The sequence below is a fragment of the Heptranchias perlo genome, chromosome 35 (genome assembly GCF_035084215.1).
Source record: "Heptranchias perlo isolate sHepPer1 chromosome 35, sHepPer1.hap1, whole genome shotgun sequence".
NCBI classification, from domain to species: Eukaryota; Metazoa; Chordata; class Chondrichthyes; order Hexanchiformes; family Hexanchidae; genus Heptranchias; species Heptranchias perlo.
In genome coordinates, this window is record NC_090359.1 from 17,071,515 (window position 1) to 17,215,693 (window position 144,179).

Below are 144,179 nucleotides of genomic sequence, written 5' to 3' on the forward strand. Positions count from 1 at the left end.
TGGAAAGGCTTTGGGGAGTCAGGAGGTGAGTCACTCGCCGCAGAATACCCAGCCTCTGACCTGCTCTCGGAGCCACAGTATTTATATGGCTGGTCCAGTTAAGTTTCTGGTCAATGGTGACCCCCAGGATGTTGATGGTGGGGGATTCAGCGATGGTAATGCCGTTGAATGTCAAGGGGAGGTGGTTAGACTCTCTTGTTGGAGATGGTCATTGCCTGGCACTTATCTGGCGCGAATGTTACTTGCCACTTATGAGCCCAAGCCTGGATGTTGTCCAGGTCTTGCTGCATGCAGGCTCGGACTGCTTCATTATCTGAGGGGTTGCGAATGGAACTGAACACTGTGCAGTCATCAGCGAACATCCCCATTTCTGACCTTATGATGGAGGGAAGGTCATTGATGAAGCAGCTGAAGATGGTTGGGCCAAGGACACTGCCCTGAGGAACTCCTGCAGCAATGCCCTGGGGCTGAGATGACTGGCCTCCAACAACCACTACCATCTTCCTTTGTGCCAGGTATGACTCCAGCCACTGGAGAGTTTTCCCCCTGATTCCCATTCACTTCAATTTTACTAGGGCTCCTTGGTGCCACACTCGGTCAAATGCTGCCTTGATATCAAGGGCAGTCACTCTCACCTCACCTCTGGAATTCAGCTCTTTTGTCCATGTTTGGACCAAGGCTGTAATGAGGTCTGGAGCCGAGTGGTCCTGGCGGAACCCAAACTGAGCATCGGTGAGCAGGTTATTGGTGAGTAAGTGCCGCTTGATAGCACTGTCGACGACACCTTCCATCACTTTGCTGATGATTGAGAGTGGACTGATGGGGCGGTAATTGGCCGGATTGGATTTGTCCTGCTTTTTGTGGACAGGACATACCTGGGCAATTTTCCACATTGTCGGGTGGATGCCAGTGTTGTAGCTGTACTGGTGACGATCCGGATTCTTTCCCCTCAGTCTGGTTCAGTAATAACTGAAGTCGAATACATTTTAAAGTTCAACACATCTTTAATAGCAGGGTTCTTAGTCTGCAGCATTGATTTGGACTCCTGATGGAGTCCCTCTATGCTGGCAGAGCAAGAACAACAACATACAGAAATCCACACGTTTTTATACAAATCAATAGGGTTGGAACATACTTAACGAGGGTCAACACCAATCATAAGCCGGGCATAGGTTGCCATGCGAGGTTACATTATTTCCGACCAATCATAAATCGTCCATGTGCTGATCATGCTGCTGTTAGACATCAAAGGGGATAACTTCCTCATCTTCCAACTTGGAATGTTCTTCCCTGTTCCTTATCTCCCAACCTGGAATGTCTTTCAACTTTGGCTAAGCTCGTTACCTATATTGATCTGCCATAAACATGGAGACATTCAGACCAGTCCTTGACTCACATCAAAGACCTATCATTGATAAGACAATGCAGGCCTGCTGACTAAGCAAACATATGGCCCAGCAGGAGGGCCAGGCCACTTGTACCAATCTCAGTTACTAAATAATTAACCCTTTCTAACCATTTTGCATTCTGCTTCTTTGCCACGTAGACATTTTAATATTTTACTGAAAACTGACCACGTAGGGATTCTCATTCCCCCCTTTTATCATTTTATGATAACCAATTATTACGGTGCTCACTGGTTCTGCAGCGCAGCAACATTTAAGTAAGCAATAAACTATAAGAATTATAACAATGAATATGACTAGCCCTTGAACTAGAGAAGTCCCAATAGAACACAGACATGTTTCATCAATACGCCTTTGTATCTTATCTGTTCTCAGGAACAGACTCCTTCTAAACATCTCTCAAGTAAGCTGCGAATGTCCTTGGTCAGCTAAACCTATTCATGTTAGTTTGAAAAGGCTAACATAGTCAAATATCCTATGGTGATTTATATTTTGTTTCCAGCCTAACTAGACTGAATGGTACCTTTCAGACCATTTTACACCTGTGAATTGGTGCCCTCCCCATTACATCCCTTAATCCAAATTCTCCCTACAATATCCCGTTAGATGCTGTACCTCTTCTTAACCAGGTTCCCTTCGTGTTGGCCACCAGTCCGGGTGGAAGAGAGGCAGAGCATTTGATAATCCTATCAAACTATAATTGTCTTCCCTTTTACATGCACCTTACCCCAGCGGGTGCTACTCCCGGTACCATTAAGATGTGTTCTTAGTTGAAACCACAGAGACAATGGGGACATTCTCACCCAGGCTCTGTTTTACTATCTTTGCCAAACCCTTCATCCTCTGCTTACATTTATTACATGCAATGAAAATCAAGAAGCACATTACAACAAACTGCACTATGACTAATACATATGAAATTAATCTAATCCAAGGATGGATCTGTATATTCAGTCCCAAATTCCAGAGGTCATTTCACCAGGTGGTGACTTTAATTTGGTCAATGTCATGCTTAATGTTGTTATTGTCCTGTTGTAGGTTATAATAAACCTTCTAGGAGAGGCGTATCTCCATTCGCAATGCTTTCAAGTATTTAGGCAACAGGGGTGTCAGATACCCAAATGTGTCCTGATATGCTTTGAAGTCCTTTCTGACATTCTCAGAAACTTGTAAGGTGGTGAGGTTATGCCGGTGTATCTCTACCAGTTCCTCGGGTCCAATCCGAACCAGGACTTCAGAAATGGAGTAGAATTCTGGACTTAAAATATCACAAGTTAGATTGGCATATTTAAACGTTTTCAAATTAGTTGTAACACAGTATTCGCCCTCTCCGGCATATACCACTTAAGTGGGTTTTAGATCCGCCTCTAGGGCCTCCATGGTACAGTTAATATCCCGATTGGTACCGGTATTATTAAACCCACACTGTGCTTCTAGGCTGTGTCCAACACTATGTGGACACACAGTGACAGCATGTCTAGTAACACATCCCTTTAATTTTGTTCCAGCCAATCAGCTTAAATCTACGTCCTCTAGTTCTTGAACCCTCTGCTTGGGGAAACAGGTACTTCCTGTCTACTTTATCTGGGCCCCTCATAATCTTGTAATTTTGTATCCATCGTGCGGATATCTTCTAAATATTGTTTCTCCCAATTTTATTGTTAACTGATGGGAACCTAACCCTGAATTTTGAAAATCCAAATTACTGTGTCCCTCTTTACTTTAATTTCAGTCCTTTTGATTGATACCAGTGTTTCCTGACTGTTTCATTAATTAGTTGGTTTCTCTATGGACCATGTGTCAATGCCTTGTTTAAAGGGATTTCTCACTCGCCTGGACCACATTAACCATTTTCCTGTTGTGCTGTTGTCAAGTAACTGAGCCTGTCTGAGACTCATTCTTCAATGTATCTTCTTCATGTATCTCCGCATACTAGCAGCATCTCATAGGAATGAGCTTAGTGTTCTTGGATATTAACTTTCTGCTGGCCAGTCTCTTCTTCCTCATGGTATTTCCGAACATTTTCCATGGCACACATCATATGTCCTGTAGGATTCAGTCCTGTAAAAGCAACTGGTTTGTTTAAAGAGTGGTTGCAATAGCTCACCAGGCCATAGGCCTTTGTAATCATGTTCTTCATCCTGATCTCCGTTTCAGATGATGGCAACATACATTTGTATCTTTTATGTCCACTGTAGCCATTCTTAGGTTTTCAGGTTATCTTATCAAAAAGATCAGGGGTGTCTAGAGTGCTTATCTCCCCCTGCATGGTCCCGATGTCCACAGCTGGGATGTTGTCGGGGCCCATAGCCTTTGCTGTATCCAGTGCACTCAGCCGTTTCTTGATATCACGTGGAGTGAATCGAATTGGCCGAAGACTGGCTTCCGTGATGGTGGATTGATGTTGAAAGAGTGACAGGCAATGTAGGGCAAAAATATGCGATTATGAAGGGACCTGTTCCCCTGGACTTCATGAATAACAAGGATACTGATGGTGTTACTTTGATTGGCAAAATTGGATCTCTGTGTGCTTACTTGACAAATTTGTCATCATCAGTTGTTCTGTTTAATTGATAATGTTTAATTGCTAATCATTTACTGAGTGATCAAGTTTCAATGTAATTTATTCAGCCTTTTAAGACTGGTTTACGATAAAAACTCTTAGCGCCACAACTGAACATTGAATCAATTTAGAAACATTTGCAGAACTGAATGAAGTACAGATGCCATAGATTTTGACATTTTGAAACAACACAAATGTTTCTAACCCTTGAATTATTTGCTGATTATACACGTGAATAATATTTTCCCCTGACTTCTAACATCAGGACCCAATAAAAAAAATCTGTAGCTTTTTGTAAAATACTATTAATAAAATCGTGATCTGGCAAAATGCGCTCAATATGAACACTTTTGTCTGTCCATATAACAAAGTCACAGAACTCTCTTTGACAAACGACTGGGTCTGAACTTGGTAGTGGTACTGCTGCTAACGGTCCAAACTCTCAGATCCAACATCATTTTTCTGAAGCCATGCATGCTCTTCAGCAGACTTGTCCTTCACACAAATGGCCATTTGATTTCCAGTACACCAGACCCATAACAATCACATGATACAACACCATCTGGGGATGCAGCAAGGTGGGGATACTCAGGGTTGAGTGCTGATCACGAATCCTCCACGTTGAAATGTTCGTCAGACAGGAACATAAAGTCTGTGTAATCTTCTCGAGCAGCTTTCTCGTGGTCACATCCCCAGCAATAGCTTTGGTGGAGAGCTTGACAGTCTCTGGGTAGCATATGGCTTTAATCAAACTGCGTGATGGTTTATCAACACGGTTGAGGCATGCTGTCTTCATTCTGGAGGCCGGTATGCGACCACTTCGATACATCAACCGAAGTCTAGAGTCTGCCTGAGTCCTGGTATTCTGCTCTGCAGTGTTTGCTTCTTGTGTGACAGATCTGAATGATCTGACACTCATTGCGAAGTTCATCACATCCAGTTCTGATATACTTCCAGTCTTTTTTTATTCGTTCATGGGATGTGGGCATCATTGGCAAGGTCAGCATTTATTACCCATCCCTAATTGCCCTAGAGAAGGTGGTGGTGAGCCGCCTTCTTGAACCGCTGCAGTCCGTGTGGTGAAGGTTCTCCCACAGTGCTGTTAGGAAGGGAGTTCCAGGATTTTGACCCAGGGCGATGAAGGAACCGTGATATATTTCCAAGTTGGGATGGTGTGTGACTTGGAGGGGAACATGCAGGTGGTGTTGTTCCCATGTGCCTGCTGCCCTTGTCCTTCTAGGTGGTAGAGGTCGCAGGCCTGGGAGGTGCTGTCGAAGAAGCCTTGGCAAGTTGCTGCAGTGCATCCTGTAGATGGTACACACTGCAGCCACTGTGCGCCGGCGGTGGAGGGAGTGAATGTTTAGGGTGGTGGATGGGGTGCCAATCAAGCGGGCTGCTTTGTCCTGGACGGTGTCGAGCTTCTTGAGTGTTGTTGGAGCTGCACTCATCCAGGCAAGTGGAGAGTATTCCATCACACTCCTGACTTGTGCCTTGTAGATTGTGGAAAGTCTTTGGGGAGTCAGGAGGTGAGTCATTTGCTGCAAAATACCCAGCCTCTGACCTGCTCTTGCAGCCACAGTATTTATGTGGCTGGTCCAGTTACGTTTCTGGTCAATAGTGACCCCAGGATGTTGATGGTGGGGGATTCGGCGATGGTAATGCTGTTGAATGTCAAGGGGAGGTGGTTAGACTCTCTCTTGTTGGAGATGGTCATTGCCTGGCACTTGTCTGGCGCAAATGTTACTTGCCACTTATCAGCCCAAGCCTGGATGTTGTTCAGGTTTTGCTGCATGCGGGCACGGACTGCTTCATTATCTGAGGGGTTGCGAATGGAACTGAACACTATGCAATCATCAGCCGAACATCCCCATTTCTGACCCTATGATTGAGGGAAGGTCATTGATGAAGCAGCTGAAGATTGTTGGGTCCAGGACACTGCCCTGAGGAACTCCTGCAGCAATGTCCTGGGGCTGAGATGATTGGCCTCCAACAACCACTATCATCTTCCTTTGTGCTCGGTATGACTCCAGCCACTGGAGAGTTTTCCCCGATTCCCATTGACTTCAATTTTACTAGGGCTCCTTGGTGCCACACTCGGTCAAATGCTCCCTTGATGTCAAGGGCAGACACTCTCACCTCACCTCCGGAATTCAGCTCTTTTGTCCACGTTTGGACCAGGCTGTAATGAGGTCTGGAGCCAAGTGGTCCTGGTGGAAGCCAAACTGAGCATCGGTGAGCAGGTTATTGGTGAGTAAGTGCTGCTTGATAGCACTGTCAACAACACCTTCCATTAATTTGCTTGAGAGTAGACTGATGGGGTGGTTATTGGCCGGATTGGATTTGTCCTGCTTTTTGTGGATAGGACATTCCTGGGCAATTTTCCACTTTGTCGGGTAGATGCTAGTGTTGTAGCTGTACTGGAACAGCTTGGCTGGAGGCGCGGCTAGTTCTGGAGCACAATTCTTCAGCACTACAGCCGGGATGTTGCCGGGGCCCATATCCTTTGCTGTACCTGAGTTACTTCAATGGCTTAAGGAAATGAGGCTGCACAGGTTTAGGTACAAAATCTGCATTGCATGGTTCCATTATGCTGAGAATGGCAGTCTTTGTTCCAGTCTGATTAAAATGCTCAAAAAATCTTCTAACATCTGCATCATTTGGTGGTGGGATATTGTGAGTTTGCCGTCGTCTCTGTGCAACTGGGTGTGGTACTGTTGGTAGGGAAAGTTGCATCCGGGCTCTGCACAGCTTTCATTGCAGCATCAAATCTCTTTTTGCCTTTGACAGATGTACAATCAATGTCAGCAATTGGTGAATATGTAACACCTTTCGCAGGAGTTGGAAAATAACCAACATGGCCACCGGAAGTTAAAGAGTGATGTCATTCGAAATACCCTATAGCGCCTTTAATGTAATTATATGTCCCAGAGCGCTTCACAGGAGCGATTATCAAACAAAATTTGACACCGAGTCACATAAGGACATATTAGGAGAGGTGACCAAAAGGTTGGCCAAAGAGGTCGGTTTGAAGGAGCGGCTTAAAGGAAGAGAGGTAGAGAGGTTTAGGGAGGGAATTCCAGAGCTAAGGGCCGAGGCAGCTGAAGACACAGCTGCCAATGCTGGAGCGATTAAAATTGGGGATACGCAAAAGGCCAGAATTGAAGGAGCACAGAGATCCCAAAGGGTTGTGTGGCTGGAGGAGGTCAAAGACAGGAAGGGGTGAGACCATGGAGGGATTTCAAAACAAGGATGAGAATTTCAAAATCGAGGCGTTGCTGGACCGGGAGCCAATGTAGGCCAGCGAGCTCAGGGGTGATGGCTGAACGGGACTTGGTGCGAGTTAGGATACGGGCAGCAGAGTTTTGGATGAGCTCAAGTTAATGGAGGGTGGAAGATGAGAGGCTGGCCAGGAGATTATTGGAATATTCAAGTTGAGAGATAACAAAGGCATGGATGAAAGTTTCAGCAACAGATGAGCTGAGGCAGGGGCGGAGACGGGCGATGTTACTGAGGTGGAAGTAGGTGGTCTTGGTGTTGGAGCGGATATGCTGTTGGAAACTCATCTCAGGCTCAAATAGGATGCCAAGGTTGTGTACGCTCTGGTTCAGCCTCAGACAGTGGCCAGGAAGAAGGATGGAGTCGGTGGCTAGGGAATGGTGTTTGTGGTGGGGACCAAAGACAATGGCTTCAGTCTTCCCCATATTTAGTTGGAGGATATTTCTGCTCACCCAGTACTAAATGTCGGACAAGCAGTATGACAAATCAGAGATTGTGGAGGGGTCGAAGGAGTTGGTGGTGAGGTAGAGCTGGGTGTCGTCAACGTACATGTGGAACCTGATGTGTTTTCGGATGTTGTTGCTGAGGGGCAGCAGCATGTAGTTGAGGAAAGGGGATTGGCCAAGGATAGGTCCTTGGGGGACTCCAGAGGTAACAGTGCGGGAGCGAGAAGAGAAGCCATTGCAGGTGATTCTCTGGGTACAAGTGGTTAGATAGGAATGGAACCAGGAGAGGGCAGTCCCACCCAGCTGGATGGTGGAGGAGAGGCGATGGAGGAGGATGGTGTGATCAACCCTGTCAAGGGCTGCAAACAGGTGGAGAAGGATGAGGAGGGATGGTTTACCACAGTCACAGTCACACAGGATGTCATTTGTGACTTTGATAAGGGCCATTTCAGTACCGTGGCAGAGGCGGAAACCTGATTGGAGGGTTTCAATGAGTTGCAGGAAAGATGGACACGGATTTGGAAAGTAACAACATGTTCAAGGACTTTGGAGAGGAAAGGGAGGTTGGAGATGGGGTGGTAGTTTTCAAGGACATAGGGGTCAAGGGTGGGCTTTTTCAGGAGGGGGTGATGATGACAGGGACACGGGGGTACAGGGCCAGGGACATGGGGATACAGAGCCAGACACACAGATTTTAAAAAAATAAACAAAGCTCTCGTTAGCTCAGATCCTGTAGACAGCAGGTTGCACACACTGGGCGTTATCACTGATATATGAATAACCCTCTTAGTTACGAAATGACGAATTTCAGGAATTTGTTGGATCCCTTTTGTACAATGTGTGACTTTACCAGTAAGGGTTTGATCTGCGTAAGAAATCTCCATGTTCTGTGTTAATAAAATTCTGCTTCTAGTGTCACTGGGGACCTGCTCTCCATTTGCTATAATAAATCTCCAGGTGCTGACACACCCCGTACTGGGTTAATGAAACTCTCCATCTCGCTCCAACTGGGGCTCGCTCACTGTTGTTTTCAAAAATGTTTTACAAATGTGTACACAGAACGAAACTACACCCCAGACCCTGTAAACTACATTCCATGTCCTCGAAGCAAAATTGCAGATCCTCCCAACTAAATCCCAGATCCTGTCACCCTATCGATTGAGCCAAGTCGGAGACAGACAGAGATAGACAGACAGGCAGACACGCAGACAGCTGTGCTCATGCTGCAGGTCAGCCATTCTTTAAGATTATCTGGACTCTGGACACTGCACATGATCTGCTACAGAAAATCGATGAACTTAATTTAGCAAATGAGATCACTTGCAATTCAACATAATAAGTGCCCTGTACCTCAATAAAATGAATAATCTGTGAATCAAAATAGCTGAGATAATCTTAAAGAATGGCTGACCTGCAGCATGAGCACAACTGTCTGTGTGCCTGTCTGTCTATCTCCCTGTCTGTCTCCAACCTTCCCGTTTGCTTCTCTTTCTCTCTCTGATGCGGCCTATACTTGCCTTCATCCCTCCCTGTCTCTCTCTAGTTCCCATTGCCTATCTCACTATTCCTGTTTCCACTGCTTTCTTGCCTCCAACTCCCTGTGTACTTGTGTCTCTCTCGTTCTCCTTGTCCATTTCACTCAAACGTCATCCCTCTCGACCTTGCTCCCCATCTCCTACTCTATCCCAACCCAGTTCTCCTCTCTGTGTCCACTTCAATGAGTCCCTATCCCTCCCTCTCTCCATTTCTTTTCGTCCTTCTCGATCATCCCCATCAATCGCTGTCTATCCTTTCTCTTCCCCCTCGCTCCATCCCGATACACTTTCTCTCTGTGCCTGGCCCTGCTCTCTCTAATTTCACGGACATTTTTTTCGATGCAATCCCCTCATTTTGGCCCGTCCATCCCGTTCTGCTTAAGTCACTCCCTTTCTTTTTCCACCCTCCCTCTTTCTGACTTTCCGTTTCTGTCTCTCCACATTCCTCCCTCTCCCTACCTGTCTCTCTCTACATATTCCATTTCTCTGCCTTTAACTGCAGCTGCCACCTATTGGTTCACTCCACTCCATGGTTGGTGTTCAGAGGTTATATTTTCAGGCCGGTGATACATCAACACAAGTTGCTCAGTTTCCATTAAATTCTATGGACAGTAAGTTGCAATTGTCACCGCAGGGCCTGGGTTCATTGTTTATCAACTAAACAAAGATTTGCTGTGTATATTAGAAGATTAAGTGAGTGAAGTTTCATTACTGTTGTTACCATACATTCCAATAGCACCAATATTTTCATCAGTCTGACACTCATTCACTTTTGACACCGGCCATACTCCAGCCTGTCTGAGTGAGATCATTAGATAAAAACAATATTTGCTGTGGGCCCATTCCCAGTAAGTAATGGATTGATGCTGCCCAGACTGTTTAATGTGGGATCCTTACAAGCAGCAGGTAGAACAGATCTGCCTCCTGTCAGTGTGGACTGTGTCCAAACACAGGCATTAGAGGCTGAAATTACCAACATCCAGCCCACAGGAACCCACAGACACCTCCACAAGAACAGAAACTCACACAGTAATAGTCTACAATACAACAAGAGAAATAGATTGTGTGTCACAACAAACTATTGGGGCACAGAACTATGTGTCGTGGATACAACATTAACAATCCTTAGTGTTCGATTGGAAGGATTTCCCCATTGTGCGGTGATATGTGAAATAAATCCTCAGTTAAAGCTGTGACGATTCACTGGATAAATATTGAGGTGGAAATGATATTGAAGATTTCCAAACTGAACCTGAACCCGAAACTGACCATAACTACAAAATGACCCAGAACTCGAAACTCATGGAGACACTTGTACTACAAGGCAAACATATAATGATACAATCCTAAGCTGACACTGAAACACAAATTGAACTAAATCCCCAAACTAACCCTTAATCAGACACCCAACCATTTCCCCAAACTGAAGCAGAACCAGAACAAGTCACAAACCTAAACTTAACCAGAACCCAACAATGACTCTGAACAAAACAAGCAACAACTCTCAATCAGATCCTCAAACCTAAACAACATGGTGCCCAACACTGGAAGACCCTAAACTCACATACAAACCTCAAATAAACCAGGAACTGTAAAATGACCCACAGACAAAAACTCTACCTGAACCCAAACTAAACTGAACTGAACATGAACGCCCAAACCTCTGAACAACCTCAACCTGATCTTAAAGTTAAAAGTGCCCTGGAACCCTGAAGATATGCAGAACTCTCTATGAATAAGAGCCCATCGCTGTTCTTAAAAACCTCTGATCCAAAGCATTTCAGAGACCAAGAACACTAAGCTGAGCTGAACCTTAAATTAGCTGACAATCCCACAGTGACTTAGAAACTTAAACTGACCTGAAACTCTAAACTGATCCAGAATCCAAAAAGGGACCAGATAACCTTAACTGGCCATCAACCGAGCACTGAGTCAGAACCTCAAATTGACCCAGAACCTTACACTGACCATAATTAAGAGTAACCCAGAATTCCAAACTCACATTAAGCCCCAAATGAAAATGTAAATTGAAATGACTGGATACCCAAAACAATCCAAAACACAGTGACCCAGAACCCGAAATCGACATAAAACCCTAAACCTATACAGAAACCAAAACTGACCCAGACCCTCAAACTGACACTTTGTGGCCTAAATTGTTAAAGCTCCAATGGAACTCGAGTCAATCCAAGAGCTCCGGTCCTCTGGATTCCCCTCTCAGAGCGGAAGAACGTTAAACTGTTCCAGAATCCGAAACCGACCTGGAACCCGGAACCAAAGCAAAACTGCAACCAACTCAGAATCACAGGCTGATCTAAACCCTAAACTGATCCACTATCCTAAACGAACTCAGAATATTAAAATACGGCAAACCTGAAACAGACCCGAAACACCAAGCAGACATGGAAACCCGACCTGGCCCAGAACCCTCGCTCACTCCACTGGTTCACCTGTTAGTTCTGTCGTTTGTTTCAGGCTCTTCTGCTGTTTTAAGATATGATGTAATGTTAGGGATCATTGAGATCAGTCTGTGAGGATCAGTCTTTGCCGGGGTCCTGTGGAATATTTTGCAGTGCTGGGTGTTTTTGGATGCGTGGAGAATGTTAGTCTTGAGGGTCCTGAGTTAATTGGAGCTCTTGTGGTCAGTTTGTGTGGAGTATGTTACAACCAGATACTGAGCCAGAAACTCAAAACAACACAGAATCTCAAATTGACCAAACTGACCCAGAATATAAAACTAAACTGGGAGCCTGAGCCAATCCCAATTCGAAAGTGACCAACTCATATAAAATGAATTATAAACATAAAGAAAAGCCAAGAACCCAAATTTGTGTTGAAACTCAAAACAAGCCCAGGTTCCAAGTCTAACACTGACTCATAAGCCTAAAAATATTCAATGCACGAAACATATCTCGAACCCAGAATGAACCCACATGACGAGGCTGACACCGAAGGCTGAGCGTCAGGGGTTTCTACAATCCCTCAGTGTTGGCATCAGTCTGGGCGTGTTGAATCATCAGAGATCGTTGTCTATGTTTGTTGTTCTGTGTCAGTTTGTGGGTGTTGTGGTTTGGGGTTTCTCTGCTCAGTATTGGGGTAATGTGCACTGTTTAAGGTCCATTTACAGATGCTGTGGTTTGCTGTGACAGTGCAGTTATCATTTTACAGGAGGCAGAAGCCCAATGTGTGGTGCCATCGTTAGCTTTGGGTGTTTGATCAATGTGTGGATGGTGAGGTAAGTGTGTGGGGACTGGGTCAGTTTCTGGGTATTGTGTTTTATAGCGGATGATGTGATTGGTTTGGGGCGTATTGTGGACAGCTTTCCGATGCTGACTCATTTGGGGAGATGGGATAGTCAGTCATTGAACATTGCCTCAGTTATGGTCCCTGAACCCAGTTTGCAGTACCAGAGACAGTTTCAGGGTGCTGTGGTCAGTTTCAGAGATACATGGTATTAGCTTGAGGTGCTGTATCAGTCTGAAGTGCTGGGCCAGTTAGAGGTACTGTACTGCCCGAAGAGCTAGGTTAGGTTAAGGTGCTGGACTAACTTGAGGTGCGAGGTTAGCTTGAGGTGTTGGATTAGTTTGGAGGTTGTATTATTTTGAAGTATTAAGTTATTTTGAGGTTCTGGGCTGGTCTGAGGTACTGCCTTTTTGAGGTACTGTTTTTGCTTGAGATATTATTTTATGTTGAGGTGCTGGATTACTTAGGGCGGCAGCTTTAGTTTGAGGTAATCTATTTACTGCAAGTGCAGTTTCAGATTAAGTTACTGGGTTAGTTGGAGCTGTGGTATTAGATTGAGCTGCTGGGATAGTTTAAGCTTTTGTAAATGTCTGAGGTTCTTGATCAGTATGTTTCCAGCCTAACGAGGAAGGAAGCAGTGCTGGATCTAGTTCTGGGGAATGAAGTGGGGCAAGTTTCAATGGGAGAGTGTTTTGGAAACAGTGAACACAATATGATTAGGTTTACAGTAATTATGGAAAAGTACAAGGACAATGAAAGTTGAAGATACTTAATCGGAAGAGGGTTAATTTCAGTGAGTTGAAAAGAGATCTGGCCCTTATGGAATGGGAACAAAGATTATCAGGTAAAACAGTTAAAGAGCAAAGGGAGGCCTTCAAGGAGAAGATAGTTCAGGTACTTCATCTAACCCTATCAGCATATCCTTCTATTCTTTTCTCCCTCATGTATTTATCTAGCTTCCTTTTAAATGCATCTATGCTATTCGCCTCAACTACTGCATATGATAGCAAGTTCTATAGTCTAACCACTCTCTGGGTAAAGAAGTTTCTCCTGAATTCTTTATTGATTTTATTAGTGACTAACTTATATTTATGTCACCTAGTTTTGGACTCTTCAAAAGTGGTCACATCTTCTCTACATCTACCCTATCAAACCCCTTCATAACTTTAAAGATCTCTATTAGATCACCCTCTGCCTTCTCTTTTCTAGACAAAATATAGCGATCCTGTTCAGTCTTTCCCCATAGTTAAAATCTCAGTTCTCATATTATTCTTGGAAATCTTGTTTGCACCTTCCCTAGTTTTTGATAATTTAATTTTGTAATTCCTCTTTGCCTTCTGAATAGGTTTTTTTTTCTTATTTCCTAACCTCTTCATATTCCCTTTTGTCACCCTCTTCTTTATTGTCCAGGTGCTGAGTGTATGCCTTTTTCTTTAGTTTCAATTCTGAACTTATCTCTTTCTTCATCCATGGTATTTCATTATTAGTGTCAGCGTCCGTGGAACAGTATCCCAGTGAGTGTCAGTGTCCGTGGAACTGTATCCCAGTGGGAGACCGTGTCCGTGGAACAGTATCCCAGTGAGTGACAGTGTCCATGGAACTGTATCCCAGTGAGTGACAGTGTCCGTGGAACTGTATCCCAGTGAGAGACCGTGTCCGTGGAACTGTATCCCAGTGAGTGACAGTGTCCATGGAACTGTATCCCAGTGAGTGTCAGTGTCCATGGAACTGTATCCCAGTGAGTGTCAGTGTCCATGGAACTGTATCCCAGTGAGTGTCAGTGTCCATGGAACTGTATCCCAGTGAGTGTCAGTGTCCGTGGAACTGTATCCCAGTGAGAGTCAGTGTCCGTGGAACTGTATCCCAGTGAGAGACCGTGTCCGTGGAACAGTATCCCAGTGAGTGTCAGTGTCCATGGAACTGTATCTAGTGAGAGTCAGTGTTTGTGGAACTGTATCCCAGTGGGTGTCAGTGTCCATGGAACTGTATCTAGTGAGTGACAGTGTCCGTGGAACTGTACCCCAGTGAGTGACAGTGTCCGTGGAACTGTACCCCAGTGAGTGACAGTGTCCACGGAACTGTTCGCAGAGTGTGTCAGGATCCATGGAATAGTCTTCGAGTGACAGACAATATCCATGGAACTGTGAGAGTAGGTCCTCATGGAACTGTTCCCCAGTGAGAGTCAGGGTGCATGGAACTGTACCCCAGTGAGAGTAGGTGCTCATGGAAATGTACCCAGTGAGAATCATCGCCCATGGAACTGTACCCCAGTGACTGTCAGGGTCCATCGAACTGTCCCCCTGTGAATGTAGGCGCCCATAGAACTGAATCAAGTGAGAGTAAGGGCCCATTGAACTGCACTCTCACACCCTCAGGAGTAGATCATTCATTCCCTCGATTCTGTTCTGCCATTCATTTAGATCATGGCTAATCTGTATCTTAACTCTTTTTACCCATCTTGTGTATAATGTATTTGGATTAGATGTCAATTATCTTCAATCTGTTTTTTTCTGGTTATCAACCCTCCTGTCAGTGGAAACAGTTTCTCCTTATTTACTCAAAGGTCGGTTTATTTTTTAAACTTACCTCAGTGTGCCTTGCAGGCTTCTCGACAGGTTCCCCCTGCGAGGTGGCCTCCCTGCTCAGAAGTGGGTTAAATTTCAGGGGTTATGATGTGACCGAGGAGTCCAGCGGGAGACTCGTTAAAAGCCAAGATCAGTGGCGTTAAAACGGCCGATCGACGGGAATGGAGCGGGAAATGGAGCTGCTCCATTTTAACTGCTCCCCAATCCTTTCCTGCTCCTGCAATCAGGGAGAGTTAAAATCACCCTGTTTCACATTGCATGATAGTCCACATGTGCCACTGGAGGGAAAGCTATAACTGCAAGTTATTCTTGCAGGTGTTATGAATGAGTTTGGGGTCTATTAGTAACTATTCACCTCATTACTAGTCAATGAAACAATGAAATACTTTGCTTTTAAGTCATACTCCATCTAAAACAAGGGTACGTTTTAATGTCTGTGTCTGTCTCTCCCTCTCTCTCTCTTCCCGTCTGTCTCTCCCGTGTCGCCGTCTGTGTCTCCTGTCACTCACACATTCACTCACACATATATTGTGGGGAAAGGCCTGTCGCAATTAAGCCTCAGGCCCTCTCCATCCAAAATAGTGCCATGGTATTTGCCACCTTTTCTGAGGGTGCCTCTGTGTATAAATGTGCCAAGGATCACATGCCAGGCACTGTACTTATGTGGCACATCATCCGTTCTCGTTATAATGGACACATTTCAGCTGGCAGAAAGGTACAGGGAGAAATATGTGTTGCTTAATCACCCCTCTGCACTGACAATGTTTCAGTGAGTGATGGGGAGATGGGCTGAGATTTATAAATAGACTTGCAGTACATTCTCTCTCTCTCTCTGGTGTATAATGGAAATGAGTCACAGTGACAGGAGCAGAAAACTGCTTGGATCGAGGATCTGACACAGCACATTAAAGCTGGTGATGACTGGTGTGGCAGGATTGTAAATTTAAAGGGACATTACCATTTGGCTGGAGAGTTTTTAAGGGAAACGCGACTCCTCGAAGAGTTCACTTCTACCCGCATGATACGTTGGCTGCGGTGGACAATTTTCTCTGTGTGGACAATGTATTTGCTGAATTGTAAACTATTCCACAGTGATTAAAACTGAGCCTCGGTCATTTCTATATCTGAGGCCGTTTCTCCCCTTCTCTGGGTCTTAGACCTCCACCATTGCTGGTCTGAATCCAGCCACTGGAAGAGGATGTAAGAGCAACCTGGGCAATTCTCCCTTGATCTCCCCCCACCACCTGTGGAGAGTCCCTGCCTCCCTGGCCCAGCCTTTGCTTGGTATCTTCCCCGGTGGTAAGGTCGGGTTTAGAAACATTGCAGGTGGGTGAAAACCCGTATCTTACTGCTGGACCGGTCTTTTAAATTCAATTATAATTTTTATCCCTCAACCAACATCACTAAAACAGATGATCTGGTCATTACCACATTGCTGTTTGTGGGACCTTGCTGTGTGCAATGTACTGCCGTGTTTCCTACAGTAAAGCAGCAACTACACTTCAAAAGTACTTAATTGGTAGAGGAACCACCTAGGGAACAGGTTATTTTAGATCTCGTATTGTGTAATGAGACAGGGTTAATTAGTAAACTTATAGTAAAGGATCCTCTGGAGGAGAGTGAACATAATATGATAGAATTTCATATTCAGTTTGGGAGTGATGTGGTTAAGTCCGAAACTAGGGTCTTAAATATAAATAAAGCCAATTATGTAGGTTTGAGGGGCGAGTTGGCTGAGGTAGATCGGGAAATTAGATTAAAAGATATAACGGTAGACAAACAATGGCAAATATTTAAAGAAATAATTCATAATTCTCAACTAATATACATTCCCTTGAGGAATAAAACTCCACGGGAAAAGTGGTACAATTGTGGCTAATTAGAGAATTTAAGGATAACATTAGATTAAAAGAAGAGGCTTACAATGTAGTCAAAAAGCGTAGTTAGCCTGAGGATTGGGAGAGTTTTAGAAATCAGCAAAGGATGACCAAAAATTCATAAAGAGGGAGAAAATTGAATCTGACAGTAAACCAACAGGAAATATAAAAACAGATTGTAAGAGCTTCCACAAGTATGTTGAAAAGGAAGAGATGAGTGAAAATAATCGTGGGTCCCTTAGAGGCAGAGACAGAAAAAATTATAATGGGGAGTAAGGAAATGGCAGAGATGTTAAACAAATATTTGATATCTGTCTTCACAGTAGAAGACACAAAAAACATACCGGAAACGGTGGGGAACCAAGGGCCTAATGAGAGTGAGGAACTTAAAGTAATTAATATTAGTAAAGAAAAAATACTGGAGAAATTAATGGGACTAAAAGCCGAGAAACCCCCTGGACCTGATGGCCGACATCCTCGGGTTTTAAAAGAGGTGACTGCAGAGATAGTGGATGCATTGGTTGTGATCTTACAGAATTCCCCAGATTCTAGAATGGTCCCCGTGGATTGCAAGGTAGCAAATGTAACCCCGCCATTTAAGAAAGAAGTGAGAGAGAAAAGAGGGAACTGTAGGCTAGTTAGCTTGACATCAATAGTAGGGAAAATGCTAGAATCTATTATTAAGGACGTAGTAAAAGGGCACCTAGAAAATCATAATATGATTCGGCAGAGTCATACGGTTTACTCTTCGAATCATAGAAAGATTACAGCATGGAAGGAGGCCATTCAGCACATCTAGTCCACGCCGGCTCCGTGCAAGAGCAATCCAACTAGTCCCATTCCCCCGCCCTATCCCCACAGCCCTGAAAATTTTTTACTTTTAACGACTTATCCAGTTCCCTTTTAAAGGCCATGATTGAATCTGCCTCCACCACCCCCTCAGGCAGCGCATTCCAGATCATAACCACTCGCTGTGTAAAAAAGTTTCACATCATATCACCTTCGGTTCTTTTGCCAATCACCTTAAATCTATGCCCTCTGGTTCTTGACCCTTCAGCCAATGGGAACAGTTTCTCTCTATCCACTCTGTCTGGACCCTTTATGATCCTCTCAACCTTCTCTGTTCCAAAGAGAACAACCCCAGCTTCTCCAGTCTATCCACGTAACTAAAGTCTCTCATCCCTGGAATCATTCTAGTAAATCTCTTCTGCACCCTCTCCAAGGCCTTCACATCTTTACTAAAGTGCAGTGCCCAGAACTGGACACAATATTCCAGTTGTGGTCGAACCAGTATTTTATAAAGGTTCATCATGACTTCCTTACTTTTGTACTCTATGCCTCTATTTATTAAGCCCAGGGCTCATCTGCTTTTTTAACCACTTTCTCAACCTGCCCTGCCACCTTCAACGATTTGTGCACATATACCCCCAGATCTCTCTGTTCCTGTACCCCTTTTAGAATTTTGCCCTCTAGTTTATATTGCCTCTCCTCGTTGCTACCGAAATGTATCACCTCACATTTATCTGGGTTAAATTTCATCTGCCACGTTTCCGCCCATGCCACCAGCCTGTCTATATCCTCTTGAAGTCTATCACTATCCTCTGCACTGTACACTACCCTTCCAAGTCTCGTGTCATCTGCAAATTTGAAAATGTGCCCTGTACATCCAAGTCCAAGTCCTTAATATATATCAAGAAAAGCAGTGATCCCAGAACCAACTCCTGGGGAACACCACTATGCACCTCCCTCCAGCCCGAAAAACAACCGGTCACCACTACTCTCTGTTTCCTGTCACTTAGCCAATTCTGTGTCCATGTTGTTATTGCCCCCTTTATTCCATGGGCCACAACCTCGATGACAAGCCTACCATGTGGCACTTTATCAAACGCCTTTTGAAAGTCCATATACACAAAATCAACTGCATTTCCCTCATCTACCCTCTCTGTTACCTTATCAAAAAACTCCATTAGGTTAGTTAAACACGATTTGCCTTGAACAAATCCGTGTTGGCTTTCTCTGATCAATCCACACTCGTCGAAGTGACTGTTAATTCTGTCCAGTATTATTGTTTCCAGAAGTTTCCCCACCACCGAGATTAAACTGACTGGCCTGTTATTGCTGGGTTTATCCTTACACTCTTTTTTGAACAAGGGTGTAACATTTGCAATTTTCCAATCCTCTGGCACCACCCTCGTATCCAAGGTTGTTTGGAAGATTATGGCCAGTACCTCAGCAATTTCCCCCCTTACTTCCCTCAGCATCCTCGGGTGCATCCCATCCAGACCAGTTGACTTATCTATTTTAAGTACAGCCAGCCTTTCTAGTACCTCTTCTTTATCAATTTTTAGCCCATCCAGTATTTTAACAATATCTTCCTTTACCGAGACTCTGGCAGCATCTTCTTCCTTGGTAAAGACAGATGCAAAGTATTCATTTAATACCTCAGCCATGCCCACTGCCTCCATGAGTAGATCTCCTTTATGGTCCATAATCAGCCCCACCCCTCCTCTTATTACCTGTTTACTGTTAACATATCTGTAGAAGACTTTTGGATTCCCTTTTATGTTGGTCGCTAGTCTATTCTCATACTCTCTCTTTGCTCCTCTTATTTCCTTTTCACTTCCCCTCTGAACTTTCTATATTCTGCCTGGTTCTCACTTGTTTTATCAACCTGATACCTGCCATACACCACTTTTTTCCGCTTCATCTTATTCTCTATTTCCTTTGTCATCCAGGGAGCTCTGGCTTTAGTTGCCCTACCTTTCTCCCTCGTTGGAATGTACTTTGTCTGTACCCGAATTATCTCCTCTTTAAAGGCCGCCCACTGTTCAATTACAGTTTTGCCTGCCAATCTATGATTCCAATTTACCCGGGCCAGATCTGTTCTCATCCCACTGAAATTGGCCCTCCTCCAGAAAGGGATGGACTGCAGACAGAGAGATCTGGGGACGGGGCAAAACACGGGGATTGGGTAGAAAATGTGTCCGAGAAATTAAAAGGAGAGCAGGGTCAGGCACAGAGAGAAAGTGGATGGGGACGGAGCGGGAGGGAAGAGAGAGGGTAAAGAGCGATTGATGGGGATGACAGAGAGGGATGAGAAGGAATGGAGAGAGGGAGGGGTAAGGAAACAGAGTAAGGTGGACGCAGAGATGAGAACTCGGTTGGGAGAGAATAGGAGATGGGGAGCAAGGGAGAGGGATGTGGAGCAAGTGAAATGGGACAGGGAGGAAGTGAGAGAAACCAGCATGCAGAGACTGGGCGGTACAAAAGCAGGGGAAACAGGAATAGTGAGAGAGGTCAAGGAACGGACCGACCGTGGGTGAGCGAGTGAAGCAAACAGGCAGGTTGGAGACAGAAAGGGAGACAGACAGGTAGATAGACAGACAGGCCCACAGACAGCTGTGTTCATGCTGCAGGTCAGCCATTCTTTAAGATTATCTCAGCTATTTTGATTCACAGATTATTCATTTTATTGAGATTCAGGGCATTTATTATGTTGAATTGTAGGTGATCTCATTTGCTAAATCAGTTGATCCATTTTCTGCAGCAGATCACGTGCAGCGTCCACAGTAACACTTGGCTCAATTGGTCCCCACCAAAAACACCGTTCCCTCGTCACCGACTCCATCCCTCTCCCCGGTCACTGTCTGAGGCTGAACCAGACCATTCATAACCTTGGTGTCCTATTTGACCCCGAGATGAGTTTCTGACCATATAGCCGCTCCATCACGAAGTCCGCCCACTTCCTCCTCCATAACATCGCCCGTCTCCACACCTGCCTCAGCTCATCTGCTGCTGAAACCCTTATCCATGCCTTTGTTATCTCGAGACTTGACTATTCCAATACTCTCCTGGCTGGCCTCCCATCTTCCATCCTCCATAAACTTCAGCTCGTCCAAAACTCCCGTATTTTATCTCGCACCAAGTCCCGTTCACCCCATCACCCCTGTGCTCGCTGACCTACATTAGTTCCCAGTCCGGCAACACCTTGATTTTAAAATTCTCATCCTTCTTTTCAAATCTCTCCATGGCCTCGCCCCTGCCTATCTCTGTGACCTCCTCCAGCCCTACAACCCTCCAAGATCTCCACGCTCCTCTAATTCTGGCCTCACGCACATCGACGATTTTAATCGTTCCACCATTGGCAGCCGTGTCTTCAGCTGCATTGATCCTAAGCTCTGGAATTCCTTCTCTTTCTCTCCTCCTCTAAGACGTCCCTTAAGCCGATCTCTTTGGTCAAGCTTTTGGTCACCTGTCCTAATACCTCCTTATATGGCTCGGTGTTAAATTCTGATTGATAATCATGCCTGTGAATCACCTGAGGGTGTTTTACTACATTAAAGGCGATATTGGCCAAGGTGCTTACCCCGAGGAAGGGAGGGACCATCACAGGCCGAGTCTCACTGGGCAGCTGTCCGACATCTCCTCGCGGCTGATTAGATTCCAGAATCTGTCACTGGAATACAACAGGACTATTTTTGAGACGATGATTATATTTAATTTGAATATATTTGTCATTAATGGCATTTGATTGATTTACTTTAACATTAAATTGTTCTTTTCTTTCCGCTCTTTACATGGATTAAATTCACTCACAATATCAGCTGCCAACTCCAGTTTGTGAGGGATATCAAGGACAACACTAAAGGTTTTTACAAGTATATTAAGAGAAAGAAGGTGACTCAGAGTAATGTGGTCCCTTAAAGACAGACGCAGGGGATTATAGTAATTGAAAGGGAGAGAGGGTGAAGAATTTGAAAAATTTGTACAGGAGAACTTTCTTCATTAGTATATTTCTAGCCCAACGAGGAAGGAAGCAGTGCTGGATCTAGTTTTAGTGAATGATGTAAGGCAAGTGGAGTGTATTGCAGTGAGAGAACATCTGGGTAATAGTGATCATAATATAATTAGGTTTAAAGTAATTACAGAAAGGGACAAAGAAAAATCAAAGGTGAAAATATCCAACTGAAAGAGAGCCAATTTCAGTGATTTGAGAAGGGATCGAGCACAGGTGGACTGGAAACAAAGATTGGCCAAAAAACAGTAAATGAGCAATGGCACGTCTTCAAGGTGGAGATAGTTCGGGTATAAACCAAGGATTTTCCCATAAGAAGGAAAGATACGGCATCCAAAGCTCGAGCTCCCTGGATGACAAAGGAAATAGAGCTTAAAATAAAACAGAAAAAGGTTTATGACCACTGTCAGGTACAGAATACAGTACAAAACCAGGAGAGTGTGCAGGGGGAAATTGAAAAGGATATAAGAAGGGCAAAGAGAGAATATGAGAAAAGATTAGCAAGTAACATAAATGGGAACCCAAAAACTTTTATAACAATATAAAAAGTAAAAGGATAAAAGGAATGGTGGGGCCGGTTAGGGATAAAATAGGAAATCTGCTTGTGGAGGCAGAGGGCATGACTGAGGTACTGAATGAGGACTTTGCCTCTGTCTTCACAAAAGAAGAGGATGAAGTTCATGTCGCAGTAGAGGAGGAGGGAGTAGAGATATTGGATAGGATCAAAATAGATAGAAAGGAGGTGCTAAATAGGTTGGCATCACTCAAAGTGAACAAGTCCCCCGGTCCAGGTGGGATGCATCCTAGGTTGCTGAGGGAAGCAAGGGTGGAGATAGCAGAAGCTCTGTCCACAATCTTTCAATCCTCCTTGGATATGGGAGTGGTGCCAGAGGACTGGAGGATTGCAAATGTTACTCCCCTGTTCAAAAAAGGAGAGAGGGATAAAACTGGTAACTACGGGCCAGTCAGTCCAATATCTGTGGTGGGAAAACTACTAGAGACCATTGTCAAGGACAAAATTAATTCTCACTTGGAGAGACATGGGTTAAGAAGGAACAGCCAGCACGGATTTCTTAAAGGCAAATCATGTCTGACTAACCTGATTGAATTCTTTGAAGAAGTAACAGAGAGGGTTGATAAAGGTAGTGCAGTAGCTGTTGTATATATGGACTTTCAAAAGGCATTTGATAAAGAATCACATAATAGACTTATTTGGAAAACAGAAGCCCATGGGATTAAAGGAAAAAATTGGTGGTAACTTGGGTACGTAATTGGCTAGGGGAAAGGAAGCAGAGAGTCGTGGTGAACGGATGTTTTTCTGACTGGACAGGAGTATGCAGTGGGGTCCCCCAGGGGTCAGTATTAGGACCATTACTTTTTTTGTTATATAAAAATGACCTGGATTTGGGTATAGGGAGCACAGTTTCAAAGTTTGCGACTGATACAGGACTTAGCAATGTAGTAAATAGTGAGGAGGATAGTAGCAGATTTCAGGAGGACATAGACAGACTGGTAAAATGGGCAGACACAGGGCAGATGCAATTTAAGACGGACAAGTGTGAAGTGATGCATTTTGGGAGGAACAAAGCGGAGAGGCAGTCTAATCCAAATGGGACTATTTTGAGGGGAGTGCAAGAGCAGAGGGACCTGGGGTACAGAGTCACAAATCTTTGAAGGTGGCAGGGAGAGTTGATAAGATGGTTAAGAAAGGGTATGGGAAACTTGGCTTTGTAAATAGGGGCATTGAATACAAAAACAAGGAAGTTATGCTGAACCTTTACAAATCACTGGTTAGGCCTTAGCTGGAGTATTGTGGACAACTCTGGGCACCGCATTTCAGGAAGGATGTCAAGGTCAGGGAGAAGGTACAGAGGAGGTTTACCAGGATGGTACCAGGGATGAGGAACATCAGTTATGTGGAGAGGTTGGAGAAGCTGGGATTGTTCTCCTTAGAGCCGGGGATAAGGGGAGATTTAATAGAGGTGTTCAAAATCAAGAGGGGTTTTGATAGTTTCTCCCTACTTGCTCTGTTTCCTCTGGCAAGCGGGTCGGTAACCAGAGGTCGTAGATTTAAAATAATTGGCAAAAGAACTAGAGAGGAAATGAGGAGAAGTTTTTCTTCATACAGAGAGTTGTTAAGATCTGAAACGCACTCCCTGAAAGGGTGGTGGAATCAGATTCCATGGGAATTTTGAAAGGGCAGTTAGACATATACTTGAAGAGGACTAATATGCAGGGTTATGGGGAAAGAGTTGGAGTGTGGGACTAAATTGGACAGCTCTTTCAAAGGCGCGATGAATGGCCTCCTTCTGTTCTGTAAGTTTCTCTGAAAAGTGGGTAAAATAGTGTGTGAGAGGGAATGAGTCTCGGAGAGTCTGTGTGAGAGAGGGAATAAGTCTCGGAGAGTCTGTGTGAGAGAGGGAATGAGTCTCGGAGAGTCTGAGAGTGTGTCTCGGAGAGTCTGCATCTGGATGAAGGAGAGTCTGAGAGGTAGGGTGGGAGAGAGATAGAGAGGGAGAAAGGGTTTGTGAGAACGGGCAAGAGAGAATATTGGAGACAGGAAAGAGAAACAGTCTGTGTGTAAGAGAGAGAGGAAAGGGGAAGAGAGCCTGTTTGTGCATGAGAACTAAGGGATAGAAATGTGAGAAGTTGGAGAGAAATGAGAGATTGCATGGATAAAAGGACAGAAAACTGAGAGTTGTGGTTAACAGATGTTTCTTGCACTGGAAGGATTTAAACAGTGGTGATCCCCGGGGTCAGTGTTGGCACCATTGCTTTTCTCAATATCTGTGGATAGAAATGATCTGGACCTGGGTGTCGGGGGCACAATATCAAAATTTGCAGCTGCCACAAAGATAAGGAGGGAGATTAACCATGAAGAGGATTATCGACAACTTCAGGAGGAGGCAGACAGGTGAGCAGATTGGGCAGGTAGATGTGAGATGGAATTTAATGGGGAGAGATGTGAGGTGAGAAGAATAAGGAGAGGAAATAGACACCATACTGTAAAACTGTAAAAGGAGTAGAGGAGCAGAGAGATTTAGGGATTCAGATACACAAATCTTTAAAAGTGGGAGGACAAGTTGATAAAGCTGTTTTACAAAAACCCCCATGGGATCCTAGGATTTATAAATAGGGGCATAGAGTATAAAAGGAAAGAGTTAATGCTACACCTGGACAAATCATGGGTTAGGCCACAGTCAGAATATTGTGTCCAGTTTTTGGTGCATTACTTCAGTAAGAATGTCGCGGCCATGGAGAGGGGCAGAAGAGATTCACTAAGATGATCCCAAGGATGAGAGTCTTCACATAACTTTTCATGAGAGCAGAGAAGTTTAAATAAGATCAGAGAGAGGGGATCAAAATTATGAGGGGGTTTTGATAAAGTAAATGAGGGAAAACTATTTCCACTATTAAGGGTACAGTAGCACAGTGGTTATGTTACTGGACTAGTAATCCTAGAGGCTTGGACTAATATTCCGGAGTCATGAGATCAAATCCACGGCAGCTGGGAAATTTAAATTCAATTAATGAAATAAAATTTGGAATAGAAAAAAAAATAGTATCAGTAATGGTGGCCATGAAACTACCGGATTGTCGTAAAGACCCATCTGGTTCACTGATGCCCTTTAGGGAAGGAAACCTGCCGTCCTTACCCGGTCTGGCCGAAGTGTGACTCCAGACCCACAGCAATGTGGCTGATTCTTAATCACCCTCTGAAATGGCCCAGCAAGTCACTCAATTGTTCAAGACAGGTGGCACACCACCACCCTCTCAAGGGCAACTGGGAAGGGCAATAGATGCTGGCCTTGCCAGCGACGCCCACATCCCAGTTCGTGAGTCGGTAACTGGAGGGCATCAAATTAAGAGAGGTTGGTTTTCGTTTTGATGCAGAGGGTTGTTAGGACAATGGAATGTCCGACCAGAAACAATGAGGGAAGCAGAATTTAAAAGGGAAGTGAATCAATATCTGAAGAAGAAAATCTTGAAAGGCCTTCGATAAGGTACCGCATTGTAGATTCATGACCAAGGTCAGAGCTTGTGGAGTCAGGGGACAGGTAGCAGAATGGATAGCAAGCTGGTAACAAAACAGAAAACAGAGAGCAGGGGTTAAAGATAGTCACTCAGACTGGGAAAAGGTGGGAAGTGGTGTTCCACAGGGATCGGTGCTGGGAACACTGTTGTTCACCATTTGCATCAACGGTTTGGACTTGGGAATAGGAATTTCAAATTCGAAATTTGCGGGCAACACCAAATTGAGGGATATAGTTAATACTGAAGAGGACTGCAACAAAATGCAGGAAGTCATTAATAAACTTGCAGAATGGGCGTGTAATTGGCAAATGAATTTCAATATAGATAAGTGTGAGGTGGTAGAAATTTAGTAGGAAGAATAAGGAGGCCACATACTTCCTGGATAATAAGAGTCCAAATGGGGTAGAGGAGCAAAGTGGGGTCTAGGGGTACAGATATACAAATCATTAGATGTAGTGACTCAGGTTCATAAGGCCACGAAAAAGCAAAGAAAGCACTGCGATTCATTTCCAGAGGAATAGAATTGAAAAGCAGGGATGTTATATTAAACTTGTATAGAACCTTGGTTAGACCACACTGAGCACAGTGCACAGTTCTGGTCTCCATGTTACAAACAGGATGTGGAGCCACTGGAGAAGGTGCAAAAAAGATTGACAAGGATGATGCCAGAACTGAGAGGTTATAACTATCAGGATAGACTGAACAGGCTGGGGCTCTTTTCTCTAGAAAAGAGAAGGCTGAGGGGTGACCTGATAGAGATCTTTAAAATTATGAAGGAGTTTGATAGGGTCGACATAGATGTGTTTCCACTTGTGGGGGAGACCAGAACTATGGGCCATGAATAGAAGATAGTCACTGATAAATCCAGTAAGGAATTCAGGAGGAACTTATTTACACAAGGAGTGGTTAGAATGTGGAACTTGCTAACACATGGAGTAGTTGAGGTGAACAGCATTGATGCCTTTAAGGGGAAGCTAGATAAGTACATGAGGGAGAAAGGAACAGAAGGATATACAGATAGGGATAGATGAAGAGAGGTGTGAGAGGGGCTCGTGTGGAGCATAAACACCAGCACAGACCAGTTGAGCCGAATGGCCTGTTTCTGTGCTGTAAATTCTATGTAATTCCAAATAGTCCATAAATACGGAGAATAAAAGTGGGCCCAGCACTGACCCCTGGGGTAACCACTTCCAACCCTTCTCCAATCTCAGCAACTCCCATTAACCCGGACCCTCTGTTTCCGGTCCCCAGACAACTTTCTCCCCGCACTGTTCCATTTCCTTTTAAATGGCCCACCTGAACAGACTGGGCATTACCCCGGGGATCCCCCAGTTACCTTCACACCGTTGCTCGCCATGTCCCTGATTTCACTTGACATCCTTCACAGTCTCATCGAATTGTCTTGGTGCCTCCCGGCCGTGTGAACATCCAAAGGGGTTTCCAGTCGGCCTCAAGTATTTTCCAGCAGATTGTTTCAAATCCGGTGCGGTTTTCCTCAAAACTCCTGGAAGTTCAGGCATGAATTCTCCTGTGGAAGAAAGTCACATCGTGTTAAGGGAAGGAAGAATTAACGACCCTTCTGAAGTACTCGGTGTCGGCCTTGGCTCATTTGCAGCACTCTCTCACCTCTAGAATCATAAAGGTTGTGGGTTAAAGCTCCCCTCCAGAGACCTGAGCACAAAATCTCGGCTCACACTCCAGTGCAGTACTGAGGGAGTGCTGCACTGTCGGAGGGGCCGTCTTTTCCACGAGCCGTTAAACCAGTCCGGCCCCTCAGGTGGATGTAAAAGATCCCGTGACACTATTCGAAGAAGAGCAGGGGAGTTCTCCCCGGTGTCCTGGCCAATATTTAATCCTCCACCAACACCTATAAACAGATTATCTGGTCATTTATCACATTGCTGTTTGTGGGATCTTGCTCTGCACAAAATGGCTGCCCACATTACAACAGTGACCTCATTTCCAAAGCCCCCCATTGGCTGCGAGGCTTTGGGTCGTCCTGAGGATGTGACAGGCGCTGGAGAAATGCAAGTTCCCCCTCCCCGGGGCCGCCCTCCGCTCTAATCCCATTGCCCGTCTCTCGGTCCTGACCCCGGGCTCGGGGACTCTCGGCCGGTCCAGGGCCCTTTAAGAGGGACGCGCCACACTGCGCATGTGCGCCGTTTATTTAAATCAAACCGCGCGATTCAAAGGAAAAGTGACGTCAGTTTCCGTCACAATAAAAACCGCTCGTTCTCAACCGAAAAAACGGAAAGTTTGTCTCGCGACACAACAGGAAGCGGTCACTGATCCGGCGGGTGATGTGCGCATGTGCGAACATTCTCCCAGAGTGCAGCGCGGCCTGTCTCACAGATGGGGCCTGTTCTCTGCCGCTCTGCATTGTGGGAGATTCAGCCGCCATGACGGGCCCGGGTCACCGAGTTCATCCAATCACAGGTGAAGCTTCCCGGATTGGTGGAACCGACAGAGTGCAGGTGGTCTGTGGAGCGAGAGAATCTCTGAGAAGAGGGGCAGCCAATTGGGGAAATCACAGGAGGTGGTGACCGGTCATAAACCCAATCGGTGAATGACGGATTGAACCAAGGAAAGGAATGAAGAAACTCGACTGGGACCTGTGGGAACAGGCGGACTAATAAATTTAACCCGTGTCCAGTTCAGGTCACCACATTACAGGAAAGATGGGATTGGACCAGAGAGGGTCCAGAGGAGATTTACAAGGATGGTCCAGGAGTGGAGAATTTTAGCTGTGAGGAAGGATTGGATCGGCTGGAGTTGTTTTCATTGAAACAGAGGAGGCTGAGGGGGGATTTAATTGAGGTGCTTAAATTATTGAGGGACAAACGAACTGCATCACTTCCAAGACAGCAGCTGACCACCACCTTCTCAAGGGCAATTTCGGATGGGCAATAAATTCTGGCCTTGCCAGCAAAGCCCACATCCCATGAACAAATAAAAAAAGGATATTAAGGTCCTATTTCCCTTCGCAGAGAGGCCAATAACCAGGGGGCATATATTTCAAGTAATTGGTAGAATGATTGGAGGGGATCTGTGGATAAATTTTTTTCACCCAGAGGGTGGTGTGGGTTTGGACCTTACTGGCTGAAAGGGTGGTAGAGGCAGAAACCCACATCGCTTTTTAAAAATACTTGGATGTGCACTTGAAGTGCCGTCACCTACAAGGCTGCGGACCAAGACCAAGTGTGCGATTAGGCTGGAGAGCTCTTTTTCAGCTGGCACTGACACAATGGGCCGAATAGCCTCCTTCTGTGCTGTAAATTTCTATCATTCTATAACCCCTAGGGTCAAATGTGACATGGCAAAAGATACATGTTTATGGTTCAAAAAAAATCTTTACAGAGAGGGAAGGGACAATGTAGAGTTCTGCCCGACAGTGTTATTGACAGAGACTCCATGAATTATTTTAAACGGGAGTATAGAAACATAGAAAATAGGAGCAAGAGTCGGCCATTCAGCCCTTCGGGCCTGCTCCACCATTCAAAATGATCATGGCTGATCTTCTAACTCAGTATCCTGTTCCCGCTTTTCCCCCTTACCCCTTTACCATTAATAAATATATCTACCTCCTTCTTGAATACATCTAATGACTTGGCCTCCACTGCGTTCTGTGGTAGAGAATTCCACAGGTTCACCACCCTCTGAGTGAAGAAATTTCTCCTCATCTCTGTTCTAAATGGCATACCCCGTATCCTGAGACTGTGACCCCTGGTTCTGGACTCCCGAGCCATCGGGAACATCCTCCCTGCATCTAGTCCTGCTGGAATTTTATATGTTTTGATGAGATCACCTCTCATTCTTCTAAACTCTACTGAATATAGACCTAGTCGACCCAATCTCTCCTCATACGTCAGTCCTGCCATCCCAGGAATCAGTCCGGTAAACCTTCATTGCACTCCTTCCATGGCAAGGACATCCTTCCTCAGATAAGGAGACCAAAACTGCACACAATACTCCAGATGTTGTCTCACCAAGACCCGTATAACTGCAGTAAGACTTCCCTGTTCCTATACTCAAATCCTCTTGCAATGAAGGCCAACATACCATTCGCCTTCCTAACTGTTTGCTGCACCTGAATGCTCGCTTTCAGCGACTGGTGGACAAGGACACCCAGGTCTCGTTGCACCTCCCCTTTTCCAAATCTATCTCCATTCAGATATAATCTGCCTTTCTGTTTTTACAACCAAAGTGGATAACCTCACATTTATTCACGTTATATTGCATCTGCCATGTTCTTGCCCACTCACACAACTTGTCTAAATCACATTGGAACCTCTTTCCATCCTCCTCACAGCTCACATTCAACCCCAGCTTTGTGTCGTGTCCATGGACCTTGGAACAGAGGAACATTAAATTGGATGAGGAGCAAGAGGAAAGTCACCTGTTTCTGTACTGTTAGATCCTAAGCTTCATTGAGAATGAATTCTTTAAGCATTCCTACATAGTATTTTTTTGCTACATTGTAAAAAAAAAACCAAAGTAGTTGTCCTGGCCAGTAAATCTAGTTTGTGAAGTCTCCCTAAAATGTTTACATGTAAATCAGACAACAGTCAGAAGAGGGTAGGATGGACCTACACTACACTTGAATGTATTGTCATCTATTGGGTTTAAAGTTTCCAAACACTATTTATCAATAGTGTGAGGAAGCTCAGAGTGAAAGTGAGGAGGGGCCGTCTGACTGCAGTTTCCACTGGGAAAAAAAAAATCACCTTCAGTGTGTACAGTGAGCAGAAGTGAATTGCTATTGTTAAAAGTTCCCACTAACTTATTGTTATTCTACTTTAACAGAACAAGCCTGGATCTCCTATGTTTAAACACTAAACTTCAGTGATTATAGCTCAAGTAAAATATTACCATGATTTGATTTAAATGGAGAAGTGGTTTCCACCCGCCAAAGAATGTTGTCTGAAGCGAGGGTGTTTACTGCTAACAGCTCCCATCCTGTTTAATAGACCCCCTGAATGTCTGATTTACCAAAAAGAAAAACCCAGCTCAGTAAAGTTAAACATTCTCTTATTAATCTGAATATTTTATGAACAAATTTCAATATTTCAAAGTAAAGGGTGTCCCAGACATGGATTGTACTCAATTCACTGTAAAGTTATAAAAACAGCCAGTTTAGCGACCAGGGGACATAAACTAAAAATTAGAATCAGGACTTTCAGGAGTGAAGTTAAGAGACGCTTCTACACGCAAAGAGTGGGAGAAGTTAGGAACACTCTTCCACAAAAGGCAGTTGATGCTAGCTCAATTGTTAAATCTATTATCTCAGAATAAAATTTTGTTAACCAAAAGGTAAGGGATATGACTAAGGCAGGTATATGGAGTTATGTCACAGATCAACCATGATCTCATTGAATGGTGGACCAGGCGAGAGGGGCTAAATGACCTACTCCTGTTCCTATGACCACCCCTCAAATACAGTGAACGATAAATAATGTAATCTGAAAATAGGACTAACTACATACAATGAAATTCTGAGGGCCTGTCGTGACGGGAAGCTGAAGATATCGAAACTTCAGCCTGTGCTCACAAGACGACAGGTGAAATTCAAATCCAACAGAGTTAAATCACAACCGCTGGGCTCCCCATCCCTCACACTCACTGTGCCTGTACCCAATGGGCACAACATTGCCTCCCGTGTACATATTTACACTGAGCATTTGAAATCTACCTGGAGTCCCAGCCCCACTAAACAAGAATCTTCACACCAGAGGCAGAGATCTTCAATCTTGGAAGAGAGTTCCAAGTCCACTGACTTTCAATTCTATTGGTGTTTGGACAATTAGCTCCAAACGGGAAAGTTTAACTGGAGTTTGGAGCCCGTGTGGGGATTCGAGTGATCAATGGCCACAGAGCACCAAGGGAATGATTGGGCCGTCAACCAGCCGGCACCAGTACCTCAGGCCTGTCCCACTATCCCTTCAGAGCTCATTCACCTGCACAATGAGGGCCTGGCAAGCCTTCACCCATTGCTGCAGCCATCCCTGGACTGGGCCTGGATACACTATTACCAGCCATTCTGCCACTACTTACATGGACCCATTAAAACCCATTTCACTAACAGGAGGAACTGTGGAGGAGTGCAGAGTGTTACGAACAGTATTGAGCACTCATTGCATGCTGATTGGAGCCAGATAATGAAAAATGAGCAACCAGCCATTAGAAGATACAAGTAGTCACTGCTTTATTGGTCATTTGATAACTAGTTGAACTGGGTTTGCTTGTGTTTCCTGTACAGAAACAAGGCGATCAAAGAGGCAGAGATCAGAGACACAGCGGTCACAGTCAGGGCCAGGATCAGGACCACCTCAGACGCCACACCTAAAAAGCAACAAGAAACCAATGGTCAGTGAGGGAAGGAAATACTGAGGGGAAAATGGAAACTAGCAGTCGGCCAACTCACCACCTGGAGACCTCTCCTGCATCCTTTGCTCAACCTCATTAAGGGGCTCAGTTGTCAGGTCCGTCACATAAGGATCCAGAATGACCAGGGGTCCAAGTGAGGCCTCACCCTCCCACTTCAATTCAGCATCATTCCCTGCAATATCAAACATTCCAGTTAGAGAGGGTAAAGGGTGACCTCCAACATAGAGAGAGGATCAATGTCCTACCAGGTCCAGATGCAAGATCCCTCCTTCCTCTGGAATCAAGTCGGAATTCCCTCCTGGCACCGCAGTTATCCCGATGACAACAGGCACACACGTCATTTGTCGATTCTTCCAATGGGGTCCAGCTAAACCAGAGAATCAGTTTATCAACCAGGTTGTCCATCACCCTTCAATACAACACATCCCTGAGCGAGAGAGGGAACTTACATATTCTGGAAAGTACAAGCTTTGTTCATGGAATCTCTCCGATCCACTGCAGCAACTTTCAGGTGACAGGTGATGAAAATCTGAGGGACACATTCAATACAAGTTGTTATTTAGTGACCTCCTCCCAACATGGGGAACCCAATGTTTGGCTTCCTCTTACCAAGGAACGGTCATCTCCAAAGAAGCGGAACGCATCCAGGTCAAACTGGAGTTTGTCCAGCTCACGTTCACCTCTTGGCAACACAAAGGTTGAAAAGGAGTCCTCAGCTTTGCTGTCCAGGAGGCAACTGAAGAAAGATTTTAAAAAAAGGGACAAAGTGAATTAAGTGAACCTATTGAGACATAACCAGCTGGAGAAAGCAGAGAGCTCCTTACCCATGGTAGTCAATGATGTTGTATCTTGGGGTGGAATCCTTGTCTGGGCTCAATGCAGCTGCACAGCTGTCAATGTTGAGCTTCAAGGGCATGTGGTTAGTCATTGAAACAGAGGCCTCAATGTGAATGAGGTCACCCAGGTAGTAGACAGTCGAGGTGCGCTCTGTAAGCCAGTCATCTGAAGGACAAGGGTTGGAGAAACAGTGGGTGTAACTCCCAGTGGGAGACGACAGAAAAGCACTCCCCATCCACCCATCACATACCGTTCATAAGACGCAGTGAGAATGACAGAAGCCCTTCTCCAGACTTGGTCGAGCTGAATGGGATCCAGGTGGGCTTGATAGGGTCACTGCTCACATTGCCCTTCCTGGAAAGACAGGAGTGTAATTTCAGGACAACTTCAGAGAACTGCACCTGCTGTAGACCTTATTTGCCACAGAGTAAAGTTTCTTACCTAAAATAGTGGCACTCAATGGGAATGATGGCTCCATTAGTTCTCACAATGACAGATCCACGAGCATTTGGGGTGTGGTTCAGGTGGGTGGTGTAGACCAGGAAATCTCCAGCCATCTGAAAGACATCAGGTTAAGGAATGAAGAGCTGGTCTCATTGGACAAAAGCTATTTCTGGTCATTTTCCTGCCCTGTTAAGCAGCAGTTTGAGGAGCAGCTGAAACCCCTCAATGACATGATTGAAGCAGCTCCACCATTGGTGGAAGTTGCCTGGAGCAGCCTCTGTTACTCGACTCAGTCCACCTTCTATTACAGGAGACTTCAGGCCTGCAGTCAGAAACCATGAAATGATTGGCACAGCTAAATTTGATGAGCATTATTTCCCATATGGAATAGAGCTTTCACCTTAAGGGGCTTCAAGTTACCCCTGATAAGGAGCATAAAACACATCACTTTTAAACCTCACCTGTATCCATGGAATCAAGGGGATTGGCAGGTGTAATAACCAAAAGTGGAGTTCCCCTTTAATACATTGTATCCCAATTATTATTCCACTTGTTTCATCTTTCAAGAGAAGTCTCAACAGGAACTTCCACACTGAACATTCATTGACCACAAGTTGAGGCAACAGGCCTGAATATCCACAGGTAGGAACAGAAAAGATAAATCAATTGAGGCACAAGAGAACAGAGTGGTTTGGAGAAATGCAGGTGAAGGTTCAAGGTCAATAGAATTGAATCTCAGAGTTAGAGAGTAATAACGACCCATTTAAGAAAGATGCAGTCCCTCAGTGACAAGTTTAAGTTCTTTTCAAATATAAAGCTAAGATTGACATGTCAACATAAAGAAGTAGTTTCACTCCGGGTGATATTTAACAGTGGGCAAGAATTTATACACAGATTTCATTCAGGGATCTCCTCAGTGGCTGGAGTTTCACCCGACATTAATGAGTTCAGAGTGGGCAATAATCTGCACAGTGAAATTGGAGCAAGAGTTGAGGAATCACATTACCTGCAATCTGCTGCCACATTCATGGAGCCCATAGTCAAAGAGGACAGTGTGGTTCTGAGAGTAGATCCCAGTTGGCCGACAACCTGCTGTCCCCAGGGTCAGGTCAGCAGCTTTAATCAGGTGCCTGGTTCTAAATAAATCCATGTCTACCCTCACCAGCAGGTTCTGCTCTCCACACTGCACCATCACAGTCTGCAGTGGAGACAGACTTCTCCCCTCAGACACACTGAAATGGGAACCAAAGGGAGGGACAGGGGGAGGGACTCTCTGGGGCACAGGGGTGTGTTTTACTCTTCTCCAGAGAAATCTCTGCCCTCTGAACTGTTGCCAAGTATCAGAGCAACAAACCACTCCAACTAACACCAGCAATGGGAACAAACCTCTCACTACAAAATCCCCCATGATACCAAACAACTCAACTATCATTTTACCCACCAACCAGCACCTTTTATACACTGCAGTCACCTGATTCCAATTCAATGAGTCGCTGTTGTGATGCGATTGGATGTCTTTCAGAAAAAAAACTCAATGTCTTTAGAATCCTTTTTTTTTCAATCACTTCCATTGTCCTATTTCATAAGTTTCTTTAGAAAAAATAATTAAAAAAAGAAAAGAAAAAAAGATGGAGGTCGTGAGCGGTTCAACTGAATGCGGAGATACAGAGAGACACCAGCAGAGGGAGGTAGAGAGCGGTGTAACTGAGTACAGAGATACAGAGAGACACCAGCAGAGGGAGGTAGAGAGCGGTGTAACTGAGTACAGAGATACAGAGAGACACCAGCAGAGGGAGGTAGAGAGCGGTGTAACTGAGTACAGAGATGCAGAGAGACACCAGCAGAGGGAGGTAGAGAGCGGTGTAACTGAGCACAGAGATACAGAGAGACACCAGCAGAGGGAGGTAGAGAGCGGTGTAACTGAGCACAGAGATACAGAGAGACACCAGCAGAGGGAGGTAGAGAGCGGTGTAACTGAGCACAGAGATACAGAGAGACACCAGCAGAGGGAGGTAGAGAGCGGTGTAACTGAGTACAGAGACACAGAGAGACACCAGCAGAGGGAGGTAGAGAGCGGTGTAACTGAGTACAGAGATACAGAGACACACCAGCAGAGGGAGGTAGAGAGCGGTGTAACTGAGTACAGAGATACAGAGAGACACCAGCAGAGGGAGGTAGAGAGCGGTGTAACTGAGTACAGAGACACAGAGAGACACCAGCAGAGTGTCCAGGAAACCAACCTTTTATCTGAAATCTGAGGCGAGATCGAAACTGCACAGTGTGGAGGAAGCATTACTGTGTATCTAACGCGTGTTGTACCTGCCCTGGGAGTGTTTGATTTCACAGTTTAGGGGGAGCTTCATCTGCATATAACCCATGCTGTACCTTCCCTGGGAGTGATTGATGTCTCAGTGTAGAGGGAGCTTTGCTCTCTGTCTAACCCGTGTTGTCACTGCCCTTCTGCAACTGGAAAGTTTCTCTTTCTTTGCTCTAATAAAAGCCATGATGTGGAGATGCCGGTGATGGACTGGGGTGGACAAATGTAAGGAATCTTACAACACCAGGTGTTGTAAGATTCCTAACAAAAGCCCTTCATGATTTTGAACCTCTATCAAATCTCCCCTTTATGTTTTCTGCTCTAAGGAGAACAGCCCCAGTTTCTCCAGTCTCTCCACATTACTGAAGTCTCTTATCCCTGGCACCATTTTAGTAATTCTCTTCTGCACCCTCTCTAAGGCCTTGGCATCCCTCCAAAAGTTTGGTGTCCAGAATTGAACACAATACTTCAGCTGAGGCCTAACCAGTGTTTTATCAAGGTTTAGTATCAATTCCTTGCTTTTGTATTCAATGCCTCAATGAATAAAGCCAAGGGCCCCATTTGCTTTCTTAACAGCCTTCTCAACTTGTCCTGCCACCTTCAAAGATTTGTGTAAGTGCACCCCCAGGTCTCTCTATTCCCCCACTCCATTTAAAATTGTTCCAATTAGTTTAAATTGCCTCTTCTCAATCTTCCTACCAAAATGTTTCACTTCACAATTCTTTGCATTAAATTTCATCTGCCATCTTTCTGCCCATTTCACCAGTCTGTCTATGTCTTCCTGAAGTCTGTTACTATCCTCAACATTGTTTATTACATTTCTGAGTTTCGTGTCATCTCCAAACTTATACCCTGTACACCCAAGTCCCGGTCATTAATATATATCAAAAAGAGCAGTGGTCATAATACCGAGCCCTGGAGGACACCACTGTATACTTGCCTCCAGTCTGAAAAACAACCGTTCACCACTACTCTCTGTTTTCTGCCCCTTAGCCAATTTTCTATCCACGCTGCCATTGTCCATTTAATCCCATGGGCTTCAATTTTGCTAACAAGTCTATTATGTGATACTTTATCCTCCCTTAATCTCTCCCTGCATAGAAACTCCCCGACCCATATTCATGGCCACCCCCTCGACCTTGCCATCTCACGTGGCCTCTCTACTCCCGATCGTGTCAATCATGGATAAGGCCATCTCTGATCACATCCTTGTATCCCTCTCCACCCACATGGAATCATAGAATCATAGAAAGGTTACAGCACGGAAGGAGGCCATTCGGCCCATGGAGTCCATCCCTGCTCTCTGGAAGATCAATCCATGTCTTCTCACTCCCGCAATGCACATCACAGAATGAACTCAGGAATCCCACGACACTTTCTATGAGCGGTAACAGGCTGCGGTTATGGTGCAGACCGGGACCCAGGGCTGAGGCTGTGGTCATCAGTTACTCTGGGAGTGGCACAGTCTGTTTCATGACCAGCCGGAGGTGAGAGTAATACCAGGGAGTCAGGTTGGTGTTTAGAAGGGTGTGGGTTCCAGCTCCCGTTCCAGGACTGGGACACATGATCCAGACTGACTGTGTCGTTCTGAGAGGGAGCTGCATCGTGAGAGGTGCTGTCCTTTGAATGAGGTGTTTCATGGGGGTCCCTTCTTTCTGCTCCGAAGTGTAAAAGATCCCATGGCAATTTGTGAAGAGCCGTGTCTTGTTCCTTGTCTCATTGAGACTCTCAGTTAATTGGCCTGTTCTCTCCACAGATTCGGCCTGACTCGCTGAGTGTTTCCAGAGTGTTCTGTGTGTGTTTCACTGAGACTCAGGTTTTACAGTAAATAATAAAAGGACTGTAGTCAAACACTTGGCCATGAGCTGCTGAGTGACCTGTCGGGACATTGTTGCTTGCTTCCCTTCAGCTTGTGGGACTGGGTTTTTCATGCACTGTCCCTTTAAGAGCTGTGGTCCGTCTCACTTCTCAGTGTGATTGTGGGACTGACACAGAAGCGAGAGATGAAGCTGCACCCACAGCCTGGACTGCAGGCAAATTGTGAGGCTGGGACTAAAAACCTGTTATTCCCACACAGGGAGTCGAACCCAGGTCGCTTGGGTGAAAGCCAAGAATCCTAACAGCTAGACCACATGAGAACTAAGGGGATGGTCAGCAGGAAGGGCACTGAGACTACACCCAGAAGGTTTAATGGAGGTTCACGATTATGACAGGTTTTGTTACAGTAAATAAGGAGAAACTGTTTCCAGTGATGGGAGGGTTAATAACCAGAGGACACAGATTTAAAATAAATGGGCAAAAAAGCCACGGGCGGGGAAATGAGGAGAGATTTTTTTACGCAGCGAGCTGTTATGATCGGGAATGCACTGCCTGAAAGGGAGGTGGAAGCAGGTTCAATCGTAACGTTCAAAGGGGAATTGGATAAATACTTGACGTGTAAAAATTCACAGGGCTGTGGGGAAAGAGCAGGGGAGTGGGACTAACCCACTTCCTTCTATGTTCATCCCTGGAAATCACACTCTCACCTCCACCTTTGATGCCCTTGTCCCCATTAAAACCATTACTCTCTCTCACCCTGGTCGATCTCCCTGGTACTGCCCTCATTTCCACTCCTGTAAGCCCAAGGGACGCAGACTTGAACATTTATGGTGGACAACTGGTTAACCATTCATCACCAGATCTGGCTGGGCCACATAAAGCACTATTGGGTCCTGCTCTCCTCTGACAAAACTGCTCACTATTCCAGGATCATCCTGGAATGTAAAGATAACCCCCGGCTTCTCTTCTCCACTACAAACCATCTTCTTACACTCCCCTCCCCCCATCTTCTTAAACATCTCAATTAGATCACCCCTTAACCTCCAATACTCAAGGGAATAAAAGTCTCGTCCACAAGACCTGTCCTCATAATTTAACCCTTTTAGCCCCGGTATCATTCTGGTGAATCTGTTCCACACCCAGTCAAGGCCAATATGTCCCTCCTGGGGTACGGTGCCCAGAACTGAACACAGTTCTCCAGATGTGGTCTAACCAGAGCTTTATGCATCTGTATCATAACTTCCGCCCTTTGTATTCCAGCCCCTTGAGATGAAGGCTCACATTCCATTAATTATTTTTTGTACCTGTCCACTAGTTTTTAGTGATTTCTGGAGATGGACCACTGAACCTCTCTGCTCCTCCATAGTTCCTAGTTTCTCGTCATTTAGAAAATACTCTGATTTATCTTTTTAAGGTTCTAAGTGGATTATATCACACTTCCCCACATTGAACTCCATCTGCCACAGTTTTACCCTCTCATTTAATCATCAATGTCCCTTCACGACTTCCTGCTCCCATCTGCACTATTTACTGCGCCACCTAACTTGCTGGTTTAAGGGTGAAAACTGCCCTCCGCTTCACTGTAAGTGCAAGCGACAACTTTGTCGATGCCGTGTCGTGTTACAGACCGGCTCGTTGGACCTGCTCGTTTCATCTCATCTCATTTTCAGCAAACCGGAATATTCCTGAAATAGAGGATGGTGAATCACAGCTCGAGAAACCGATCCCCTCGACCAATGGGGACTGCGCCTTCCAACAAATAGGCATTGATGGGGCAAGGTGAGTCTGCTGCTCAGAAATAATACAGCACAGATCATCACTCGTGCAAGCTTCACACCCTTTAGTTTGGAAAAGTAAACTGATGGGAGACAGCTGCTGTCGTGAATGGGTTTCCAAAACTCAAATCAAATGGATTTGTCCTGTGTTGTGAATTACTATTTGTCTGATTCAGGTCATCAGAGCAGTGGGGACTGCATTTTGTACATTCCGAATACCAATGCCCTGTCACGTGAGCCTGTCGTTCTACTCCCGTTCCAAGTCCTCTTTTAAATTTCGATGACTTCCCCGAAATTTGCTTGGGGGACTGTTCGAATCGCAGTCCAGCCCTTCCCACTGTCGCATCCTCTAAATCTCCACCCAGGATTTTCACTGGTGCAACTTTCGTAAACTTGGGCTACTTTTTAATTTCAAAAGCAAAGTGCTGCGGATGCTGGAAATCTGAAATATAAACAGAAAATGCCGGATACACTCAGCCGGTCAGGCAGCATCTGTGGAGCGAGTTCTGATGAAAGGTCATCGACCTGAAACATTCCCTCTGTTTCTCTCTCCACAGACGCTGTCTGACCTGCTGAGAGTTCGCAACATTTTCTGTTTCTACTTTTAATTTGTTCTTTGTATCAACTGTGCCGATCCGTGACTCGACCCACTGCGCGGCATCTGGTGGTTTGGATTCAGGGCTCTCACCGCCGCGGTGTGGGTTCGATTCCCGGTCAATGAAATAATTGTCACAAAACAATTGTGAACTTTATTAAATGAACACATGAAACTGTGAAAGATGAAAAATTGTTGTAATCGCCATTAATGAAGCGATAACTTTCTGCAGACTGACTGACGGAAATACTAACATGGTTACCCAGTGATACGTGGGGAAGTTATTGTGTTTTGCATGTGATGAACTTTCATCCGTTCTCATTTTAAAGACTGTTTTTTAAGAGTCTGGTTAAAATGTTCAGTGTTTATGAAAACAGGAATGTGGTGCAGCCGTTGTTAAATTCAACAGGAAAAGCCAATTATCTCCCACTTTTCACAAGAGCAAATTCTCAAATAACATTCCCGCCTGGGGTCGAACCAGAGATCTTTCGTGTGCGAAACGAATGTGATAACCGCCACACTCTGGAAACCGCTGCTCATGTTCATTTCATCGCGTGACTTCTCCATGAAACAACATCACTTCTGTCCCACACTAAAAGCTCTCAATCCTTCCCTTTCACAAACATTTCACTGATCAAAACTTCACAAGTCACACAGGAAAAAGTCTTCATTTCCAAATCATTAAACTCCCGAAGGAGCTGCGGGGACAGACTGAGCAAACCTGCGTTCAGTCGTCAAAGGCGGTGTGTGAAGGGTGTGGGTGTGTTGTCATCCTGAGAGACAGCGACAGGCCCGTGACACAGAGCGAAGGCAGGGACTGAGAAATGTGGCCATTCAGGTCCATAAATAGGCAGACACTCAGTCCCAGTCATTCATTCCGACACACTGTCCGGTAGTTAGTCAGTCAGTCGGGTCGGGAGGCCTGCAGACAGCAAACAAAGAGCCAGAGAATAAAGCAGAGACTCAATCAGACGGATAAACCGGGAGACAGACAGACAGACAGTGAAGCGGGCAGGGACTCAGCCTTGTAGATAAGCAGACTGTATCCTTTGCCTTTGACCCTGATTTGTCAGTAATAATTTAAAACCGCTTCTGGTTCGGTCCCTTCCTTTAATCCTGGACAGCAGCAGTGACAAAAACTTTGTGGATTTGAGGGTTGAGCCGAATCCGAGTCAGTTCCCCGGTCCCCGGGAGAAATTCCCCGATTCCTGGGCACTTTGTATCAAGCAGCAGTTAGCAGCAAAAAGTGTTATTAATGGGAGTAGTGGGACTGAGAAATACTTAAACAGCCGACACCCTGTAAAACAGAGCTCCAAGTATCGGTTTAAATAAAGTCCTGAACTGACAGAGCGGAGGGCAGATGAGGATTGAATTAAATCCCAATTCACTGAATCTAAACAAGGTTTAAAGAAGTGAATCTGTCCGGAGTGGGATTCCTGGGCCTGTGTGTGAGCTGCACCTGGATCGGTCCCGTTCAGTGAAGAGAGACCGGCAGGCGGCTCCCAGACACGGCTCAGGCCGGGACCGGCAGCTCTCGGCTGGCAGCGGCTGGATTAGAGAGCGGGATCCTGAGCTGTTGTTGAGGCGGTCTGGCTGCTGCTGCTTCCGTCTCTCGCCCTCCGAGAGTCCCGGCGGCGGTCGGTACCGATCTCCCTCCTCTGGATCCGGATCCACCTAGTGCCGCAACTGACAGCGTCTGATTCCCGATCAGAAAGCTGAGAGTTCGAATCAGGTCGGGATCACAGCATTTTCACAGTGGCTCAGGGTCCTGGAACTGGTTTTATATCAGTGTTTGAGGGATGGGCTGTTCAGGTTTTATGCTATAATAATGATCAGAATTAAGTTTGATGCTTAAAATACTTTTTTTTCTGTTACTTACTATTTACACACTCATCAGTTTCAGACAGAAACGGGTAAGAATGTTTCAGGGATGTGATGTGCAGCCTCATCTCCCATCCTTTAAGTCCAAGGTCGCAGACTTGAAAATTTATGGCGGACAACTGGTTCAGCCATTCATCGCCAGATCTGGCGGGAACACTTAAAGCACCATCAGGTCCTGCTCTCTGCCAAAACTGCTCAATATTCCAGGATCATCCTGGAATGTAAAGATAACCCCGGCTTCTCTTCACTGCAAACCGGTTTCTTAAACCCCTCTCCCCTGCCCCTCCCCCCTCACCTCCAACAACAAGTGCGAGGAGCTCATGGATTTCTTTGTCACTAAGACTGGGACCATCCGTTCAGCTGCCTCTGCCGTTTCCCTCCCTTCCCCCACCCACAATGCTAAACTTCCCCTAAGGTTCCCCCTGCCCCAGCCCTGAACTCACATCTTTCTCCAGTTTCTCTCCTATCTCCCCTCTTGCCCTCTCTGAGCTCATCTTGACCATGAGACCCATCCCCTACTCCTTCGACCCAATTCACACCAAACTACTGACCACCCAACTTCCCTTCCTGGCCACCATGTTAGCCCAATATTGTTAACGATTCCCTCTCCTCAGGTACTGTCCCCCTTCCCTTCAAATCTGGCGTCATCACACCCTCCTCAAAAAACTCACCCTTGACCTCTCGGTCCTTGCAAACTACTGCCCCCATCTCCAACCGAGTTGAAAAGTGGGATCATTATATCAAATCGAGAGACTTTTCACCTCCCCCTCCAAATATTCAAACCACCGTTCAGGAGGAGAACCCCTCTGCTCGCTGACCTACATTGGTTCCCAGTCCACCAACATCTCAAATTTTAAATTCTCATCCTCGTGTTCAAATCCCTCCATGACCTCGCCCCTCCCTATCTCTGTAACCTCCTCCACCCCTACAACCCTCCGAGATCTCTGAGCTCCTCCAATTCAGGCCTCTTGCGCATCCACGATTTTCATCGCTCCACCATTGGCGGCCGTGCCTTCAACCGATAGGGCCCAAAGCTCTGGATTTCCCTCCCGAAACCTCCCCGCCTCTCTACCTCTCTCTCCTCCCTTAAGATGCTCCTTAAACGCTCTCTACTTGCTTAAAAACTGTTTAATCTTCAACCTTTTCCAGTTCTGACGAAGGGTCATCGACCTGAAACGTTAACTCTGTTTCTCTCTCCACAGACGCTGCCTGACTTGCTGATTATTTACAACATTTTCTGTTTTTATTTCAGATTTCCAGCATCCGCAGTATTTTGCTTCTAATATCTCCTTCTGTGGCTCGGGGTCAAATATTATTTTAAAAAGCTCCTGTGAAGCGCCTTGGGACGTTTTGCTACCTTAAAGGCGCTATTTAAATAGTTCGGGCAGATCGCTAACCACTGACATGTGGCGCCGTGATCGTATAGTGGTTCGTACTCTGCGTTGTGGCCGCAGCAACCACGGTTCGAATCCGAGTCACGGCATAGTGTGCGCTGCTTCTTTTATTCTCTCCCGCGCTTGCAAATATAATGCAACAATCGATCAATCCTTAATACGTGAAAAAAAAAAATTTTGGTGGCGAAAACCTATTTATTCCATCAAATCCCAGCACTCTCACATGCCTGTACTTGATGTTCCACAGTTCAAACCCGCCTCTTCTCCCAGCTTTTTCATCCTTCCACAATCAATAGGCCGCCTTTACTTTCCTCCTTCCATTTCATGGACACTTTCCTGCTCCATTGCCGACTCTAACATTCACTTTCACGATCTCACGCCTTTAAGTTTGTTCTGCTCCGACCGCTGTTTCTATTGGGCACATGTCCCATTCGCACCAATGTTCATTTGTGCCTTGAAACCAGTCGATACATTTCGATCTGCGTGACCGCTCGACAGACAAACACGACGAAAGCAGGGCTGGTCTCTGGAAAGACAGCCGCCCGAATGTTCACGAAATTTACTTGGGGAATCTTGTGATCCAGGGGATGGTAACTGAAGAACTGGTTTTTGTTTTGATGCTTGTTGGCTCTTTTCTCTCATCAGTTGAGTTGCGTGAGTGACGGGCAGCGCGACAGAGCTGCGAATGGCGGTTGAAAGGTTCACATTTGGCAAGTTGGGGCGGTGCAGTAAGATCGGAAGTGTTCCGCCTTGATCTTAATAGTTCTGTTGAAACCTGTGATTGAATCGAGTAGAGGATAAATGTAAAGAGCGCCTGTGGGGGAAAAGGAGCGATTACAGGCCATGAGCGGAAGGTCTTTCAAATTCTCGTGGCGCAGGACGCTGTGTGTGGAAACGGCAGATTTTAAAGTGAGTGTGTCGGAAAGTAAAGTGCGATCTTGTGTGTGAGAAGAGCACAAGAAAGTTGTGCTTGAAGCTGCGCCATTGAGGCAAGTTGCAGGTTGTCAGGAAAACTGCTGCAGTGAAAGCTCAAAAATAAACCCAGAAACTGCTGGCAACACTCAGCAGGTCAGGTAGTATCTGTGGGGAGATACTCAAGTATTTATCCAATTTTCCTTTTAAAGTTACGATTGAATCGAGCTCCACCATCCTTTAAGGCAGTGCGTTCCAGATCATAACAATTCGCTGTGTAAAAAAAATCTCCTTGTTTCCCTCTAGTTCTTTTGCCAATTATCTTAAATCTGCGTCCGTTGGTTGCCGACCCTCCCGCCAGTGGGTGAAGTTTCTCCTTATTTACTCGATCAAAACCCCTCTTAATTTTGAACACGTGGATTACTTCTACCCTTAACCTTCATTGCTCGAAGCAGAACAATCCCAGGTTCTCGAGTCTCTCCACACAACTAAACCCCATCCCTGGTATAATTCTGGGAAATCTCCTCTCCATCCTCTCCAAGACCTTGACCTCCTTAATAAGTTGTAGTGCCCAGAATTGGACACAATACTTCAGATGAGGCCTGAACAATGATTTATAAACGTTTAACATAACTTCCTTGCTTTTGTGCTCTATTTCTCTATTATTAAGCCAAGGAACCGGATGCTGTTTTAACGGTTTCACCAGCTTGTGCTGCCACATTCAAAGATGTTGATGAAAACTGTCGAAACTTAACACTATACAAATGCATTAACACCCAAACAAGTAGTACAAGGAGAAACTTTATTGAACCCCAACTTGTATACAAGTGGAAGTGCACCTCAAACAATGGTTGAGGGTGCAACTTCGCCGAGTCAATGAATCAGTTCATGTTTATACAATTCATGAGGCAACGCCCACCTGTTGCAGAATATGGGCGTACACGTACATTCTTTATTGGCTCAGGTAGTTGGTCAATCAAGTAGTGAGCCAGCCGCCGAACATCCATAGACATCACGTAGGCCTGAGCAGATGTCAGCTATTTTCTTTCTCTCTGCATTCCTGTTCCTTGTTATCAGTAAGGCTGGAGCCAGTCTCAAGGCTTCATGGCCATTCATCAACTCTATTATTATTATATTCTGTCCTTCTCTCAAGGAAGGCCTGGCTGTGCTAGGCCTAATTATCAACATACCAAGGCTCAAAAGCAATTACACAATTGTGCTTACTTTGTGTTTGTGGCTAATCCTATCATGTGAGTTAATAAAGAGTTAATATGGTCAAGTATCCCGTCATGCACTTCCACAAAATTACCAGTAACACATTGGGTGAGAACGGATAACACAGCACAGGCCGGGATGGCGGAGAGAGACAGAGACACGTGTTGTGATCTGTAACTTTTTATAAACACTTCAGTTTATTTCACTCCGTGTCCAACACCGTGCGATCTACCCTGGTGTGTCAGCTTTCAGTGTTTATACAGAGTGTAATATATTGAATTGTCTCTTGGATCACACGGAGTAGTAGACGGGGGTATGTGTGCGGAGGGTTCGGGGGGTGAGCTCTGATTCCCGCCCTCTTCTGGATTGAAAGGAGAAAAGAATGAATGAGAGAGAGAAGTGATGTGGGAGAAGGGATGATGGAAGAATTTGTCTGTGAATTAATTAAAGTGGCCCAAAAATAAGATAATATTAAGATATCATCAGCAGAACATTAATACAAGCTGTAAAACAAAAGAAAAATACTGCAGATGATGGAAATCTGAAGTAAAAACAGGAAATGCTGGAAATACTCAGCAGGTCAGGCAGCATCTGTGGAGAGAGTTCTGATGAAATGTCATCGGCCTGAAAGGATTTTTCTCTCTCCACAGATGCTGCCTGACCTGCTGAGTGTTTCCCGCATTTTCTGTTTTTATTATTAATATAACCTGAGCTCTGTCGAGCGTTTGTTGTTCGATTCACTGATAAAGCTGGGAATTGAGGGGAAGCTGGTTCATGGCGAACCCCAGCTCTGAATCCCCCCGGCAGAGAGTTCAAGGAATGTTTAATATAAATGAGATTCAACGACAGGATCAGAAAATCTCTCCTTGATGGTCGGTCTCATTCTCCCGAAGTGAGGAATGAGCGGGAGGGGCAATTCCACCCGGGGTTATATTTTATTCCAAGAGGAAGTCTCAAAGTGCAGTTCACAGTGGGGCTGAAACAGCTGAATTGGGCGAGCGTTCAACAGAAAATGTAAAGGTTCCTGGTTCGATCCCGGGTTTCAGCAGTTTTCTGTTATTTTGTTTCTTCTTCTTTGGGCCGATTCTCAAACATTTATTTACACTGACATTTTTACCCGACACTGAACGGTTGGGGATGGAATAGAGAGACATCAAGGATGTCTGTATTTAGCTTTTATTTCTCTATTTCCTTCTGCCTTTCTCTCTGGTTTTTGTCTCTCTCGGTGCTCGATGAACATTTGATTTGATGCAATTGTCCTAAACTGATGCCTTTTCCACATCTCAGGGCGGTCAGACACGCTCTGTCTGTCTGTTACTGCTTGTGACCATTAACGGGAACAGGCCGCGAGTTAAACATTTATCAGCAAACCGCCAGAGAGATCACACAGCGGGAATAAAACACATTGCCTCACATTGTTAGACACCGAGTGACACAGATTGTAATGTGTGTCAGTAAACAGACCCGGAAAACAGAGTCCGAGAAAGGAAAGAAATAGAGAGATAGAAAAGAGTCATAAAAGGAAAGAAAACCCTTTCTCCACCCCAACAACAACAACAACTTGCATTTATATCGCGCCTTTAACGGAGTAAAACGTCCCAAGGCGCTTCACAGGAGCGATTATCAAACAAAATGTGACACGGAGCCACATAAGGAGATATTGGGACAGGTGAGGTCGGTTTTAAGTGTCTTAAGGGAGGAGAGAGAGGTAGAGAGGCGGGAGGTTTATGGAGGGAAATCCAGAGCTTTGGGCCCAGTCGGTTGAAGGCACGGCCGCCAATGGTGGAGCGATGAAAATCGTGGATGCGCAAGAGGCCTATTTTTTCATGCCCTCTCTTTGCTTTCCTATTTTCCTTTTTAATTTCACCAACGTTTAATTATTTCTCACCATTTAAAACATATTCTGTTCTTTTATTCTTCCCATCAAAGTGAATAACCTCACATTTCCCCACATTATACTCCATCTGCCACCTTCTTGCCCACTCACTTAACCTGTCTATATCCCTTTGCAGACACTTTGTGTCCTCCTCACAGTTTACTTTCCCATCTTGCTTTGTATCGTCAGCAAACTTGGACACATTGCACTCGGTCCCTTCATCTAAGTCGTTAATACAGATTGAAAATAGCTGACGCCCAAAAACGGCCGGCATTGCTCTCTGTTCAGTCAAGAGGAACTTCCCTGCCTGGAAATTGGTCCCAGCCTTGTTGAGGTGCAACACGTCCATCTTGTGCAGGTGTTTAATATTAATCAATGCACAATGAGGCCCTGGGAAAGCGAGTATCTCTCCACAGATACTACCTGACCTGCTGAGTGTTGCCAGCAGTTTCAGGGTTTATTTTTGTGCTTTCACTATCGCAGTTTTCCTGACAACCTGCAACTTGCCTCAAGGTCGCAGCTTCAAGAACAACTTTCTTGTGCTCTTCTCACACACAAGATCGCACTTTGCTTTCCAACACACGCGCTTTAAAATCTGCCGTTTCCACACACAGCGTCCTGCGCCACGAGAATTTGAAAGACCTTCTGCTCATGGCCTGTAATCGCTCCTTTTTCCCCACAGGCGCTCTTTACATTTATCCTCTACTCGCTTCAATCTCACGCTTCAACAGAACTATTAAGATCAAGGCGGAACACTTCCGATCTTACTGCACCGCCCCAACTTGCCAAATGTGCACCTTTCAACCGCCATTCGCAGCTCTGTCGCGCTGCCCGTCACTCACACAACTCAACTGTTTAGAGAAAAGAGCCAACAAGCATCAAAACAAAAACCAGTTCTTCAGTTACCATCCCCTGGATCATACGATCACCCAAGTGAATTTCGTGAACATTCGGGCGGCTGTCTTTCCAGAGACCAGCCCTGCTTTCGTCGTGTTTGTCTGTCGAGCGGTCACGCAGATCGAAATGTATCGACTGGTTTCAAGGCTTAAATGAACATTGGTGCGAATGGGACATGTGCCCAATAGAAACAGCGGTCGGAGCAGAACAAACTTAAAGGCATGAGATCGTGAAAGTGAACGTTGGAGTCGGCAATGGAGCAGGAAATGGAAGGAGGAAAGTAAAGGCGGCCGATTGACTGTGGAAGGAAGAAAAATCTGGGAGAACAGGCGGGTTTGAACTGCGGCACATGAAGTACAGGCATGTGAGAGTGCTGTGATTTGATGGAATATTTAGTTTTACTTCACGTATCAAAGATTGACACATTACTGCATTCGATGAGCAAGAGAGGCAGAAGACAAAAACTATGCCATGACTCGGATTCGAACCGAGGTTGCTGCGGCCACAACGCAGAGCACTAACCACTATACGATCACGGCACCACACCACAGCTGGAACTGCTCTACCTATAGTATTTATAAAGCTCCTTTAAGGTAGCAAAAGATCCCAAGGGGCTTCACAGTCACGTTTTCAAACAAAATTTGACACTGAAGGAGATATTAGAAGCAAAATACTGCCGATGCTGGAAATTTGAAAAAAAAAACAGAAAATGTTGTAAATAATCAGCAAGTCAGGCAGCATCTGTGGAGAGAGAAACAGAGTTAACGTTTCAGGTCGATGATCCGTCGTCAGAACTGGAAAAGGTTGAAGATTAAACAGAAATTGTGCACTTTGACTGATACTTCACGTTATTCACATCTTACACTCGCAACACCTCCGGCCGCCAATCAGGACTTTGCTGATTTGAGCAGAGTTCAGCGAGCAATGCAAAATTCATCCACCGTGGCTTCGGATTGGACCGAGACCCTGGACTTCTGGATGAATATAATGAAGGAACCAACACATCAAACGGTAAATGCAATAATGGCGCGGATGGGATAAAAACCATGCGTGGAGAGAGAGGTCGAGAGTGAGCATGTGGCGGCGCGTGGCGTTGAGCGTGGATCTCAGGAAGCGGCGGGAGCAGTGGTTGGAGGAACGCTGAATATCATGGAGATATCTGGAATCATGGGCGGATCCGAAACATGAAGGGTGGAATTTAAGTTGGAATCCACGTGGAATAAGTCGGAGCCGGACACAGTTGCTGAGGAAGGAGATGTGTCTGTGAAAGTGAGTTTTAGTAGAAACCTGATCAAACACTCTCTCTTCAGCAGCACCGACTCTCTCTCCTTCAGAGCTGTCCTGGTCCGCAGTTCCATTTCATCCTTCGCCTCATCCGGCGCTTTAATGAAAAAAACTTTTTTCCTTCCTTTCAGGTGTCAAGGACCGCAAGTTTCAACAACTCTTAGATACCAACACCCCTCCCGATCCTTCTTCCCCTTCACTTTCCTCTGACCCCACCCCTCCCTCCAATCTCTTTGTCGTGTTTTCACCATTCCCTCTGACCATCCCCTCTCTGACCCCGAACGTCAGTCCTCAGCAAAGGCTTCAGTTTCATCCCCTTACGCCCCCACCTCAATGGGTTTCGAGCTCGACACGATGCTGAGCTCTTCTTCCGTCGCCTTCACCTCCGCGCCCATTTCTTTGTCCAGGAGTCTTCCCCCCGCACAGCGGACCCTTTCTCCCATCTTCAGATTTCTCATTCAACCTGGACCCCTCCCTCTATCCTCTTACCCTCTCTTGATCTTTCCATTGGGAACTGCCAGCGTGACATCGGCCGTCTCAATTTCTTTACTCCCCTCACTCACTCTAACCTCCCTCCATCTGAACTCGCAGCACTCCGTTCTCTCAGGTCCAACCCTGACATTGTCATTAAACCTGCTGACAATGGCGGCGCTCTTGTTGTTGTGAGGCGAACAGACCTCTCCCTAGCGGCAGCTGAACGCCAACTCTCCGGTACCTCCTCCTACCTTCCCTTGGAGCGTGATCCCACCACCGAACATCAAGCCATAGTTTCCGAGACCTTCAATGACCTTATCTCCTCTGGAGATCTTCCTCCACAAGGCCTCCACCTCATTGTCCCCCAACCCCGCTTCTAACTCCTTCCAAGATCCACATGCAGAACTGACCCAGGAGATCCATCGTCTCAGCCTGTTCGTGCCCCCGGATAATTATTTCTTCCTAGTTTGACTCTACTTTCTCTCCCCTCGTCCAGTCTATTCCGACCTATATCCACGAATCTTACAACTCCATGCGCCACTTGAACAATTTCCAGTTCCCCGGCACTAACCATCTCCTTTTCACCATGGACTTCCAGTCCGTCTACACCTCCACCACCACCCCCCCCCCACCCCCCACAACAGGACGGCCTGCGGGCCCTCCGCCTATTCCATGAACGAAGGCCCAACCTATCCCCATCCTCCACCACTCTCCTCCGTCTGGCTGAACTTGTTCTTACTTTGGACAACTTCTCCTTTGACTCCACTCACTTTCTCCAAATGAAAGATGTCACTATGGGAACTCATGTGGGTCCGAGCTATGCCTGACTTTTTCTGGGGGATACGTGGAAGATTCTTTGTTCCAGTACTACTCTGTTCCCCTCGCCTCTTTTTCTGGTACATCGATGTCACTTCCTGCTCTCGCCCCAATCAAGTTCGCTTCCAATTTCCACCCTCCCCTCTCCTTCACACGGTCCATCTCTGAACCTTCCATTCCCTTCCTCGACTTCTCTATCTCCATTTCCGGGGATGGTCTGTCAACCAATATCTGTTATAAGGCCACCGACCCCAACAGCTACCTTGATTACACTTCATCCCACCCCGCTTCCTGTAAGGACTCTATTCTGTTCTCCCAGTTTCTCCATCTCCGTCGTGTCTGTTCTGATGATGCCACCATCAACACAAATGCTTCCGATATGTCTTCCTTTTTCCTCAATCGAGGATTCCCCTCCACTGCAGTTGACTGGGCCCTCGACTGTGTCGGTCCTATTGACTCCACTTCTGCCCTTACCCCTTCCCCTCCCTCCCTCCCAGAACCATGATCGGGTCCCCATTGTCCTTGGCTTCCACCTCACCAGCCTCCACATTCAATGTATGATCCTCCGCCATTTCCTCCACGTACAAGCGCGATGCCACCACCAAAAACATCTTCCCCTCCCCTCCCTTTTCAGCCTTCATAATGGACCGCTCCCTCCACAACACCCTGGTCCACTCTTCCATCACCCCAAACACCCGCTCTGCTCCCCACGGTACCTTCCCATGCGAGTGCAGGAGATGCAAAACCTGACCTTTCACCTCCTCCCTTCCCACCTTCGAGGGTCCCAAACATTCCTTCCAGGTGAAACAGTGATTTATTTGTAATTGCTTTGCTGAACACCTCCGCTCAGTCCACAAGCGTGACCCTGAGCTTCCGGTCGCTTGCCATTTTAATTCCCCGTCCCACTCCCACTCTGACCTCTCTGTCCTCGGCCTCTTACTCCGTTCCAATGAAGCTCAACATAAGCTCGAGAAACAGTACCTCATCTTTCGATCAGGCTCTTTACAACCTTCTGAACTCAACATTGATTTCAATAACTTCAGATCATAAACACTGATCACATTTTTTCGGACAGCAAGTGCTGATTGTGGTTCAAATTTTGCCATTTACAGCTCCTCGAGACCCATCTTTTGTTTCTTTACTTGTCCCATTACCACCCTCCTTGCACCATCATCCCTTTTGTTATTTAATCACTCCTGCCCTCCACCCTATCAGAGACCTTCCCTTTTGTTCTTTCCTCCCCTCCCCTTCCTCCCCCATCTCTTTTCCTGACGCTGGACTTGCTTAAAAACTGTTTAATCTTCAACCTTTTCCATTTCTGACGAAGGGTCATCGACCTGAAACGTTAACTCTGTTTCTCTCTCCACAGACACTGCCTGACTTGTTGATTATTTGCAGCATTTTCTGGTTTCATTTCAGATTTCCAGCATCTGCAGTATTTTGCTTCTAATATCTCCTTCTGTGGCTCTGTGTCAGATTTTGTTTCAAAACGCTCCTGTGAAGCGCCTTGGGACGTTTTGCTACGTTAAAGGTAAATAGTACAGACAACGTTTGCACAGGTGGGATGTGGTGCCGTGATCGGATAGTGGTTCGTACTCTGTGTTGTGGCTGCTGCAACCTCGGTTCGAATCTGAGTCACGTCATAGTGTGCGCTGCTCCTTTTGTCTTCTGCCTCTCATGCTCATGGAATGCAGTCATCTTTGATCCGTGAAAGCAAATCTCATATTCCATCAAATCCCAGCACTCTCACATGCCTGTACTTGATGTTCCACAGTTCAAACTCGCCTCTTCTCCCAGCTTTTTCTTCCTTCCACACTCAATAGGCCGCCTTTACTTTCCTCCTCCCATTTCATGGACACTTTCCTGCTCCATTGCCGACTCCAACATTCACTTTCACGATCTCACGCCTTTAAGTTTGCTCTGCTCCTACCGCTGTTTCTATTGGGCACATGTCCTATTCGCACCAATGTTCATTTGTGCCTTGAAACCAATCGATACGTTTCGATCTGCGTGACCGCTCGACAGACAAACACGACGAAAGCAGGGCTGGTCTCTGGAAAGACAGCCGCCCGAATGTTCACGAAATTTACTTGTGGAATCTTGTGATCCAGGGGATGGTAACTGAAGAACTGGTTTTTGTTTTGATGCTTGTTGGCTCTTTTCTCTCAGCAGTTGAGTTGCGTGAGTGACGGGCAGCGCTACAGAGCTGCGAATGGCGGTTGAAAGGTTCACATTTGGCAAGTTGGGGCGGTGCAGTAAGATCGGAAGTGTTCCGCCTTGATCTTAATAGTTCTGTTGAAATTTGTGATTGAATCGAGTAGAGGATAAATGTAAAGAGCGCCTGTGATGAAAAAGGAGCGATTACAGGCCATGAGCGAAAGGTCTTTCAAATTCTCGTGGCGCAGGACGCTGTGTGCGGAAACGGCAGATTTTAAAGCGCGTGTGTCGGAAAGTAAAGTGCGATCTTGTGTGTGAAAAGAGCCCAAGAAAGTTGTTCTTGAAGCTGCGCCCTTGAGGCAAGTTGCAGATTGTCAGGAAAACTGCTATAGTGAAAGCTCGAAAATAAACCCAGAAACTACTGGCAACACTCAACAGATCAGGCAACATATGTGGAGAGATATTCGCTTTCCCCGGGCCTCATTGTGTATTGATTAATATTAAAGACCTGCACAAGATGGACGTGTTGCACCTCAACAAGGCTTGGACGAATTTCAAAGCAGGGAAGTTCCTCTTAACTGAACAGAGAGCAATGCCGGCCGTTTTTGGGTGTCAGCTATTTTCAATCTGTATTAACGACTTGGATGGTGGGACCGAGTGCAATGTGTCCAAGTTTGCTGACGATACAAAGCAAGATGGGAAAGTAAACTGTGAGGAGGACACAACGTGTCTGCAAAGGGATATAGACAGGTTAAGTGAGTGGGCAAGAAGGCGGCAGATGGAGTACAATGTGTGGAAATGTGAGGTTATTCACTTTGATGGGAAGAATAAAAGAACAGAATATGTTTTAAATGGTGAGAAATAATTAAATGTTGGTGAAATTAAAAAGGAAATTAGGAAAGCAAAGAGAGGGCATGAAAAAATACTGGCAAGTAAAATTAAGGAAAACCCAAAATATTTTATAAATACATAAAGAGCAAGAGGATAACTAAGGAAAGAGTAGGGCCTATTACAGACCAACAAGATAACCTATTCGTGGAGGTGGAAGACGTGGGAATGGTTCTCAATGAATAATTTGCGTCTTCGCAAAAGAGGGGGACGATGCAGAGATTGTAGTTAAGGAGGAGGAATGTGAAATATTGGATGGGATAAACATAATGAGAGAGTAAGTATTAAGGGGTTTAGCATCTTTGAAAGTAGTTAAATTGCCAGGCTCGGATGAAATGTATCCCAGGCTGTTGAAAGAAGCAAGGGAGGAAATAAGGGAGGTTCTGACCATCATTTTCCAATCGTCCCTGGCTACAGGCATGGTGTCGGAGGATTGGAGGACTGCTAAAGTTGGCCGTTCTTTAAAAATGGAGAAAAGGACAGACCCAGTAAATACAGGCCAGTCAGTCTAACCTCGGTGGTGGGCAAATTATTGGAATCAATTCTGAGGGACAGCATGAACCTTCATTTAGAAAGGCACGGATTAATCAAGGACAGTCAACATGGATTTGTTAAGCGAAGGTTTTGTCTGACTGACTTGATTGAATTTTTTGTGGAGGTGACAAGGAGGGTTGGTGAGGGCCATGCGTTTGATGTAGTGTACATGGATTTTAGCAAGGCTTTTGACAAGGTCCCACATGGCAGACTGGTCAAAAAAATAAAAGCCCATGGGATCCAGGGGAAAGTGACAAATTGGATTCAAAATTCGCTGAGTGGCAGGAAGCAAAGGGTCATGGTTGACGGATTGTGACTGGAAGGCTGTTTCCATTGGGGTTCACGGGGTTCAGTACTATGTCCCTTGCTTTTCGTGGTATATATTAATGATTCAGACTTAAATGTAGGGGGCATGATTAAGAAGTTGGCAGATGATACAAACATTGGCCGTGTGGTTAATAGTGAGGACGAAAGCAGTAGAATGCAGAAAGATATCAGTGGACTGGTCAGGTGGGCAGACAAGTGGCAAATGGAATTCAATCCAGAAACGTGTGAGGTAATGCATTTGGGGAGGTCAAACAAGGCAAGGGAATACACAATAAATGGGAGAATACTGAGAGGTGTGGAGGGAGAGAGAGACCTTGGAGTGCGTGTCCACTGATCCCTGAAGGTAGCAGGACAGGTAGATAAGTTGGTTAAGGAGTCATACGGAATACTTTCCTTTATTAGCCGAGGCATAGAATATTAGAGCAGGGAAGTTATGCTAGAACTGTATGAAACACTAGTTAGGCCACAGCTTGAGTGCTGTGCACAGTTGTGGTCACCACATTACAGCAAAGATGTGATTGCACTTGAGAGGGTACAAAGGAGATTTATGAGGATGTTGTCAGGACTGGAGAATTTTAGCTATGGGGAAAGATTGGACAGGCTGGGGTTGTTTTCTTTGGAACAGAGGAGCCTGAGGTGTGGTTTAATTGAGGTGTATAAAATTATGAGGGGCCTGGATAGAATGGACAGGAAGGACCTATTTCCCTTAGCAGAGGGCCCATTTAGCAGGGGATTGGTCGGAGGATTAGAGATGAGCTGAGGAAAACAAAATTCACTCAGAGGGTGGTGGGGTTCTGGAACTCACTTCGTGAAAGGGTGGTAGAGGCAGAAACCATCATCACATTTAAAAAGTACTTGGATATGCACTTGAATTGCCATAACCTAAAGGGCTACGGACCAAGTGCTGGAAAGTGGGATTAGGCGGGGTGGCTCTTTTACGACCTGTAGAGACATGATGGCCTGAATGGCCTCCATCTGTGCCATAAATTATCCATGTTTCCATGTTGATGTTCATTTTGCTGTCTTGTACATGAAATACAAGAAGTTAACATGCAGGTACAGCAAGCAATTAGGAAGGCAAATGGTATGTTGGCCTTTATTGCAAGGGGGTTGGAGTACAAGAGTAAGGAAGTCTTGTTGCAATTATACAGGGCTTTGGTGAGACCACACCTCGGGCATTGTGTGCAGCTTTGGTTTCCTTATCTAAGAAAGGACATACATGCCTTAGTTGCGGTGCAATGAAGGTTCACTAGATTAATTCCTGGGATGAGACGGTTGTCCTATGAGTGGAGATTGCGTAGAATGGGCCTCTCCTCGCTGGAGTTCAGAAGAATGAGAGGTGATCTCATTGAAACATGAAAAATTCCGAGACGGATCGACAGGGTAGATGATGAGAGGCTGTTTCCCCCGGCTGTGGAATCCACAACAAGGGGTCTTAGTCTCAGGGTAAAGGGTCAACCATTTAGGACTGAGGTGAGGACGACTTTCTTCATTCAGAGGGTTGTGAATCTTTGGAATTCTCTATCCCAGAGGGCTGTGGATATTGAGTGTATTCAAGTCTGAGATCGATAGATTTTTGGACTCTAAGGGAATCAAGGGACATGTGGATCGGGCGGGAAAGTGGAGTTGAGATCGAAGATCAGCCATGATCTGAGTGAATGGTGGAGCAGGCTCGAGGGGCCGCATGGCCTCCTCCTGTTCCTATTTCTTATGTTCTTAGAATGTGGAACTCGGTACCACAAGGAATAGTTGAGGATACTAGCATTGATGCATTTAGGGAAAGCTCGACAAACACATGAAGGAGAAAGGAATAGAGGATATGTTGATAGGGTGCGGTGAAGAAGGGTGGGAATGTGGAGCATGAACACAGTCATGGAACATTTAGGCAGAATGGACCGTTTCTGTGCTGTAAATTCTATGTAATTCTACTATAGACAAGTTAATAGAAGGTGCAGACAGTTGATAAGTTGAATTTAATGTGGAAATTATGAGATAATATATTTTATGAGGAAAAACAAGGACTGGAAGTGCACACTCAATAGAACGGCACAGACGCTGTGAATGAACAGAGAGACCTCGCGTTTCAAATATATATTCCATGAAAGTACAGATCCAGGTCGATAATGCCCATCTCCAACCTCCCTTTCCTCTCCAAAGTCCTTGAACGTGTTGTCGCCTCCCAAACCCGTGCCCATTTCAACCGCAATTCCATGTTTGAATCCCTCCAATCAGTTTTCCGCCCCTGCCACAATACTGAAACGGCCCTAATCAAAGTCACAATTTACATCCTCTGTGACTGTGACCGTGGTGAACTATCCCTCCTCATCCTTCTCGACCTGTCTGCAGCCTTTGACATGGTTGACCACACCATCCTCCTCCAGTGTCTCTCCTCCGTCTTCCAGCTGGGTGGAACTGAGCTCGTCTGGTTCCATTCCTATCTCTCCAATCGTAGCCAGGGAATCAAACGGAATGGCTTCTCTTCCCGTTCCTGCACCATGACCTCTGGAGTTCCCTAAGGATCTATCCTTGACCCCCACCTATTTCTCATCCACATGCTGCCTCTTGCGATATCATCCGAAAACAAAATGTCAGGTTCTACATGTACGCTGACAACACCCACCTCGACCTGACCACCTGTCTCGACCCCTCCACTGTCTCTGATTTCTCACACTGCTTTTTCAACATCCAGTAATGGATGAGAAAAACATTCCTCCAACTAAATATTGGCACAAACTCCGTTCCCGAGTCACCGACTCCATCCCTCTCTCTGGCCACAAATAAATAGACCATCATGAAATGTTCACAGTCCGTTTCTTGAGCCTTCTCCTTCGTAGAAGAATCTTTTAAACTCCTCGCACAAGTAACCATTGAACTTAATGTCCTGTTTTGCGGTATGTTCTAGATTGTTCCAGGTCAGCATTGCAATAATTCGGGGTAGTTGAAAAGTGGGATCATTATATTAAATCTCGATATTTATCACAGCCCCGCCCCCCAAACATTCAAACCACCGTTCAGGAGGAGAACCCCTCTGCTCACTGACCGACATTGGCTCCCAGTTCACCAACATCTCAAATTTTAAATTCTCATCCTCGTGTTCAAATCCCTCCATGACCTCGCCCCTCCCTATCTCTGTAACCTCCTCCACCCCTACAACCCTCCGAGATCTCTGAGCTCCTCCAATTCAGGCCTCTTGCGCATCCACGATTTTCATCGCTCCACCATTGGCGGCCGTGCCTTCAACCGACTGGGCCCAAAGCTCTGGATTTCCCTCCCTAAACCTCCCCGCCTCTCGACCTCTCTCTCCTCCCTTAAGACACTTAAAACCGACCTCACCTGTCCCAATATCTCCTTATGTGGCTCCATGTCACATTTTGTTTGATAATCGCTCCTGTGAAGCGCCTTGGGACGTTTTACTCCGTTAAAGGCGCGATATAAATGCAAGTTGTTGTTGTTGTTGGGGTGGAGAAAGGGTTTTCTTTCTTTTTATGACTCTTTTCTATCTCTCTATTTCTTTCCTTTCTCGGACTCTGTTTTCCGGGTCTGTTTACTGACACACATTACAATCTGTGTCACTCGGTGTCTAACAATGTGAGGCAATGTGTTTTATTCCCGCTGTGTTATCTCTCTGGCGGTTTGCTGATAAATGTTTAACTCGCGGCCTGTTCCCGTTAATGGTCACAAGCAGTAACAGACAGACAGAGCGTGTCTGACCGCCCTGAGATGTGGAAAAGGCATCAGTTCAGGACAAATGCATCAAATCAAATGTTCATCGAGCACCGAGAGAAACAAAAACCAGAGAGAAAGGCAGAAGGAAATAGAGAAATAAAAGCTAAATACAGACATCCTTGATGTCTCTCTATTCCATCCCCAACCGTTCAGTGTCGGGTAAAAATGTCAGTGTAAATAAATGTTCCACAATCGACCCAAAGAAGAAGAAACAAAATAACCCAAAACTGCCGAAACCCGGGATCGAACCAGGGACCTTTAGATCTTCAGTCGAACGCTCTCCCAACTGAGCTATTTCGGCCCCACATCAAACTAGTTTTTGGGTCATCCTCTTGGAATAAAATATAACCCCGGGTGGAATTGCCCCTCCCGCTCATTCCTCACTTCGGGAGAATGAGACCGACCATCAAGGAGAGATTTTCTGAGACTGTCGTTGAATCTCATTTATATTAAACATTCCTTGAACTCTCTGCCGGGGGGATTCAGAGCTGGGGTTCGCCATGAACCAGCTTCCCCTCAATTCCCAGCTTTATCAGTGAATCGACCAACAAACGCTCGACAGAGCTCAGGTTATATTAACAATAAAAACAGAAAATGCGGGAAACACTCAGCAGGTCAGGCAGCATCTGTGGAGAGAGAAACATCCTTTCAGGTCGATGACCTTTCATCAGAACTCTCTCCACAGATGCTGCCTGACCTGCTGAGTATTTCCAGCATTTTCTGTTTTTACTTCAGATTTCCAGCACCTGCAGTATTTAGCTTTTGTTTTACAGCTTGTATTAATGTTCTGCTGATGATATCTTAATATTATCTTGTTTTTGGGCCACTTTAATCAGGTTCATGGACAAATTCTTCCATCATCCCTTCTCCCACATCAATTCTCTCTCTCATTCATTCTTTTCTCCTTTCAATCCAGAAGAGGGCGGGAATCAGAGCTCACCCCCCGAACCCTCCGCACACAGACCCCCGTCTACCACTCCGTGTGATCCAAGAGACAATTCAATACATTACACTCTGTATAAACACAGAAAGCTGACACACCAGGGGAGATCGCACGGTGTTGGACACGGAGTGAAATAAACTGAAGTGTTTATAAAAAGTTACAGATCACAACACGTGTCTCTGTCTCTCTCCGCCATCCCGGCCTGTGCTGAGTGAGCTGATCTCAACTGGTGTGGTACTGAGTCCCACACAGAGCAGGATGGGCACATGTTCAATCTCCAGCCTGTACTGAGTTAGCTGATCTCACGAGGTGTGCTACTCAGGCCCGGAGCAAGAAAAGCCGAGGCTCAGTCCTCGGCCTGAGCTAAGTTACCTGGATTCACCCGTGTGGTACTGAGCTCCACAGGGCAAGTTGGATCCCCGGCCTGTGATATGTTAGTTCATCTCACTATAATTTATTAAGGAGGTCAAGGTCTTGGAGAGGATGGAGAGGAGATTTTCAGAATTATACCAGGGATGGGGTTTAGTTGTGTGGAGAGACTCGAGGACCTGGGATTGTTCTGCTTCGAGCAATGAAGGTTCAGGGTAGAAGTAATCCACGTGTTCAAAATTAAGAGGGGTTTTGATAGAGTAAATAAAGAGAAACTGCACGCACTGGCTAAGGTGCCTGTCGACCTCATACGTTGCAGGAAAGGATGCCCCGGAGCATGGTACATTGGCGAGACCATGCAGACACTGCGACAACGGATGAACGGACACCGCACAACAATCGCCAGACAGGAGGGTTCCCTCCCAGTCGGGGAACACTGAGCAGTCAAGGACATTCAGCCTCCGATCTTCGGGTAAGCGTTCTCCAAGGCGGCCTTCGAGACACACGACAACGCAAAATCGTCGACAGAAATTGATAGCCAAGTTCCGCACCCATGAGGACGGCCTCAACCGGGATCCTGGGTTCAAGTCACGCTACATGTAATCCCACCGGGGGGGAGGTGGGGGGCGGGAAAGAGAAAAAAAAGTTGTCTGTTTTTAATACAACTGGCCATTCTTTGTCTCTCTCTTTCTCTCTTTTTCCCAGGGATGAGGGGGCGGACATATGAGGAGAGGTTGAGTAGATTGGGACTCTACTCATTGGAGTTCAGAAGAATGAGAGGCGATCTTATTGAAACATATAAGATTGTGAAGGGGCTTGATCGGGTGGATGCGGTAAGGATGTTCCCAAGGATGGGTGAAACTCGAACGAGGGGGCATAATCTTAGAATAAGGGGCTGCTCTTTCAAAACTGAGATGAGGAGAAACTTCTTCACTCAGAGGGTAGTAGGTCTGTGGAATTTGCTGCCCCAGGAAGCTGTGGAAGCTACATCATGAAATAAATTTATAACAGAAATAGACAGTTTCCTAGAAGTAAAGAGAATTAGGGGTTACGGGGAGCGGGCAGGAAATTGGACATGAATTTAGATTTGAGGTTAGGATCAGATCAGCCATGATCTTATTGAATGGCGGAGCAGGCTCGAGGGGGCGATTGGCCTACTCCTGCTCCTATTTCTTATGTTCTTATGTTCTTATGTCTTTGTAATCTGACCGCTTGCGTATTCAGTGGTCTTGGGTGTAATGTTCCCCTGTCTGAACACCATCCATGCAGAGGAGTGATAACGGGCAGTTGGAAAGATTATCTGTAATCACCAGGCATTGTTCTGTGACTATATATGCGGTGCTTTTATGGAAACCTTCACACACCTGACGAAGGAGGAAAGCTCCGAAAGCTTGTGATTTTCAATTAAAACTGTTGGACTATAACCTGGTGTTGTAAGATTCCTTACATTTGTCCACCCCAGTCCATCACCGGGATCTCCACATCATATATTCTTTCAGTTCTGGTATCATACTTGTGAATCTTTTTTGCATCCTCTCCAATGCCTCTGTATCCTTTCTATAATATGGAGACCAGAACTGTGACCAGTACTCCATGTGTTCTATAAGCGTTTAACATAACTTCTCAGCTTTTGAATTCTTTCCCTCTGGAGATAAACCCCAGTGCTTGATTTGCCTTTTTATGGCCTTATTAATCTGCGTTGCTACTTTTAGTTATTTGTGTATCTGTCCCCCTCGACCATTTGGTCCTCCATCCAATTTGGACTTTTATTATCCAAGTCGTGTGAGGCCTCCTTATTCTTCCTACTGGTAGATGCCAGTGTTGTAGATGTAGTGGAACAGATTGGCTGGTTCTGCAACATATATTTTCAGCACTACAGCTGGGATGTTGTTGGGGCACATAGTTTTACTGTGTCCAGTGCGTTCATCCGTGACTTGATATCTTGTTGAGTGAATCGAATTGGCTGAAGACTGGCATTTGTGATGGCGGGGACCTCAGTAGGAGGCCGAGAAGGATTATCCCTTTGGTGTTTCTTGCTGAAGATGGCTGCGAACACTTCAGCCTTGTCTTTTGCACTCACATACTGCGCTCCACCACCTTTGAGGATGGGGATGTTCAGGGAGCCTCTGTGTCCCGTTAATTTCTTAATTCTGCGCCACCATTTTTAACTGGATATGGCAGGACTGCAGAACTTGGACCAGATACGTTGGTTATGGGATCATTTAGCTCTGTCTATCGCCTACTGATTTCGCTGTTTAGCATGTAGTCCTGTGTTGAAGCTTCACCAGGTTGACATCTCATTTTCAGCTACACCTGATGCTGATCCAGAGATGCTCTTCTGCACTACTCATTGAACCAGGGTTGGCTTGATGGTGATGGAGGAGTGAGAGATATGCCGGGACATGAGGTTACGGATTGTGGTGGATTCCAATTCTGCTGCTGCCAATGGCAAAACAGTGCCTCGTGAATGCCCAGTTATGAGCTGCTAGATCTGTTCTTAATCTTTCCTATTTAGCACGTTGAGAATGTCACATGACACGATGGAGGGCTTCCTCGATGGGACCTGGTCTCCACAAGGACTGTGCAGTGGTCACTCCCACCAATACTGTCATGAACAGATGCATTGGCGACAGGTGGATTGGTGAGGACGGTGTCAAGTAGATTGTTACCTTATGTTGTTTCTGTCACTATCTGTCACAAGCCCAGTCCAGTAGCTATATCCTTCAGGATTCTGCCAGCTCTGTCAATGGTGGTTTTACTGAGCCACTTTTGGTGACTGACATTGAAATCCCCACCCAAAGTATATTCTGTGCTTCCTCCAAGTGGTGCTCAACATGGAGGAGAACTGATTCATCAGTTGAGGCGAGGTGATAGGTGATAATCAGCAAGAGGTTTTCTTGCCCATGTTTGACCTGAGGCCTTGAGACTTCATGTGGTCCAGAGACAATGTTGAAGAATTCCAGGGTCACTCGCACCACACTGTATATCCACTTCTGGTGGGTCAGGCCTGCCGGTGGGAGAGGATGTACCCAAGGATGATGGTGGGACTTTTGCTGATAGCTTTGATTCTGTAAGATTGACTAGAATGTGGGACTGCTGTCCCAACTTTGGCGCCAGTCCCCAGATGTTGGAAGAGTTTTCATGCTCGACTGGGCTGGGTGTGCCTTTGTCATGTCCAAATTCGATGCTTGGGAGGCAGCCAAGTGGTCTGTCCGATTTTATTCTTCTTAGCCTTTTTTATAGCAGTTTGATTCAACTGAGTGTCTTGCTTGGCCATTTCAGAGGGCAGTTCATCATCACGTTTTGGCCAGACCGGTAAGCACGGCAGGTTTCCTGCCTTAAACGACAATAGTGAACCACTTAGGATAACCTGACAGCTTCGTAGTCACTTTTTGTTCCAGGTTAATTTTGTTTTTTTCCATTTAAACTGAATTACAATTCACAAACTCCCAGTGGCGATCGAGGGAATAGTAGGACCAGGCTGGCAATGGGAGTGCAGAAAATTCAAGTAGAACTTTCACATTGGTGAACTGAGTTTCGATATTTCTTGCACGGTGTGCTTGTGGTTTCAATCTTCATTTAATATATTTAACTTAGAAATTGTGGTTCTGCCTTTGTACAATTCACTGTTCCAAAAGGTTACTCAGCTGGTCGATGTGTAATGTTCCGTCACCTTAATGAGTGTGATAGTCAAAGGTCAGATGGGACCAAAACCTGTTTGTTCAAGAGTCTGTAAGTAATATCAGCAGATATGCGATCTAATTGTCTCATGAGAGGTTTACTTAAACTATAAGTATCTCGCTCCTTTAGCTTAGTTACCTGACATTGAAGTCCGCATACCTCTTTACAGCATCGAAATTAATCGTCTCCACAGAGAAATGCATGTGCCTGCAATTGCGGAGACAGAAGCAGTTTATTACCCTATTCTCGCAGCAATTGGGTTACCTGGTAGGTCATTATCAGCACATATGGTGTAAGTAACAGAACATTGAACTATTTCAACGCTGAGTCTGGTAAACATAGAATGTTATTTTGCAAAGTTTTGTGATACAGCTAAAACTTTCATTCTTATCCCATTGGTCAATGCACCGAGTAACTCACCCTCGCTCTGTGCTGAACTGTCGAGTCTGGGGTCTAAATGTGTCCTTGGTGCTCCCTGGCCAGGCAGGGGTAAAACAGGCAGGGCGCACAGTCCTGAGTGTAATCCACTGCCTCCTGGTGGAAAGCGCACCTGTTGTGGAGATCGGGTGAGGAAGGACCGGGTGAGATTGTCGTGTTTCCCGAGGACCGATCGCCTGGGATTCCGGAGAGCAGATTGCGGCTGTGTATCCCGGCATGAGTCAGTGTCTTCAGGATAGAAGGACAGGGAACAAATGGAATACGCATCAGATAAATAAAACATGTGACAGAAACTGTCCTCCTCACTCGAAGGTACAATCTTGTGTTCCCATCAAATGTTCCTCTCAGATCATAATTATATTCCCGCAATGACTTTACAGGATTTTTATGCATTTGATGTTTAAAGTATTGTAAGGGCTTGGTGAAAAAAGGTGACTGTAGGAATAAACGGATCATTCTCAGGTTTGCAGGCTGTAACTTGCAGGGTGTCACAAGGATCAGTGCTTGGGCCACAGCTATTTTCAATCTATTTGAATGACTTAGATAAAGGGACCGAGTGCAATGTATCCAAGTTTGCTGACGATACAAAGCTAGGTGGGAAAGTAAGCTGTGAGGAGGACACAAAGAGTGAGCAAAGGGAGATGGATAGGTTAAGTGAGTGGGCAAGAAGGTGGCAGATGGAGTATAATGTGGGGAAATGTGAGGTTATTCACTTTGGTAGGAAGAATAGAAAAACAGATTTTTTTTAAATGATAAGAAACTATTAAATGTAGATGTTCAGAGAGATTTGTGTGTCCTTATACACAAAACACAGAAAGTTAACATGCAGTTACAGCAAGCAATTGGGAAGGCAAATGGAATGTTGGCCTTTATTGCAAGGGGTTGGAGTACAAGAGTAAGGAAGTCTTGCTGCAATTGTGCAGGGCTTTGGTGAGACCACACCTGGATACTGTGTACAGTTTTGGTCTCCTTACCTAAGGAAGGATATACTTGTCTTCGAGGGGATGCAATGAAGAAAAGAAAGAAAGTCTTGCATTTACCTAACGCCTTTCCCGACCTGCCAAAGCGCTTTACAACCAATAAAGTACTTTTGAAGTGTAGCTGCTGTTGTAATGTAGGAACCACAGCAGCTCATTTGCTCATAGTACAGTCCCACAAATAGCCATGTGATAATCACCAAATGATTTGATTTTTTAGTGATGTTGGTTGAAAGACAGTATCTACTGACAGAGCAACACCCTCAGTCCGACACTGGAAGATCGGCCCAGATTGTTGGTGCAACTTTCGTGGAATGGGGCTTTGAACCCACCACCATTTGACTCAGAGGCGAGAGTGCTACCAACTGAACTACAGCTTATAAATAGAAGGTTCGCTCGATTAATTCCTGGGACGAGAGGGTTGTGAGGAGCGATTGAGTAGAATGGACCGATACTCTCTGGAGTTTGGAAGATTGAGAGGTGATCTCATTGAAATATGTAAGATTCTGAGAGGGCTTGACAGGGTCGAGGCTGAGAGGCTGTTTCCCCTGGCTGAAGAGTCTAGAACTAGAGAGAATTGTCTCAGGATAAGGAGTCAGACATTTAAGACTGAGATGAGGAGGAATTTCTTCACTCCAAGGGTTGTGAATCTTTGGAATTCTCTACCCCAGTAGGCTGTGGATGCTGAGTCATTGAATATATTCAAAACTGAGATCGATAGATTTTTAGATTCCAAGAGAATGAACCGGGCGGGAAAGTGGAGTTGAGGTCGAAGATCAGCCATGATCTTATTGAATGTCGGAGCAGGATCAAGGGGCTGGATGGCCTACTCCTGCTTCTATTGCTTATGTTCTTATGTACTAATGACTGCATGCTGCTGCCCGTGTATGTTATTGTGGAGAGTGGGGGAAACTAGACTTGGCATTAATTCAAGAGGGGTTTAGCTGGAGAACATGAATGAGACTTGGTGGTCATTTGTTCTTATATAGCGCGGCTTCTGGGATCCATCTCTTAGAATCACAGAGTAGTTACAGCACAGAGGAGGCCATTCGGCCCATCGAGCCGGTGCCGGCTCTTTGTCAGAGCAATCCAGTTAGTCTCATTTCCCCGCAGCCCTGCAATTTTCTTTCAAGTATTTATCCAATTCCTTTTTGAAAGAATTGTGCACATATATCCCCAGATCTCTCCGTTCCTGCACCACCTTTAGAATTGTACCATTTAGCTTATATTTCCTCTCCTTATGCTTCCTGCCAAAATGTATCACTTCACAATTCTCTGCATTAAATTTCATCTGCCATGTCCCGCCCATTCCACCTGCCTGTCTGCCTAATTTACGGGAAATTATCTTGTCGCATTTGCTTTCAAATTTGTTGACGTCCTGTCCCGTGGACCTCCCAGTGTCGGAATCGACTGAATAAACTTAATCTCAAGGATCACAAGTGAGGACTCAGCTGTCGGGTGAGGGATCCCGGGGCCACCGTCACCCGAAAGGAACCTCCCAGAATGAGCTGCTCCTTCGGAACAGGAGGCAGAAGCCAAGGGGAAAAACCAATAAATAAACACAATCATAGCCCATGTCCATCGGTTAAACTGAGAGCTCATTGATCAGCCCGGTTAGTGATTTCACTGTTTCTGTCTCTCTCTTTCTCTCAGTGAACTTGCTGGCGATTGTGATCCTGTCCCGTGGAAAGTGCGGTCTCTCCAAATGTATCACTCGCTACCTGGTGGCCATGGCGACGGCGGATCTCCTGGTGATTGTCTGTAATGTGATCTTATATCGGATTGCTCATCTTTATTGGGGGGACACTTTCCTGCTCTACACTCGTGTTTGCAGATTCATTCTCTTCCTGGCTCCTACTGCCACAGACAGTTCTGTTTGGTTAACGGTCGCTTTTACCTTTGATCGTTTTGTAGCCATTAGTTGTCAGAAGCTGAAAACAAAATATTGCACTGAGAAAAGTTCACTTGTGATTATCGTGACTTTGAGCGCGCTGTTCGGTTCAAAGAACATTCCCCGGCTCTTCGTGTATGTTCCGTATGCGTATGTAACAATTAACAATATACCGTGGGGTTGTCGTGTATCATCACAGTTTTATATTCGACCCGCATGGATCGCATTTTCCTGGATTGAACAGCTGTTAACCCCGTTGCTTCCATTCTGTTTGATTTTATTGTTTAATGCTCTCACCGTCAGACGCATTTTAGTGGCCAGTCGGGCCCGAAGGAGCCTCCGGGACCTCAGCAATGGTGAGAATGACAAGGACCCTGAGATGAAGAACCGCAGAAGGTCCATCGTTTTACTTTTTGCCATATCCGGCAGTTTTATCCTGCTCTGGATGACAACGGTCGTATATTTTTTATATTATCGAATTAAAAGCATCTTTAAACACAGATCTTTCCATAACCCTTTTGCAACCTTCGAACAAGCGGGAATTCTGCTTCAGCTTCTGAGTTCCTGCACGAACACGGCCATTTACACAGTGACCCAGAGTAAGTTCAGAGAGGAGCTGCTCAATGTGATTAAATATCCGTTTACTCTAATTGGTAAATTGGTCAAATGAGGAAAACGGCTGAAGTGAAGCGGGAACTGACTTCCCAACATCACAACTTAATTCCAGATCAAAATTATCACCTCAATTTACCAAAGGGACTCAGCAACAGGGCCAAAGACATCTCCTTTAAACATATTTGTTGTCAAAAGTTATACCAAAATTAAATTTAACAGCAGCCGACAAAAAATGAGCAAAAGCAACAGACAGTAACATTATCAAAACATGTTCCTGTATTCAGATCATTTTTTAAACACGTCCTCAGGGAGTCTGACCCGAAATGTAATTGTCCGGAGGAAGGGCTGTGAATTAGCGACTGGATATTAGTTTCCACCGGACCGGACTAATAATCGAGCCCCGCCTACAGCATCTGTGGGGTTAATTCTCTCTTTTTTAATTATTTCTGGGCCCCCTTAAAACATTCCTGTAACTCCGTGTCTGTGATATTTTAACAGCCGTTGGTCCTCAATAGTCTGGGAATCACTGATGGGTTTTTTTTCTGCCTTCTCCCGGATTCAGGAGGCAGGCAAGGGCTGTCGTTTTGCTCTGCTCAGACCTCCACTCAGCTCGGTTCTGAAGTGTCGACTGGAAGTGCAGTCAGAATGAGGCTTGATTTTTTTTTTGTGTTTTTAGGCCCCCCTTTTACAAGAAGCGGGGTTTAGGGTGTGTTCATGTGCAGAAAAACCAAAAAACCCAAAATAAGCGTCAAATTAAAATTTTATTATCTCGGTCCAGGATGCACTCCAGCCCCTGCGGTGCCCCCCGGTCGCGGAAAGCCCCAAGCGTACCGGCAGACACCGCGTGCTCCATCTCCAGGGCCACCCAGGCACGGAGAATTCCGCGGAAGAGAGGCTGACAGTTGGAGCGACCGCCCCCACGGGCCCCGTCTCACCTGGACCTGTGGATGGCCACCTTGGACAGGCCCACGAGGAGATCCTCCGACTGACCCGCCCTCCTCCTCAGTCGGTGGCCAAAGATGAGGAGCGTGGGACTGAAGCGCAGCCAGAAGTTGTGGAGCAGCCCCGTTAAATAGTGGAACAGGGGCTGCAACCTCTCACACTCCTTGTAGACATGAAACACGGAATCATTCAGGCGCAGAAGATCTGTTGATGTTTCAAAACAGGCGTTAAGTCTTTTTTAAAAATCAGGCTGATGACTCAGTTACAATAGTCGATGGAGGAATTTCACAGGAGTAGATGAAGTTTCAGTCACTCAGAAGGGATTAACAGAGAGTAAAGCCGGGTTCGCTGGAGGCACTGCTGCAGAAGGGGAACCGAGGAATGAGTGAATGCACAGAAGGCCAGTGTTGGAGGATCAAAGAGTGTGGGACATGGAGATGGAGGTGTTTGCAGAGGTTGGACAGGCAAACCTTGGAGGGACTGATAGGGAACGTGTTGAGGGTCAGGAAACCAATGGAAGTCAATGAGATCTGATCAGTGGAGCAATGGGAGGGCGGGGTATGGGGATCGGCAGGGAGGTGATCGAAGGGGAGGAGTCCAGAGATAATGCTCAAAGGAAGAGACGTTGACAAAGCAGGAAGGGGTGAGGCCAATGTGTGTTTGGAAGAAATCCACGGCAACACCACAGAGGTTAGGGGGAGAAGGTGAATTGTACAGACAGGCAGTGAGGATTCAGAAAGTACCTTGTATGACAGTGTTACCACTCATCAGACAAGTTTCAGTCAGAAAGAGAAAGAGACAGTGAAAGGGGAAAACGCCAAATACGGGGTCAGGGACGCACGGGGAGACGGGGTCAGGGACGCACGGGGAGACGGGGTCAGGGACGCACGGGGAGACGGGGTCAGGGACGCACGGGGAGACGGGGTCAGGGACATAGATTTTTTAGAAATATAAACATGGCTCAAGTTAGCTCAGTTCCTGTAGACAGCAAGTTGTACAAAGGGCGTTATCACTGATATATGAATAACCCTCTTTGTAACTAAGTGACAAATTTCAGGAGTTTGTTGGATCCCTTTTGTACAATGTGTGACTTTGCCAGTAAGGGGTTGGACTGTGTAAGAAATCTCCATGTGCTGTGTTAATAAAACTCTGGTCCTGGTGTCATTGGGGACCTGCTCTCTCCTTTACTGTAAGAAATTTCCATTAAATGAATAATCTGTGAATCTAAATAGCTGAGATCATCTTAAAGAATGGCTGACCTGCAGCATGAACACAGCTGTCCGTGGGCCTGTCTCTCTGTCTCCCACCTTCCCGTTCGAGTCTCTATCTCTCTCTCTGACACGGTCTGTATCTGTCTTCATCCCTCTCTATCTCCCATTGCCGATCTCACTATTCCTGCTGCCCTGCTTATTTGCCTCCAACTCCTTGCACACTAGTGTATCTCTCTTCCTCCCTGTCCCTTTCACTCGATCCGCATCCCTCTCTACCTTGCTCCCCATCTCCCATTCTCTCCCAACCGAGTTCTCACCTCTGAGTCCACCTCACTGTTTCCCTACCCCTCACTCTCTCACTTCCTTTTCATCCCTCTCGATCATCCCCATCAATCGCTCTTTACCCTCTCTCTTCCCTCCCACTCTGTCCCGATCCACTTTCTCTCTGTGCCTGGCCCTGTTGTCTGCAATTTTGCTGACCCGTTTTCTACACAATCCCCTCATTTTGCCCCGTTCCTGGATCTCTCTGTCTGCCGTCCACCCCTCTCTGTTTAAGTTGCTCCCTTTCTTTATCCACCCTCCCTCTCTCTATATATTCCATTTCTCTGTCTCTCCACATCCCTCCCTCTCCCTACCCATCTCTCTCTATGTATTCCATTTCTCTGCCTTTAACTGCAGCTGCCACCTATTTGTTCACTCCACTCCATGGTTGATGTTCAGAGATTATGAGGGTGATTTTAAAATGGAGCCGGGAAAGGGGTGGGGGTCAATTTGAGGTCAGGAAACCCATGAGTACGGGTTTCCGGGACGTCCTTAAGATTTTGACGAAAGGACATCTTTTATTTTTTTTGTTTCCCGTCTGACTGACCGGTTGATTGACAGGCTGGTCTCAGTGGGACGGGAAACCAGCCAGGGAGAGGACGTCTTCAGGTAAGTCTTTGTTTGCATGGATGGGGGGCACGGGTGAGCACGGGGCATGGATGGGCATAGGTGGGCACGGGGGTCGCAAGTCATGTGGGATGGGATCGGGGGTCATTGCAGGGGTCAGCAATCATTGAGGGGAATGTCGGGGGTCGGAGGGGGACGATCGGGGTCGGGGGTCTGGGATCGGGGGAGGGGTGTCGGTGCAGGTAGGCTTGTTGGGCCTGGGGGAAGCACTCCTGCTCCTCAGGGCCCACAAGCTGTGCCTTTCTAGGCACCTACCTGTTACTCTCAGGCCTTCTCACCTCCTTTCACGAGGAGTAAAACAGAAGGCCCAGGAATCCGGCCCCCCCGGGGTTGAAATCGGGAATTAGTAAAAAATGGATGCGTGAAGCCTCCTTGAAAGGTTATGAGGCCCGACCCGCCCCCTGGGAGTGGGTTGGTCGCCCGCCCCCGTGAAAACGGGAAATGGGCGGGTTGGAGACAGGTCTGAAATGGTGGCAATTTTCAATGCACCCCCGCCCCCAACCCACCCGTTCTTTACTTTTAAAATCGAGCCCTATATTTTCAGGCTGGTGATACATCAACACAAGTTGCTCAGTTTCCATTAAACTTTGTGGACAGTCAGTTGCAATTGTACTCGCAGGGCCTAGGTTCATTATTCACGAACTAAGCAAAGATATGCTCCGCATATTAGAAGATTAAATGAGTGAAGTTTTGTTGCTATTATTATTAATTCTAAGGAAGGTGATGAGGCCCCAACACCACCGACATTTTCACCAGTTTGACACTGATTCACTTTTAACACCAGCCATGCTGCAGCCTATCTTACATAGAATGTCCGGCACAGAAATAGGCCATTCCCCACAACAGGTCCATGCCGGTGTTTATGCTCCACACAAGCCCCCTCCCTCCCTGCTTCATCTAACCCTATCAGCATATTCTTCTATTCTTCTCTCCCTCATCTGCTGATCTGGCTTCTCCTTAAATGCATCTCTGCTATTCGCCTCAACTACTCCTTGTGGCAGCGAGTTCCACATTCTAATCACTCTCTGGGTAAATAAGTTTCTCCTGAATTCCCTATTGGATTTATTAGTGACTATCTTATATTTATGGCCCCTAGTTCTGGTCTCCCCCGCAAGTGGAAATATCTTCTCTACGACTCCTCTATCAAACCCTCTCATAATCTAAAAGATCTCCATCAGGTCACCTCTCAGTCTTCTCTTTGAGAGAAAAGAGCCCCAGCCTGTTCAATCTTTCCTGTTAGGCATAACCTCTCAGTTTTGGTATCATCCTCGTAAATCTTTTTTGAACCTACTCTCTACAGTGCCTCTATATTCTTTTTATAATCTGGAGACCAGAACTGTTCACAGTACTCCAAGTGTGGTCTAATCAAGGTTCTATACAAGTTCTAACTTCTCTTTTTTTCCCAATTCTATCCCTCTGGAAATGAACCCCAGTGCTGGTTTGCTTTTTTAAATGCTGGTTTGCTACTTTTAGTGATTTGTGTATCTGTACCCCGAGACGCCTCTGCTCCTTTACCCCATTATTGAAGCAGTGGCCCACTTATTCTTCCCATCATAATTTAAAACCTCACACTTATCTATACTGAGATTCATTTGCCAGTTACACGCCCATTGTGCAAATTTATTTATATCTTCCTGTATTGTGTCGCACTCCTCCTCGGTATTAACTATACCCCCCAGTTTGGTGTTGTCCGCAAATTTTGAAATTATACTTCCAATTCCCAAGTCCAAATAATTTGTATAAATGGTGAAGAACAGTGGTCCCAGCACCAATCCCTGTGATTCACCACTCAGACCTTTTGCCAGTCTGAGAAACTACCTTTAACACTTACTCTCTGTTTTCTGTTTTGTACCCAGCTTGCTATTAATTCTGCTCTTTGTCCCCTGACTCCACCTGCTCTGATCTTATCTGAGTGAGATCATTAATTAAATACAATATTTGCGATGGGCCCATTCCCAGTAAGTAATGGATTGATGCTGCCCAGACTGATTTAATGTGGGATCCTTACAAGCAGCAGGTAGAACAGATTTGCCTCCTGTCAGTGTGGGCTGTGTCCAAACACAGGCATTGGAGGCTGAAATTACCAACATTTAGCCCACAGGAACCCACAGACACCTCCATAAGAACAGAAACTCACACAGTAACAGTATAAAATACAACAAGAGAAATGGATTGTGTGTCACAACAAACTATTGGGGCACAGAAGTACGTGATGTGGATACAACATTAACAATCCTTCGTGTTCGATTGGAAGGATTTCCCCATTGTGTAGCGATGAGGCTTTCTGCCAATGTCATTTGGCAGAATACCTCATCGCCGGAGCTTTCAAACAAGCACCAAGACGTCGTTTGGCTGGTGGTGAGAAGGGCCCTTCCCGCCAGATCCTTCATGCACTCCTGACCTCTCAGTGCCACCGTGCACTGTCCCCGAGGAAGCTGCGGTGGGGACGAGACCGTCACCCATCTCCTCCTGGAATGTCCCTTTGCAAATACGATCTGGAGAGAGATGCAGTGGTATCTGTCCAGGTTCATACATACAAATTAAGAGCAGGAGTAGGCCATTCGGCCCCTCGAGCCCTGCTCTGCCATTTGATAAGATCATGGTTGATCTGATTGTGATCTCAACCCTACTTTCCCATTTACCGACGATAACCTTTGACTCCCTTGTTAATCAGGAATCTATATAACTTAGCCTTAAAAATATTCAATGACCCTGCCTCCACTGCTGTCTGGGGAAGGGAGTTCCACAGATTCACGACTCTCAGAGAAAAAAATTCTCCTCATCTCCATCTTAAATGGGGGACCCCTTACTTTTAAACTGTGGCCCCTGGTTCTCGTCTCTCCCTCAAGGGGGCAGTTCTGTAACACATGATTCTGTGCTTTATGGGCTGTTACCAGGGAAGCACTCAGAGACAGACATCAACTGCTGTTGGAAGACCATCAACTCGGTGAAATACGCCTTTTGGTCTGCCCGAAACTTGCTGGTCTTCCAGTGCAAGGAGCTGTCCTCGACCGAGTGTTGCAGACTGGCACATTCCAAGGTCCAGGACTACGTGCTCAGGGATGCACTGAAGCTGGGTGCGGCCGCTGCAAAGGCTCTGTGGGGAAAGGCTATCGTTTAGAGCTCTCCCGCAATTGTAAACCGAGGGGCTGCAATCAGGGAAAACCCACCTCGGGCAGAATGTAAAATACAAATTTATGTAATGAATCGTAATGTACTGCAATGAATCTGTGATCAATAAGCTTATTGATTGTAATGCAATAAGGCACCCTAGAGTGTCATGAACTGTAATTATGAACAATGTGTAACTGTATTGTTGGAATCATAATTGAACTGTACTTTATGTATCTTGCAAATTGTATAATCTGTATTGTGTATGTTTGAAATGTGATGACAACTGTATTGTATGTATTGTGACAAATTTTATGAATAAAGTATATTTTTTGAAAAAAAAATCTGTTCTTATCAGTTTAATATCTGATACGTCCCCTATCTGGGGACCGTATATTAAATTGATTTTTGGAACAGGGAGATGGAATAGGGGCTTGCTCCGTCCACTCCACGCATCGACCCAGTATTGCAGTGTCTCTGGGAACGGTGCACCTCCCTGTGGGGAGATATTCAAAATGAAAAACAGGTTTTTCCAGTGTCTCTGTATGTATTATTACTGAGAATAAAGTTGATATTTTGCACTTAAAAAATGTGGAATAAATCCTCAATTAAAGCTGTGAAGATTAACCAGATAAATATTGAGGTGGAAATGATATTGAAGATTTCCAAACTGGACCTGAAACCTAAACTGACCAGAATTACAAAGTGACCCAGAACCCCAATCTTCTGTAGACACTTGCACGACAAGGCAAACACACAATGTTACAATCTAAAACTGACACTGAAACATAACTTGACCGAAATCCCCAAACTAACCCTGAATCAGACACTGAACCATTTCCCCAAACTGAAGCAGAACCAGAGCGAGTCACAAACCTAAACTTAACCAGAACCCAACAATGACTCTGAACAAAACAAGCAACAACTCTCAATCTGATCCTCAAACCTAAACAACACGGTGCCCAACACTGGAAGACCCTAAACTCACATACAAACCTCAAATAAACCAGGAACTGTAAAATGACCCAGAGACACAACCCTACCTGAACCCAAACTAAATTGAACAGAACATGAATGCCCAAACTTCTGAACAACCTCAACTTGATCTGGAACTTAAAAGTGCCCTGGAATCCTGAACATACACAGAACTCTCTATGAACAAGAGCCCTCTGCCCTTCTTGAGACCCTCTGATCCAAAGTACTTCAGAGACCAAAAACACTAAGCTGCACAAAACCCTAAATCAGCTCACAAATCCCTAGTGACCCAGAAACTTAAACTGACCTGGAACCCGAAACGGATCCAGAATCCCAAAAGTGACAGGTACCCTAAACTGACCATCAACGGAATACTGAGTCAGAACCTTAAATTGACCCACTCAACATAACTACAAAGTAACCCACAATTCCAAACTCACATTAAGTCCCAAATGAAAATGTAAATTGAAATGACTGGATACCCTAAACATCCCAAAACCCAGTGACCCAGAGCCCTAAATCGACATAAAACCCTAAACCTGTACAGAAACATAAACTGACCCAGACCCTCATACTGACACTTTCCGTGGCCTAAATTGTTAAAGCTCCAAAGGTACCAGAGTCAATCCAAGAGCTCTGGCCCTCTGGTTTCCCCTCTCAGAGCGGAAGAACGTTAAACTGTTCCAGAATCCTCAACCGACCTGGAACCCTGAACCAAAGCAAAACTGCAACCAACTCAGAATCACAGGCTGATCTAAACCCTAAACTGATCCATTATCCGAAACGGACTCAGAATATTAAAATATAGCAAACCCGAAACAGACCCGAAACACCAAGCAGATCTGGAAACCCGACCTGGCCAAGAACCCAAGCTGACTCCACTGGTTCACCTGTTAGTTCTGTAGTTTGTTTCAGGCTCTTCTGCTGTTTTTAGATATGATGTAATGTTAGGGGTCATTGAGATCAGTCTGTGAGGATCAGTCTTTGCCGGGGTCCTGTGGAATATTTTGCAGGGCTGGATGTTTTTGGATGCGTGGAGAATGTTAGTCTTGAGGGTCCTGAGTTAATTGGAGCTCTTGTGGTCAGTTTGTGTGGAGTATGTTACAACCAGATAATGAGCCAGAAACTCAAAACAACACAGAATCTCAAATTGACCAAACTGACCCAGAATATAAAACTGAACTGGGAGCCTGAACCAATCCCAATTCTAAAGTGACCAACTCATGTAAAATGAATTATAAACATAAGGAAAAGCCAAGAACCCAAATTTATGTTGAAACTCAAAATAAGCCCAGAATCCAAGATTGAACCAAAGTCTTACACTGATTCATCAGCTAAAAATATTCAATGCATGAAACATATATAGAACCCAGAATGAATCCACATGACGAGGCTGAGACCGAAGGCTGAGCGTCAGGGGTTTCGACAATCCCTCAGTGTTGGCATCAGACTGGGCGTGTTGAATCATCAGAGATCGTTGTCTATGTTTGTTGTTCTGTGTCAGTTTGTGGTGTTGTGGTTTGGGGTTTCTCTGCTCAGTATTGGGGTAATGTGCACTGTTTAAGGTCCGTTTACAGATGCTGTGGTTTGCTGTGACAGTGCAGTTATCATTTTACAAGATGCAGAAGCCCATCGTGTGATGCCATCGTTAGCTTTGGGTGTTTGATCAATGTGTGGATGGTGAGGTAAATGTGTGGGGACTGGGTCAGTTTCTGGGTATTGTGTTTTTTTTGCGGATGATGTGATCGGTTTGGGGCGTATTGTGGACAGCTTTAGGATGCTGACTCATCTGGGGAGATGGGATAGTCAGTCATTGAACACTGCCTCAGTTATGGTCCCTGAACACAGTTTGCAGTACCAGAGTCAGTTTCAGGGTGCTGTGGTCAGTTTCAGAGATACATGGTATTAGCTTGAGGTGCTGCATCAGTCTGAAGTGCTGGGCCAGTGAGAGGTACTGTACTACCCGAAGAGCTAGGTTAGGTTAAGGTGCTGGACTAACTTGAGGTGCTAGGTTAGCTTGAGGTGTTGGATTAGTTTGGAGGTTGTATTATTTTGAAGTATTAAGTTATTTTGAGGTTCTGGGCTGGAAGAGAGTTAATTTCAGTGAGTTGAAAAGGGATCTGGCCCTTGTGGAATGGAAACAAAGATTATCAGGTAAAACAGTTAAAGAGCAAAGGGAGGCCTTCAAGGAGGAGATAGTTCAGGTACTTCATCTAACCCTATCAGCATATCCTTTTCCTCCTTTCTTCCTTATGTATTTATCTAGCTTCCCCTTAATTGCATCTATGCTACTCGCCTCAACTACTGCATATAATAGCAAGTTCTACATTCTAACCCGTGTCTGGGTAAAGAAGTTTCTCCTGAATTCTTTATTGATTTTTAGTGACTTACTTATATTTATGTCGCCTAGTTTTGGACTCTTCAAAAGTAGTAACACCTTCTCAAACTCTACTCTATCAAAACCCTTCATACTTTTAAAGATCTCTCTTGGATCACCCTTCTGCCTTCTCTTTTCTCGACAAAATACAACTATCCTGTTCAGTCTTTCCCAATAGTTAAAATTTCTTAGTTCTCACATTATTCTTGGAAACCTTTTTTGCACCTTCCCTAGTGCCTCTATATCCTTCTGGTAATATGTAGACCAGAACTGTGCACGGTACTCTAAGTGTGCTCTATACAAGGTTCTGTACAAGTTTAATATAACTGCTTGGCTTTTCAATTCTATTCCTCAAGAAATGAACCCCACTGCTTTGTTTACATTTGTCCGATCTTGTTAACCTGCGTTATTAGTTTGAATGATTTGTGAATCTGTATGCCAAGATCCCTTTGCTCCTCTACCCATTTTGACTCTTATTTCCCAAGGATTATGTGGCCTCCTTATTCCTCCTACCAAAATGCACCACCTCACACTTATCTACATTGAAATTCACTAACCATTTACACACCCATTCTGCAAGTTTATTAAAGTCTTCTTGAATTTTATCACAGTTTTCTTCAGTATTAACGATGCCCCCAAATTTAGTGTCATCCACAAATTTTGAAATTGTACTTTGGATTCCCGAGTCCAAATCATTTATGTAAATGGTAAACAACAGTGGTCCCAGCATCGATCCCTGTGGAACACCGTTTCCCACCTTCTGTCAGTCTGAGTAAACACATTTAACCACTACTCTCTGTTTTCTGTTTTGTAGCCAGTTTGCTATCCATTCTGCTACTTGTTCCCTGACTCCACCTGCTCTGACCATAGTCATGAGTCGACTACCTTATCAAAGGCCTTTTGAAAATCCCTTATCTACTCTTTCTGTTACTTCTTCAAAGAATTCAATAAGGCTTGTCAAGCATGACCTTCCCTTTTGAAATCTGTGCTGACTATTCTTTATTATATTTTCAGTTGCTAGATGTATTTCTATTACATCTGTGAGGAAAGATTCCATTATCTTTCCTGCCACCGAATTTAAGCGAACTGGGGTATAGTTCTTTATAGTCGTTGTATCGTCCATTTTAAACAGAGGAATAACATCAGCTGTCCGCCAGTCCTCTGGCAGCATTCCCTTCTCCAAAGAATTGATTATATATATATATGTAATAGTGCCTCTGTTATTTCTTCCATAACTTCTTTTAATATGTGTGGACGCAATTTACCTGGACCAGGGGTATTATCTTTTCTACTTTTGACTCATTTATCAATTATCTCCCCTTTTCTATCATAAATGTCTTTATATTTTTTTTTGATTTCTGCTTCTAATGTCTTATCCATCTTGTTAGTGTCCCTGGTAAATATTGAGGCAAAGTAATGATTCAACATTTCTGCCATTACTTGTTAGTTTACCATGTGCATCCTTTAGTGTCCCTACCCCTATCATGATTTTCCTTTTGTTATTTATGTGTCTGTAGAATACTTTACTTTTTAAAAAATATTTTTTAATAATTTAATTTTGTAGTTCCTCTTTGACTTCTTAATTGTTTTTTTTACTTATTTCCTAACCTCTTCGTATTCCCTTTTGTCATCCTCTTCTTTATTGTCCAGGTGCTGAGTGTATGCATTTTTCTTTAGTTTCAATTCTGATCTTATCTCTTTATTCATCCATGGTATTTCATTATTAGTGTCAGTGTCCTTGGAACTGTATCCCAGTGAGTGTCAGTGTTCACGGGACTGTACCACAGTGAGTGTCAGTGTTCACGGGACTGTACCACAGTGAGTGTCAGTGTTCATGGGACCGTATACCAGCAAGTGTCAGGATCCACGGAATAGTATTCGAGTGACAGACAATGTCCATGGAACTGTGAGAGTCAGGGTGCATAGAACTGTTCCCCAGTGAGAGCCAGGGTGCATCGAACTGTTCCCCAGTGAGAGTCAGGGTGCAAAGAGCTGTTCCCCAGTGAGAGTCAGGGTGCATAGAACTGTTCCCCAGTGAGAGTCAGGGTGCATAGAACTGTACCCCAGTGAGAGTCAGGGTGCATAGAACTGTACCCCAGTGAGAGTCAGGGTGCATAGAACTGTACCCCAGTGAGAGTCAGGGTGCAGAAACTGTACCCTAGTGAGAGTAGGTGCCCATGGAAATGTACCCAGTGAGAATCATCGCCCATGGAACTGTCCCCCAGTGACTGTCAGGGTCCATGGAACTGTACCCCAGTGACTGTCAGGGTCCATGGAACTGTACCCCAGTGACTGTCAGGGTCCATGGAACTGTCCCCCAGTGACTGTCAGGGTCCATGGAACTGTCCCCCAGTGACTGTCAGGGTCCATGGAACTGTCCCCCAGTGACTGTCAGGGTCCATGGAACTGTCCCCCAGTGACTGTCAGGGTCCATGGAACTGTCCCCCAGTGACTGTCAGGGTCCATGGAACTGTCCCCCAGTGACTGTCAGGGTCCATGGAACTGTCCCCCAGTGACTGTCAGGGTCCATGGAACTGTACCCCAGTGACTGTCAGGGTCCATGGAACTGTACCCCAGTGACTGTCAGGGTCCATGGAACTGTCCCCCAGTGACTGTCAGGGTCCATGGAACTGTACCCCAGTGACTGTCAGGGTCCATGGAACTGTACCCCAGTGACTGTCAGGGTCCATGGAACTGTACCCCAGTGACTGTCAGGGTCCATGGAACTGTACCCCAGTGACTGTCAGGGTCCATGGAACTGTACCCCAGTGAGTGTAGGCGCCCATAGAACTGTATCAAGTGAGAGTAAGAGCCCATTGAACTCACTCTCACCCTCATATCCCACTGCACTCTCACACCCTCAGGAATAGACCATTCCTGCCCTCAATTCTGTTCTGCCATTCATTTAGATCATGGCTGATCTTTATCTTAACTCTTTTTACACATCTTGGATGTAATTTATATGGATTAGATGTAATATATTTGGATTAAATGTAATATATTTGGATTAGATGTGATATATTTGGATTTCCTAAAGGCCTTCGATGAGGTATCGCATTGTTGACTCATGGCTAAGGTCAGAGCTTGTGGAGTTAGGGGACAGGTAGCAGAATGGATAGCAAGCTGACTACAAAACAGAAAACTGAGAGTCGGGGTTAAGGGTGGCTAGTCAGACTGGCAAAAGTTGGGAAGTGGTGTTCCACAGGGATCGGTGCTGGGATCATTGTTGTTCACAATTTGCACGAACAATTTGGACTCGGGAATCTGAAATACAATTTCAAAATTTGCGGACGACACCAATTTGGGGGGTGTCGATAATACAAAGGAAGAATGGGTCAAAGTGCAAGAGGACATTAATAAACGTGGAGAATGGGCGTGTGATTGGCAAATGAATTTCAATATGGAGAAGTGTGAGGTGATGCATTTTGGTAGGAAGAATAAGGAGGCCACATACTGTTTGGATAATAAGAGTCTAAATGGGATAGAGGAGCAAAGGGATCACAGGGTACAGATAAACAAATCACTAAAAGTAGGGATGCAGGTTAATAAGGCCATAAAAAAAGGCAAACCAAGCACTGGGATTCATTTCTAGAGAGGTAGAATTGAAAAGCAGAGAGGTTTTGTTAAACTTACATAGAACCTTGGTTAGACCGCATTTGGACTACTTTGCACAGTTCTGGTCTCCATCTTATAAAAAGGATATGGAGGCATTGGTGAAGGTGCAAAAAAGATTCACAACGATGATACCAGAACAGAAAGGATGTACTTATGGGGGAAGGATGAACAGGCTGGAGCTCTTTTCTCTGAAAAAGAGAAGGTTGAGGGGTGACCTGATTGAAGTCTTTAAGATAATAAAAGGGTTTGATAGGGTAGACGTGGAGAAAATGTTTCCACTTGTGGGGGAGTCCAAAACTCGAGGTCACAAATATAAGATCATCACTAATAAATCCAATAGGGAATTCAGGAGAAACTTCTTCACCCAAAGAGTGGTAAGAATGTGGAAATCACTACCACAAGAAGTAGAGTAAATAAGGAGAAACTGTTTCCACTGACAGGAGGGTCGGTAACCAGAAAAAAACAGATTTAATATAATTGGCAAAAGAACCAGAGGGGAGACGAGGAGAATTTTTTTCGCAGCGAGTGTTTATGTTCTGGAATGCGTTGCCTGAAAGGGTGATGGAAGCAGATTCAATAGTAACTTTCAAAAGGGAAAAAGATATAAACTTGAAAGGGAAAAAATTGCAGGGCAATGGGGAAAAAGAAGGCGAGTGGGACGAAATGAATAGCTCTTTCAAAGAGCCGGCACAGGCCGATGGGCCGAATGGCCTCCTTCTGTGCTCAATCATTCCATAACGCTATACAGCCATCAATATGAGAAAGTTACTAGAATCTGTCATTCGCGATAGAGTGAAGGAGCATTTGGACAAATATATAACTGATCGGAGGGAGCCAGCATGGATTTGTAACAGCGGTTGGAATTGGAGGCAACGTATTGACATGGGTCGGGAATCGGTTTGGAGGTGGGAGACAGAGACAAGGGATAATGGGTATATACTCCAATTGGCAGGATGTGACTAGTGGTGTCCCCCAGGGGCCTCAGCTTTTCACTATATTTATAAATGACTTGGATGAAGGAATAGAGAGCCTTATATTCAAGTTTGCTGATGACACTAAGCGAGGTGGCACAGTAAGGAGTGCAGATGGGAGTAGAAAGTTGCAAAGGGAGATTATAGATTAAGTGAGTGGGTAAAACTGTGGCAAATGGAGTACAACGTGGGGAAGCGTGAGGTCATCCACTTTGAACCTAAAAGATAGATCAGAGTATTTTCGAAATGGCAAGAAGCCGGGAACTGTGGAGGAGCAGAGAGATTTAGGGGTCCAAGTACAGAAATCACTAAAAACTAGAGGATAGGTACAAAAAATAATTCCAAGTGCCAATGGAGTGTGAGCCTTCAGCTCAAGGATCTGGAATACAAAGGGGTGGAAGTTATGGTACAGTTATATAAAGCTTTGGTTCGACCCCATCTGGAGCACTGTGTTCAGTTGTGGGCACCACACCTCGGGAAGGATATATTCGCCTTGGAGGGGGTGCAGCGCAGATTCACGAGAATGATACCGGTGCTGAAAGGGTTAAATTATGAGGACAGGTTGCATAGATTAGGCTTGTGTTCCCTCGAGTATAGGAGATTAAAGTGTGATATATTTGAGGTGTTTCAGATGATTGCAGGATTTGGTGGGGTAGACAAATAGAAACTATTTCCTGTGGTGGGGGAGTCCCGAACAAGGAGGCATCACCTTAAAATTAGAGCTAGGCCGTTCAGGGGCGATGTCAGGAAACATTTCTTCACATAAAGGGTAGTGGAAATCTGGAACTGTTCCCCGCTAAAAGCTGTTGAGGCTGGGGGTCAATTGAAAATTACAAAAAACTAAGATTGATAGTTTTTTTGTTAGGCAAGGGTAGTAAAGGATATGGAACCAAGAGTTACATCGAGTCATTCAGCGCAACTGGTCTATGCCGGCATTTATGATCCACATGATCCTCCTACTTCATCTAACCCTATCAGACAGACAAACAAACACACACACACACACACACACACACACACACACACACACACACCAAAATAATGCCACGGTATTTGCCAGCATTTCAGCTGGCAGAAAGGTACAGAGAGAAATATGTGTTGCTTAATCACCCCTCTACAACAACAATGTTTCAGTGAGTGATGGGGAGATGGGCTGAGATTTATAAATAGACTTGCAGTACATTCTCTCTCTCTCTCTGGTGTATAATAGAAATGAGTCACAGTGACAGGAGCAGAAAACTGCTTGGATAGAGGATCTGACACAACACATTAAAGCTGGCAATGACTGGTGTCGAAGGATTGTAAATTTAAAGGGACATTACCATCTGGCTGGAGAGTTTTTAAGGGAAACTCGACTCCTAAAGAGTTCACTTCTACCCGTCTGATACGTTGGCTGCGGTGGACAATTTTCTCCGTGTGGACAATATATTTGCTGAATTGTAAACTATTCCACAGTGATTAACACTGAGCCTCGGTCATTTCTATATCTGAGGCCGTTTCTCCCCTTCTCTGGGTCTTAGACCTCCACCATTGCTGGTCTGAATCCAGTCACGAGAAGAGGGTGCAAGAGCAACCTGGGCAATTCTCCCTTGATCTCCCCCCACCACCTGTGGAGAGTCCCTGCCTCCCTGGCCCAGCCTTTGCTTGGTATCTTCCCCAGTGATAAGGTCGGGTTTAGAAACATGGCAGGTGGGTGAAAACCCGTATCTTACTGCTGGACCGGTCTTTTAAATTCAATTATAATTTTTATCCCTCAACCAACATCACTAAAACAGATGATCTGGTCATTATCACATTGCTGTTTGTGGGACCTTGCTGTGTGCAATGTACTGCCGTGTTTCCTACAGTAAAGCAGCAACTGCACTTCAAAAGTACTTAATTGGTAGAGGAACCACCTAGGGAACAGGTTATTTTAGATCTCGTGTTGTGTAATGAGACAGGGTTAATTAATAAACTTATAGTAAAGGATCCTCTGGAGGAGAGTGAACATAATATGATAGAATTTCATATTCAGTTTGAGAGTGATGTGGTTAAGTCCGAAACTAGGGTCTTAAATATAAATAAAGCCAATTATGTAGGTTTGAGGGGCGAGTTGGCTGAGGTAGATTGGGAAATTAGATTAAAAGATATAACGGTAGACAAACAATGGCAAATATTTAAAGAAATAATTCATAATTCTCAACTAATATACATTCCCTTGAGGAATAAAACTCCACGGGAAAAGTGGTACAATTGTGGCTAATTAGAGAATTTAAGGATAATATTAGATTAAAAGAAGAGGCTTACAATGTAGTCAAAAAGCGTAGTTAGCCTGAGGATTGGGAGAGTTTTAGAAATCAGCAAAGGATGACCAAAAATTCATAAAGAGGGAGAAAATTGAATCTGACAGTAAACCAACAAGAAATATAAAAACAGATTGTAAGAGCTTCCACAAGTATGTGAAAAGGAAGAGATGAGTGAAAGTAATCATGGGTCCCTTAGAGGCAGAGACAGAAGAAATTATAATGGAGAGTAAGGAAATGGCAGAGATGTTAAACAAATATTTGATATCTGTCTTCACAGCAGATGACACAAAAAACATACCGGAAACAGTGGGGAACCAAGGGCCTAATCAGAGTGAGGAACTTAAAGTAATTAATATTAGTAAAGAAAAAGTGCTGGAGAAATTAATGGGACTAAAAGCCGAGAAACCCCCTGGACCTGATGGCCGACATCCTCGGGTTTTAAAAGAGGTGACTGCAGAGATAGTGGATGCATTGGTTGTGATCTTACAGAATTCCCCAGATTCTGGAATGGTCCCCGTGGATTGCAAGGCAGCAAATGTAACCCCGCCATTTAAGAAAGGAGTGAGAGAGAAAAGAGGGAACTGTAGGCTAGTTAGCTTGACATCAATAGTAGGGAAAATGCTGGAATCTATTATTAAGGACGTAGTAACAGGGCACCTAGAAAATCAAAATATGATTAGGCAGAGTCATACGGTTTACTCTTCGAGTCATAGAAAGATTACAGCATGGAAGGAGGCCATTCAGCCCATCCAGTCCAGGTCAGCTCTGTGCAAGAGCAATCCAGCTAGTCCCATTCCCCCGCCCTATCCCCGTAGCCCTGAAAATTTTTTACTTTCAACTACTTATCCAGTTCCCTTTTAAAGGCCATGATTGAATCTGCCTCCACCACCCCCTCAGGCAGCGCATTCCAGATCATAACCACTCGCTGTGTAAAAAAGTTTTACATCATATCACCTTCGGTTCTTTTGCCAATCACCTTAAATCTATGCCCTCTGGTTCTTGACCCTTCAGCTAATGGGAACAGTTTCTCTCTAGACCCTTTATGATGTTGAATACCTCTATCAACTCTCCTCTCAACCTTCTCCGTTCCAAAGAGAACAACCCCAGCTTCTCCAGTCTATCCACATAATTAAAGTCTTTCATCCCTGGAATCATTCTAGTAAATCTCTTCTGCACCCTCTCCAAGGCCTTCACATCTTTACTAAAGTGCAGTGCCCAGAACTGGACACAATATTCCAGTTGTGGTCGAACCAGTATTTTATAAAGGTTCATCATGACTTCCTTACTTTTGTACTCTATGCCTCTATTTATAAAGCCCAGGGCTCATCTGCTTTTTTAACCGCTTTCTCAACCTGCCCTGCCACCTTCAACGATTTGTGCACAAATACCCCCAGATCTCTCTTTTCCTGTACCCCTTTTAGAATTGTGCCCTCTAGTTTATATTGCCTCTCCTCGTTGCTACCGAAATGTATCACCTCACATTTATCTGGGTTAAATTTCATCTGCCACATTTCCGCCCATGCCACTAGCCTGTTTATATCCTCTTGAAGTCTATCACTATCCTCTGCACTGTACACTACCCTTCCAAGTCTCGTGTCATCTGCAAATTTTAAAATGTGCCCTGTACATCCAAGTCCAAGTCCTTAATATATATCAAGAAAAGCAGTAGTCCCAGAACCAACTCCTGGGGAACACCACTATGCACCTCCCTCCAGCCCGAAAAACAACCGGTCACCACTACTCTCTGTTTCCTGTCACTTAGCCAATTCTGTGTCCATGTTGTTATTGCCCCCTTTATTCCATGGGCCACAACCTCGATGACAAGCCTACCATGTGGCACTTTATCAAACGCCTTTTGAAAGTCCATATACACAAAATCAACCACATTTCCCTCATCGACCCTCTCTGTTACCTTATCAAAAAACTCCATTAGGTTAGTTAAACACGATTTGCCTTGAACAAATCCGTGTTGGCTTTCTCTGATCAATCCACACTCGTCGAAGTGACTGTTAATTCTGTCCAGTATTATTGTTTCCAGAAGTTTCCCCACCACCGAGATTAAACTGACTGGCCTGTTATTGCTGGGTTTATCCTTACACTCTTTTTTGAACAAGGGTGTAACATTTGCAATTTTCCAATCCTCTGGCACCACTCCCGTATCCAAGGTTGTTTGGAAGATTATGGCCAGTACCTCAGCAATTTCCCCCCTTACTTCCCTCAGCATCCTCGGGTGCATCCCATCCAGACCAGTTGACTTATCTATTTTAAGTACAGCCAGCCTTTCTTGTACCTCTTCTTTATCAATTTTTAGCCCATCCAGTATTTTAACAATATCTTCCTTTACCAAGACTCAGGCAGCATCTTCTTCCTTGGTAAAGACAGATGCAAAGTATTCATTTAATACCTCAGCCATGCCCACTGCCTCCATGAGTAGATCTCCTTTATGGTCCATAATCAGCCCCACCCCTCCTCTTACTACCTGTTTACTGTTAACATATCTGTAGAAGACTTTTGGATTCCCTTTTATGTTGGTCGCTAGTCTATTCTCATACTCTCTCTTTGCTCCTCTTATTTCCTTTTCACTTCCCCTCTGAACTTTCTATATTCTGCCTGGTTCTCACTTGTTTTATCAACCTGATACCTGCCATACACCACTTTTTTCCGCTTCATCTTATTCTCTATCTCCTTTGTCATCCAGGGAGCTCTGGCTTTAGTTGCCCTACCTTTCTCCCTCGTTGGAATGTACTTTGTCTGTACCCGAATTATCTCCTCTTTAAAGGCCGCCCACTGTTCAATTACAGCTTTCCCTGCCAATCTATGATTCCAATTTACCCGGGCCGGATCTGTTCTCATCCCACTGAAATTGGCCCTCCTCCAGAAAGGGATGGACTGCAGACAGAGAGATCTAGGGACGGGCCAAAACACGGGGATTGGGTCGAAAATGTGTCCGAGAAATTAAAAGGAGAGCAGGGTCAGGCACAGAGAGAAAGTGGATGGGGACGGAGCGGGAGGGAAGAGAGAGGGTAAAGAGCGATTGATGGGGGATGACAGAGAGGGATGAGAAGGAATGGAGAGAGGGAGGGGTAAGGAAACAGAGTAAGGTGGACGCAGAGATGAGAACTCGGTTGGGAGAGAATAGGAGATGGGGAGCAAGGGAGAGGGATGTGGAGCAAGTGAAATGGGACAAGGAGGAAGTGAGAGAAACCAGCATGCAGAGACTGGGCGGTACAAAAGCAGGGGAAACAGGAATAGTGAGAGAGGTCAAGGGACGGACCGACCGTGGGTGAGCGAGTGAAGCAAACAGGCAGGTTGGAGACAGAAAGGGAGACAGACAGGTAGATAGACAGACAGGCCCACAGACAGCTGTGTTCATGCTGCAGGTCAGCCATTCTTTAAGATTATCTCAGCTATTTTGATTTACAGATTATTCATTTTATTGAGATTCAGGGCATTTATTACGTTGAATTGTAGGTGATCTCATTTGCTAAATCAGTTGATCCATTTTCTGTAGCAGATCACGTTCAGCGTCCACAGTAACACTTGGCTCAATTGGTCCCCACCAAAAACACCGTTCCCTGGTCACCGACTCCATCCCTCTCCCCGGTCACTGTCTGAGGCTGAACCAGACCATTCATAACCTTGGTGTCCTATTTGACCCCGAGATTAGTTTCTGACCACATATCCGCTCCATCACGAAGTCCGCCCACTTCCTCCTCCATAACATCGCCCGTCTCCACACCTGCCTCAGCTCATCTGCTGCTGAAACCCTTATCCATGCCTTTGTTATCTCTAGACTTGACTATCCCAATACTCTCCTGGCTGGCCTCCCATCTTCCATCCTCCATAAACTTCAGCTCGTCCAAAACTCCCGTATTTTATCTCGCACCAAGTCCCGTTCACCCCATCACCCCTGTGCTCGCTGACCTACATTAGTTCCCAGTCCGGCAACACCTTGATTTTAAAATTCTCATCCTTCTTTTCAAATCTCTCCATGGCCTCGCCCCTGCCTATCTCTGTGACCTCCTCCAGCCCTACAACCCTCCAAGATCTCCACGCTCCTCTAATTCTGGCCTCACGCTCATCGACGATTTTAATCGTTCCACCATTGGCGGCCGTGTCTTCAGCTGCATTGATCCTAAGCTCTGGAATTCCTTCTCTTTCTCTCCTCCTCTAAGACGTCCCTTAAGCCTATCTCTTTGGTCAAGCTTTTGGTCACCTGTCCTAATACCTCCTTATGTGGCTCGGTGTTAAATTCTGATTGATAATCACGCCTGTGAATCACCTGAGGGTGTTTTACTACATTAAAGGCGATATTGGCCAAGGTGCTTACCCTGAGGAAGGGAGGAACCATCACAGGCCGAGTCTCACTGGGCAGCTGTCCGACATCTCCTCGCGGCTGATTAGATTCCAGAATCTGTCACTGGAATACAACAGGACTATTTTTGAGACGATGATTATATTTAATTTGAATATATTTGTCATTAATGGTATTTGATTGATTTACTTTAACATTAAATTGTTCTTTTCTTTCCGCTCTTTACATGGATTAAATTCAGTCACAATATCAGCTGCCAACTCCAGTTTGTGAGGGATATCAAGGACAACACTAAAGGTTTTTACAAGTATATTAAGAGAAAGAAGGTGACTCAGAGTAATGTGGTACCTTAAAGACAGACGCAGGGGATTATAGTAATTGAAAGGGAGAGAGGGTGAAGAATTTGAAAAATTTGTACAGGAGAACTTTCTTAATTAGTATATTTCTAGCCCAACGAGGAAGGAAGCAGTGCTGGATCGAGTTTTAGTGAATGATGTAAGGCAAGTGGAGTGTATTTCAGTGAGAGAACATCTGGGTAATAGTGATCATAATATAATTAGGTTTAAAGTAATTACAGAAAGGGACAAAGAAAAATCAAAGGTGAAAATATCCAACTGAAAGAGAGCCAATTTCAGTGATTTGAGAAGGGATCGAGCACAGGTGGACTGGAAACAAAGATTGGCCAAAAAACAGTAAATGAGCAATGGCAGGTCTTCAAGGTGGAGATAGTTCGGGTATAAACCAAGGATTTTCCCATAAGGAGCAAAGATATGGCATCCAAAGCTCGAGCTCCCTGGATGACAAAGGAAATAGAGCTTAAAATAAAACAGAAAAAGGTTTATGACCACTGTCAGGTACAGAATACAGCACAAAACCAGGAGAGTGTGCAGGGGGAAATTGAAAAGGATATAAGAAGGGCAAAGAGAGAATATGAGAAAAGATTAGCAAGTAACATAAATGGGAACCCAAAAACTTTTATAAAAATATAAAAAGTAAAAGGATAAAAGGAATGGTGGGGCCGGTTAGGGATAAAATAGGAAATCTGCTTGTGGAGGCAGAGGGCATGACTGAGGTACTGAATGAGGACTTTGCATCTGTCTTCACAAAAGAAGAGGATGAAGTTAATGTCGCAGTCGAGGAGGAGGGAGTAGAGATATTGGATAGGATCAAAATAGATAGAAAGGAGGTGCTAAATAGGTTGGCATCACTCAAAGTTAACAAGTCCCCCGGTCCAGGTGGGATGCATCCCAGGCTGCTGAGGGAAGCAAGGGTGGTGATAGCAGAAGCTCTGACCACAATCTTTCAATCCTCCTTGGATATGGGAGTGGTGCCAGAGGACTGGAGGATTGCAAATGTTACACCCCTGTTCAAAAAAGGAGAGAGGGATAAAACTGGTAACTACGGGCCAGTCAGTCTAATATCAGTGGTGGGAAAACTACTAGAGACCATTGTCAAGGACAAAATTAATTCTCACTTGGAGAGGCATGGGTTAAGAAGGAACAGCCAGCACGGATTTCTTAAAGGCAAACCATATCTGACTAACCTGATTGAATTCTTCGATGAAGTAACAGAGAGGGTCGATGGAGGTAGTGCAGTCGCTGTTGTATATATGGACTTGCAAAAAGCATTTGATAAAGAATCACATAACAGACTTATTTGGAAAACAGAAGCCCATGGGATTAAAGGAAAAAATTGGTGGAAACTTGGGTACGTAATTGGCTAGGGGAAAGGAAGCAGAGAGACGTGGTGAACGGATGCTTTTCTGACTGGAGAGAAGTATGCAGTGGGGTCCCCCAGGGGTCAGTATTAGGACCATTACTTTTCTTGTTATATCAAAATGACCTGGATTTGGGTTTCGGGAGCACAGTTTCAAAGTTTGCGACTGATACAGGACTTAGCAACGTAGTAAATAGTGAGGAGGATAGTAGCAGATTTCAGGAGGACATAGACAGACTGGTAAAATGGGCAGACACAGGGCAGATGCAATTTAAGACGGACAAGTGTGAAGTGATGCACTTTGGGAGGAACAAAACGGACAGGCAGTATAATCTAAATGGGACTATTTTGAGGGGAGTGCAAGAACAGAGGGACCTGGGGTACATAGTCACAAATCTTTGAAGGTGGCAGGGCAAATTGATAAGATGGTTAAGAAAGGGTATGGGAAACTTGGCTTTGTAAATAGGGGCATTGAATACAAAAACGAGGAAGTCATGCTGAACCTTTACAAATCACTGGTTAGGCCTCAGCTGGAGTATTGTGGACAACTCTGGGCACCGCACTTTCGGAAGGATGTCAAGGTCATGGAGAGGGTACAGAGGAGGTTTACCAGGATGGTACCAGGGATGAGGGACATCAGTTATGTGGAGAGGTTGGAGAAGCTGGGATTGTTCTCCTTAGAGCCGGGGATAAGGGGAGATTTAATAGAGGTGTTCAAAATCAAGAGGGGTTTTGATAGTTTCTCCCTACTTGCTCGGTTTCCTCTGGCAAGCGGGTCGGTAACCAGAGGTCGTAGATTTAAAATAATTGGCAAAAGAACTAGAGAGGAAATGAGGAGAAGTTTTTCTTCATACAGAGAGTTGTTAAGATCTGAAACGCACTCCCTGAAAGGGTGGTGGAATCAGATTCCATGGGAATTTTGAAAGGGCAATTAGACATATACTTGAAGAGGACTAATATGCAGGGTTATGGGGAAAGAGTTGGAGTGTGGGACTAAATTGGACAGCTCTTTCAAAGGCACGATGAATGGCCTCCTTCTGTTCTGTAAGTTTCTCTGAAAAGTGGGTAAAATAGTGTGAGAGAGGGAATGAGTCTCGGAGAATCTGTGTGAGAGAGGGAGTGAGTCTCGGAGAGTCTGAGAGTGTGTCTCGGAGAGTCTGCATCTGGATGAAGGAGAGTCTGAGAGGTAGAGTGGGAGGGAGATGGAGAGGGAGAAAGGGTTTGTGAGAACGGGCAAGAGAGAATATTGGAGACAGGAAAGAGAAACAGTCTGTGTGCAAGAGAGAGAGGAAAGGGGAAGAGAGCCTGTTTGTGCATGAGAACGAAGGGATAGAAATGTGAGAAGTTGGAGAGAAATGAGAGATTGCATGGATAAAAGGACAGAAAACTGAGAGTTGTGGTTAACAGATGTTTCTTGCACTGGAAGGATTTAAACAGTGGCGATCCCCGGGGTCAGTGTTGGCACCATTGCTTTTCTCAATATCTGTGGATAGAAATGATCTGGACCTGGGTGTAAGGGGCACAATATCAAAATTTGCAGCTGCCACAAAGATAAGGAGTGAGATTAACCATGAAGAGGATTGTCAACAACTTCAGGAGGAGGCAGACAGGTGAGCAGTTTGGGCAGGTAGATGTGAGATGGAATTTAATGGGGAGAGATGTGAGGTGAGAAGAATAAGGAGAGGAAATAGACACTATACTGTAAAACTGTAAAAGGAGTAGAGGAGCAGAGAGATTTAGGGATTCAGATACACAAATCTTTAAAAAAGTGGGAGGACAAGTTGATAAAGCTGTTTTGCAAAAACCCCCATGGGATCCTAGGATTTATAAATAGGGGCATAGAGTATAAAAGGAAAGAGTTAATGCTACACCTGGACAAATCATGGGTCAGGCCACAGTCAGAATATTGTGTCCAGTTTTTGGTGCATTACTTTAGTAAGAATGTCGCGGCCATGGAGAGGGGCAGAAGAGATTCACTAAGATGATCCCAAGGATGAGAGTCTTGACATAACTTTTCATGACAGCAGAGAAGTTCAAATAAGATCAGAGAGTGGGGATCAAAATTATGAGGGGGTTTTGATAAAGTAAATGAGGGAAAACTATTTCCACTAGTACGGGTACGGGAGCACAGTGGTTATGTTACTGGACTAGTAATCCTAGAGGCTCGGACTAATATTCCGGAGTCATGAGATCAAATCCACGGCAGCTGGGAAATTTAAATTCAATTAATTAAATAAAATCTGGAATTTAAAAAAAACCTAGTATCAGTGATGGTGGCCATGAAACTACCGGATTGTCGTAAAAACCCATCTGGTTCACTGATGTCCTTTAGGGAAGGAAACCTGCCGTCCTTACCCAGTCTGGCCTATATGTGACTCCAGACCCACAGCAATGTGGCTGATTCTTAATTGCCCTCTGAAATGGCCTAGCAAGTCACTCAATTGTTCAAGACAGGTGGCACACCACCACCCTCTCAAGGGCAACTGGGAAGGGTAATAAATGCTGGCCTTGCCAGCGACGCCCACATCCCAGTTCGTGAGTCGGTAACTGGAGGGCATCAAATTAAGAGAGGTTGGTTTTCTTTTTGATGTAGAGGGTTGTTAGGACAATGGAATGTCCGACCAGAAACAATGAGGGAAGCAGAATTTAAAAGGGAAGTGAATCAATATCTGAAGAAGAAAAGATGAAAGATCTTGAAAGGCCTTCGATAAGGTACCGCATAGTAGACTCATGACCAAGGTCAGAGCTTGTGGAGTCAGGGGACAGGTAGCAGAATGGATAGCAAGCTGATAACAAAACAGAAAACAGAGAGCAGGGGTTAATGAGAGTCACTCAGACTGACAAAAGGTGGGAAGTGGTGTTCCACAGGGATCAGTGCTGGGAACACTGTTGTTCACCATTTGCATCAACGGTTTGGACTTGGGAATCGGAAGAACAATTTCAAAATTTGCAGACAACACCAAATTGAGGGATATAGTTAATAGTGAAGAGGACTGCGACAAAATACAGGAAGACATTAATAAACTTGCAGAATGGGCATGTAATTGGCAAATGAATTTCAATATAGATAAGTGTGAGGTGGTACAAATTTAGTAGGAAGAATAAGGAGGCCACATACTTCCTGGATAATAAGAGTCTAAATGGGATGGAGGAGCAAAGTGGGGTCTCAGGGTACAGATACACAAATCATTAAATGCAGTGACTCAGGGTCATAAGGCCATAAAAAAGCAAACAAAGCACTGGGATTCATTTCCAGAGGAATAGAATTGAAAAGCAGGGAAGTTATGTTAAACTTGTCTAGCACCTTGGTTAGACCACACTGAGCACTGTGCACAGTTCTGGTCTCCATGTTACAAAAAGGATGTAGAGCCACAGGAGAAGGTGCAAAAAAAATTGACAAGGATGATACCAGAACTGAGAGGTTATAACTATCAGGATGGACTGAACAGGCTGGGGCTCTTTTCTCTAGAAAAGAGAAGGCTGAGGGGTGACCTGATAGAGGTCTTTAAAATTATGAGGGAGTTTGATAGGGTCGACATAGATGTGTTTCCACTTGTGGGGGAGACCAGAACTATGGGCCATGAATGGAAGATAGTCACTAATAAATCTAGTAAGGAATTCAGGAGGAACTTATTTACACAAGGAGTGGTTAGAATGTGGAACTTGCTAACACATGGAGTAGTTGAGGTGAATAGCATTGATGCCTTTAAGGGGAAGCTCGATAAGTACATGAGAGAGAAAGGAACAGAAGGATATACAGATAGGGACAGATGAAGAGAGGTGTGAGAGGGGCTCGTGTGGAGCATAAACACCGGCACAGACCAGTTGAGCCGAATGGCCTGTTTCTGTGCTGTAAATTCTATGTAATTCCAAATAGTCCATAAATACGGAGAATAAAAGTGGGCCCAGCACTGACCCCTGGGGTAACCACTTCCAACCCTTCTCCAATCTCAGCAACTCCCATTAACCCGGACCCTCTGTTTCCGGTCCCCAGACAACTTTCTCCCCGCACTGTTCCATTTCCTTTTAAACGGCCCACCTGAACAGACTGGACATTACCCCGGGGATCCCCCAGTTACCTTCACACCGTTGCTCGCCATGTGTCTGATTTCACTTGACATCCTTCACAGTCTCATCGAATTGTCTTGGTGCCTCCCGGCCGTGTGAACATCCAAAGAGGTTTCCAGTCAGCCTCAAGTATTTTCCAGCAAATTGTTCAAATCCGTTGCAGTTTTCCTCAAAACTCCTGGAAGTTCAGGCACGAATTCTCCTGTGGAAGAAAGTCACATCGTGTTACGGGACGGAAGAATTAACGAACCTTCTGAAGTACTCGGTGTCGGCCGTGGCTCATTTGTATCACTCTCTCACCCCTAGAATCATAAAGGTTGTGGGTTAAAGCCCCCCTCCAGAGACCTGAGCACAAAATCTCAGCTCACACTCCAGTGCAGTACTGAGGGAGTGCTGCACTGTCAGAGGGGCCGTCTTTTCCACGAGCCGTTAAACCAGTCCGGCGCCTCAGGTGGATGAAAAAGATCCCACGACACTATTCGAAGAAGAGCAGGGAAGTTCTCCCCGGTGTCCTGGCCAATATTTAATCCTCCACCAACACCTATAAACAGATTATCTGGTCATTTATCACATTGCTGTTTGTGGGATCTTGCTATGCACAAAATGGCTGCCCACATAACAACATTGACCTCATTTCCAAAGCCCCCCATTGGCTGCGAGGCTTTGGGTCGTCCTGAGGATGTGACAGGCGCTGGAGAAATGCAAGTTCCCCCTCCCCGGGGCCGCCCTCCGCTCTAATCCCATTGCCCGTCTCTCGGTCCTGACCCCGGGCTCGGGGACTCTCGGCCGGTCCAGGGCCCTTTAAGAGGGACGCGCCACACTGCGCATGTGCGCCGTTTATTTAAATCAAACCGCGCGATTCAAAGGAAAAGTGACGTCAGTTTCCGTCACAATAAAAACCGCTCGTTCTCAACCGAAAAAACGGAAAGTTTGTCTCGCGACACAACAGGAAGCGGTCGCTGATCCGGCGGGTGATGTGCGCATGTGCGAACATTCTCCCAGAGTGCAACGCGGCCCGTCTCACAGATGGGGCCTTTTCTCCGCCGCTCTGCATTGTGGGAGATTCTGCCGCCATGACGGCTCCGGGTCACCGAGTTCATCCAATCACAGGTGAAGCTTCCCGGATTGGTGGAACCGACAGAGTGCAGGTGGTCTGTGGAGCGAGAGAATCTCTGAGAAGAGGGGCAGCCAATTGGGGAAATCACAGGAGGTGGTGACCGGTCATAAACCCAATCGGTGAATGACGGATTGAACCAAGGAAAGGAATGAAGAAACTCGACTGGGACCTGTGGGAACAGGCGGACTAATAAATTTAACCCGTGTCCAGTTCAGGTCACCACATTACAGGAAAGATGGGATTGGACCAGAGAGGGTCCAGAGGAGATTTACAAGGATGGTCCAGGACTGGAGAATTTTAGCTGTGAGGAAGGATTGGATCGGCTGGAGTTGTTTTCATTGGAACAGAGGAGGCTGAGGGGGGATTTAATTGAGGTGCATAAAATTATTGGGGGCCACACAGACTGCGTCACTTCAAGAAGGCAGCTCACCACCACCTTCATGAGGGCAATTGGGGATGGGCAATAAATGCTGCCCTGGCCAGCGACGCCCACATCCCATGAACAAATAAAAAAAGGATATTGAGGTCCTCTCTCCCTTAGCAGACAGGCCAATAACCAGGGGGCATATATTTCAAGTAATTGGTAGAAGGATTCGAGGGGATCTGTGGATAATTTTTTTTACCCAGAGGGTGGTGTGGGTTTGGACCTTACTGGCTGAAAGGGTGGTCGAGGCAGAAACCCACATCGCTTTTTAAAAGTACTTGGATGTGCACTTGAAGTGCCGTCACCGACAAGGCTGCGGACCAAGACCAAGAGTGCGATTAGGCTGGACAGCTCTTCTTCAGCTGGCACAGACACGATGGGCCGAATAGCCTCCTTCTGTGCTGTAAATTTCGATGATTCTATAACCCCTAGGGTCAAATGTAACATGGCAAAAGATACATGTTTATGGTTCAAAAAAATATCGTTACATGGAGGGAGGGGACAATGTAGAGTTCTGCCCGAAAGCGTTGTTGACACAAACTCCATGAATTATTTTCAATGGGAATAATAGTATAGGGACCTTGGAACAGAGGAACATTAAATTGGATGAGAGGCGAGAGGAAAGTCACCTGTTTCTGTCCTGTAAGATCCTAAGCTTCATTGAGAATGAATTCATGAATCATTTCTACATAGTATTTTTTTTGCAACATTTTTAAAATATCCCACAGTAGTTCTCCTGGTCAGTATATCCAGTTTGTAAAGTCTCCCTGAAATGCTTATATGTAAATCAGACAACAGTCAGAAGAGGGTAGGATGGACCTACACTACACTTGAATGTATTGTCATCTATTGAGTTTAAAGTTTCCGAACACTATTTGTCAATGGTGTGAGGAAGCTCAGAGTGAAAGTGAGGAGGGGCCGTCTGACTGCAGGTTCCACTGGAAAAAAAAATCACCTTCAGTGTGTACAGTGAGCAGAAATGAATTGCTATTATTAAAAGTTCCCACTAACTCATTGTTATTCTACTTCAACAGAACAAGCCTGGATCTCCTGCTATGTTTAAACACTAAACTTCAGTGATTATACCTCAAGTAAAATATTACCATGATTTGATTTAAATGGAGGAATGGTTTCCACCTGCCAAAGAATGTTGTCTGAAGCGAGGGTGTTTACTGCTAACAGCTCCCATCCTGTTTAATAGACCCCCTGAATGTCTGATTTACCAAAAAGGAAAACACAGCTCAATAAAGTTCAACATTCTCTTATTAATATGAAGACCATTTTATGAACAAATTTCAGGATTTCACAAGGGTGTCCCAGACATGGATTGGACCCAATTCACTGTAAAGTTATAAAAACACAGCCAGTTTAGCGACCAGGGGACAGAACCTAAAAATTAGAATCAGGACTTTCAGGAGTCAAGTTATGAGACACTTCTACACGCAAAGAGTGGGAGAAGTTAGGAACACTCTTCCACAAAGGGCAGTTGATGCAAGCTCAATTGTTAAATCTATTACCTCAGCTTAAAATTTTGTTGAGCAAAACAAGGTAAGGGATATGACGAAGGCAGGTATATGGAGTTATGTCACAGATCAACCATGATCTCATTGAATGGTGGACCAGGCTCGAGGGGCTAAATGGACTACGCCTGATCCAATGACCACCCCTCAAATACAGTGAATGATAAACAATGTAATTTGAAAATAGGACTAACGACTTACAATACAATCCTGAGGGCCTGTCGTGAGGGGAAGCTGAGGATAAAGAAACTTCAATCTGTGCTCACAAGATGACAGGTGAAATTCAAATCCAACAGAGTTAAATCACAACCGCTGGGCTCCCCGTCCCTCACATTCTCACTGTGCCTGTACCCACTGGGCACAACATTGCCCCCCGTGTACATTAACCATTACACTGAACATTTGAAATCTACCTGGAGCCCCACCCCCACTAAACAAGAATTTTACACCAGGGGCAGAGATATTCAATCTTGGAGGAGAGTTCCAAGTCCACTGACTTTCAATCCTATTGGTGTTTGGACAATTAGCTCCAAAAGGGGAAGTTTAACTGGAGTTTGGAGCCCGTTTTGGATTCGAGCGATCAATGGCCACGGGACACCAAGGGAATGATTGGGCCGTCAACCAGCCGGCACCAGTACACCAGGCCAGTCCCACTGTCCCTTCAGAGTTCATTGACCTGCACAATGAGGGCCTGGCAAGCCTTCACCCATTGCTGCAGCCATCCCTGGACAGGGCCTGGATACACTATTACCAGCCATTCTGCCACTACTTACATGGACCCATTAAAACCCATTTCACTAACAGGAGGAACTGTGGAGGAGTGCGGAGTGTTACTAACAGAATTGAGCACTCGTTGCATGCTGATTGGAACCAGATAATGAAAAATGAGCAACCAGCCATTAGAAGATACAAGTAGTCACTGCTTTATTGGTCATTTGATAACTAGTTGAACTGGGTTTGCTTGTGTTTCCTGTACAGGAACAAGGCGATCAAAGAAGCAGAGATCAGAGAGACAGCGGTCACAGTCAGGGCCAGGATCAGGACCACCTCAGTCTCCACACCTAAAAAGCAACAAGAAACCAATGGTTAGTGAAGGAAATACTGAGGAGAAAATGGAAACTAGCAGTCAACCAACTCACCACCCGGAGACATCTCCTGCATCCTTTGCTCAACCTCATTGAGGGACTCAGTTGCCAGCTCTGTCACATCAGGATCCAGAATGATCAGGGGTCCAAGTGAGGCCTCACCCTCCCACTTCAATTCAGCATCACTCTCTGCAATATCAAACATTCCAGTTAGAGAGGGTAAAGGGTGACCTCCAACATAGAGGGGATCAATGTCCTCCCAGGTCCAGATGCAAGATCCCTCCTTCCTCTGGAATCAAGTCGGAATTCCCTCCTGGCACTACAGCTGCCCAGATGACAACAGGCACACACATCATTGGTAGATTCTTCTAATGGGGTCCAGCTAAACCAGAGAATCAGTTTATCAACCAGGTTGTCCATCACCCTTTAATACAACACATCCCTGAGCGAGAGAGGGAACTTACATATTCTGGAAAGTACAAGCTTTGTTCATTGAATCTCTCTGATCCACTGCAGCAACTTTCAGGTGACGAAAATCTGAGGGACACATTCAATACAAGTTGTTATTTAGTGACCTCCTCCCAACATGGGGAACCCAATGTTTGGCTTCCTCTTACCAAGGAACGGTCATCTCCAAAGAAGCGGAACGCATCCAGGTCAAACTGGAGTTTGTCCAGCTCACGTTCACCTCTTGGCAACACAAAGGTTGAAAAGGAGTCCTCAGCTTTGCTGTCCAGGAGGCAACTGAAGAAAGATTAAAAAAGGGACAAAGTGAATAAAGTGAACCTATTGAGACATAACCAGCTGGAGAAAGCAGAGAGCTCCTTACCCATGGTAGTCAATGATGTTGTATCTTGGGGTGGAATCCTTGTCTGGGCTCAATGTAGCTGCACAGCTGTCAATGTAGAGCTTCAAGGGCATGTGGTTGGTCATTGAAACAGAGGCCTCAATGTGAATGAGGTCACCCAGGTAGTAGACAGTCGAGGTGCGCTCTGTAAGCCAGTCATCTGAAGTACAAGAGGACAAGGGTTGGAGACAGTGGGTGTAACTCCCAGTGAGAAACGACAGAAAAGCACTCGCCATCCACCCATCACATACCGTTCATAAGACGCAGTGAGAATGACAGAAGCCCTTCTCCAGACTTGGTCGAGCTGAATGGGATCCAGGTGGGCTTGATAGGGTCACTGCTCACATTGCCCTTCCTGGATGGACAGTAGATAATTTCAGGACAACTTCATAGAACTGCACCTGCTGTAGACCTTATTTGCCACAGAGGAAAGATTCTTACCTAAAATAGTGGCACTCAATGGGAATGATGGCTCCATTAGTTCTCACAATGACAGATCCACGAGCATTTGGGGTGTGGTTCAGGTGGGTGGTGTAGACCAGGAAATCTCCAGCCATCTGAAAGACATCAGGTTAAGGAATGAAGAGCTGGTCTCATTGGACAAAAGCTATTTCTGGTCATTTTCCTGCCCTGTTAAGCAGCAGTTTGAGGAGTTTCAGTTGTTCCTCAATCACACATGATTGAAGCAGCTCCACCATTGGTGGAAGTTGCCTGGAGCAGCCTCTGTTACTCGACTCAGTCCACCTTCTATTACAGGGGACTTCAGGCCTGTAGTCAGAAACCCTGAAATGATTGGCACTGCCAGATTTGATGAGCATTCTTTCCCATATAGAATAGAGCTTTCACCTTAAGGGGCTTCAAGTTACCCCTGATATGGAGCACAAAACACATCACTTTTAAACCTCATCTGTGTCCATTAAAACAAGGGGATTGGCAGGTGTAATAACCAAAAGTAGAGTTCCCCTTTAATACATTGGGATACAATTATTATTCCACTTGTTTCATCATTTAAGAGCAGTCTCAACAGGAACTTCCACACTGAACATTCATTGACCACAAGTTGAGGCAACAGGCCAGAATATCCATAGGAAGGAACAGAAAAGATAAACCAATTGAGGCACAAAAGAACAGTGGTTTGGAGAAATGTAGGTGAAGGTTCAAGGTCAATAGAATTGAATCTCAGAGTTAGAGAGTGGTAATGACCCATTCAAGAAAGATGCAGTCCCTCAGTGACAAGTTGAAGTTCTTTTTAAATATAAAGCTAAGATTAACATGTCAATATAAAGAAAGTAGTTTCACACAGGGTGATATTTAACAGTGGGCAAGAATTTATACACTGATTTCATTCAGGGATCTCCTCAGTGGCTGGAATTTCACCTGATGTTAATGAGCTCAGAGTGGGCAGTAATCCACACAGTGAAATTGGAGCAAGAGTTGAGGAATCACATTACCTGCAATCTGCTACCACATTCATGGAGCCCATAGTCAAAGAAGACAGTGTGGTTCTGAGAGGAGATCCCAGTTGGCCGACAACCTGCTGTCCCCAGGGTCAGGTCAGCAGCTTTAATCAGGTGCCTGGTTCTAAATAAATCCATGTCTACCCTCACCAGCAGGTTCTGCTCTCCACACTGCACCATCACAGTCTGCAGTGGGGACAGACTTCTCCCCTCAGACACACTGAAATGGGAACCAAAGGGAGGGACAGGTGTGGGTTTTACTCTTCTCCATGGAAATCTCTGCCCTCTAAACTGTTGCCAAATATCAGAGCAACAAACCGCTCCAACTAACACCAGCACCGAGAACAAACCTCCCACTACAAAATCCCCCATGATACCAAACAACTCAACGATCACTTTACCCACCAACCAGCACCTTATATACGCAACCTGCAGTCACCTGACTCCAATTCAATGAGTCGCTGTTGTGATACGATTGGATGTCTTTCAGAAAAAAAGCTCAATGTCTTTAGAATCCTCCTTTCATTCAATCACTTCCATTGTCCTATTTCATAAGTTTCATTCGAAAGAAAGGAAAAAAAAGAAAAGAAAAAAAGATGGAGATCGTGAGCGGTGTAACTGAGTTCACAGATACAAAGAGACACCAGCAGAGGGAGGTAGAGAGCGGTGTAACTGAGTACAGAGATACAGTGAGACACCAGCAGAGGGAGGTAGAGAGCAGTGTAACTGAGTACAGAGATACAGAGAGACACCAGCAGAGGGAGGTAGAGAGCGGTGTAACTGAGTACAGAGATACAGAGAGACACCAGCAGAGGGAGGTAGAGAGCGGTGTAACTGAGTACAGAGATACAGAGAGACACCAGCAGAGGGAGGTAGAGAGCGGTGTAACTGAGCACAGAGATACAGAGAGACACCAGCAGAGGGAGGTAGAGAGCGGTGTAACTGAGTACAGAGATACAGAGAGACACCAGCAGAGGGAGGTAGAGAGCGGTGTAACTGAGCACAGAGATACAGAGAGACACCAGCAGAGGGAGGTAGAGAGCGGTGTAACTGAGTACAGAGATACAGAGAGACACCAGCAGAGGGAGGTAGAGAGCGGTGTAACTGAGCACAGAGATACAGAGAGACACCAGCAGAGGGAGGTAGAGAGCGGTGTAACTGAGTACAGAGATACAGAGAGACACCAGCAGAGGGAGGTAGAGTGCGGTGTAACTGAGTACAGAGATACAGAGAGACACCAGCAGAGGGAGGTAGAGAGCGGTGTAACGAGGTGCAGAGATACAGAGAGACACCAACAGAGTGTCCAGGAAACCAACCTTTTATCTGAAATCTGAGGCGGGATCTAAACTGCACAGTAGAGGAAGCATTACTGTATATCTAACCCGTGTTGTACCCTCCCTGGGAGTGTTTGATTTGACAGTGTCGAGGGAGCTTTGCTCTCTATCTAACCCGTGTTGGAACTGCCCTTCGACAACTGGAAAGTTTCTCCTTCTTTACTCTATGAAAACCCTTCACAATTTTGAACACCTCTATCAAATCTCCCCTTTACGTTCTGTGCTCTCAGGAGAACAGCCCCAGTTTCTCCAGTCTCTCCACATAACTGAAGTCCCTCATTCCTGGCACCATTCTCGTAAATCTCTTCTGCACCCTCTCTAAGGCCTTGACATCCTTCCTAAAGTTTGGTGTCCTGAATTGAACACAATACTCCAGCTGAGGTCTAACCAGTATTTTATCAAGGTTTAGTATCAATTCCTTGCTTTTGTATTCTATGCCTCAATTAATAAAGCCAAGGGCCCCATTTGCTTTCTTAACAGCCTTCTCAACTTGTCCTGCCACCTTCAAAGATTTGTGTAACTACACCCCCAGGTCTCTCTATTCCCCCACTCCATTTAAAATTGTCCCATTTAGTTTATATTACCTCTCCTCATTCTTCCTACCAAAATGTATCACTTCACAATTCTCTGCATTAAATTTCATCTGCCATGTTTCTGCCCATTTCACCAGTCTGTCTCTGTCCTCCTGAAGTCTGTTACTATCCTCAACATTGTTTATTACATTTCTGAGTTTCGTGCCATCTGCAAACTTTGAAATTATACCCTGTACACCCAAGTCCCGGTCATTAGTATATATCAAAACGAGCAGTGGTCCTAATACCGAGCCCTGGGGGACACCACTGTATACTTGCCTCCAGTCTGAAAAACAACCGTTCACCACTACTTTCTGTTTTCTGCCCCTTAGCCAGTTTTGTATCCACGCTGCCATTGTCCGTTTAATCCCATGGGCTTCAATTTTGCCAACAAGTCTATTATGTGATTCTTTATCTTGCCTTAATCTCTCCCCGCATAGAAACTCCCCGACCCATATTCATGGCCGCCCCCTCGACCTTGCAATCACGTGGCCTCTCTACTCCCGATTGTGTCAATCATGGATAAGGCCATCTCTGATCACATCCTTGTATCCCTCTCCATCCACATCGAATCAAAGAATCATAGAAAGGTTACAGCACGGAAGGAGGCCATTTGGCCCATCGAGTCCTTACCGGCTCTATGCAAGATCAATCCATGTAGTCCCACTCCCCCAATGCACATCACAGAATGAACTCAGGAATCCCACGCCACTTTCTATGAGCGGTAACAGGCTGCGGTTATGGTGCAGACCGGGACCCAGGGCTGAGGCTGTGGTCATCAGTTACTCTGGGAATGGCACAGTCTGGTTCATGACTAGCCAAGGGTGAGAGTAACCCCAGGGAGTCAGGCTAGTGTTTAGAAGGGTGTGGGTTCCAGCTCCCGTTCCAGGACTGGGACACATGATCCAGACTGACTGTGTCGTGCTGAGAGGGAGCTGCATCGTGAGAGGTGCTGTCCTTTGAATGAGGTGTTAAGTGGTAATTTGTGAAGAGCAGGGAGTTCTCCCAGTGTCCTGGCCAATATTCTTTCCCCAACCATCAGCACCCAACAAACAGGAGGTCTGCTCAATATCTCATCACTGTTTGTGGGATCTTGCTGTACACAACTTGGCTGCTACGTTCTCTTATAAAACGATAGTGACTGAACTTCTAGTGAAGTGCGTTGGGATGTCCTGAGGATGTGAAAGGTGCTATACAAATGCAAGTTCCTTGTTTCTCACAGGGGGCCGTGTCTCTTTCCTTGTCTCATTGAGACTCTCAGTTAATTGGTCCGTTCTCTCCGCAGATGGGGCCCGACCCGCTGAGTGTTTCCAGATTGTTCTGTGCGTGTTTCACTCAGACTCGGGTTTTACAGTAAATAATAAAAGGACTGCAGTCAGACACTTGGCCATGAGCTGCTGAGTGACCTGTCGGGACATTGTTGCTTGCTTCCCTTCAGCTTGTGGGACTGGGTTTTTGGTGCACTGTCCCTTCAAGTGCTGTGGTTTGCCTCATTTCTCAGTGTGATTGTGGTGCGAATTCAGAAGGAGCAGCCACAGTCCGGACTGCAGGCAAATTGGGAGGTTGGGACCAAAAGTTCACTATTCCCACACCGGGAGTCGAACCCGGGCCGCCTGGGTGAAAACCAGGAATCCTCACCGCTAGACCATATGGGAACTGAAAAACTAACTAGCAAGAAGGGCACTGAGACTACAACCGGAAAGTTAACGGACGATTCAAAGGAGGTATTCACAATTATGAAAGGTATTGACAGAGTATTTAAGGAGAAATTGTTTCCAGTGATGGAAGGGTTAATAACCAGAAGAGAAAGATTTAAGGTAAATTGAAAGACAGTCATGGGGGGTGCGACTAAGATTGAGACCATTCATTCAGCTGCCTCTGCAGCTCCCCTCCCTTCCCCGAGCCCACCAAGTTAATCTCCGATCTCCCCTCATGCCCTCTCTGAGCTCTCTTGACCATGAGACCCACCTCCTGCTCCCTCGACCCTATTCCCACCAAACTGCTGACCACCCAACCTCCCTTCCTGGCCCCATGTCAGCTGACATTGTTAATGTTCTCCTCTCCTCAGGTACGGTCCCCCTCCCGATCAAATCTTCCATCATCACCCTCCTTCATAAAAGACCCACCCTTGACCCCTGTGTCCTTGCAAACTACCACCCCATCTCCCACCTCCCTTTCCTCTTCAAAGTGTTGTCGCCTCCCAAATCCATGTCCATCTTTCCCACAACACCATGTTTGAATCCCTCCAATCAGGTTTCCACTTTTGCCACAGTACTGAAACGGCCCTTGTCAAAGTCACAAACGACATCCTCTGTGACAGTGTAGAGAGAGATTTAATCTTGATCGAACCCTTGATGCACCTGCCCCCGGAGTGTTTGATGACACAGTGCAGAGGGAGCTTTACTCTGCCATGTACTGTACAGTATCAGTCTGTGATGGAGCAGAGCCCTGCTCTTTAATAGAAATCATTCTTTCGATGAGCCACTGAGCCGCTAAAGCAGCCTCCAAGATCCAAAGTCTGATTTCCATCCCACAGTTCCAGCAGTTAGCGAGGGCTGGGCCACGTTAACAGCAGCTCTCTGTTCCTGGTCTGGAGCTGAGGTGTTGTGTATTGTCCCTGACACAGGGACCAGACGGTGAGCTGCTGGCTCCTATTGTTCTGGGATCATTCCCTGCTGCTCTGTTCTCACCTCTTCACTGGGTCTCAGATTATTACCAGCCATCTTCCTGATCAATAAACAATCGGCATTCTGACCGCGGAGATTTGAAATGTGTGAAACATTTCATGTGTCTCATCCCTCTCCCTGGACACAAATAAATAGGCCGTCATGAAATGTTCACAGTCCATTTCTTGAGCCTTCTCCTTCTTAGAAGAATCTTTTAAACTCCTTGCTAAAGTGACCATTGATCTTTATGTCTTGTTTTGCGGTATGTCCTAGATTGTTCCAGGTCAGCATTGTAATAACTCGGTGGTAGTTGAAAAGTGGGATCATTATATTAAATCGAGATATTTATCACAGCCCCGCCCCCAAATATTCAAACCACCGTTCAGGAGGAGAACCCCTCTGCTCGCTGACCGACATTGGCTCCCAGTCCACCAACATCTCAAATTTTAAATTCTCATCCTCGTGTTCAAATCCCTCCATGACCTCGCCCCTCCCTATCACTGGAACCTCCTCCACCCCTACAACCCTCCGAGATCTCTGAGCTCCTCCAATTCAGGCCTCTTGCGCATCCACGATTTTCATCGCTCCACCATTGGCGGCCGTGCCTTCAACCGTCTGGGCCCAAAGCTCTGGATTTCCCTCCCTGAACCTCCCAGCCTCTCGACCTCTCTCGCCTCCCTTAAGACACTTAAAACCTACCTCACCTGTCCCAATATCTCCTTATGTGGCTCCGTGTCACATTTTGTTTGATAATCGCTCCTGTGAAGCGCCTTGGGACGTTTTACTCCGTTAAAGGCGCGATATAAATGCAAGTTGTTGTTGTTGTTGGGGTGGAGAAAGGGTTTTCTTTCTTTTTATGACTCTTTTCTATCTCTCTATTTCTTTCCTTTCTAGGACTCTGTTTTCCGAGTCTGTTTACTGACACACATTACAATCTGTGTCACTCGGTGTCTAACAATGTGAGGCAATGTGTTTTATTCCCGCTGTGTTATCTCTCTGGCGGTTTGCTGATAAATGTTTAACTCGCGGCCTGTTCCCGTTAATGGTCACAAGCAGTAACAGACAGACAGAGCGTGTCTGACCGCCCTGAGATGAGGAAAAGGCATCAGTTTAGGACAAATGCATCAAATCAAATGTTCATCGGGCACCGAGAGAGACAAAAACCAGAGAGAAAGGCAGTTGGAGACAGAGAAATAAAAGCTAAATACAGACATCCTTGATGTCTCTCGATTCCATCCCCAACCGTTCAGTGTCGGGTAAAAATGTCAGTGTAAATAAATGTTCGAGAATCGGCCCAAAGAAGAAGAAACAACATTATCAAAAACTGCCGAAACCCGGGACCTTTCGATCTTCAGTCTAACGCTCTCCCAACTGAGCTATTTCGGCCCCACATCAAATTGCACTTTGGGTCATCCTCTTGCAATAAAATATAACCCCGGGTGGAATTGCCCCTCCCGCTCATTCCTCACTTCGGGAGAATGAGACCGACCACCAAGGAGAGATTTTCTGAGACTGTCGGTGAATCTCATTTATATTAAACATTCCTTGAACTCTCTGCCGGGGGGATTCAGAGCTGGGGTTCGCCATGAACCAGCTTCCCCTCAATTCCCAGCTTTATCAGTGAATCGACCAATGAACGCTCGAGAGAGCTCAGGTTATATTAATAATAAAAACAGAAAATGCGGGAAACACTCAGCAGGTCAGGCAGCATCTGTGGAGAGAGAAACAACCTTTCAGGCTGATGACATTTCATCAGAACTCTCTCCACAGATGCTGCCTGACCTGCTGAGTATTTCCAGCATTTTCCGTTTTTACTTCAGATTTCCATCATCTGCAGTATTTTTCTTTCGTTTTACAGCTTGTATTAATGTTCTGCTGATGATATCTTAATATTATCTTATTTTTGGCCACTTTAATTAAGTTCACGGACAAATTCTTCCATCATCCCTTCTCCCACATCGCTTCTCTCTCATTCATTCTTTTCTCCTTTCAATCCAGAAGAGGGCGGGAATCAGAGCTCACCCCCCGAACCCTCCGCACACAGACCCCCGTCTACCACTCCTTCTGATCCAAGAGACAATTCAATATATTACACTCTGTATAAACACTGAAAGCTGACACACCAGGGGAGATCGCACGGTGTTGCACACGGAGTGAAATAAACTGAAGTGTTTATAAAAAGTTACAGATCACAACACGTGTCTCTGTCTCTCTCCGCCATCCCGGCCTGTGCTGTGTTATTCGTTCTCACCCAATGTGTTACTGGTAATTTTGTGGAAGTGCATGACGGGATACTTGACCATATTAACTCTTTCTTAACTCACATGATAGGATTAGCCACAAACACAAAGTAAGCACAATTGTGTAATTGCGTTTCAGCCTTGGTATGTTGATAATTAGGCCTCGCACAGCCAGGCCTTCCTTGAGAGAAGGACAGAATATAATAATAATAGAGTTGATGAATGGCCATGAAGCCTTGAGACTGGCTCCAGCCTTACTGATAACAAGGAACAGGAATGCAGAGAGAAAGAAAATCGCTGACATCTGCTCAGGCCTACGTGATGTCTATGGATGTTCGGCGGCTGGCTCACTACTTGATTGACCAACTACCTGAGCCAATAAAGAATGTACGTGTACGCCCATATTCTGTAACAGGTGGGCGTTGCCTCATGAATTGTAGAAACATGAACTGATTCATTGACTCGGCGAAGTTGCACCCTCAACCATTGTTTGAGGTGCACTTCCACTTGTATACAAGTTGGGGTTCAATAAAGTTTCTCCTTGTACTACTTGTTTGGGTGTTAATGCATTTGTATAGTGTTAAGTTTCGACAGTTTTCATCAACATCTTTGAATGTGGCAGCACAAGCTGGTGAAACCGTTAAAACAGCATCCGGTTCCTTGGCTTAATAATAGAGAAATAGAGCACAAAAGCAAGGAAGTTATGTTAAACGTTTATAAATCATTGTTCAGGCCTCATCTGAAGTATTGTGTCCAATTCTGGGCACTATAACTTATTAAGGATGTCAAGGTCTTGGAGAGGATGGAGAGGAGATTTACCAGAATTATACCAGGGATGGGGTTTAGTTGTGTGGAGAGACTCGAGAACCTGGGATTGTTCTGCTTCGAGCAATGAAGGTTAAGGGTAGAAGTAACCCACGTGTTCAAAATTAAGAGGGGTTTTGATCGAGTCAATAAGGAGAAACTTCACCCACTGGCGGGAGGGTCGGCAACCAACGGACGCAGATTTAAGATAATTGGCAAAAGAACGAGAGGGAAATAAGGAGGTTTTTTTACACAGCAAATTGTTATGATCTGGAACGCACTGCCTTAAAGGAAGGTGGAGCTCGATTCAATCGTAACTTTAAAAGGAGAATTGGATAAATACTTGAGTATCTCTCCACAGATACTACCTGACCTGCTGAGTGTTGCCAGCAGTTTCTGGGTTTATTTTTGTACTTTCATTATCGCAGTTTTCCTGACAACCTGCAACTTGCCTCAAGGGCGCAGATTCAAGCACAACTTTCTTGTGCTCTTCTCACACACAAGATCACACTTTACGTTCCAACACACGCGCTTTAAAATCTGCCGTTTCCGCACACAGCGTCCTGCGCCACGAGAATTTGAAAGACCTTTCGCTCATGGCCTGTAATCGCTCCTTTTTCCCCACAGGCGCTCTTTACATTTATCCTCTACTCGATTCAATCGCACGTTTCAACAGAACTATTAAGATCAAGGCGGAACACTTCCGATCTTACTGCACCGCCCCAACTTGCCAAATGTGCACCTTTCAACCGCCATTCGCAGCTCTGCAGCGCTGCCCGTCGCTCACGCAACTCAACTGTTTAGAGAAAAGAGCCAACAAGCAGCAAAACAAAAACCAGTTCTTCACTTACCATCCCCTGGATCATAAGATCACCCAAGTGAATTTCGTGAACAATCGGGCGGCTGTCTTTCCAGAGACCAGCCCTGCTTTCGTCGTGTTTGTCTGTCGAGCGGTCACGCACATCGAAATGTGTCGACTGATTTCAAGGCACAAATGAACATTGGTGTGAAAGGGACATGTGCCCAATAGAAACAGCGGTCGGAGCAGAACAAACTTAAAGGCATAAGATCGTGAAAGTGAATGTTGGAGTCGGCAATGTTCATGAAATGGAAGGAGGAAAGTAAAGGCGGCCTATTGACTGTGGAAGGAAGAAAAAGCTGGGAGAACAGGCGGGTTTGAACTGCGGCACATGAAGTACAGGCATGTGAGAGTGCTGGGATTTGATGGAATATTTAGTTTTACTTCATGCATTAAAGATTGATACATTGCTGCATTCGATGAGCAAGAGAGGCAGAAGACAAAAACTATGCCAGGACTCGGATTCGAACCGAGGTTGCTGCGGCCACAACGCAGAGTACTAACCACTATACGATCACGGCACCACACCACAACTGGAACTGCTCTGCCTGTAGTATTTATAAAGCTCCTTGAAAGTAGCAAAAGATCCCAAGGGGCTTCACAGTCACGTTTTCAAACAAAATTTGACACTGAAGGAGATATTAGAAGCAAAATACTGCCGATGCTGGAAATTTGAAAAAAAACCCAGAAAATGTTGTAAATAATCAGCAAGTCAGGCAGCATCTGTGGAGAGAGAAACAGAGTTAACGTTTCAGGTCGATGATCGGTCGTCAGAACTGGAAAAGGTTGAAGATTAAACAGAAATTGTGCACTTTGATTGATACTTCACGTTATTCACATCTTACACTCGCAGCACCTCCGGCCGCCAATCAGGACTTTGCTGATTTGAGCAGAGTTCAGTGAGCAATGCAAAATTCATCCACGTGGCTTCGGATTGGACTGAAACCCAGGACTTCTGGATGAATATAATGAAGGAACCAACACATCAAACGGTAAATGCAATAATGGCGCGGATGGGATAAAAACCATGCGTGGAGAGAGAGGTCGAGAGTGAGCATGTGGCGGTGCGTGGCGTTGAGCGTGGATCTCAGGAAGCGGCGGGAGCAGTGGTTGGAGGAACGCTGAATATCATGGAGATATCTGGAATCATGGGTGGATCCGAAACTTGAAGGGTGGAATTTAAGTTGGAATCCACGTGGAATAAGTCGGAGCCGGACACAGTTGCTGAGGAAGGAGATGTGTCTGTGAAAGTGAGTTTTAGTAGAAACCTGATCAAACACTCTCTCTTCAGCAGCACCGACTCTCTCTCCTTCAGAGCTGTCCTGGTCCGCAGTTCCATTTCATCCTTCGCCTCATCCGGCGCTTCAACAAAAAACTTTTTTCTTCCTCTTAGGTGTCAAGGACCGCAAGTTTCAACAACTCTTAGATTCCAACACCCCTCCCGATCCTTCTTCCCCTTCACTTTCCTCTGACCCCATCCCTCCCTCCAATCTCTTTGTCGTGTTTTCACCATTCCCTCTGACCTTCCCCTCTCTGACCCCGAACGTCAGTCCTCAGCAAAGGCTTCAGTTTCATCCCCTTACGCCCCCACCTCAATGGGTTTCGAGCTCGACACGATGCTGAGCTCTTCTTCCGTCGCCTTCACCTCCGCGCCCATTTCTTTGGCCAAGAGTCTTCCCCCCGCACAGCGGACCCTGTCTCCCATCTTCAGATTTCTCATTCCACCTGGACCCCTCCCTCTAACCTCTTACCCTCTCTTGATCTTTCCATTGGGAACTGCCAGCGTGACATCGGCCGTCTCAATTTCTTTACTCCCCTCACTCACTCTAACCTCCCTCCATCTGAACTCGCAGCACTCCGTTCTCTCAGGTCCAACCCTGACATTGTCATTAAACCTGCTGACAATGGCGGCGCTCTTGTTGTTGTGAGGCTGAACGCCAACTCTCCGATACCTCCTCCTACCTTCCCTTGGAGCGTGATCCCACCACCGAACATCAAGCCATAGTTTCCCAGACCTTCAATGACCTCATCTCCTCTGGAGAACTTCCTCCCCAAGGCCTCCACCTCATTGTCCCCCAACCCCGCTTCTAACTCCTTCCAAGATCCACATGCAGAACTGACCCAGGAGATCCATCGTCTCAGCCTGTTCGTGCCCCCGGATAATTATTTCTTCCTAGTTTGACTCTACTTTCTCTCCCCTCGTCCAGTCTATTCCGACCTATATCCACGAAACTTACAACTCCATGCGCCACTTGAACAAATTCCAGTTCCCCGGCACTAACCATCTCCTTTTCACCATGGACTTCCAGTCCGTCTACACCTCCACCACCTCCCCCCCCCCCCCCCCCCCAACAACAGGACGGCCTGCGGGCCCTCCGCCTATTCCATGAACGAAGGCCCAACCTATCCCAATCATCCGCCACTCTCCTCCGTCTGGCTGAACTTGTTCTTACTTTGGACAACTTCTCCTTTGACTCCACTCACTTTCTCCAAATGAAAGATGTCACTATGGGAACTCATGTGGGTCCGAGCTATGCCTGACTTTTTCTGGGGAATACGTGGAAGATTCTTTGTTCCAGTACTACTCAGTTCCCCTCGCCTCTTTTTCTGGTACATCGATGTCACTTCCTGCTCTCGCCCCAATCAAGTTCGCTTCCAATTTCCACCCTTCCCTCGCCTTCACACGGTCCATCTCTGAACCTTCCATTCCCTTCCTCGACTTCTCTATCTCCATTTCCGGGGATGGTCTGTCAACCAATATCTGTTATAAGGCCACCGACCCCAACAGCTACCTTGATTACACTTCATCCCACCCCGCTTCCTGTAAGGACTCTATTCTGTTCTCCCAGTTTCTCCATCTCCGTCGTGTCTGTTCTGATGATGCCACCATCCACACAAATGCTTCCGATATGTCTTCCTTTTTCCTCAATCGAGGATTCCCCTCCACTGCAGTTGACTGGGCCCTCGACTGTGTCGGTCCTATTGACTCCACTTCTGCCCTTACCCCTTCCCCTCCCTCCCTCCTAGAACCATGATAGGGTCCCCCTTGTCCTTACCTTCCACCTCACCAGCCTCCACATTCAATGTATGATCCTCCGCCATTTCCTCCACGTACAAGCGCGATGCTACCACCAAAAACATCTTCCCCTCCCCTCCCCTTTCAGCCTTCATAATGGACCGCTCCCTCCACAACACCCTGGTCCACTCTTCCATCACCCCAAACACCCGCTCTCCTCCCCACGGTACCTTCCGACTCGAGCGCAGGAGATGCAACACCTGCCCTTTCACCTCCTCCCTTCCCACCTTCCAGGGCCCCAAACATTCCTTCCAGGTGAAACAGCGATTTGTTTGTAATCGTGTTGCTGAACACCTCCGCTCAGTCCACAAGCGTGACCCTGAGCTTCCGGTCTGTTGCCATTTTAATTCCCCGTCCCAATCCCACTCTGACCTCTCTGTCCTCGGCATCCGACTCCGTTCCAATGAAGCTCAACATAAGCTCGAGAAACAGCACCTCATCTTTCGATCAGGCTCTTTACAACCTTCTGAACTCAACATTGATTTCAATAACTTCAGATCATAAACACTGCTCACATTTTTTCGGAGATCAAGTGCTGATTGTGGTTCTAATGTTGCCATTTACAGCTCCTCTAGACCCATCTTTTGTTTCTTTACTTGTCCCATTACCACCCTCCTTGCACCATCATCCCTTTTGTTATTTAATCACTCCTGCCCTCCACCCTATCAGAGACCTTCCCTTTTGTTATTTCCTCCCCTCCCCTTCCTCCCCTATCCCTTTTCCTGACTCTGTACTTGCTTAAAAACTGTTTAATCTTCAACCTTTTCCATTTCCGACGAAGGGTCATCGACCTGAAACGTTAACTCTGTTTCTCTCTCCACAGACGCTGCCTGACTTGCTGATTATTTACAGCATTTTCTGTTTTTATTTCAAATTTCCAGCATCTGCAGTATTTTGCTTCTAATATCTCCTTCTGTGGCTCGGTGTCAAATTTTGTTCAAATGCGCTCCTGTGAAGCGCCTTGGGACGTTTTGCTACGTTAAAGGTAAATAGTACAGACAACGTTTGCACAGGTGGGATGTGGTGCCGTGATCGGATAGTGGTTCGTGCTCTGTGTTGTGCGCTGCTTCTTTTGTCTTCTGCCTCTCATGCTGATAGAATGCAGTCATCTTTGATACGTGAAAGCAAATCTAATATTCCATCAAATCCCACCACTCTCACATGCCTGCACTTGATGTTCCACAGTTCAAACCCGCCTCTTCTCGCAGCTTTTTCTTCCTTCCACAGTCAATAGGCCGCCTTTACTTTCCTCCTCCCATTTCATGGACACTTTCCTGCTCCATTGCCGACTCTGACATTCACTTTCACGATCTCACGCCTTTCAGTTTGTTCTGCTCCGACCGCTGTTTCTATTGGGCACATGTCCCATTCACACCAATGTTCATTTGTGCCTTGAAACCAATCGATACGTTTCGATCTGCGTGACCGCTCGACAGAAAAACACGACGAAAGCAGGGCTGGTCTCTGGAAAGACAGCCGCCCGATTGTTCACGAAATTTACTTGTGGAATCTTGTGATCCAGGGGATGGTAACTGAAGAACTGGTTATTGTTTTGATGCTTGTTGGCTCTTTTCTCTCAGCAGTTGAGTTGCGTGAGTGACGGGCAGCGCTGCAGAGCTGCGAATGGCGTTTGAAAGGTGCACATTTGGCAAGTTGGGGCGGTGCAGTAAGATCGGAAGTGTTCCGCCTTGATCTTAATAGTTCTGTTGAAATTTGTGATTGAATCGAGTAGAGGACAAATGTAAAGAGCGCATGTGATGAAAAAGGAGCGATTGCAGGCCATGAGCGAAAGGTCTTTCAAATTCTCGTGGCACAGGACGCTGTTTGTGGAAACGGCAGATTTTAAAGCGCGTGTGTCGGAAAGTAAAGTGCGATCTTGTGTGTGAGAAGAGCCCAAGAAAGTTGTTCTTGAAGCTGCGCCCTTGAGGCAAGTTGCAGATTGTCAGGAAAACTGCTATCGTGAAAGCTCGAAAATAAACCCAGAAACTGCTGGCAACACTCAACAGATCAGGCAACATCTGTGGAGAGATATTCGCTTTCCCAGGGCCTCATTGTGTATTGATTAATATTAAAGACCTGCACAAGATGGACGTGTTGCACCTCAACAAGGCTGGGACGAATTTCAAAGCAGGGAAGTTCCTCTTAACTGAACAGAGAGCAATGCCGGCCGTTTTTGGGTGTCAGCTATTTTCAATCTGTATTAACGACTTAGATGGAGGGACTGAGTGCAATGTGTCCAAGTTTGCTGACGATACAAAGCAAGATGGGAAAGTAAACTGTGAGGAGGACACAACGTGTCTGCAAAGGGAGATAGACAGGTTAAGTGAGTGGGCAAGAAGGCGGCAGATGGAATACAATGTGTGGAAATGTGAGGTTATTCACTTTGATGGGAAGAATAAAAGAACAGAATATGTTTTAAATGGTGAGAAATAATTAAATGTTGGTGAAATTAAAAAGGAAATTAGGAAAGCAAAGAGAGGGCATGAAAAAATACTGGCACGTAAAATTAAGGAAAACCCAAAATATTTTATAAATACATAAAGAGCAAGAGGATAACTAAGGAAAGAGTAGGGCCTATTAGAGGCCAAAAAGATAACCTATTCGTGGAGGTGGAAGACGTGGGAATGGTTCTCAATGAATAATTTGCGTCTGTCTTCGCAAAAGAGGGGGACGATGCAGAGATTGTAGTTAAGGAGGAGGAATGTGAAATATTGGATGGGATAAACATAATGAGAGAGTAAGTATTAAGGGGTTTAGCATCTTTGAAAGTAGATAAATTGCCAGGCTCGGATGAAATGTATCCCAGGCTGTTTAAAGAAGCAAGGGAGGAAATAAGGGAGGTTCTGACCATCATTTTCCAATCGTCCCTGGCTACAGGCATGGTGTCGGAGGATTGGAGGACTGCGAAAGTTGGCCGTTCTTTAAAAATGGAGAAAAGGACAGACCCAGTAAATACAGACCAGTCAGTCTAACCTCGGTGGTGGGCAAATTATTGGAATCAATTCTGAGGGACAGCATGAACCTTCATTTGGAAAGGCACGGATTAATCAAGGACAGTCAACATGGATTTGTTCAGCGAAGGTTTTGTCTGACTGACTTGATTGAATTTTTTGTGGAGGTGACAAGGAGGGTTGATGAGGGTCATGCGTTTGATGTAGTGTACATGGATTTTAGCAAGGCTTTTGACAAGGTCCCACATGGCAGACTGGTCAAAAAAATAAAAGCCCATGGGATCCAGGGGAAAGTGACAAATTGGATTCAAAATTCGCTGAGTGGCAGGAAGCAAAGGGTCATGGTTGACGGATTGTGACTGGAAGGCTGTTTCCATTGGGGTTCACGGGGTTCAGTACTAGGTCCCTTGCTTTTTGTGGTATATATTAATGATTTAGACTTAAATGTAGCGGGCATGATTAAGAAGTTGGCAGATGATACAAACATTGGCCGTGTGGTTAATAGTGAGGACGAAAGCAGTAGAATGCAGAAAGATATCAGTGGACTGGTCAGGTGGGCAGACAAGTGGCAAATGGAATTCAATCCAGAAACGTGTGAGGTAATGCATTTGGGGAGGTCAAACAAGGCAAGGGAATACACAATAAATGGGAGAATACTGAGAGGTGTGGAGGGAGAGAGAGACCTTGGAGTGTGTGTCCACTGATCCCTGAAGGTAGCAGGACAGGTAGATAAGTTGGTTAAGGAGTCATACGGAATACTTTCCTTTATTAGCCGAGGCATAGAATATTAGAGCAGGGAAGTTATGCTAGAACTGTATGAAACACTAGTTAGGCCACAGCTTGAGTGCTGTGCACAGTTGTGGTCACCACATTACAGCAAAGATGTGATTGCACTTGAGAGGGTACAAAGGAGATTTATGAGGATGTTGTCAGGACTGGAGAATTTTAGCTATGGGGAAAGATTGGACAGGCTGGGGTTGTTTTCTTTGGAACAGAGGAGCCTGAGGTGTGGTTTAATTGAGGTGTATAAAATTATGAGGGGCCTGGATAGAATGGACAGGAAGGACCTATTTCCCTTAGCAGAGGGCCCATTTAGCAGGGGATTGGTCGGAGGATTAGAGATGAGCTGAGGAAAACAAAATTCACTCAGAGGGTGGTGGGGTTCTGGAACTCACTTCCTGAAAGGATGGTAGAGGCAGAAACCATCATCACATTTAAAAAGTACTTGGATATGCACTTGAATTGCCATAACCTAAAGGGCTACGGACCAAGTGCTGGAAAGTGGGATTAGGCGGGGTGGCTCTTTTACGACCTGTAGAGACATGATGGCCTGAATGGCCTCCATCTGTGCCATAAATTATCCATGTTTCCATGTTGATGTTCATTTTGCTGCCTTGTACATGAAATACAAGAAGTTAACATGCAGGTACAGCAAGCAATTAGGAAGGCAAATGGTATGTTGGCCTTTATTGCAAGGGGGTTGGAGTACAAGAGTAAGGAAGTCTTGTTGCAATTATACAGGGCTTTGGTGAGACCACACCTGGGGCATTGTGTGCAGCTTTGGTTTCCTTATCTAAGAAAGGACATACATGCCTTAGTTGCGGTGCAATGAAGGTTCACTAGATTAATTCCTGGGATGAGAGGGTTGTCCTATGAGTGGAGATTGCGTAGAATGGGCCTATACTCGCTGGAGTTCAGAAGAATGAGAGGTGATCTCATTGAAACATGAAAAATTCCGAGACGGATCGACAGGGTAGATGATGAGAGGCTGTTTCCCCCGGCTGTGGAATCCACAACAAGGGGTCTTAGTCTCAGGGTAAAGGGTCAATCATTTAGGACTGAGGTGAGGACGACTTTCTTCATTCAGAGGGTTGTGAATCTTTGGAATTCTCTATCCCAGAGGGCTGTGGATATTGAGTGTATTCAAGTCTGAGATCGATAGATTTTTGGACTGTAAGGGAATCAAGGGACATGTGGATCGGGCGGGAAAGTGGAGTTGAGATCGAAGATCAGCCATGATCTGAGTGAATGGTGGAGCAGGCTCGAGGGGCCGCATGGCCTCCTCCTGTTCCTATTTCTTATGTTCTTAGAATGTGGAACTCGGTACCACAAGGAATAGTTGAGGATACTAGCATTGATGCATTTAGGGAAAGCTCGACAAACACATGAGGGAGAAAGGAATAGAGGATATGTTGACAGGGTGCGGTGAAGAAGGGTGGGAATGTGGAGCATGAACACAGTCATGGAACATTTAGGCAGAATGGACCGTTTCTGTGCTGTAAATTCTATGTAATTCTACTATAGACAAGTTAATAGAAGGTGCAGACAGTTGATAAGTTGAATTTAATGTGGAAATTATGAGATAATATATTTTATGAGGAAAAACAAGGACTGGAAGTGCACACTCAATAGAACGGCACAGACGCTGTGAATGAACAGAGAGACCTCGCGTTTCAAATATATATTCCATGAAAGTACAGATCCAGGTCGATAATGCCCATCTCCAACCTCCCTTTCCTCTCCAAAGTCCTTGAACGTGTTGTCGCCTCCCAAACCCGTGCCCATTTCAACCGCAATTCCATGTTTGAATCCCTCCAATCAGTTTTCCGCCCCTGCCACAATACTGAAACGGCCCTAATCAAAGTCACAATTTACATCCTCTGTGACTGTGACCGTGGTGAACTATCCCTCCTCATCCTTCTCGACCTGTCTGCAGCCTTTGACACGGTTGACCACACCATCCTCCTCCAGTGTCTCTCCTCCGTCTTCCAGCTGGGTGGAACTGAGCTCGTCTGGTTCCATTCCTATCTCTCCAATCGTAGCCAGGGAATCAAACGGAATGGCTTCTCTTCCCGTTCCTGCACCATTACCTCTGGAGTTCCCGAAGGATCTATCCTTGACCCCCACCTATTTCTCATCCACATGCTGCCTCTTGCGATATCATCCGAAAACATAATGTCAGGTTCTACATGTACGCTGACAACACCCACCTCGACCTCACCACCTGTCTCGACCCCTCCACTGTCTCTGATTTCTCACACTGCTTTTTCAACATCCAGTAATGGATGAGAAAAACATTCCTCCAACTAAATATTGGCACAAACTCCGTTCCCGAGTCACCGACTCCATCCCTCTCTCTGGCCACAAATAAATAGACCATCATGAAATGTTCACAGTCCGTTTCTTGAGCCTTCTCCTTCGTAGAAGAATCTTTTAAACTCCTCGCACAAGTAACCATTGATCTTAATGTCCTGTTTTGCGGTATGTTCTAGATTGTTCCAGGTCAGCATTGTAATAATTCGGGGTAGTTGAAAAGTGGGATCATTATATTAAATCTCGATATTTATCACAGCCCCGCCCCCCAAACATTCAAACCACCGTTCAGGAGGAGAACCCCTCTGCTCACTGACCGACATTGGCTCCCAGTCCACCAACATCTCAAATTTTAAATTATCATCCTCGTGTTCAAATCCCTCCATGACCTCGCCCCTCCCTATCTCTGTAACCTCCTCCACCCCTACAACCCTCCGAGATCTCTGAGCTCCTCCAATTCAGGCCTCTTGCGCATCCACGATTTTCATCGCTCCACCATTGGTGGCCGTGCCTTCAACCGACTGGGCCCAAAGCTCTGGATTTCCCTCCCTAAACCTCCCCGCCTCTCGACCTCTCTCTCCTCCCTTATACACTTAAAACCTACCTCACCTGTCCCAATATCTCCTTATGTGGCTCCGTGTCACATTTTGTTTGATAATCGCTCCTGTGAAGCGCCTTGGGACGTTTTACTCCGTTAAAGGCGCGATATAAATGCAAGTTGTTGTTGTTGTTGGGGTGGAGAAAGGGTTTTCTTTCTTTTTATCACTCTTTTCTATCTCTCTATTTCTTTCCTTTCTCGGACTCTGTTTTCCGGGTCTGTTTACTGACACACATTACAATCTGTGTCACTCGGTGTCTAACAATGTGAGGCAATGTGTTTTATTCCCGCTGTGTTATCTCTCTGGCGGTTTCCTGATAAATGTTTAACTCGCGGCCTGTTCCCGTTAATGGTCACAAGCAGCAACAGACAGACAGAGCGTGTCTGACCGCCCTGAGATGTGGAAAAGGCATCAGTTTAGGACAAATGCATCAAATCAAATGTTCATCGGGCACCGAGAGAGACAAACTCCAGAGAGAAAGGCAGAAGGAAATAGAGAAATAAAAGCTAAATACAGACATCCTTGATGTCTCTCTATTCCATCCCCAACCGTTCAGTGTCGGGTAAAAATGTCAGTGCAAATAAATGTTCGAGAATCGGCCCAAAGAAGAAGAAACAAAATAACCCAAAACTGCTGAAACCCGGGATCTTTCGATCTTCAGTCTAACGCTCTCCCAACTGAGCTATTTCAGCCCCACATCAAACTGGCCTTTGGGTCATCCTCTTGTAATAAAATATAATCCCGGGTGGAATTGCCCCTCCCGCTCATTCCTCACTTCAGGATAATGAGACCGACCATCAAGGAGAGATTTTCTGAGACTTTCGGTGAATCTCATTCATATTGAACATTCCTTGAACTCTCTGCCGGGGGGGATTCAGAGCTGGGGTTCGCCATGAACCAGCGTCCCCTCAATTCCCAGCTTTATCAGTGAATCGACCAACTAACGCTCGAAGGAGCTCAGGTTATATTAATAATAAAAACAGAAAATGCGGGAAACACTCAGCAGGTCAGGCAGCATCTCCAGCCTGTACTGAGTGAGCTGATCTCACGAGGTGTGCGACTGAGCCACGGAGCAAGAAAAGCCGAGGCTCAGTCCCGGGCCTGAGCCGAGTGAGCTGACTCAATGTGTTCCTGGTAATTTTCATCAACACCTTTGAATGTGGCAGCACGATTTGTTCAAGCCGTTAAAACAGCATATGTTTCCTTGGCTGAATAATAGAGAAATCGAGTACAAAAGCAAGGAAGTGATGTTAAACGTTTTCAATCATTGTTCAAGCCTCATCTGAAGTATTGTGTCCAATTCTGGGCACGATAATTTATTAACGATGTCAAGGTCTTGGAGAGGATGGAGAGGAGATTTCCCAGAATTATACCAGGGATGGGGTTTAGTTGTGTGGAGAGACTCGAGAACCTGGGATTGTTCTGCTTCGAGCAATGAAGGTTAAGGGTAGAAGTAATCCACGTGTTCAAAATTAAGAGGGGTTTTGATCGAGTAAATAAGGAGAAACTTCACCCACTGGCGGGAGGGTCGGCAACCAACGGACGCAGATTTAAGATAATTGGCAAAAGAACTAGAAGGGAAATAAGGAGATTTTTTTGACACAGCGAATTGTTATGATCTGGAACGCACTGCCTTAAAGGATGGTGGAGCTCGATTCAATCGTAACTTTAAAAGGAGAATTGGATAAATACTTGAGAATCTCCCCACAGATACTACCTGACCTGCTGAGTGTTGCCAGCGGTTTCTGGGTTTATTTTTGAGCTTTCACTATCGCAGTTTTCCTGACAACCTGCAACTTGCCTCAAGGGCGCAGCTTCAAGCACAACTTTCTTGTGCTCTTCTCACACACAAGATCACACTTTACTTTCCGACACACGCGCTTTAAAATCTGCCGTTTCCGCACACAGCGTCCTGCGCCACGAGAATTTGAAAGACCTTCCGCTCATGGCCTGCAATCGCTCCTTTTTCCCCACAGGCGCTCTTTACATTTATCCTCTGCTCGATTCAATCGAACGCTTCAACAGAACTATTAAGATCAAGGCGGAACACTTCCGATCTTACTGCACCGCCCCAACTTGCCAAATGTGCACCTTTCAACCGCCATTCACAGCTCTGTCGCGCTGCCCGTCGCTCACGCAACTCAACTGCTGAGAGAAAAGAGCCAACAAGCATCAAAACAAAAACCAGTTCTTCACTTACCATCCCCTGGATCACAAGATTCCCCGAGTAAATTCCGTGAACAATCGGGCGGCTGTCTTTCCAGAGACCAGCCCTGCTTTCGTCGTGTTTGTCTGTCGAGCGGTCACGCAGATCGAAATGTATCGACTGGTTTCAAGGCACAAATGAACATTGGTGCGAATGGGACATGTGCCCAATAGAAACAGCGGTCGGAGCAGAACAAACTTAAAGGCGTGAGATCGTGAAAGTGAATGTTAGAGTCGGCAATGCCGCAGGAAAGTGTCCATGAAATGGGAGGAGGAAAGTAAAGGCGGCCGACTGACTGTGGAAGGAAGAAAAAGCTGGGAGAAGAGGCGGGTTTGAACTGTGGAACATCAAGTACAGGCATGTGAGAGTGCTGGGATTTGATGGAATAAATAGGTTTTCGCCACCAACAAAAAATGTTTTTCTCATGTATTAAATATTGATATATTGTTGCATTATATTCGCAAGCGTGGGAGAGAACAAAAGAAGCAGCGCACACTATGCCGTGACTCGGATTCGAACCGAGATTGCTGCAGCCACAACGCAGAGTACTAACCACTATACGATCACGGCACCACATGTCAGTGGGTGAGACTCTGCCCGAATTATTTAAATAGCACCATTAACGTAGCGAAACGTCCCAAGGCGCTTCACAGGAGATTTTAAACAAAATTTGACCCCGAGCCACAGAAGGAGATATTAGAAGCAAAATACTGCCGATGCTGGAAATTTGAAATAAAACCAGAAAATGCTGTAAATAATCAGCAAGTCAGGCAGCGTCTGTGGAGAGAGAAACAGAGTTAACTTTTCAGGTCGATGACCCTTGGTCAGAAATGGAAAAAGTTGAAGATTAAACAGTTTTTAAGCAAGTCCAGCGTCAGGAAAAGGGATGGGTGAGGAAGGGGAGGGGAGGAAAGAACAAAAGGGAAGGTCTCTGATAGGGTGGAGGGCAGGAGTGATTAAATAACAAAAGGAATGATGGTGCAAGGCAAGGAGGGTGGTAATGGGACAAGTAAAGAAACAAAAGATTGGTCCAGAGGAGCTGTAAATGGCAACATTTGAACCACAATCAGCACTCGCTGTCCAAAAAAATGTGATCAGTGTTTATGATCTGAAGTTATTGAAATCAATGTTGAGTTCAGAAGGTTGTAAAGAGCCTGATCGAAAGATGAGGTGCTGTTTCTCGAGCTTATGTTGAGCTTCATTGGAACGGAGTAAGAGGCCGAGGACAGAGAGGTCAGAGTGGGAGTGGGACGGGGAATTAAAATGGCAAGCGACCGGAAGCTCAGGGTCACGCTTGTGGACTGAGCGGAGGTGTTCAGCAAAGCTATTACAAATAAATCGCTGTTTCACCTGGAAGGAATGTTTGGGACCTTGGAAGGTGGGAAGGGAGGAGGTGAAAGGTCAGGTGTTGCATCTCCTGCACTCGCATGGGAAGGTGCCGAGGGGAGGAGAGCGAGTGTTGGGGGTGATGGAAGAGTGGACCAGGGTTTCCTGGAGGGAGCGGTCCCTTCGGAATGCTGAAAGGGGAGGGGAGGGGAAGATGTTTGTGGTGATGGTGGAAGTGGCGGAGGATGATACGTTGAATGTGGAGGCTGGTGGGGTGGAAGGTAAGGACAAGGGGACCTACCGTGGTTCTGGGAGGGAGTGGAATTGATAAGGACAGAAGTACAGGAAATAGGACGGACACAGTCGAGGCCAAGTCAACTGCAGTGGAGGGGAATCCTCTGTTGAGGAAAAAGGAAGACATATCAGAAGTAGTGGTGTGGAAAGTGGCATCGTCAAAACAGACGCGACGGAGAAAGAAAAACTCTGAGAATGGGATGGAAACAGCGGTCGCAGCAGAACAAATAAGATCGTGAAAGTGAATGTTAGAGTCGGCAATGCCGTAGGAAAGTGTCCCTGAAATGGAAGGAGGAAAGGAAAGCCGGCCTATTGATTATGGAAGGAAGAAAAAGCCTGGAGAACAGACCGTTTTGAACTGTGGAACATCAAGTCCAGGCATGTGAGAGTGCTGGGATTTGAAGGAATGGATAGGTTTTCACCAGCAACAAAAAAATTTTCTTTCATGTGCTAAAGATTGATTTCTTGCTGCATTCTATTCACAAATGTGGCAGAGGACAAAAGAGGAAAACAAATCTGTACTGTAACTCGGATTCCTGCGACCACAACGCAGAGTATGGACCAGGATACGATCACGGCGACGCACATCAGCTGTGGCAGTCGTGCCCGAACAACAGCAATGTCGCGCACGGTACTGGTTGGAAAAGAAGGATGTTTGGTGATGTGCTTAAATTCTGGCAGAGGTGGGATCGGAACCCATATTCCTAGAGAGACTGGAGTTTTAATCCAGCGCCTTGGACCGCTCGGCCACGCTACCAGTTGATAGCATTTCCTCATAATTTGCTATCTAATGATTGAAATGCGGCTTTCTTGCTTTTTGACCTTTGAGTCGAGGATTTTCCATTGAACGAATAAAATAAATGGACTTTCTGAGCAATGTTCATGCGACGAGGTGACCGAGTGGTTGAGGTGATGGATTCCTAATCCATTGTGCTCTCCACGCATGGTTTTTATCCCATCCGCGCCATTATTGCATTTACCGTTTGATGTGTTGGTTCCTTCCTTGTCTTCATCCAGAAGTCCTGGGCCTCGGTCCAATCCGAAGCCACGGTGGATGAATTTTGCATTGCTCGCTGAACTCTGCTCAAATCTGCAAAGTCCTGAGGTGTTGCGAGTGTAAGATGTGAATAACGTGAAGTATCAATCAAAGTGCACAATGACGCCCCGGGAAAGCGAGGATCTCTCCACAGATACTGCGATTTATTTATTAATCCAACTGTCTTTTGCGAAATGACCGAATGTGTTTATTTATATATCTGTATGGGTAAGGAAAACCCCATTTTGATCATTTCCAGGAACCAGTCAAGGACATAAATTAGTTTGTCAAACTCAAAACAACCGCTGGGATTTGCTGATTGAAAATTTCAATGGAAATTGAGACCGTCACGAAGTATCGGAACAAATATACCCGCTGGGGTTTCGGGGTTGTTATCGGTTTATTTATATCACTGAGGAACCCATTTTAAACGAGGTGTAGGTGCAAATCTAACGATGGATTTCAAATTTATCACCTTAACCACTGCTTAGTTAAAATCGCAATGAGTGATCGCTCGGTAACACACCGTGCATCCAGCCCCCAACCCGTCTCCGTTCAATCATGTTCTGAAAGTGACAATCACCTGTTTAATTTTTTCTTCTGTTCTATTTTTCTCTGTAGTTTTGTAAGAAGAAGCGAGCCGAAGACATAAAATTAAAAGATGGTGTCTTAAAAATGCTTCCCCCCTGCCGGGGAATTAAACCCCGGACGAAGGTGGGGCAACTCACCACGATAAGAGAGAAAGAAAGAACGAAAGAAAGACAGAGTCAGTTGTCGTTGTCTAACAAAGAGATGGAAATGTAAAAGATTCTTTCTCGAGTGGCCCGTGGAAAATGAAACAAACTGTCATCAAGTAAATAGTGAAAAGAAATGCACTGATACATGAAGCATGTCTAACACCATCTGGGATGAGTGCACAGTCAATGCAGCAGTTCCTCGTTAGTATAGTGGTGAGTATCCCCGCCTGTCACGCGGGAGACCGGGTTTCAATTCCTCGACGGGGAGATTAAACTTTCGCCGCCTTTAAAAGCTTTTTCTCTCATTCATCTCTAATATTGGATGCGGAATATACAGTGTAAAACTGACTCGGAGTTTCCCACTTTCCCCAATTTAATTTCACTGATATTCCAGCGGTTTTAAAATCTGCTCTCAGCGTCACTCTTCACCTCGATGTTCGACTGGTTTCTGTGATGGTGGGGATTTCTGGAGGAGGCCGAGATAGATCATCCACTCGGCACTTCTGGCTGAAGACGGTTTCTAAAACTTTGCACTCACACGCTGGGCTTTACCATCATTGAGGATGGGGATGTTCATAGAGCCTCTTCCCATTAGTTGTTTAATTATCCACCATCATTCACAAATGGGTGTGGCAGGACTGCAGAGCTTTGATCTGATCCGTTGTTTGTGGGATCGTTTAGCTCTGTCTACAGCATGCTGCTTCCACTGTTTGTCAAGTAGTCCTGTGTTACTTTCAGGTTATTGGTGTGTGTATATGTCTGTGTGCGAGTGTTTATGTAGCTCGGAATGTGTGTGTTTGTGTATGTGTGAATATGACTATGTCTGTCTCACTTGTTATATGCGTTTCTGAGTGTCCCTCTCTTTCTTTCTATCTGTCACTTTTAACCTGCTCCCCAAATAATTTTTCTCTGGACCTTGACTAACAAAGAGATAGAAAGTAAGTCTTCTTTCAACAGTGGCATGTGGAAAGTTAATCAAATTGTCATCAAAGAAGTAGTTAAAATAGATTCACTGAAACATGCATCCTTTTCATTGCTGTATGTGAGATCTTTCATGTCTGCGCCTGTTCCGAGACCTGTCTCTCTCTGTTTCGGGCTGGTGACAGCGCGATTCTGCGTTTCATTTCTTGCCCATCATTGTGGTTCTCACATCGAGCTGAAGCGTGAGGCAGAGAGCAGATTTTTAAAATCGCTGTGAAATCAATTTGTGGAAGTGGGAAAGGCCGAGTCAGTTTTTCATTGTATTTTCAACATCCAATATTGCAGATAAATGAAAGTGAAGCTTCGAAAGCAGCAATAACCTCCTCGTCGGGGAATTGAACCACGGTCTCCCGCGTGACAGGCGGGGACACTCACCACTATACTAACGAGGAATTCGTGCAGACATTTGCCGTATATTCACCACAGATGCTTCACGTTTCAGTGAATCTGTTTGAACTGTTCATTTGATGACAGTTTGTTTAACTTTCCACGGACCACTGTTGAAAGAAGAATTACCGACCACTTTTCCATCTCATGTTGGATCATGATGTGGGTAACGCGGGAGAGAGTGAGACAGAAAGAGACAGATCTTCTCAGGAAAATATAGAAAATATGAGGCACATACACAGACAGACAGACACAGACACACATACACATGGATTGACTCAGAAATACTGAGAGTCAGAATATGGATAATTTGGCTGATTTTTGTTCTATTTCTGTCGTAGATTTCGTGAAATCTTGCAGATCAATTAAAATGAGCATAAAACTCGAGGTACTCAATGCTGTGGAATTTTAATTCACTTAAGAATTATTAATTCTACAAGAAACTTGTTGAATTTTGAAACGCAGAGATGAAACAGGTTGATGAATGACGGGATCTGAAGTCTGTCAGATTTGAACCAATGAAGGAATTTCTAATCTGTCACCTTAATCACCAGTTAGTAAAAATCACAATTGCTCTGCATCCAGTCCTCAAATAGTCTCCGTACAATAATATTCTGAAAGTGACAATCACCTGTTTTTTTGCTCTGCAGTTTTTGTTCAGGAAGAAGCTCGGCGAAGACATAAAATTAAAAGTTGGCGTCTGATAAATGCTTCCTCCCCGTCGGGGAATTAAACCCCGGACTAAGGCGGGGCAACTCACCACGATAAGAGAGAAAGAAAGAACGAAAGAAAGACAGAGTCAGTTGTTGTTGTCTAACAAAGAGAAGGAAATGTAAAAGGTTCTTTCAAGAGTGGCCCGTAGAAAATGAAACAAACTATCATCAAATAAATAGTTAAAAGAAATGCACTGATACATGAAGCATGTCTAACGCCATCTGGGATGAGTGCACGGTCAATGTAGCAACTTCTCGTTAGTCTTGTGGTGAGTATCCCCGTCTGTCACGCGGGTGACCGGGGTTCAATTCCTCGACGAGGAGATTAAACTTTCGCCGCCTTCAAAAGCTTTTATCTCCAATATTGGATGCGGAAAAGACAGTGAAAAACTGACTCGGAGTTTCCCACTTTCCCCAATTTAATTTCACTGATATTCCAGCGGTTTTAAAATCTGCTCTCAGCGTCACTCTTCACCTCGATGTTCGACTGGCTTCTGTGATGGTGGGGATTTCGGGAGGAGGCCGAGATGGATCATCCACTCGGCACTTCTGGCTGAAGATGGTTTCTAAAACTTTGCACTCACGTGCTGGGCTTTACCATCATTGAGGATGGGGATGTTCATGGAGCCTCTTCCCGTTAGTTGTTTAATTATCCACCATCATTCACAAATGGGTGTGGCAGGTCTGCAGAGCTTTGATCTGATCCGTTGTTTGTGGGATCACTAAGCTCTATCAACAGCATGCTGCTTCCACTGTTTGTCAAGTAGTCCTGTGTTACTTTCAGGTTATTGGTGTGTGTATGCAGCTAGGAATGTGTGTGTTTGTGTATGTGTGAATATGACTATGTCTGTCTCACTTGTTATATGCGTTTCTGAGTGTCTCTCTCTTTCTATCTGTCACTTTTTCCCTGCTCCCCAAATAATTTTTCTCTGGACCTTGACTAATAAAGAGATAGAAAGTAAGTCTTCTTTCAACAGTGGCATGTGGAAAGTTAAACAAATTGTCATCAAAGAAGTCGTTAAAATAGATTCACTGAAACGTGCATCCTTTTCATTGCTGTATGTAAGATCTTTCATGTCTGCGCCTGTTCCGAGACCTGTCTCTCTCTGTTTCGGGCTGGTGACAGCGCGATTCTGCGTTTTATTTCTTGCCCATCATTGCGGTTCTCACATCGAACTGAATCGTGAGGCAGAGAGCAGATATTTAAAATCGCTGTGAAATCAAATTGCAGAAGTGGGAAAGGCGGAGTCAGTTTTTCATTGTATTTTCAACATCCAATATTTCAGATAAATGAAAGTGAAGCTTCGAAAGCAGCAATAACCTCCTCGTCGGGGAATTGAACCCCGGTCTCCGGCGTGACAGGCAGGGATACTCACCACTATACTAACGAGGAATTGGTACAGTCATTTACCGTGTATTCACCAAAGATGCTTCACTTTTCAGTGAATCTGTTTGAACTGTTCATTTGATGACAGTTTGTTTAACTTTCCACGAACCACTGTTGAAAGAAAAATTACCGACCACTTTTGCATCACATGTTGGATCATGATGTGGGTAACGCGGGAGAGAGTGAGACAGAAAGAGACAGATCTTCTCAGGAAAATATAGAAAATATGAGGCACATACACAGACAGACAGACAGACACACAGAAACAGACACACATGCACATGGATTGACTCAGAAATACTGAGAGTCAGAATATGGATAATTTGGCTGATTTTTGTTCTATTTCTGTCGTAGATTTCGTGAAATCTTGCAGATCAATTAAAATGAGCATAAAACTCGAGGTACTCAATGCTGTGGAATTTTAATTCACTTAAGAATTATTAATTCTACAAGAAACTTGTTGAATTTTGAAACGCAGAGATGAAACAGGTTGATGAATGACGGGATCTGAAGTCTGTCAGATTTGAACCAATGAAGGAATTTCTAATCTGTCACCTTAATCACCAGTTAGTAAAAAATCACAATTGCTCTGCATCCAGTCCTCAAATAGTCTCCGTACAATAATATTCTGAAAGTGACAATCACCTGTTTTTTTTGCTCTGCAGTTTTTGTTCAGGAAGAAGCTCGGCGAAGACATAAAATTAAAAGTTGACGTCTGATAAATGCTTCCTCCCCGTCGGGGAATTAAACCCCGGACTCAGGCGGGGCAACTCACCACGATAAGAGAGAAAGAAAGAACGAAAGAAAGACAGAGTCAGTTGTCGTTGTCTAACAAAGAGAAGGAAATGTAAAAGGTTCTTTCAAGAGTGGCTCGTGGAAAATGAAACAAACTATCATCAAATAAACAGTTAAAAGAAATGCACTGATACATGAAGCATGTCTAACACCATCTGGGATGAGTGCACGATCAATGTAGCAGCTCCTCGTTAGTATAGTGGTGAGTATCCCCGCCTGTCGCGCGGGTGACCGGGGTTCAATTCCCCGACGAGGAGATTAAACTTTCGCCGCCTTCAAAAGCTTTTATCTCCAATATTGGATGCGGAATATACAGTGAAAAACTGACTCGGAGTTTCCCACTTTCCCCAATTTAATTTCACTGATATTCCAGAGGTTTTAAAATCTGCTCTCAGCTTCACTCTTCACCCCGATGTTCGACTGGCTTCTGTGATGGTGGGGATTTCGGGAGGAGGCCGAGATGGATCATCCACTCGGCACTTCTGGCTGAAGACGGTTTCTAAAACTTTGCACTCACGTGCTGGGCTTTACCATCATTGAGGATGGGGATGTCCATAGAGCCTCTTCCCGTTAGTTGTTTAATTATCCACCATCATTCACAAATGGGTGTGGCAGGACTGCAGAGCTTTGATCTGATCCGTTGTTTGTGGGATCGCTAAGCTCTATCAACAGCATGCTGCTTCCACTGTTTGTCAAGTCGTCCTGTGTCCCTTTCAGTTTATTGGTGTGTGTATTTGTTTATGTCGCTAGGAATGTTTGTGTATGTGTGAATATGACTATGTCTGTCTCACTTGTTATATGCGTTTCTGAGTGTCTCTTTCTTTCTATCTGTCACTTTTTCCCTGCTCCCAAATAATTTTTCTCTGGACCTTGACTAATAAAGAGATAGAAAGTAAGTCTTCTTTCAGCAGTGGCATGTGGAAAGTTAAACAAATTGTCATCAAAGAAGTCGTTAAAATAGATTCACTGAAACGTGCATCCTTTTCATTGCTGTATGTGAGATCTTTCATGTCTGCGCCTGTTCCGAGACCTGTCTCTCTCTGTTTCGGGCTGGTGACAGCGCGATTCTGCGTTTTATTTCTTGCCCATCATTGCGGTTCTCACATCGAACTGAATCGTGAGGCAGAGAGCAGATATTTAAAATCGCTGTGAAATCAAATTGCAGAAGTGGGAAAGGCCGAGTCAGTTTTTCATTGTATTTTCAACATCCAATATTTCAGATAAATGAAAGTGAAGCTTTGAAAGCAGCAATAACCTCCTCGTCGGGGAATTGAACCCCGGTCTCCCGCGTGACAGGCGGGGATACTCACCACTATACTAACGAGGAATTCGTGCAGACATTTACCGTATATTCACCAAAGATGCTTCACTTTTCAGTGAATCTGTTTGAACTGTTCATTTGATGACAGTTTGTTTAACTTTCCACGAACCACTGTTGAAAGAAAAATTACCGACCACTTTTCCATCTCATGTTGGATCATGATGTGGGTAACGCGGGAGAGAGTGAGACAGAAAGAGACAGATCTTCTCAGGAAAATATAGAAAATATGAGGCACATACACAGACAGACACAGAGAAACAGATGCACAGAGATTGACTCAGAAATACTGAGAGTCAGAATATGGATAATTTGGCTGATTTTTGTTCTATTTCTGTCGTAGATTTCGTGAAATCTTGCAGATCAATTAAAATGAGCATAAAACTCGAGGTACTCAATGCTGTGGAATTTTAATTCACTTAAGAATTATTAATTCTACAAGAAACTTGTTGAATTTTGAAATGCAGAGATGAAACAGGTTGATGAATGACGGGATTTGAAGTCTGTCAGATTTGAACCTGCGCGGGGGAAATGAATGAATTTCTAATCTGTCACCTTAACAGCCAGTTAGTAAAAATCTCAATTGCTCTGCATGCATTCCTCAAATAGTCTCTTAATTATCCACCAGCATTCACAAATGGGTGTGGCAGGACTGCAGAGCTTTGATCTGATCCGTTGTTTGTGGGATCGCTTAGCTCTATCTGCAGCATGCTGCTTCCACTGTTTGTCAAGTCGTCCTGTGTTACTTTCATGTTATTGGTGTGTGTATGTTGGTCTGTATATGTCTGTGTGTGAGTGTTTATGTAGCTACAATGTGGGCCTCCATTTTTACAGCTTTTTTATTTGAACCTCTTGGGGCCGGGATTCCTGGGCCTTCTCCTTCACACCACATGAGAGGAGGCGAGAAGGCCCGAAACAGCAGGTAAGTGCCTTCATAGCACAACTGGTGGCCCGGAGGAACAGGAGTGCTTTCCGCAGGCCCAACAAGCCAACCTGCCGTGATCCCATACAGATGATCGGCCGACCCCCTCCAAATCTCCGACACCCCTGCACGAACTACGAACCCCATGATCTCCGACCCCTGCAATGACTCCCGAACCCGACCTCCGATGACTGAGCCCTCCCTCCGATGACTGACCCACCCATGACCCCGTGACCCCCCTCCCCGATAAAATCAAGCCCAATGAGTTTGATTCCCGTTGTGTTATCTCTCTGTCGGTTAGCTAATAAACGTTTAACTCTCGGCCTGTTCCCGTCAATGGTCACAAGTAGTAACAGACAGAGCGGGTCTGACCGCCCCGAGATGTGGAAAAGACATCAGTTTGGGACAAATGCCTCAAATCAAATGGTCTCCCGGCTCCGAGAGAGACAAATTCCAGAGAATAAGGCAGAAGAGAAAAGAGAAATAAAAGCTCAATAAAGACGCTATCAATATTTCCCATTCTTGATGCCTGTCTATTTCTTCCCCAACCTTTCTGTGCCGGTTAAAATTTCAGTGTAAATAAATGCGAGAATCGACTCAAAGAACGAGAACAAAGCAACAAAAATCACCGAACACAGAATCAAACCCAGAGACCTTTCGATCTTCAATCTCACGCTCTCCAAACTCAACTATTTCGGCTCCACAGTAAATTGGACTTTGTGACATCACCTTGGACAAAGATAGAAACCGAGTGGAATTTCCCCTCCCGCTCATTCCTCACTCTGGGGGAATGGGACCCGGTCAGATCCCGGAGCTCAGGTTATGTTAATGTTCAGCTGATGATATCTTAATATTATCTTGTGTTTGGCCTCATTTAATCAGGTTCATGGGCACTTTCTTCCCTCATCCCTTCTCCCAAATCGCTTCTTCCCTGAAGCAATGTGGTGCAGCCGTGGCCAAATTTAACAGGAAAAGCCAATTATCGCCTGCTTCCCACAGGAGAAAAAGCTCACCCTGGAGATTCAAGCGGAGCAAATTCCCAAATAACGTTCTCATCTGGGATCGAACCGGGGACTTTTCGCGTGTGAGATAAATGTGATAACCGCTCCACTCCAGAAACCATTGCTTAATTTATCGCATCGTGTGGCTTCTCTGTTAAACAACATCTGTCCCACACTAAAGGCTCTCAATCCTTCTCTTTCACAAACATTTCACTGATCAAAACTTCACAACTCACACAGGAAAAAGTCTTCATTTCAAAATCATTGAACTCCCGAAGGAGCTGCGGGGAACAGATTGAACGGTGTAACTGAGTACAGAGATACAGAGAGACACCAGCAGAGGGAGGTAGAGAGCGGTGTAACTGAGTACAGAGATACAGAGAGACACCAGCAGAGGGAGGTAGAGAGCCGTGTAACTGAGAACAGAGAAATGCAGAGAATCTGACAACACCAGGTTATTGTCCAACAATTTTATTTGAAAATGACAGCTTTCGGAGGCTTTCTCCTTCGTCAGGTGAGACACCAGCAGAGGGAGGTAGAGAGCGGTGTAACTGAGTACAGAGAAAGAGAGAGACACCAGCAGACTGTGCAGCACAGCAACCTTTTATCTGAAATCTGAGGCGACATCGAAACTGCACAGAGTAGAGGAAGCATTACTGTGTATCTAACCCGTGTTGTACCTGCCCTGGGAATGTTTGATTTGACAGTGTAGAGGGAGCTTCATTCTGCATATAACCCATGCTGTACCTGTCCTGCGAGTGTTTGATGGGGCAGTTCAGAGTGAACTTTAATCAGTCTCTCCACATAACTGAAGTCCCTCATCCCTGGCACCATTCTAGTAAATCACCTCTGCACCCTCTCTAAGGCCTTGACATCCTTCCCAATGTTTGGTGTCCAGAATTGAACACAATACTCCAGCTGAGGCCCAACCAGTGTTTTATAAAGGTTTAGTATCAATTCCTTGCTTTTGTATTCTGTGCCTCAATTAATAAAGCCAAGGGCCCCATTTGCTTTTTTAAACAGCCTTCTCAACTTATCCTGCCACCTTCAAAGATTTGTGTACATACACCTCCAGGTCTCTCTATTCCTGCACTCCCTTTAAAATTGCACCATTTACTTTTTATTTTCTCTCCTCATTCTTCCTACCATAATGTATCACTTCACAATTCTCTGCATTAAATTTCATATGCCATGTTTCTGCCCATTTCACCAGTCTGTCTGTGTCCTCCTGAAGTCTGTTACTATCCTCCACATTGTTTATTACATTTCTGAGTTTCGTGTCATGTGCAAACTTTGAAATTATACCCTGTACTCCCAAGTCCCAGTCGTTAATATATATCAAAAAGAGCAGTGGTCCTAATACCGAGCCCTGGGGGACACCACTGTATACTTGCCTCCAGTCTGAAAATCAACTGTTCACCACTACTTTCTGTTTTCTGCCCCTTAGCCAAATTTGTATCCTCGCTGCCATTGTCCGTTTAATCCCATGGTCTTCAATTTTGCTAACAAGTCTATTGTGTGATACTTTATCCTCCCTTAATCTCTCCCTGCATAGAAACTCCCCGACCCATATTCATGGCCGCCCCCTCGACCTTGCCATCTCACGTGGCCTCTCTACTCCCGATCGTGTCAATCATGGATAAGGCCATCTCTGATCACTTCCTTGTATCCCTCTCCATCCACATAGAATCATAGAGTCATAGAAAGGTACAGCACGGAAGGAGTCCATTTGGCCCATCGAGTCCATACCGGCTCTATGCAAGATCAATCCATGTCTTCTCACTCCCGCAATGCACATCACAGAATGAACTCAGGAATCCCACGCCACTTTCTATGAGCGGTAACAGGCTGCGGTTATGGTGCAGACCGGGACCCAGGGCTGAGGCTGTGGTCATCAGTTACTCTGGGAGTGGCACAGTCTGTTTCATGACCAGGCGGGGGTGAGAGTAACCCCAGGGAGTCAGGCTGGTGTTTAGAAGGGTGTGGGTTCCAGCTCCCGTTCCAGGACTGGGACACATGATCCAGACTGACTGTGTCGTTCTGAGAGGGAGCTGCATCGTGAGAGGTGCTGTCCTTTGAATGAGGTGTTAAGTGGTAATTTGTGAAGAGCAGGGAGTTCTCCCGGTGTCCTGGCCAATATTCTTTCCCCAACCATCAGCACCCAACAAACAGGAGGTCTGCTCAATATAGCATCACTGTTTGTGGGATCTTGCTGTACACAACTTGGCTGCTACGTTCTCTTATAAAACGATAGTGACTGAACTTCTAGTGAAGTGCGTTGGGATGTCCTGAGGATGTGAAAGGTGCTATACAAATGCAAGTTCCTTGTTTCTCACAGTGGGCCGTGTCTCTTTCCTCGTCTCATTGAGACTCTCAGTTAATTGGTCCGTTCTCTCCGCAGATGGGGCCCGACCCGCTGAGTGTTTCCAGATTGTTCTGTGCGTGTTTCACTCAGACTCGGGTTTTACAGTAAATAATAAAAGGACTGCAGTCAGACACTTGGCCATGAGCTGCTGAGTGACCTGTCGGGACATTGTTGCTTGCTTCCCTTCAGCTTGTGGGACTGGGTTTTTGGTGCATTGTCCCTTCAAGTGCTGTGGTTTGCCTCATTTCTCAGTGTGATTGTGGTGCGAACTCAGAAGCAGCAGCCACAGTCCGGACTGCAGGCAAATTGGGAGGTTGGGACTAAAAGTTCACTATTCCCACACCGGGAGTCGAACCCGGGCCGCCTGGGTGAAAACCAGGAATCCTCACCGCTAGACCATATGGGAACTGAAATACCAACTAGCAAGAAGGGCACTGAGACTACAACCGGAAAGTTAACGGGCGATTCAAAGGAGGTATTCACAATTATGAAAGGTATTGACAGAGTATTTAAGGAGAAATTGTTTCCAGTGATGGAAGGGTTAATAACCAGAAGAGAAAGATTTAAGGTAAATTGAAAGACAGTCATGGGGGGTGTGACTAAGATTGAGACCATTCATTCAGCTGCCTCTGCAGCTCCCCTCCCTTCCCCTAGCCCACCAAGTTTCTCTCCTATCTCCCCTCATGCCCTCTCTGAGCTCTCTTGACCATGAGACCCACCTCCTGCTCCCTCGACCCTATTCCCACCAAACTGCTGACCACACAACCTCCCTTCCTGGCCCCATGTCAGCTGACATTGTTAATGTTCTCCTCTCCTCAGGTACGGTCCCCCTCCCGATCAAATCTTCCATCATCACCCTCCTTCATAAAAGACCCACCCTTGACCCCTGTGTCCTTGCAAACTACCACCCCATCTCCCACCTCCCTTTCCTCTTCAAAGTGTTGTCACCTCCCAAATCCATGTCCATCTTTCCCACAACACCATGTTTGAATCCCTCCAATCAGGTTTCCACTCCTGCCACAATACTGAAACGGCCCTTGTCAAAGTCACAAACGACATCCTCTGTGACAGTGTAGAGAGAGATTTAATCTTGATCTAACCCTTGATTCACCTGCCCACGGAGTGTTTGATGGCACAGTGTAGAGGGAGCTTTACTCTGCCATGTACTGTACAGTATCAGTCTGTGATGGAGCAGAGCCCTGCTCTTTAATAGAAATCATTCTTTCGATGAGCCACTGAGCCCCGAAAGCAGCCTCCAAGATCCAAAGTCTGATTTCCATCCCATAGTTCCAGCAGTTTGCGAGGGCTGGACCACGTTAACAGCAGCTCTCTGTTCCTGGTCTGGAGCTGAGGTGTTGTGTATTGTCCCTGACACAGGGACCAGACGGTGAGCTGCTGGCTCCTATTGTTCTGGGATCATTCCCTGCTGCTCTGTTCTCACCTCTTCACTGGGTCTCAGATTATTACCAGCCATCTTCCTGATCAATAAACAATCGCCAGTCTGACCGCGGAGATTTGAAATGTGTGAAACATTTCATGTGTCTCATCCCTCTCCCTGGACACAAATAAATAGGCCGTCATGAAATGGTCACAGTCCATTTCTTGAGCCTTCTCCTCCTTAGAAGAATCTTCTAAACTCCTTGATAAAGTGACCATTGATCTTAATGTCCTGTTTTGCGGTATGTTCTAGATTGTTCCAGGTCAGCATTGTAATAATTTGGGAGAGTTGAAAAGTGGGATCATTATATTAAATCTAGATATTTATCACAGCCCCGCCCCCCAAACATTCAAACCACCGTTCAGGAGGAGAACCCCTCTGCTCGCTGACCTACATTGGCTCCCAGTCCACCAACATCTCAAATTTTAAATTCTCATCCTCGTGTTCAAATCCCTCCATGACCTCGCCCCTCACGAGCTCTGAAACCTCCTCCACCCCGACAACCCTCCGAGATCTCTGAGCTCCTCCAATTCAGGCCTCTTGCGCATCCACGATTTTCATCGCTCCACCATTGGCGGCCGTGCCTTCAACCGACTGGGCCCAAAGCTCTGGATTTCCCTCCCTAAACCTCCCCGCCTCTCGACCTCTCTCTCCTCCCTTAAGACACTTAAAACCTACCTCACCTGTCCCAATATCTCCTTATGTGGCTCCGTGTCACATTTTGTTTGATAATCGCTCCTGTGAAGCGCCTTGGGACGTTTTACTCCGTTAAAGGCGCGATATAAATGCAAGTTGTTGTTGTTGGGGTGGAGAAAGGGTTTTCTTTCTTTTTATGACTCTTTTCTATCTCTCTATTTCTTTCCTTTCTCGGACTCTGTTTTCCGGGTCTGTTTACTGACACACATTACAATCTGTGTCACTCGGTGTCTAACAATGTGAGGCAATGTGTTTTATTACCGCTGTGTTATCTCTCTGGCGGTTTGCTGATAAATGTTTAACTCGCGGCCTGTTCCCGTTAATGGCCACAAGCAGTAACAGACAGACAGAGCGTGTCTGACCGCCCTGAGATGTGGAAAAGGCATCAGTTTAGGACAAATGCATCAAATCAAATGTTCATCGAGCACCGAGAGAGACAAAATCCAGAGAGAAAGGCAGAAGGAAATAGAGAAATAAAAGCTAAATACAGACATCCTTGATGTCTCTCTATTTCATCCCCAACCGTTCAGTGTCGGGTAAAAATGTCAGTGTAAATAAATGTTCGAGAATCGACCCAAAGAAGAAACAAAATAATCTAAAAACTGCTGAAATCCGGAATCGAACCAGCGACCTTTAAATTTTCAATCAAACGCTCCCCCAACTGAGCTATTTCGGCCCCACATCAAACTGTGCCTTGGTTCATCCTTTTGGAATAAAATATAACCCCGGGTGGAATTGCCCCTCCCGCTCATTCCTCACTTCGGGAGAATGAGACCGACCATCAAGGAGAGATTTTCTGATCCTGTCGTTGAATCTCATTTATATTAAACATTCCTTGAACTCTCTGCCGGGGGGATTCAGAGCTGGGGTTCGCCATGAACCAGCTTCCCCTCAATTCCCAGCTTTATCAGTGAATCGACCAACAAACGCTCGACAGAGCTCAGGTTATATTAATAATAAAAACAGAAAATACGGGAAACACTCAGCAGGTCAGGCAGCATCTGTGGAGAGAGAAACATCCTTTCAGGTCAATGACCTTTCATCAGAAAAAGGAGATATTCTGTTTTTGCTTCAGATTTCCAGCATCTGCAGTATTTTGCTTTTGTTTTACAGCTTGTATTAATGTTCTGCTGATGATATCTGAATATTATCTTGTGTTTGGGCCACTTTAATCAGGTTCATGGACAAATTCTTCCATCATCCCTTCTCCCACATCGCTTCTCTCTCTCATTCATTCTTTTCTCCTTTCAATCCAGAAGAGGGCGGGAATCAGAGCTCACCCCCCGAACCCTCCGCACACAGACCCCCGTCTACCACTCTGTGTGATCCAAGAGACAATTCAATACATTACACTCTGTATAAACACAGAAAGCTGACACACCAGGGGAGATCACACGGTGTTGGACACGGAGTGAAATAAACTGAAGCGTTTATAAAAAGTTACAGATCACAACACGTGTCTCTGTCTCTCTCCGCCATCCCGGCCTGTGCTGAGTGAGCTGATCTCAACTGGTGTGGTACTGAGTCCCACACAGAGCAGGATGGGCACATGTTCAATCTCCAGCCTGTACTGAGTGAGCTGATCTCACGAGGTGTGCTACTGAGCCCCGGAGCAAGAAAAGCCGAGGCTCAGTCCTCGGCCTGAGCTGAGTTACCTGGATTCACCCGTGTGGTACTGAGCCCCACAGGGCAAGTTGGATCCCCGGCCTGTGATATGTTAGTTCATCTCACTATAATTTATTAAGGAGGTCAAGGTCTTGGAGAGGATGGAGAGGAGATTTTCAGAATTATAGCAGGGATGGGGTTTAGTTGTGTGGAGAGAATCGAGAACCTGGGATTGTTCTGCTTGGAGTAATGATGGTTAAGGGTAGAAGTAATCCACGTGTTCAAAATTAAGAGGGGTTTTGATAGAGTAAATAAGGAGAAACTGCACGCACTGGCTAAGGTGCCTGTCCACCTCATACGTTGCAGGAAAGGATGCCCCGGAGCATGGTACATTGGCGAGACCGTGCAGACACTGCGACAACGGATGAATGGACACCGCACAACAATCGCCAGACAGGAGGGTTCCCTCCCAGTCGGGGAACACTTCAGCAGTCAAGGACATTCAGCCTCCGATCTTCGGGTAAGCGTTCTCCAAGGCGGCCTTCGAGACACACGACAACGCAAAATCGTCGAGAAGAAATTGATAGCCAAGTTCCGCACCCATGAGGATGGCCTCAACCGGGATCTTGGGTTCATGTCGCGCTACATGTAACCCCACCGCGGGGGGGGGGGGGGGGAAGAGAAAAAAAAAAGTTATCTGTTTTTAATACAAATGGCCATTCTTTGTCTCTCTCTCTGTCTCTTTTTTTCCCCGGGATGAGGGGGCGGACATATGAGGAGAGGTTGAGTAGATTGGGACTCTACTCATTGGAGTTCAGAAGAATGAGAGGCGATCTTATTGAAACATATAAGATTGTGAAGGGGCTTGATCGGGTGGATGCGGTAGGGATGTTCCCAAGGATGGGTGAAACTAGAACGAGGGGGCACAATCTTAGCATCAGGGACTGCTCTTTCAAAACTGAGATGAGGAGAAACTTCTTCACTCAGAGGGTAGTAGGTCTGTGCAATTTGCTGCCCCAGGAAGCTGTGGAAGCTACATCATTAAATAAATTTAAAACAGAAATAGAGAGTTTCCTAGAAGTAAAGGGAATTAGGGGTTATGGGGAGCAGACAGGAAATTGGATATGAATTCAGATTTGAGGTTAGGATCAGATCAGCCATGATCTTATTGAATGGCGGAGCAGGCTCGAGGGGCCGATTGGCCTCCTCCTGCTCCTATTTCTTATGTTCTTATGTCTTTGTAATCTGACCGCTTGCGTATTCAGTGGTCTTGGGTGTAATGTTCCCCTGTCTGAACACCATCCATGCTGAGGTGTGATAACAGGCAGTTGGAAAGATTATCTGTAATCGCCAGGCATTGTTCTGTTACTATACATGCGGAGCTTTTATGGAAACCTTCACACACCTGACGAAGGAGGAAAGCTCCGAAAGCTTGTGATTTTCAATTAAAACTGTTGGACTATAACCTGGTGTTGTAAGATTCCTTACATTTGTCCACCCCAGTCCATCACCGGCATCTCCACATCATATATTCTTTCAGTTCTGGTATCATACTTGTGAATCTTTTTTGCATCCTCTCCAATGCCTCTATATCCTTTCTATAATATGGAGACCAGAACTGTGACCAGTACTCCATGTGTTCGATAAGCGTTTAACATAACTTCTCAGCTTTTGAATTCTTTCCCTCTAGAGATGAACCCCAGTGCTTGATTTGCCTTTTTATGGCCTTATTAATCTGCGTCACTACTTTTAGTCATTTGTGTATCTGTACCCCTAGACCATTTGGTCCTCCATCCAATTTGGACTTTTATTATCCAAGTAGTGTGAGGCCTCCTTATTCTTCCTACTGGTAGATGCCAGTGTTGTCGATGTAGTGGAACAGCTTGGCTGGTTCTGCAACACGTTTTCAGCTGGGATGTTGTTGGGGCACATAGTTTTACTGTGTCCAGTGCGTTCATCCGTGACTTGATATCTTGTTGAGTGAATCGAATTGGCTGAAGACTGGCATTTGTGATGGTGGGGACCTCAGGAGGAGGCTGAGAAGGATCATCCCTTTGGTGCTTCTTGCTGAAGATGGCTGCGAACACTTCAGCCTTGTCTTTTGCACTCACATACTGCGCTCCACCACCTTTGAGGATGGGGATGTTCAGGGAGCCTCTGCGTCCCGATAATTTCTTAATTCTCCGCCACCATTTTTGACTGGATATGGCAGGACTGCAGAATTTGGACCAGATACGTTGGTTATGGGATCATTTAGCTCTGTCTATCGCCTACTGATTCCGCTGTTTAGCATGTAGTCCTGTGTTGAAGCTTCACCAGGTTGACATCTCATTTTCAGCTACACCTGATGCTGATCCAGAGATGCACTTCTACACTACTCATTGAACCAGGGTTGGCTTGATGGTGATGGAGGAGTGAGAGATATGCCGGGACATGAGGTTACGGATTGTGGTGGATTAAAATTCTGCTGCTGCCAATGGCAAAACAGTGCCTCGTGAATGCCCAGTTATGAGCTGCTAGATCTGTTCTTAATCTTTCCTATTTAGCAAGTTGAGAATGTCACATGACACGATGGAGGGCTTCCTCGTTGGGACCTGGTCTCCACAAGGACTGTGCGGTGGTCACTCCCACCAATACTGTCATGAACAGATGCATTGGTGACAGGTGGATTGGTGCGGACGGTGTCAAGTAGATTGTTACCTTATGTTGTTTCTGTCACGAACTGTCACAAGCCCAGTCTAGTAGCTATATCCTTCAGGATTCTGCCAGCTCTGTCAATGGTGGTTTTACTGAGCCACTTTTGTTGACTGACATTGAAATCCCCACCCAAAGTATATTCTGTGCTTCCTCCAAGTGGTGTTCAACATGGAGGAGAACTGATTCATCAGTTGAGGCGAGGTGATAGGTGATAGTCAGCAAGAGGTTTTCTTGCCCATGTTTGACATGAGGCCTTGAGACTTCATGTGGTCCAGACTCAATGTTGAAGAATTCCAGGGTCACTCGCACCACACTGTATATCCACTTCTGGTGGGTCAGACCTGCCGGTGGGAGAGGATGTACCCAAGGATGATGATGGGACTTTTGCTGATAGCTTTGATTCTGTAAGATTGACTAGAATGTGGGACTGCTGTCCCAACTTTGGCGCCAGTCCCCAGATGTTGGAAGAGTTTTCATGGTTGACTGGGCTGGGTGTGCCTTTGTCATGTCCGAATTCGATGCTTGGGAGGCAGCCAAGTGGTCCGTCCGATTTTATTCTTCTCAGCCTTTTTTTGTAGCGGTTTGATTCAACTGAGTGTCTTGCTTGGCCATTTCAGAGGGCAGTTCATCATCACGTATAGGCCAGACCGGTAAGCACGGCAGGTTTCCTGCCCTAAACGACAATAGTGAACCACTTAGGATAACCTGACAGCTTCGTAGTCACTTTTTGTTCCAGGTTAATTTTGTTTTTTTCCATTTAAACTGAATTACAATTCACAAACTACCAGTGGCGATAGAGGGAATAGTCGGACCAGGCTGGCAATGGGAGAACAGAAAATTCAAGGAGAACTTTCACATTGGTGAACTGAGTTTCGATATTTTTTGCACGGTGTGCTTGTGGTTTCAATCTTCATTTAATATATTTAACTTAGAAATTGTGGCTCTGCCTTTGTACAATTCACTGTTCCAAAAGGTTACTCAGCTGGTCGATGTGTAATGTTCCGTCACCTTAATGAGTGTGATAGTCAAAGGTCAGATGGGACCAAAACCTGTTTGTTCAAGAGTCTGTAAGTAATATCAGCAGATATGCGATTTAATTGTCTCATGAGAGGTTTACTTAAACTATAAGTATCTCGCTGCTTTAACTTCGTTACCTGACATTGAAGTCCGCATACCTCTTTACAGCATCGAAATTAATTGTCTCCACAGAGAAATGCATGTGCCTGCAATTGCGGAGACAGAAGCAGTTTATTACCCTATTCTCGCAGCAATTGGGTTACCTGGTAGGTCATTATCAGCACGTATGGTGTAAGTTACAGAACATTGAACTATTTCAACGCTGAGTCTGGTAAACATGGAATGTTATTTTGCAAAGTTTTGTGATACAGCGAAAACTTTCATTCTTATCCCATTGGTCAATGCACCGAGTAACTCACCCTCGCTCTGTGCTGAACTGTCGAGTCTGGGGTCTAAATGTGTCCTTGGTGCTCCCTGGCCAGGCAGGGGTAAAACAGGCAGGGCGCACAGTCCTGAGTGTAATCCACTGCCTCCTGGTGAAAGCGCGCCTGTTGTGGAGATCGGGTGAGGAAGGACCGGGTGAGATTGTCGTGTTTCCCGAGGACCGATCGCCTGGGGTTCCGGAGAGCAGATTGCGGCTGTGTATCCCGGCATGAGTCAGTGTCTTCAGGATAGAAGGACAGGGAACAAACGGAATACGCATCAGATAAATAAAACATGTGACAGAAACTGTCCTCCTGAGTTGAAGGTACAATCTTGTATTCCCATCAAATGTTCCTCTCAGATCGTAATTATATTCCTGCAATGACTTTACAGGATTTTTATGCATTTGATGTTTAAAGTATTGTAAGGGCTAGTTGAAAAAAGGTGACTGTAGGAATAAACGGTTCATTCTCAGGTTAGCAGGCTGTAACTTGTAGGGTGTCACAAGGATCAGTGCTTGGGCCACAGCTATTTTCAATCTATATGAATGACTTAGATAAGGGACCGAGTGTAATGTATCCAAGTTTGCTGTCGATACAAAGCTCGGTGGGAAAGTAAGCTGTGAGGAGGACACAAAGAGTGAGCAAAGGGAGATGGATAGGTTAAGTGAGTGGGCAAGAAGGTGGCAGATGGAGTATAATGTGGGGAAATGTGAGGTTATTCACTTTGGTAGGAAGAATAGAAAAACAGATTTTTTTTTAAATGATAAAAAACTATTAAATGTAGATGTTCGGAGGGATTTGTGTGTCCTTGTACACAAAACACAGAAAGTTAACATGCAGTTACAGCAAGCAATTGGGAAGGCAAATGGAATGTTGGTCTTTATTGCAAGGGGTTGGAGTTCAAGAGTAAGGAAGTCTTGCTGCAATTGTGCAGGGCTTTGGTGAGACCACACCTGGATACTGTGTACAGTTTTGGTCTCCTTACCGAAGGAAGGATATACTTGTCTTCGAGGGGATGCAATGAAGAAAAGAAAGAAAGTCTTGCATTTACCTAACGCCTTTCCCGACCTGCCAAAGCGCTTTACAACCAATAAAGTACTTTTGAAGTGTAGCTGCTGTTGTAATGTAGGAAACACAGCAGCTAATTTGCTCATAGCACAATCCCACAAATAGCCATGTGATAATCACCAAATGATTTGATTTTTTAGTGATGTTGGTTGAAAGACAGTATCTACTGACAGAGCAACACCCTCAGTCCGACACTGGAAGATCGGCCGAGATTGTTGGTGCAACTTTCGTGGAGTGGGGCTTTGAACCCACCACCATTTGACTCAGAGGCGAGAGTGCTCCCAATTGAACTATAGCTTATAAATAGAAGGTTCGCTCGATTAATTCCTGGGATGAGAGGGTTGTGAGGAGCGATTGAGTAGAATGGACCTATACTCTCTGGAGTTTGGGAGATTGAGAAGTGATCTCATTGAAATATGTAAGATTCTGAGAGGGCTTGACAGGGTCGAGGCTGAGAGGCTGTTTCCCCAGGCTGAAGAGTCCAGAACTAGAGAGCATTGTCTCAGGATAAGGAGTCAGATATTTAAGACTGAGATGAGGAGGAATTTCTTCACTCCAAGGGTTGTGAATCTTTGGAATTCTCCACCCCAGTCGGCTGTGGATGCTGAGTCATTGAATATATTCAAAACTGAGATCGATAGATTTTGAGATTCCAAGAGAATGAACCGGGCGGGAAAGTGGAGTTGAGGTCGAAGATCAGCCATGATCCTATTGAATGTCGGAGCAGGATCGAGGGGCTGGATGGCCTACTCCTGCTTCTATTGCTTATGTTCTTATGTACTTATGTGCTAATGACTGCATGCTGCTGCCCATGTATGTTATTGTGGAGAGTGGGGGAAACCAGACTAGGCATTAATTCAAGAGGGGTTTAGCTGGAGAACATGAATGAGAGTTGGCGGTCATTTGTTCTTATATAGCGCGGCTTCTGGGATCCATCTCTTAGAATCATAGAGTTGTTACAGCACAGAGGCGGCCATTCGGCCCATCGAGCCGGTGCCGGCTCTTTGTCAGAGCAATCCAGTTAGTCCCATTTCCCCGCAGCCCTGCAATTTTCTTTCCTTTCAAGTATTTATCCAATTCCTTTTTGAAAGAATTGTGCACATATATCCCCAGATCTCTCCGTTCCCGCACCACCTTTAGAATTGTACCATTGAGCTTATATTTCCTCTCCTTATGCTTCCTGCCAAAATGTATCACTTCGCAATTCTCTGCATTAAATTTCATCTGCCATGTCCCGCCCATTCCACCTGCCTGTCTGCCTAATTTACGGGAAATTATCTTGTCGCATTTGCTTTCAAATTTGTTGACGTCCTGTCCCGTGGACCTCCCAGTGTCGGAATCGACTGAATAAACTTAATCTC

General features: G+C 45.5%; 1 protein-coding gene, 2 long non-coding RNA genes, 5 other non-coding genes and 1 pseudogene across 9 annotated transcripts; 2 read left to right on the forward strand and 7 right to left on the reverse strand.

The window, feature by feature from the left end:
- Positions 1–984: 984 nt before the first annotated feature.
- On the reverse strand, positions 985–27,290 carry LOC137302375 (uncharacterized). The gene is made up of 3 exons (XR_010958450.1): positions 27,098–27,290; positions 21,298–21,387; positions 985–6,747 (listed from the first exon to the last, which is right to left on the reverse strand). It is a non-coding gene; the product is annotated as an uncharacterized lncRNA (long non-coding RNA).
- A 4,648-nt stretch (positions 27,291–31,938) lies between these two features.
- On the reverse strand, positions 31,939–33,313 carry LOC137302145 (zona pellucida sperm-binding protein 3-like). Its single transcript, XM_067971816.1, has 7 exons — positions 33,233–33,313; positions 32,970–33,147; positions 32,755–32,881; positions 32,595–32,674; positions 32,391–32,512; positions 32,183–32,317; positions 31,939–32,100 (listed from the first exon to the last, which is right to left on the reverse strand). Exons 1-7 carry the CDS (start codon positions 33,237–33,239, stop codon positions 31,982–31,984), a joined length of 768 nt encoding a protein of 255 aa, XP_067827917.1. The 5' UTR covers positions 33,240–33,313; the 3' UTR covers positions 31,939–31,981.
- Positions 33,314–58,540: 25,227 nt separating this feature from the next.
- trnaf-gaa (transfer RNA phenylalanine (anticodon GAA)) lies at positions 58,541–58,613 on the reverse strand. Its single transcript has one exon. It is a non-coding gene; the product is annotated as a tRNA-Phe (tRNA).
- Positions 58,614–63,332: 4,719 nt separating this feature from the next.
- Positions 63,333–94,670, reverse strand: LOC137302376 (uncharacterized). Of its 2 annotated transcripts, none has more exons than XR_010958452.1 (3): positions 93,772–94,670; positions 87,992–88,081; positions 63,333–63,971 (listed from the first exon to the last, which is right to left on the reverse strand). It is a non-coding gene; the product is annotated as an uncharacterized lncRNA (long non-coding RNA). The 2 variants fall into 2 exon arrangements; XR_010958451.1 differs by lacking the exon at positions 63,333–63,971 and adding an exon at positions 67,979–68,372 and having other exon boundaries at positions 93,772–94,668.
- On the forward strand, positions 73,764–73,935 carry LOC137302569 (U2 spliceosomal RNA; annotated as a pseudogene).
- A 9,029-nt stretch (positions 94,671–103,699) lies between the features above and the next one.
- Positions 103,700–103,771, reverse strand: trnae-uuc (transfer RNA glutamic acid (anticodon UUC)). The gene has a single exon. It is a non-coding gene; the product is annotated as a tRNA-Glu (tRNA).
- Positions 103,772–128,451: 24,680 nt separating this feature from the next.
- On the forward strand, positions 128,452–128,523 carry trnad-guc (transfer RNA aspartic acid (anticodon GUC)). Its single transcript has one exon. It is a non-coding gene; the product is annotated as a tRNA-Asp (tRNA).
- Positions 128,524–129,521: 998 nt separating this feature from the next.
- trnad-guc (transfer RNA aspartic acid (anticodon GUC)) lies at positions 129,522–129,593 on the reverse strand. Its single transcript has one exon. It is a non-coding gene; the product is annotated as a tRNA-Asp (tRNA).
- Positions 129,594–134,206: 4,613 nt separating this feature from the next.
- trnae-uuc (transfer RNA glutamic acid (anticodon UUC)) lies at positions 134,207–134,278 on the reverse strand. The gene has a single exon. It is a non-coding gene; the product is annotated as a tRNA-Glu (tRNA).
- Positions 134,279–144,179: the final 9,901 nt, after the last annotated feature.

What these genes read in the sequence shown, in the direction of transcription:
- LOC137302145 (XM_067971816.1), bottom strand. An exon ending in GCTTGTACTTTCCAGAATAT is followed by an intron (nt 32,513 to 32,594) that starts GTAAGTTCCCTC and finishes TCTCTGGTTTAG; the next exon opens with CTGGACCCCATTGGAAGAAT. An exon ending in GCAGGAGAGGTCTCCAGGTG is followed by an intron (nt 32,101 to 32,182) that starts GTGAGTTGGCCG and finishes GTTGCTTTTTAG; the next exon opens with GTGTGGCGTCTGAGGTGGTC.